The 144,179-nt window shown below is 29.9% G+C and overlaps 10 protein-coding genes, 1 long non-coding RNA gene and 1 other non-coding gene across 22 annotated transcripts; 3 read left to right on the forward strand and 9 right to left on the reverse strand.

Annotated features, from left to right (window-relative positions):
- The first annotated feature begins 1,769 nt into the window (after positions 1 to 1,769).
- LOC114175641 (sugar transporter ERD6-like 6) lies at positions 1,770 to 13,391 on the forward strand. 2 transcript variants are annotated; one of them, XM_085671657.1, is made up of 19 exons: positions 1,770 to 2,075; positions 2,188 to 2,250; positions 2,343 to 2,432; positions 5,829 to 5,888; positions 5,973 to 6,038; positions 9,133 to 9,198; positions 9,303 to 9,378; positions 9,811 to 9,875; positions 9,971 to 10,063; positions 10,159 to 10,239; positions 10,372 to 10,456; positions 10,569 to 10,615; positions 10,726 to 10,788; positions 10,873 to 10,932; positions 11,039 to 11,104; positions 11,199 to 11,258; positions 11,358 to 11,472; positions 11,563 to 11,690; positions 13,137 to 13,391. In XM_085671657.1, the coding sequence occupies exons 1-18, from the start codon at positions 1,938 to 1,940 to the stop codon at positions 11,676 to 11,678; spliced, it is 1,410 nt and encodes a 469-aa protein (XP_085527783.1). In that variant the 5' UTR covers positions 1,770 to 1,937; the 3' UTR covers positions 11,679 to 11,690; positions 13,137 to 13,391. The 2 variants fall into 2 exon arrangements, with proteins under 2 accessions (XP_085527783.1, XP_027916212.2); XM_028060411.2 differs by lacking the exon at positions 13,137 to 13,391 and having other exon boundaries at positions 1,772 to 2,075; positions 11,563 to 11,987.
- Positions 13,392 to 13,919: 528 nt separating this feature from the next.
- On the reverse strand, positions 13,920 to 17,363 carry LOC114175249 (uncharacterized). Its single transcript, XM_028060020.2, has 4 exons — positions 16,593 to 17,363; positions 14,530 to 14,613; positions 14,380 to 14,447; positions 13,920 to 14,284 (listed from the first exon to the last, which is right to left on the reverse strand). Exons 1-4 carry the CDS (start codon positions 17,244 to 17,246, stop codon positions 14,155 to 14,157), a joined length of 936 nt encoding a protein of 311 aa, XP_027915821.2. The 5' UTR covers positions 17,247 to 17,363; the 3' UTR covers positions 13,920 to 14,154.
- A 13,344-nt stretch (positions 17,364 to 30,707) lies between these two features.
- On the reverse strand, positions 30,708 to 32,664 carry LOC114179115 (GATA transcription factor 18-like). The gene is made up of 2 exons (XM_028065337.2): positions 31,767 to 32,664; positions 30,708 to 31,329 (listed from the first exon to the last, which is right to left on the reverse strand). The coding sequence occupies exons 1-2, from the start codon at positions 32,187 to 32,189 to the stop codon at positions 31,054 to 31,056; spliced, it is 699 nt and encodes a 232-aa protein (XP_027921138.1). The 5' UTR covers positions 32,190 to 32,664; the 3' UTR covers positions 30,708 to 31,053.
- Positions 32,665 to 45,708: 13,044 nt separating this feature from the next.
- LOC114177383 (uncharacterized) lies at positions 45,709 to 49,469 on the reverse strand. 3 transcript variants are annotated; one of them, XR_003603129.2, is made up of 9 exons: positions 49,298 to 49,469; positions 48,960 to 49,031; positions 48,794 to 48,868; positions 47,746 to 47,829; positions 47,034 to 47,103; positions 46,849 to 46,940; positions 46,625 to 46,666; positions 46,377 to 46,513; positions 45,709 to 46,065 (listed from the first exon to the last, which is right to left on the reverse strand). XR_003603129.2 is itself a non-coding variant. In XM_085670789.1 (9 exons), exons 1-9 carry the CDS (start codon positions 49,322 to 49,324, stop codon positions 45,994 to 45,996), a joined length of 642 nt encoding a protein of 213 aa, XP_085526915.1. In that variant the 5' UTR covers positions 49,325 to 49,469; the 3' UTR covers positions 45,709 to 45,993. The 3 variants fall into 3 exon arrangements, 2 of the variants coding, with proteins under 2 accessions (XP_085526915.1, XP_027918503.2); XM_085670789.1 differs by having other exon boundaries at positions 46,377 to 46,484; XM_028062702.2 differs by having other exon boundaries at positions 46,377 to 46,457; positions 49,298 to 49,458.
- A 5,239-nt stretch (positions 49,470 to 54,708) lies between these two features.
- Positions 54,709 to 62,023, forward strand: LOC114178226 (FAD/NAD(P)-binding oxidoreductase family protein). The gene is made up of 15 exons (XM_028064014.2): positions 54,709 to 55,212; positions 55,782 to 55,961; positions 56,087 to 56,144; positions 56,884 to 56,934; positions 57,154 to 57,236; positions 57,775 to 57,862; positions 59,500 to 59,541; positions 59,639 to 59,713; positions 59,799 to 59,867; positions 60,344 to 60,459; positions 60,609 to 60,721; positions 60,881 to 60,960; positions 61,122 to 61,242; positions 61,440 to 61,506; positions 61,630 to 62,023. The coding sequence occupies exons 1-15, from the start codon at positions 54,797 to 54,799 to the stop codon at positions 61,760 to 61,762; spliced, it is 1,692 nt and encodes a 563-aa protein (XP_027919815.1). The 5' UTR covers positions 54,709 to 54,796; the 3' UTR covers positions 61,763 to 62,023.
- Positions 62,024 to 62,142: 119 nt separating this feature from the next.
- LOC114178227 (Clathrin adaptor complex small chain family protein) lies at positions 62,143 to 68,107 on the reverse strand. Of its 6 annotated transcripts, none has more exons than XM_028064018.2 (8): positions 67,888 to 68,107; positions 67,586 to 67,665; positions 67,444 to 67,486; positions 67,311 to 67,333; positions 66,788 to 66,884; positions 64,914 to 64,984; positions 64,427 to 64,518; positions 62,143 to 62,507 (listed from the first exon to the last, which is right to left on the reverse strand). In XM_028064018.2, exons 2-8 carry the CDS (start codon positions 67,652 to 67,654, stop codon positions 62,441 to 62,443), a joined length of 462 nt encoding a protein of 153 aa, XP_027919819.1. In that variant the 5' UTR covers positions 67,655 to 67,665; positions 67,888 to 68,107; the 3' UTR covers positions 62,143 to 62,440. The 6 variants fall into 6 exon arrangements, with proteins under 6 accessions (XP_027919819.1, XP_027919816.1, XP_027919820.1 ...); XM_028064015.2 differs by having other exon boundaries at positions 67,311 to 67,372; XM_028064019.2 differs by having other exon boundaries at positions 67,848 to 68,096.
- A 1,408-nt stretch (positions 68,108 to 69,515) lies between these two features.
- On the forward strand, positions 69,516 to 70,532 carry LOC114176289 (uncharacterized). The gene has a single exon (XM_028061273.2). It carries the CDS (start codon positions 69,650 to 69,652, stop codon positions 70,445 to 70,447), a length of 798 nt encoding a protein of 265 aa, XP_027917074.1. The 5' UTR covers positions 69,516 to 69,649; the 3' UTR covers positions 70,448 to 70,532.
- Positions 70,533 to 70,657: 125 nt separating this feature from the next.
- Positions 70,658 to 70,731, reverse strand: TRNAI-UAU (transfer RNA isoleucine (anticodon UAU)). Its single transcript has one exon. It is a non-coding gene; the product is annotated as a tRNA-Ile (tRNA).
- Positions 70,732 to 78,944: 8,213 nt separating this feature from the next.
- Positions 78,945 to 82,759, reverse strand: LOC114179075 (Sec14p-like phosphatidylinositol transfer family protein). 3 transcript variants are annotated; one of them, XM_028065279.2, is made up of 7 exons: positions 82,503 to 82,736; positions 82,143 to 82,244; positions 81,694 to 81,787; positions 81,105 to 81,281; positions 80,388 to 80,486; positions 80,058 to 80,303; positions 78,945 to 79,467 (listed from the first exon to the last, which is right to left on the reverse strand). In XM_028065279.2, exons 3-7 carry the CDS (start codon positions 81,757 to 81,759, stop codon positions 79,165 to 79,167), a joined length of 891 nt encoding a protein of 296 aa, XP_027921080.1. In that variant the 5' UTR covers positions 81,760 to 81,787; positions 82,143 to 82,244; positions 82,503 to 82,736; the 3' UTR covers positions 78,945 to 79,164. The 3 variants fall into 3 exon arrangements, with proteins under 3 accessions (XP_027921080.1, XP_027921079.1, XP_027921081.1); XM_028065278.2 differs by lacking the exon at positions 82,143 to 82,244 and having other exon boundaries at positions 82,503 to 82,759; XM_028065280.2 differs by lacking the exons at positions 82,143 to 82,244; positions 82,503 to 82,736 and adding an exon at positions 82,001 to 82,025.
- A 16,968-nt stretch (positions 82,760 to 99,727) lies between these two features.
- Positions 99,728 to 104,594, reverse strand: LOC114177129 (uncharacterized). The gene is made up of 3 exons (XR_003603102.2): positions 104,343 to 104,594; positions 103,136 to 104,268; positions 99,728 to 100,372 (listed from the first exon to the last, which is right to left on the reverse strand). It is a non-coding gene; the product is annotated as an uncharacterized LOC114177129 (long non-coding RNA).
- Positions 104,595 to 108,838: 4,244 nt separating this feature from the next.
- LOC114176517 (succinate dehydrogenase [ubiquinone] flavoprotein subunit 1, mitochondrial) lies at positions 108,839 to 116,287 on the reverse strand. Its single transcript, XM_028061581.2, has 16 exons — positions 115,943 to 116,287; positions 115,664 to 115,831; positions 114,396 to 114,483; positions 114,073 to 114,219; positions 113,850 to 113,990; positions 112,800 to 112,885; positions 112,613 to 112,705; positions 112,461 to 112,524; positions 112,190 to 112,333; positions 111,788 to 111,975; positions 110,719 to 110,893; positions 110,467 to 110,637; positions 110,273 to 110,342; positions 110,053 to 110,173; positions 109,930 to 109,967; positions 108,839 to 109,159 (listed from the first exon to the last, which is right to left on the reverse strand). The coding sequence occupies exons 1-16, from the start codon at positions 116,006 to 116,008 to the stop codon at positions 109,057 to 109,059; spliced, it is 1,863 nt and encodes a 620-aa protein (XP_027917382.1). The 5' UTR covers positions 116,009 to 116,287; the 3' UTR covers positions 108,839 to 109,056.
- Positions 116,288 to 126,970: 10,683 nt separating this feature from the next.
- Positions 126,971 to 131,016, reverse strand: LOC114179641 (cholesterol 22-monohydroxylase CYP90B51-like). The gene is made up of 8 exons (XM_028066053.2): positions 130,605 to 131,016; positions 130,202 to 130,526; positions 129,939 to 130,094; positions 129,555 to 129,806; positions 129,332 to 129,427; positions 129,030 to 129,108; positions 128,750 to 128,856; positions 126,971 to 127,372 (listed from the first exon to the last, which is right to left on the reverse strand). The coding sequence occupies exons 1-8, from the start codon at positions 130,808 to 130,810 to the stop codon at positions 127,148 to 127,150; spliced, it is 1,446 nt and encodes a 481-aa protein (XP_027921854.1). The 5' UTR covers positions 130,811 to 131,016; the 3' UTR covers positions 126,971 to 127,147.
- Positions 131,017 to 144,179: the final 13,163 nt, after the last annotated feature.

Here is a 144,179-nt window from a genome sequence, read left to right on the forward strand (position 1 = left end):
AATCTGTTCTGAGTCAATTTAGAACATTTCTACCAATTAAAGAACCGAACTTAATCCAATCTAACAAATTAAAACTTAAAATAAGAAGACTTAATTATCATTTTGGTCTCCTAATTTGTTGGTTTGTTTCGTTTTGGTCTCCTTATTTTTTGTTAGTTCAATTTAGTCCTCTAATTCTTTAAAATGGTTCAATTTGATTCCTATTGTTAAGTTGACGTTAATACCGTTTCCATACATGCCACGTGTCATTTTGTGGAATTTTATAATTTTTTGTAATTTTTTTTGTAATTTTTTGTAAATTTTTGTAAATTTTTTTGTAATTTTTTTAAAAAAATATTAAACTGTCACGTGTCACTTTATGGTTATGACACGTGTCAAATTGAGATTTTTTATTTAAAAAAATCATAATGCCATGTGGCAAAGCTAACATTGTTTTCAATTTCGTCCTCTATTTAAATTTTTGATTCAATTTAGTCCCTCAATGTTTTTAAATGATTCAATTTTGTCCTCTCTAATTTGATAACAAATTAATAATTAAGCTTAATTACAATTTATACATTCATATTAAAATAATTTTTTATCATTTATACATCAAATCTCTCCCTAAATACTCATTTTTTTATTTTTTATATTTTTTACTTGTAATTTTTCACCCTTCAAATTTTGTACACATGTAAAAAAAAAATAATAATTTGAATAGTTAGAAGGAGTAATTTGATCTATAAATGATCTCAAATTAGAGAGGACAAAATTAAATTATTTCAAAAAATGGGATTAAATTGAATCAAAATTGTAAATAGAGAGACTAAATTGAAAACAACCAATGATAGTTTGACACGTGGCACAATCGTGATGTGCCACGTGGCACTTTTTTTTTTTTAATTAAAAAATTAAAATTTTAAAAAGAATATCAAGTTGACACGTGTCACAACCATAAAGTAACACATGGCAGTTTAATTTTTTTAAAAAAAATAAAAAAGAATTAAAAAAAATTACAAAAATTATAAAATTTCACAAAATGACACGTGACATGTACGGAAACGTTGTTAACGTCAGCGACATAAACCAAATTGAATCATTGTAAAGAATTAGAAGACCAAATTGAATCAACAAAAAATAAGAGGACCAAAATGAACCAAACCAACAAATTAGGGGACCAAAATGATAATTAAGCCAAATAAGAATTATAAAAAACGTTTAAAAATAATTTTTTAGTTTGTCGTTCACCCACAAAAATTTATCATAAATCATCCAAAACTAAGCTTATACTAACCTTATCATAAATTCCTCTATGTGCTTATATTATTTATTTTTAGTATTTTTTATTTTAGTTAGTGTTCACTAAATAGAAATTAATACAAATATTTATTTAATAAAGGATTAAAAAATAATTTTGCATTTTTTTAACTTTTTTTTTCATTAAAATCACCTTAAGGATTTGATTTTAAGTTTCAGGATGCATTTTGCAAAACTTTTTTTTTTAATATTGGAAGCAAAATTTAGAGGTGAACATTTGTAGATTTTATCCAGTTTGGGATAATGTAAACATTTAATTCATAACCCAACTTGTAATAAAATGAGTAATAGATTTTGCATTTTCCTTTTCTGTACTGCACATTCAATTAATGACAACCACATGGCAGAATTATATCCAAAAATGAATAATAACATAGACGGTATATGCACCTTGTACAGGGCAGAGACAAGGTCATGGCCATAGGTTCCTTAATGTTTTGGTCGCCACATATTTATCTCACATCCAAATGACTCGGACATTTAAGATGAAACCTAGCTCCACTTTACACTTCTCAGATCTCGTTCCTCTTTAGTTTCTTACAATCTCCCACATTTTTTTTTTTGGGATCAAGTTAGTGTTTATTAGCGAAAGCTTAGGAATTGGAACTAATAATCTAAGAACTTTGATTAGTGCTGAAGCTATGCCATTTGCGGAGTACCATGAGGATGCTAGGAACGTTAGGACACCTTTCGTCCACGGCTCCGCTGGAAGTAACAATCTCTTTGTTGTGCTATGCGTTCTCGTCGTTGCATTGGGTCCTATCCAATTCGGTTTCACGGTGTTTACATTATACATCACAATGCCCTTTTCACTCTCCGCTCCTTTTTTGTTTTGATTATTTATTTTTGTTTTGGGTTTGCATTGCCTTCTTCATTATATTATTCATACAGTGTGGTTATTCTTCTCCAACACAAGTTGATATGATTCGAGATCTTAATCTCTCAATATCAAGGGTATTTAGTTATTAGATTTCATATGGCTTTGGATCTTAATTAAAGATATTTTTCATCAGATTACTGATTTGTTGAATATCTTGTTGAGGCAGTTTTCAATGTTCGGATCTTTATCTAACGTTGGAGCAATGGTGGGAGCAACGGTCAGCGGCCAAATAGCGGAATACTTCGGACGTAAAGAGGTATTATACTATTACCAATATGTTTTGGTCGTTTCGGACATATTCCAATTTCAACAATTTGTAAAGAATTTAATACCAAATGTTTTCCTATTATTTTTTGAGTTTTTTTTTTTAATTTTGTCTTATCAATTTTAAATTTAGTTTTAAAGATTAATGGAAATGTAGTTTTTACTGTGTGATATGTGCATGGACATGACGTGATTTCATTAACAATTGTGATCCTATCATTTCTATGATAGAGATGTTAAAACGGGTAACCCAGTCCGATCTGGTCCGACTCACCACGGGTTGATCACTTAATGAGTCAACTCAACTCGTGAGTCAAAAAAATTCAAATCTAGTCCGGCTCACCACGGGTGGATGGGTTAAATGAATTGGTTCATTGACTCACCTAATTAAAAAAAACAATTTTTTTCTTCTGTCTCAACAAAAACTAAATTATAATTATGATTAAAAACTAAATAAACATTAATAAAATTCAAATACAATTCAAAAGGATGTTAAACTCTAAAATCACAAAAATACAAATTACCAATGTGTTTGGCTAAAAAAAATAATCTAATGTGACTCACATGCAAAACACAATATAATAAAAAAACATTTATGTAACCCTTTATTTACGGGTTAATGAGCCATCTCGGCTCACCACGGTGTGTGAGCCGGGTTCTAGGGAGATCAGGTCAAAAATTAACCCGTACTGAAATTTGTAAAAGAATTTCAATCAAATTCATCCGAATCCGTGGTGAGCTGAATTGACTCGGAAGTTCCAACCTATTTTATTGGCTTTACTCTCCGCATATTTTTTACATCTTTTGTCTTTCGTACGAATCATCATAATATAATAGGGACACTTTTACTGGTTCTTCTGGAGAGATAGTGAAGCCAAGATAATGAAACTTTTTGCACTTTCTTCATTCTCGTTATACTGGTTGTTCTCGTGGAATCTAAATATTCATGCAAAAAGGAAGACCAGGAGCTGGTGCCAAAGGTGTTTCAATTTGTGTAACCCTCCCTAGTTTCAAAGCGGTTTTAATTGTTCAAATGATGATATTATAAAAGGACTAAATCTTTCTCCGGAAAACCTAAGTAGAAGCATCTGGTGGAACACGTATAAGTTGGAGGTTCTAGATTTGTCTAGAAATTTCCTAAACTAGGGCAGGTACCAGGTTGGTTGTTGTTAGTGTATTAGCTTCTTTCTGTTTTTTCTGTTTTTCTTTCGATTACCAGACTGTTTTTGTTTCAAACAACAAGTTCAGTGGAAGCACTAACCTCACTTCCCAAAGCCGTCCCTTTTCATGGCTGCAAAATCTCAATCTCTCAAACAACAGGTTCAGCAACCAAGTTCAGCTCTCTAGTTTTCCAAACCTTAAAATCATCAATCTTTCGCACAACAACCTCACGACTTTACCTTCCAAAACCTTTCCAATCTACACCTTACAAAGATTTTGAAATCAAACTCTATTTTTTAAATGAAAGAGAAAGTAAAAAATAATTTTATTGTTTGTTTGAATGATATAATTTAAGAGAATAATTTATTTATTTGAAAATTTTAAAATTCTTCTAAGGAAAATAATATATTTGGATGAAAAAATTAAAATTAAGAAATTAAATAAAGTATTTCAAATAATTAAAATAGTAGAATTTAAAATTCACTTAAAAAAGAAATTGAAATATTGAAATTTTTCGAGTTATAAAATTTTTTATTGTTTAAGGATAAAAAAATTTCACCGATTCAAAAAGTTGAATCGAGTCGAGCAGAAGGTTGATTCAATTCAGACCGAAGGTCAAATTGAGTCCGTCCGAGTCAAAAGTTAAACAGAACTAACTTATACTAAAGATTGAATTGGGTCAATCCAGATCGAAGATCAAACTAGACTGACCCAACTTAAAGGTTGAACTAGTCCGACCTGACCTAAACCGCAATGAGTTAAAACTTTAACATCAAACTTTCATCTTTAGGAATATAAATCAATGTCTTATACTTGAAAACTCTCAAGTGACCATAAAAAGATTTTTGTGCAAGTTACAGTTCATCTAAAAGCATTGCATTCAATGATCCTAAAGGTGACAAATTTATTAGATCAATTATAGTTCTCACCACTTCACACCAAAATTATTTGGAAACTTTTACTCGAGAAAGTATACTTCTAACTTTCTTTGCAATTGTTTTGTTTATTTAGTTACTCCATTCATCTAATGAATTTCACATGTATTTTCATATCTTATTCCATGAGTTTTGCAATATGTCCCAAATTGACCAATATATTCTTTGTTATTATCGATTCTCAAGCATTCACTACTATAAAAAAACATTACAATAGTTATTTTATATATTTTACATTGGGTTAGTCATCGATATAGATTTATGCGAAGTAGAAAATAAAACACTTTTACATCAATTCATATACTGATGAGATATACAAACAAATTACAACGATTATATATATTTCATTGGTGTAAATACAATTTAAGGCAAAGGATATATTACATCTTTGTAGGCTCAACCTATGTAATAATATGTTCAACTTAGTGGAGAACAACAAAAGGAACATACATATTACATTATTTAGGTCTATAATTGATGTAATATCCCTTTTTACATGAGTTAAGGTCTCTAATATGTGTCTTCTTTTTAAGATATTTGATAATTTTATGATTTTCCTAATTGACAATTCACTTCACATAACATTCAAATCTTTAATTCAATATTGAACAAGAGTATACTTTAAGATACATAAACATTTAAGTGTAATAGGAAATGACAATGTTTAGGTACCAAACATGATTTTAAATTCAAACTAATATTACTTTCTAATACATTTTCCTAGAAAATATCATGCACGAAACAAAAACTCTTCAATTGTGTATGTAAATAATAAAGATAAACTAAACCCTTCACTTCCAACACTGGATGTTATTTTATTATGAAATCCATAAATTAGTGGCTTTATTCTTTGCCATCTGCAGCCTTAAAGGAGCCCAATTGAATGGCAGTATGAGTTTGCACCACTTTCGATAATCATACACTGAAAAATCAACACAAACTGCAGTTTCCCACTATCCTATGTAGGTTTTCATTTTGTTTTCCTCTTTATTGTCACTTACCAACAGTAGAAGTAATTTATGGGAGGGTGCACTAGATCTAGACTTTTAAATGATGTGAGTCTGTTAGTTACGATAAGAAAAACTACAGTATCCGATTATTAAAATAAATAAATATCATAAATTCAATCAAAAATTATAAAACTTTTTATTACTCAATAGTCACAAAATTTAATAAAAATTCAATTAAAAATATCTAAAATTGTGAGAAACTTAAAACTTAATTAAGTTTAAAATTAATAAAAAATTAATTTCTAATTTTGAAATTTAATATTTTGGCACGTTGAATTGCAGTCACTAATATTCGCAGCAGTCCCAAATATATTTGGATGGCTCGCCATTTCTATAGCGAAAGTAAGTATTAACATTTGAAGTTTGTTGGCATAATTTAATTACTTTGTTATGACTTGGTAATCATATTGACTACTATTGTTCTAGGATTCATCGCTTCTATTTATGGGAAGATTAATGGAAGGTTTTGGCGTGGGAATAATCTCTTATGTGGTAATCCTGATTTCCTGATAGCTCTTTATTGGTTCCTTGATTAATAAATATCATAGCAGTAGCTAGGCATGGTTGAGATTTTTAGAATTTAGGTTTATATTTTTATTAAACAATATTTCAATCAAATATATAAAAGTCAAAATCAATTTTAATTTTAAATAAAGTTTAAATCGGAAAAAAAAATATTTTGCGATTTTGTTTAGATTGGTTTTATGACTTTTATCATATAAAATGGTATGGAGAGTACCAAGTAGCATCGATTAAACTTTAAGATTAGGATGGATAAAAAATTTAAATTATATTACTTTTAAGTCTATTAAAATGAATTTATCCTAAATTAAATTCATATTTTGGAATTTAAGTCCAATCTACTTAATTGAATTTGGATTACATTTAAATTGGATATTTTTTTGGATTTTAAAATTTCAAAATCAAGGTGTATTTAAGTCAAGACAAGACAGTTGAGGATCAGGTTGAACCAAGTCCATACGGATCCAAAGTTAAATAAAGTCAGTCTGAATCAAAGTGAGTCGAATTGCTTAAAATAATGAGTCAAAGGGATATAAGTAGAGATGAGTTTGTTCGCGCCAAAGGTCAAGATGAAGAATCGAGTCAAGTTGACCCATGCCAAAGGTCAAAGTAAGTCGATCTGGTTTAAAGGTTAAACTAAGTCCACCTAGATTAAAGGTCAAAGTGAGTAAGCTCAGGCCAGAGGTTAAGACGTGTTTGTTGAGATGAAGGCCGAGGCAACTCAGTCCGAACCAAATGTTGAGTTGAGTCACCGAAAGTCAAGGCGAGTTAGTTTGGACTTAAGGTCAAGAAGAATTAGCCTTGGTCAAAGTTTGAGATCAGTCGATCCGAGCCAAAGGTCGAGGCGACTCAACACCGATCAAAGGGTAGAATGGAGTCATTATGGACCCATGATTAAGCTGAGTTGAGCTACTATAAAGGTTAAGATGAGTTAGTCCAGGCCATACAATTGAGATGAGTCGACTTGATCCTAAATTCAAGTCAAGTTAGTCCGAACCAAAAAATCAAATTAAGTAGGCTCAATTTGAAGGCCAAGATGAGTTGGTATGGGCTAAGGTCGAGTCGAGTCAACCCAAAGAGTTAAGCTGTGTTGACTTGGTATGAAGGTCAAGATGAGTTGGCCTAGGCCAAAGAATCAATACAAGTTAGGCTAGGCTGAAATTCATGTTGAGGCGACTCAGATCGAAAGTTGAGTCAAGTAGACCCATGTCAAAAAATCAAGCTGAATTGGCCTAATATGGAGGTCAAGATGAGTCATCCTCAGCAAGAGGTTGAGTTGAGTCATCCCAGGCTAGAAGTCAAGCTGAGTTGACCAAGCTAAAGTTTGAAAGAAGTTAGTCCATACCAAAGGTTGAGGTGAGTTGATCCGAACTTAAGGGTCAAACCGAGTCATCTCAGGCACACAATTGAACCTAGTCATGTTGTGCCCAAGGTCTAGGTGAGTCATCTTGGGCCCAGGGTCAAGTTAAGTCAGCATGGACTCAAATCAATTTGAATTGACCTGGGCTTGGATTGAGCTAAGTTGACTTGGCGCCAAATCGAGTCAAGTTGACCTAGACCCAGGTGGAGCAAAATCAACGTGAGCCTAGATTAAGTCAAGTTAGTTATGGCCAATGTTGAAGTTGGGTTGTCCAAATCCAAGTGGATCAAATCTATAATGGATCTATAATCTAGTTTCATTATAAATTTGATCTATAATGGATCCAGATTATAGATCAAATCTATTTTATTGCATTTATATTAGATCTTGAAAAATCTAATCAATGACCATCTTCAACTTCAACCGTAAGGAACAATAGATTTGTCACCTCCAACAAACTCGAGGCAAGTTTCTTCTTGCACCTCCAAAACTTCCTTCTTAGATCCCCATATAAATAAGTTTTCCATTTTGTCCTTTTTAGATTACACGATTCAGAAATCATTTTTTTACCTTCAAATTGTACAATGCACAAGTTAAAAATAACTTCCGGATTGTAGAATCTGGAAGCCAATTTTTCCTTAAAAAAACTCTAGATTATGCAATTCAAAAGTATTTTTTACTGTTTTGAATTGCGGCGGTGCAATAAGAAACTGTCCAAACTTAATTGTACAAGCCCAATGTGAAGACCAAGCCCAAACAAATAGCACATAAAAAATTTGCTTGAGGTTAAGAACGAAGAAACTATTCCTTTTCCATCACTAATGAGGAATCTGAGTCCAAAATCATCTAAATTGTTTGAACAATATGGCAACTCCACCAGTGAAAAACAAACTCATGCTCATGAAAAACCAGGAAGAATACAAAAATCGCGAAAATACGACTCATTTCTGTTTCATTTTCTATCATGCACATATATACATTGAATATATAGTTTCATCCCATTTTCAGTATCTTTTGTACAATTTATAAAAAACAAGTGTTTGGTCTTTTTTGAATCATAAAATAACTATTTATCAAAAGATTAATCAGGATTTTAATTTTTCCACAGTTAACATAAATACTTTTTTTGGTTTTTATTTATACGTTCTTTTATTCATCAACTCACATTCACATATCTTTCTCTTTCATTTCTTCAAGTTCCTATCTTTCTCATTTGATGACAAAACATACATCAGAAAACCGTTTTACTTTTATATGTAGTTTGAAAAGGTAAGAATTTTATAATAATATACTCCTTCTTTCTAGTCTTTTGTCAATAATATCCAAATTAATTTCTTAACATTTTTTATATAAACTAAATTATTCTTTCCCTAGTTTTCTTAAAAAAGTTCTTTGAATACGAATCTTTATTTAAGTGAAATAAATATGAAAAAAAATATAACTTTAAACAAAAAAACTTTACTTAAAAAGTTCAGGTGCATAACCAATACACCTAAATCAAAACATTAAATACATTAATTATGAGAAAGAATTAAAGTTTAAAAAATATTTTTAAGAAGTAAAATGTTTCATTAATATTAATAGTAATTTAAAAATAAAATAAAATCACGTAAAAAGTATGAGGAGTAAAAATCTCTTACAAATAATTGGTGCAGGTTGTGACTTTGTGATGAAACTAACTGGTAAATTTATATGTATGTTTAGGTACCTGTTTATATAGCAGAGATATCACCTAGAACCTTGAGAGGCACTCTTGGATCTGTGAACCAGGTTAGTTAGGTTTAGCTAGGGAACCTTATTACATCTATTACTTTATATATCCAACTAATTATTCATAGATATATATAAATATACTTATCTTCTTTTTTCTGTAGCTCTCGGTTACTATTGGGATAATGCTGGCTTATTTGTTGGGCCTTTTTGTCAATTGGAGAGTTCTAGCAGTATTAGGTGAAAGTTTAACTCTATATATCTCTACTGTCAAATTAATGAATAATGTTCCATGATGGAGACAACGAGATGAAAAAAAAAATGTGACAACTATGTAGAGATAAAGTAAAAAAGGAAAAAGAAAAAAAAATATTTATTTTTCATGTATATGGGTCAATAAGCTGAATTAGGGAAAAAAAAAACCCCTAAAAAAAAAAGAACCTCCGTGTAAACAAAACTAACCACTATATTTACAGATCCAAGCTATTTTACATTTTTACTTCAAATAGGGATCGGTTTATTTACAGCCATCGTACATTATAGATCTCTTGTACAGAAATTAAAGAAAAATGGAAGTTTTACGACTAAAACATGGACAACATTTATAAAAGCTAAAGAAAAATGAAGACAAATATTTGTTAATATAATGAAGAACTGTTCCTTTTTTTGCAGGAGTTATTCCCTGTGGAATATTAATACCCGGGCTATATTTCATTCCAGAATCTCCTAGATGGTTGGTATGGATCATACAAAATATATTATATAGTAATTGGGTAATTTCTATTATTATTTGCAATCTCTTCGAATTTCAGTTTTCTTTCTTAATGTGTAGGCCGAAATGGGCATGATAGAAAAGTTTGAAGCCTCCTTAAAATTTTTACGAGGACCCAACGTTGATATTACTATGGAAGCACAAGAAATCCAGGTCCTTCATCACACACACACACACACATAACTCAAAGGCCACTCCATCTTCACTTGGACCACACTTTTTAATAAGACGTTTAATTATCATGCTAGGGTTCTCTGGTGTCGAATAACAGAACAGATACTTTACAGTTTGGAGATCTCAAGAGGAAAAGATATTGGTTTCCTTTAATGGTATATATATGAATCCACTTTGGTGTTCTTCTTCGAATTTATCATTGTTTTTGCTATAATTTTGTTTAGTCGATATTCAAAATGAAATCTTCTGAGTTCTGCTATCTGGGTGCATGTGCATGCACCTTGCAGGTAGGTATTGGACTACTTGTGCTCCAGCAACTTTCTGGTATCAACGGTGTTTTTTTCTATTCTAGTAACATATTTGCAAGTGCAGGTAATTAATTAAATACTTTTTTCTATCAATTATTTATCACTTTCTGTGTAATGTCACGCTTTGTATGAATATATAAATAGCAATATAATAGATATTTGAGGTGGTATAACAGGAATATCATCGAGTGATGTTGCTACATTTGGACTTGGAGCTATGCAGGTCATAATCTACACACGCTCTATAATAGATATTTACTTTATGTGAGTCTCAAATTGTGAAGCTTGTAAATTCTAATTATTAATGAACTTTTTTAATCTTTCAACGCATAGGTCGCAATGACTGGGATTGCTACATCCTTGGTCGACAGAAGTGGGAGAAGGATGCTCCTAATAGTGAGTATCAAGACAACCAACTATTTATCTCTTGAAAAATTAAAAAATTAATTTACATTAATTAATTAATTAATTCCATTGCAGTTATCCTCATCTATAATGACACTTAGCCTCCTCCTTGTAGCTACCTCATTCTATTTGGAGGTTGGTAATCCTAATTAATCACTAATTTGAAGCTGATCTATTCAGCATTAAAGCTTAATTGGTATAATGTTTGTGTTAAATAATAAGTTTCCTTTGTTGAATCCAGAGAGTGGTGTCAAATGATTCTGACCTTCATCAATTACTAGCAATGCTCTCAGTTATGGGGCTTGTGGTATGTATGATTTTATTGATTTAGCAGGGTTCTTTCATTTCATGCTTCGTATTTTCTGTACATTGTGAACTTGATCAAGTGTGTTTCTGTTCAGGCTTTGGTCATTGGATTTTCTCTGGGCATTGGACCAATCCCCTGGATTATAATGTCTGAGGTATGCAGAAACACCTCTTTCCGCTTATAGAAATGTCTTGAATCTTGTATTTATTTATTTTTACTAATGATAATTAACAATGGTATAATTCTCTTTCAGATACTTCCACCAAATATTAAAGGCCTCGCTGGAAGCACAGCTACGTTTTTGAACTGGTTCACTGCATCAGTAATTACCATGACTGCAAATTTGCTCTTGAATTGGAGCACTTCAGGTCTCTTTCTTTCTCTCTATTGTGTTTGTTTATTCAAAGTTATGGTACTTGTAGTTGTGATAAGACTGAGTAGTGTGTGGTTGTGAACAGGAACATTCACAATTTACGCCATTTTTTCTGCCATCACCGTTGTTTTTTCGATACTTTTGGTTCCGGAGACCAAGGACAGAACATTGGAAGAAATTCAGGCATCGTTTATTAGATAGAGGGGGACCATGGTGAGAGCCACGATACAGAACAACCACTTTTGGATTTCTATCTACATCAAAATTTATTCTCAAGCACCACCTAATTATTAAGTTATAGTGCCACCTTGTAACCCTCAACTAACACAAATTATTACACTCACTGCTTTTAAATCAAAAAGCCATTTTAAAATAATGAGATTAAATTGAAAAAATCAGATCAAAAAGCTATTAAAAATTTGAGATTACATATTCATCTCTACTATTATGTAGATTTTCTTACTTTTTAGTTTGATATTTGTTTTCTCTCTAATATCAACTCATATATATGTTTTTCTATATTACAAAATCTTAGCATGGAGTAAAAAGAGTTTAATACTTGTTATTGTTAAACATTTTAGATAATATTGTTGATACGTGTTTCGACTTAGGAAAATGATTTTTTGACTACTAAATTTTGACAAATTTCTCTTACAACCTTAAGTGACATTTTTTAAGTGGTTCACTAGTTTTTCATTTTTTTATTCTCGATATTCCAAAACCACTTAGAAGATGACACTTCATATTATAAGAAAAAATTGTTAAAATTTAATAGTTAAAATATAATTGTTCTTCGACTTAATACAGACAAATGTAGAGTAGAATTGATGGAAGTCACCCCATATATTTTATCAAAAAAATAATTAAGTTGTTAAATTTAAAAGAAGAAGAAAACTAGCATTCCAAACAAAAATTAATCAAAACATATCTTGAAAAATGATTCCAAAGGTTATTATGTGTATTGTAAGTATCGATCCAAAAACATTACTTAGAGTTTAGTATGTGTTGCTTTGTGAGAAAATGTCGAAAACATATTCTATCACGGATAATTGTCACTCTCTGTTTAAGTGGAGACTGAATTTTAATCAATAATTGTGTTAAAATATCAGTTAATGTTAAACTCGAGTATTTAGCTTCCTATTAAGAAATTAATTCCATCTCTTTAATTTATTTTGAGTTAACGAAATTTTAGTTTTAAGAACTTTCACATTAAATATTCTTTTATAATTTTATTTTCTATTTTAATTTTAATAAAAACATATATTACCTACTAATTTTTAAAAGCATATTCACTCATACACTTAATATTACCTACTAGTTTGAAGGGCTTTACGCCTTAGATATTCCAGTTTCATTTTCCAACTATTAATTGGTGGCTAAATATTATTCACATAATATTTTTATATATTTCCTTTTGTTTTTTTCATATTATTCGTCTTATCTAGCATCCGTTTTCTTCTCTTTTTGTACAAATTTTACACAAACAAATACAACTAATATTTCTCAACAAATTAAATATATTTGAGAAATAATATTTCTTCAATATTTTATTTTAGAAATATAGTTGGAAATAGCCGATTGTAAATGCTTTTAATATACTATTTTATTTTTATTATCAGTATAAACCTAAGTCTAACATTAAATATTGTTGGGTATTAGGATCCCTTTCTATGCAGAGAAAAGGCCCAAAACTTGAAAGGTCAATGTGTCACTTAACCTAGTGGAGAGGAGGCTATAAAATAAAGAGAGAGGCGATACAATAAAGTCAGAACACACTGAAAGCTCTAACACATAGAGGGAGAGGTAGAGGGAAATTCTCTCTTGTTCTTTTCTATTTTGAAAACTTTGTTGTTTTGTTATTTGGTTTGGTGTTGGCACTCATTTGTGCTATTAATTGAGACTCTTTTGTACTCTTGTTGATCATAGTGGAGCTATTTCTTTGGTCTAGACGACTCGTGGTTTTTACCCTTGTTTTGAGGGATTTTCCCCGTTAAAAATCGTAGTGCTTTTATTTGTGTTTTTGGTGATCTATTATTGTTGCTCTTTGATTATTGCTCCTCATAGATTCTTGCAAGTCAGGAAAAATTATATCCGCTGCATTCTTTATTATATTGTTTGTGTTATTGTTTTTCCCATCAAATATGAATGAAAATATTGAACAATATTTAAAGATTAACATTCATAAACTCAGGTTTTGAATCAGAAGTCATTCATAAACTCAGGTTTTGAATTAGAACTTTTGTCAATTTTCTTATGTAAACAAACTAAAATCTCATCGACATTGAATCTATCTTATGAATCCTCTCATCTAAAGACCCGTCATTTAAAAAATATGTATATATAAAGAAATTTTATTGTATTTAATTATATGTCAACCAAAAAGAAAAATACAATCATATGAATTTATCAAATAAGAGGTTGCAATAGTTTTGCTCGAGTTCATTGCTTAACACAGTCTTTTATTATTTTAAAAATTTAAGAAAGAAATACTTCTTTTTTTGTCTCAAAAAAGTAAGTAAAACAATTGGAAAAGGAAGGAAAGGAAGGAACATAATAGGAAAAGCAGTCTCTAGCTGTTCAGAATACGACGGATAGAGACAACATAGGTATGAGATATCTCCATCTTAGGTTAAAGAACAAGATATCACAACTGAGAAGATAAATAGATTTGAAAACATCAATGATTTTTGGCCAAGAAGGAAGCAAGAAAGTTCTTGAGGCATCTATTGTAGACACAGGGTCGCTCCAGCTGAACAAGGTGACCAGCTTTCTCTATGCTTTCAAGCGTTGTGCCATCCCCTAGTTCTCTGTCATTTCATACATCACTCGCGTTAATAATATTTCAGTAATAAACAACAATAACTATGGTATTGATTTTGTTTTCTTCTATCTAGACCCTTACTCTTTCATATTTTGTGCAAACTCCAGTTTGAAAATTTGATCATTCTGGCCCCATAAAAGATGTATTCTCTGCAAAGGAAACATGAAGGTCATGCATATATGCAAAACCTAGACCTACCTCTGCAAATTACTGCTAATAATTTTTAATTACCTGTGGAAAATTGGGGGTGGTCGTATTGCTAATTATTAATCCCTCCAATAGTTCACCCCGTTCCTTTCTATTCGAGAACATCACCTGCAATAAATAAAATCATTATTTTCAAACTTAGGTATCTAATTGTCTATTTGGTGAAGGTGGTTGAACTAATAGACGTTCTTCTTTTCATCATTGTCTCCACAAAATCATGGCATCTTTTGTTATTTTCTGTATCAAAAGAATCGTTTTGTAATCCAATTTGCTGAGCCTCACCCCTTTAAAGAAAAGGTACTATTTGAGGCTATTTTAATATGGTTTACTATGATGAATCCAGTTATAGATCTCCTTTGGGAATTTCCACCAAGTATATCTAAACATACAGACCCCACTCACTTATGTTGTCCATTTCTATAATCAATGGACACGTTCTTACGAATTTGGGGAGGGTTACATCTTCATCACCTATTGATGATATATCATATAGGAGAGTACGTGGCCTCATATTTATTTTAAAATAACCACGAACATAAATGAATGCACCTACATATCAAGTTCCAACATCTAAGATCATTATGATAAATTTAAAATTCAGGTCCATTTTCTTATCAATTTTTTTTTTTTTTACTAAAATGCATTGATATGAAACAAAAGAATTTAAAATCATAAATTATGTAAACAAAAGAAGATATTTTTGTTACTTAAATTATAAAAATAACATTCTGGCCAGTAAGAAATATATTTTATTTTAAAAAATAATAATACCACTAGTAAATGTTAATATATATATTTATATATTTATATTTTACGTTATGATTTTTTATTCTCGTAATATGAATTGCTATAACATTTTTTTAGAATATGTCATGTTTCATTAGGATTACATAAGAATCGTAATTCAGGTTTAAATCATACATTAAATTATGGATGAAATTGTACACAAATCACGCTCTGGTAAGGGTTAAGTTATTTTAAAATATCTTAAATTTGATTGATTTTTTTGCACAAAAACTTAATAAAGAGAGAGGCTCAATGGTCTTCTTTTTCCCTCCACTCATGCCCACTTGCTATGTTGCCTTCTTCATCTACACTACTAGTCATCACTTATTTCTATTTTTTTTTTCTCATTTCTACTTAACGAGAGTATAAATGTTGATGGTCCCTTAAATGTTCCCTTCAACTTCTTAACATGTGTTAGTGTTACTCCTTTGTTGGTGGTCCTTTGCTTGCTTTAGATATGTTACTTCTAATTTCTTTCTTTATAAAAATGGATAAGTAAAAAAGAGAGTTTGATATTATTTAGAATTATTGTGAAAGTCTTCTTATTACAAATAAACTATAAATAAAATGTAATTTTTGTTCTCATGATGGAATGACATGATAAGGATGAAACATTATCTTGTCAGAAAAAAATACAGATGTTATCCATTGTGAAAAAAATAATATAAAAGAAGTAGGAAAATAATAAGTGTTCTCTAACAAATAACAATAAATGCATTGAAAAATGTATAATACAAGATAAGGAAGAAATTGAAAACATTGAAGAAGGAGGACAAATTTTAATAGAAATGAAGATGAGTTGACTGATCTAGATCTTAAAAAGAAAAAAATATGTAATTAACATGAATTATTTGAAGACATTTTTATTTCTTAGGATCTTTAGTGTGTATTGCAGTAATCACAACCATAGTTATGATTGAGTACTCTTGTTTTTTTATTTAGTAATGAGAACCATAGTTATGATTGTAGTAATCATTTACTATAGGAATTTTAAGGTCCAACCACAATTTTATGTTGTTTATGTATTTTTTTTAATGTTTATGATACTTTGCTTATGTCTCAATTCAACTATCATGTTAAAATAATTAATAAATTCTTATGAAATTAAGCTTTGAAAAAGGCTATCAGTTTTATGATATTTATACTATAAGTTATTTTTTATTTTTAGTAAAACCATTTAAAGTAATAAATAAATTTTTAGATAGTATAAAAGTAATGCCATTTTTAAGTATAGTGTAGAAAAAGAATAAGAATGAAATACATAACCGAAATAAGGGATAGATATAGATAGAGAGACATACCTCAAGAAAATCTTTGTGCAAACGATGGGGAAACCAGAGTTTTTTGTGAGCAGCGACGGACAAGAGGGCCTTAAGACCCTTAACAGAGGTAGGCAGCAAGAGATCCGAAGAAGAAGAGAACCCAAGATGTTCAAGTGAGGCGGCGCTGAGCGAGTCCGACATGGCCAAAACGGACCCAGAAATAACCATTCCTTCAACCATTTCAGGGTACATCTCAGCCATCTCAAACGCCACCATTCCCCCATAACTGAACCCAACCACTATGCATTTCTCCACCCCAAGTTTCCTTAACGCCCTCGCCAGACACTCCGCTTGAAACCTTGGCGTCCTGTCGGCTTTATCGGTCACGGACCCTCCGAAGAACAGAAGATCCGGAACATAAACAGCGTACTTCTTCGTCAACGCCCCCACTTGGAACTGCCACGTCACGATTCCTTCCGCGGCGAAACCGTGCACCAGAACCACAATGGGCTTGCTGGGCTTCGCTGCGATTGTGGGCTTTTCCTCCTTTTTCTTGGGCTTCGTTATGGTCTCTGAAGGGACCCAGAAACTCATCACGGTCCCCGGCTCAATCTCCACCGTGTACGGCCTGATCCCCGCCATCTTCATTAACCCATGCAGCAATGGCCTCTGCGCTGCAACCAGGTTCACCATTTTCTCTCTCTCTCTCTGATCACTCTGCGTTAAGCTGTGAAATTGTGGATAATGGAGAAGGGTTTATATAAGAGAAATGTTAAGTTGGATTAGTGGGGTTTGGTGCTGGTTGTTATCACTTGTCATACATACTAACGAAGGACATTTCAACACATTGCTGGCAGATACTTGTCGCTCGCTAACTGTATTTTTTTTGTTTTTTGTCAAGTACAAAAGTTGTAAATGTAACAATATACACTATGGTCCCACACTTAATTCTAATTGATTGGGTGCACTAATATAGTTAAAGGTCTTGTTGAATATTATGATGAAAAATTAAACATAAATTAATTTAATTTGAACTCTCACAAGAATTTATAATACCTCTTTTATACGTGTAGAGATGAGAATTAAGTATGTCCGTACATGTAGTCTTTCGTAAGTAGAGGTAGAAATAAGTGTGTGAGTTAGGTATTAAGAAATGTGTTTATTTGACTAACATCTCAAGCAAGCAATTGTTGGGTGAATCTATTTGATAAAAATGAGTATGATCCATTGATCCCACATGAATAAAATCTAAGCAAAGGATTTGTGCAGCTTTCTTACACGCAATCTGGATCGTGTATAGATTATTGTGAGTAGAATATGTTGGCTTAACAAAGTTGTGTTGTAGAACATACAACAACTTTGTTTAGTTTTGCTGAACCACCCCATCGCCTAATATAATGTTTTGCCCATCCGTTTTGGTGAGAAATTATTTGTGGACTTTAAGGCATCTCTCCATCTTGGAATTTGACTTTCACGCTTGAAAAGATGGTGATGGGTATTGTTGAATATGATTAATATAAGAGAATCCTTGTATGGAGACACAACTACCATGTCATATTTTATGTTTCAAACTACCTTTTCGCATGAAGCTTTTTTCTCGGATCTACCTTAACTGAACACGCTTCTTTTCTCTCTCGTTATATTTTGGGCTGCCTGTTTTTTGTTGGGCCTCTCTGTCTTTCGTGTTCTGGGTTTCAATATAAATCCATTCTTACCTTTTATCTCACTTCTAAAAACACTCTCATACAATAACAAATATGTATAATTTTTCCCCTAGTGTTTACCTTCTTCTTCCTTATGTCAATGCATACCATAACTATGATATGACATCAGAGCGGCTTAATTCTGCTCTACTACGCAGCTCCAATGATTCTTGATTTCTTTTTCTTCTCTTTTGAAGCTTCATTCTTTTTATCTCTGTTTTTATTTCATGGAATTGAGCAACATGGATACATCATCGATTCCATCAAACCCATTTTACTTGCATCCAGGTGAGAATCCAGGCTGAACAAGAACAAGCACATCACTAATTTACTGCTATTGAGGATGAAACATGTCAAAAGTAGCAATGGGTAATATTGCTTTTGTTCTGACAAAACCTACAACTAGAGTAATAAGTGCAGGTTTAGGTAATACTCTTGTTTTTTGTAATTTAACATGTTTCTTAAGATTCATATTGATACCCACTTAGTTACTGAGATATATTATATATTATGAATTTGTAATTATTTTATAGGTCTCACACTATTGTCATATTTGGTTTAAACCAAAAAATTTGTCTATTTCATAATCTTAGCTTCCTATTTTCAATATAATGAAACAATTAACGTAGTATTAATTATTTTGTTAAATCTTAATTTTTTGGTTGGTTCTTCAAATTGTCCCCATTTTTTTTCACAAATATCAATTGGATCCTCAGATTTTAAGTCGTCTGAATTGGATTCTCATTTTTTAAAATGTATTGCAATTTGATTTTTTTCGTTAGTGTACTACTAACGACGCTAATTATTATGCCACGTGTCACTTATGTTTTTTTTTTCCTTTTTTTTTGTTCAAAAGAATCTTCACACATGTCGTTTTTTATGTGAAAAATTTCAATTTGGTCTCTTTATTTGTTATTTTGTCTCAATTTAGTCCTAATTTCTTTTTAAACAAAATCAATTTCATTCATTCCAAAGGATGATGATATTTTGACTCACTTTTTTTTATCTACTTTTAACCCATCACTCCAATTACTCTTAGATCATCACATCACACCACTAGAAAAATCAAAATAAATTATTGAAGGGTGATAAGAGCATTAGGTTAAAAGTGGGTAAAAAAAATGGGTCAAAATATCCTTATCTCATTCCAAAGTAAAACCAAATTTGACTTTTATATAAATGTTATAATGATATTTTTATTATAATTGATATTTTTAACCAAATTAAGTTTATTTATATTTATATTTTGCATTGAAATTTATTTCAAATTTGTTTTAAATATTTATATATTAATAATTTTTAGACAAATGTTAGAGTTGGTTTAAATATAACAACTTTATAAATTCAAATGTAAAATTTTAAAACTGTTTTATGACAATTTAAAATAAATATATTTATTTAAAATTTCATTTAACAATTTATAACATTTTAAATTGTTATAAAACTGTTTTAAAATAAATTTGTTTAACAATTTATAACATTTTAAATTGTTATAAAAATGTTTAAGAATTTTACATTTATATTTATAAAGTTGTTATTTTTAAACTAACCCTAACATTTGTATAAAAATTATTGATATATAAATATTTAACCAAATTTTAAGTTTAATAAAAAATATAAATTTAAATAAATTTAATCTTGTTAATAGTATCATTGTAACTTGTATATAATAGTTAAATTTGATCTAAATTAATACAAAATAATAAATATAGAGACTAAATTGAAATTTTTCACATCAACAATGACACATGATACAATCACTGTCATGTCACACTGTCTTTGCCACACGATAGAATCCTAATTTGACACATCACAATTTTTGTAATTTTGAAAAAAAAATTAAAAAATTTTATGAGTTGAAACCTTCATATTAATTAACATCGTCAATACTACACTAATAACAAAAAAAAAAAAATTGCAACACATTTTAAAAAATAAGACCGTTTAAACTTTTACTTAATTAATATGTATAGTCAAGTCTCTTATTCAATTTTTATCAAACTTCAATATACACACATTTTGTTTGTTTTATGGGAGCACTTACTGTGATGAATTTAATCCGATCATTTTCATGTCGAGCGCTTGTAGATCAATGTTAAATGTTCTCAAAATTTTGTGAAAATGATGAATGAGATATTTGGAATATAAATGAATTAAGCACAAAAGGATGTCTTTTAATAGGATTACATGACTCCTTTCGAACAAAAGTGTATTTACATTTATCATATTAGTCAATTTTAAATAGAGTATTTGGAAGTTGGAAATAAATTTAAGTCATGTGCTACAAGAGTACGAGAAAAAGTTGAATCAATTTTGCAATTTTCAAAAAAAAAAAAAAACTCATCTCATAGTAATGAAAGATTTTTCTGCCCTTACATTAATTATATGAATGGGCGAGTAGAAGCAATAGACATCATACAAAACATTTTATTTATGAGTGATGGGTTCTCAAGAATAAGATGACATGGACATAACATGGTGAAGTGATCAATATTCTAAAAAGTCGAATTAGAAGACGTGTTTCATGAGGTGGGAGAGTTTTCATGAAACTCATGTTTTTGTTTATAATAGATTGGAGAATGATTCAAAAATACCTTAATATCTCGAGTGCACAACATTCACATGGTTGTCATTAGTTTTATGCCTCATGAATTTGAAGTCAAAATATAAATTAATTTATAAAATTTTCACTTACAATAATTTTTAAAGATAGTGCAAAATGATAACACATTATATACTACACATTACAACTTCTCAATGAAGAAGTAGTGCTAATCAATTTTTTTTCTTTTAATTTTAAAAGTTGTGTGCCATGACTTCATTTTATAGAAGATAAAATTATGCTATCTCCATCGAAGCCTTGGCCTCGGCAACATGAGATGGGAGGCTCGGAGTATAGTTAGTTTGTTAATGCCATGCATGATATAAAATGACTAGCACCTTATATTCTAATTTGAGGCCCATTTGCAAGATTCACTTTGGCACCTCTTTTATGGCTGTTTCATTCTCCATCTTTCCCTTTTGGCACCCATAAACTCCAAATTACCACCACAAAAATTATAATATAAAGGTGGAAGTTACTTCTTTACCCCTTTCTTATTATAAATAAAGGTAAAAGTTAATTCTTCACTATTTCTTAATGAATTTCAAATTTATTTTTGGATTTGGAAATATATTTCGAAATATATATTCTAAAATACATTTTGGATTTGTATAATTCAGAAGATATAATTGAATTTGGACATACCTTTCAAAATACACATTTTTTAATGTATTTTTAAAATATAATTTGGAATGCACATTTCATAATGTATTTTTGAATCCATAAATAGCTTCTAGATTATACAATTTAATACACATTTTAACGTTCAAGTAAGTGTTTTCAGGTATTGGTTTCGGATAGAGATTTAGGGAAATCTTAATACTCACCTATGTCTTAATGCTTGACACTATGCACTTGTTAATCTCAACCCAATAAGGTGTAAATACTCTTTTAATTCCTATTTTAATCTTAACCCAATATTTGTTTTGACACTTTTACATATCATTAATTTCTCTGTTTATATAATTTAGGATTTTATTCATCTCAATAATATTCTTACATGGTTTGAACTTTGAAAATGTAGCTCTTTCTATTAAAAAGGAACCTTTTTGTGAGACATTTCACAAGAACTCGAGGGATGGATAAAGTGTGTAATTTGCCTGAAGGTAAGGTTTTTTATTTCTTGGCTAAAAGACATTCCTATAGTGTCTTTATTTTCAAACTCTATGTTGAAGTAATAACTGTTGACTTGATTTTTCAGAAGTTGCATTGTGAATGTCTTGCATCAAGGTCAGAAGTATAGAGATATAGTTTGAATTGATGTTTTATTCTTGGATTGCAGTAGTATAAATATACAGATTGGTAACGTAAATTGGAAAGAATCAGGGAACAAACTCCACCAATTTAGCACTAACAATTAACCTAAATAAAGGGAAAATCTGATATATAAAATCTGACTAATAAAAACTCATTAGTATAATTTAAAACTAATTATTATAATTGATATCCTCCCGCAAGTTGGACGATCTGGAAGAGAGAGGCAACTTGGACAGTAATGAATCAAACCGAGGGTGAAGTAGAGGCTTTGTGAGTATATCAGCAAGTTGATCATCAGTAGATACAAAGGATACCCGAAACTTGCCTTTTTGAACATTTTCACGAACAAAATGATAGGCTAAGGCTATATGTTTCATCCGAGAGTGGAAAACAGGATTGGCGCTGAGACTTGTGGCACCAAGATTGTCACAATATATAACCGGGTTGGCTGTGTGGATGTGACCAAGTTCAGTGAACAAGGATAGGACCCATAGAAGCTCACTGGCCGTGTCAGCCAAGGCTTTGTATTCTGCTTCGGTTGAGGAACGAGCAACAGAGCGTTGTTTCCGGGAGCTCCAAGAGATGGGAGTGCGACCGAGATATAACAAGTAACCAGTGGTGGAGATATAATCATCCTTATCACCCGCCCAATCTGCATCTGAGTAAGCATGAAAGGTTAGCGGAGCAGTTGCCGAGATGAAGATGCCTTTGTTGCAAGAACCCGCCAAATAACGGAGCACCCGTTTGAGGGCAGACCAATGCGTCGTTCTTGGATGTTGCATGAATTGCGCAAGTTTGTTGGTGCTAAAGGCGATGTCCGGGCGAGTAAGACTTAAGTATTGAAGACTTCCTACGAGGGTGCGATACTCAGTTGGGGAAGGTAGGAGATCACCAGAATCCTTGAATAAGGGAGCACTGGCGGACAGGGGAGTGGAGGATGATTTTGTGTTAGCCATGCCTGATTTGTGGAGAAGATCAGTTATGTATTTTCTTTGTGAAAGAAACAGTCCTGTAGCGGAACGAATTACTTCGACGCCTAAGAAATAGGTTAGACATCCAAGGTCTTTCAGCGAAAATCGAGCAGCAAGGGTGGAAATAAGGTTGGACAACTCAGTAGGGGAACTCCCAGTGACAATGATATCATCAACATATACTAATAAATATAGTGTGGAACCAGATTTTTGAAAGATAAAGAGAGATGCATCAGCAGTTGAGTTGACAAAGCCAAGAGAAAGTAGAAACACTCGAAGCTCCGTATACCAGGCGCGTGGTGCTTGCTTTAGCCCATAGAGTGCCTTTTTGAGGCGGCAAACATGATCAGGGAAACTTTTGTTGACAAAACCAGGAGGCTGGAGCATGAATACTTCCTCTTTGAGCGTCCCTTGAAGAAATGCATTGTTGACATCAAGTTGGCGGATGGACCACCCTTGATGAACTGCAAGTGTGAGGACAGTGCGTATGGTGACCGGTTTAACAACCGGACTGAATGTCTCGGTATAGTCCCAACCAGGGCGTTGGTGAAAACCTTTGGCGACTAGCCGAGCCTTGTACCGATCAATCGAGCCATCCGGGTGTCGTTTGATTCGAAAGACCCATTTGCAACCAATCAAATTTTGAGTAGAGGACCGACTGACAAGGTCCCAAGTGCAATTGCGATGTAAGGCGTCAAACTCAGTTTGCATAGCGGAGCGCCAATCAGGGTCACGAAGAGCTTGGGTGAAGGTGTTGGGCTCAAGTGGAGAAGAGGGATGGACATGGAGGTTAAGCTTTTTGAGGGGTTTGACAATGTTGTTTTTAGACCGAGTAATGATACCACCTCCATCAGTTTGGGGTCTGTTGGTAGGGTTGGCATCGGGTTGGGATGGTGGCACAGAACATGGTGGGGATGGTGGTGAGGTTGGAGGGGATTCAGAGTGTCCAGGGGAGGGTTGGACCAGAGGTGGGGAGTTAGTGAAGGATGAAGAGGAAGGTGCAGCCGAGACCTCCTCCGGTGGGTTTAGGGTAGTACTGTTCATGGGTTGGTTTATAGGATGGAGTATGGAGAGCTGAAGTTGGCCTGTTGGTTGCTCTGCTGGTTGCTCTGCAGTCGGCCTGGCTTGAGGTATTAGGGAGCTGTACAGAAATTCAGATTCAACAAACTTGACATGGCGAGAGGTGTAGATCCTTCCTGTGGTGGGATCGAGACACAAGTAAGCATGTTGATCAGCCGAGTAACCTACAAAAATACACATAGCAGACTTTGGTGCAAGTTTATGGTTAGCATAGGGTTTAATCCAGGGAAAACACAAACAACCAAAACACTTTAACTTATGATAATCCGGGTTAATTTTGAGTAATTTGGCATAAGGGGATTGGTACCCAAGAATTGGTGTTGGGAGACGGTTTATGAGATAGGCTGCCGTTGTCATGGCGTGAGGCCAATATGTGAGGGGCAAGCCTGAGTGGTGGAGAAGAGAGAGACCGGTTTCGACAATGTGTCGATTCCGGCGTTCTGAAATTCCATTATGTTCAGGTGTATGAGGTGGGGTGGTGTGATGACTTATTCCATGAGTGCTTAAAAAAGAACGAAGACCAATATATTCGCCACCATTATCCGTGTAAAGAATTTTGATATTGTCATGAAAAAAATTTTCAACCAGCGATTTAAATTTGGGAAACAGAGTTTGCACATCAGATTTGCGTTTTAGCGGATATAGCCAAATATAGCGAGTAAAATGATCAACAAACATGCAATAGTAGCGAAGACCATCAATTGATAAAACAGGGGAAGTCCATACATCAGAGAAAATTATTTCCAAAGGATAAGATGATTTAAGAGTGGATTCATGAAAAGGAAGTTTATGACTTTTGCTAATTTGACATGAGTTGCAATCTGATTGCTGGAATTTAGGTGAACCCAAAGAAAAATGCTGTTGAATAAATGTAAAGATAGAAGTGGAAGGATGCCCAAGTCTATGGTGCCATGAAGCAGAGGAGGTGGTGCGGGCAGAGTGGACGGACGGAGAGTTGGCTGGCCAGAGATAGAGTCCATCCACACATAAGCCATTATAGGTGGTTTGACCCGTCTGCAGGTTCTTCACATGGAAAGAGTTTGGCAAGAAAACAACAGCAGAGTTAGTTTGTTTGGTAAGCCGAGAGACAGAAATGATTTTCTGTTGCATGGAAGGAACGCACAAAGCATGTGAGAGGGATAAATCATTAAGTAAAAGTGTTCCAGAATGAGAGATGTTTAAACCTGAACCGTTACCCATAAACAGTGAGTCCGGACCCGTGTACGGATGATGAAGCGCTAGATTCGCAAGATCATTTGTGACATGATGGGTCGCTCCACTGTCAACCAGAAAATTAGTTGGAGATGTGCCAGCAGTTGCAGTATGGACCTGAACCTGTCCAGGGGTAGCAGAAGAGGAACGAGGAGGCGGTGGGACACTAGGGTGCTGCTGTTTGAAGGTAAGACACTGAGACAGAACATGACCCTTGACATTGCACCATTGGCAGCGACCAAGAAACGGTTTGCGATTGCCAGGGCGTGAAGTTGAGGATGCAGAAAATTGCCCAGACCGAGTTTTGTCATAATGGTTGGGTCAAGCATGTGCATGCAAGGCTGTCATGGGAGCAGGAACCTGCCGTTGAGCAGCAACAAGAGAGAGTTCATGAATGAGAAGCTTCTCAAGAAGGTCATCAAAAAGAATGGCAGTGTCCCTTGCATTGACGCCATCAATGACAGCTCTATAGCCGTCGTCGAGGCCACGTAAGACATGGTCAGTCATGTCTTCAACGGAGACAGGAGAGCCAAGTGATGCAAGGAGATCAGCAGTTTGCTTCAGAGAATGCATGTAGGTGGTGATGGATTGGGTACCTTTGGATGCCGTGTGGAGACGCTCTTTCAACTGTCGAAGGTGACTGCGGGATGCCTTGGCATAGGTGCGTTGGAGAAGAGTCCAGAGATCATGGGATGTCGTTGTTTGAGACACCAAGGAGGCCACTTCAGGGGATAGAGTGGTGAGGAGAGCACTATATATAAGACGGTCTTGGCGACGCCAAGTTTGATAAGCAGGATTCGAAATTGTCTCTGGAGGGTCATCAGTGGTGGAGACTGTTGTCGCTGGCGCAGGAAAGGATCCATCGGGATATTTGAGAAGATCATGGCCATCAAGGAGAGCTTCAACTTGAAGTTTCCAGGTAAGGTAATTGGAGGGAAGAAGCCTGGTGACACTGCTGAGAGTGATGCAAGTGAAGGGTTTAGAGGGCTCATAAGGGTTTCTAATGGAGGAGTTTTCGGTGGCCATGAGAGGGAAAAAAAAAGGAAGAAAAAGAAAAGAAAGGAAGGAGCGGCGTCCTGTGTTGGAAAAGTAAGGAATGAGAGGATCGTGTATTAATCTGATACCATATAGAGATATAGTTTGAATTGATGTTTTATTCTTGGATTGCAGTAGTATAAATATACAGATTGGTAACGTAAATTGGAAAGAATCAGGGAACAAACTCCACCAATTTAGCACTAACAATTAACCTAAATAAAGGGAAAATCTGATATATAAAATCTGACTAATAAAAACTCATTAGTATAATTTAAAACTAATTATTATAATTGATAAGAAGTTCACTTCTTGTTTTCTTTAAAACTTTGTAATTTGATAATATGATATATTTTATGATTGTTCTGCGGAACCTATTCTCTCACTGCAATGGTCACTCCTTTGGTACATTTGTCTAGTAATGAGGTATAATTTATTTAAAAAAATTATTTAAACTTGTCGTATTTCTATTTTAAAATTATTCAATTACTTATTATTTATTTATTGAATGCACATGAAGATCAAAATGATATAACACAATCAAGTAGTAGAAAAATAAAATAGGTTAGGATTGGGTTTAAATGTAGAATTGTATTAAGATTTCACAATAACTTTTAATGTTGTATATTTTATCTTTTGATATTTCAACTCTCGAGAACTTTGAAATTATTGAATAATTAATAAAATTTCTTTTTATGTTTATTTTTATTTGTAAATTGATATTATTTTTTACTTTTATAATTTTTTATATAATTTAAATTATCATTATTAAGAAAAAGATATTAAGTTATAAAATTATAAATATAGGTGGAAAATAATAAATAATAAAATATTATTAAATTATGAAATTATAAATATAGGTGGATAATAATAACTAATAAAATATTTTATTAAAAAATAATTTATAATAATGATATTTACAAATGTCATAATATAATGTGAATTATGTTATTTTTAAATGTCATTGTTTTCATTTAATTTGTTTCTCAATAAGTAAATAATGTCATCTTTAACTACGTATTCAAAATGTCACTTTATACAATGTTTAAAGTGACGATTGTAGCGGCGTTTGACTTGAATATGCCATGTTATATTTTGTGGTGGCAGGAATTATGATATTCTCAAAAGATGTCACACGCATAAATAATGATGTTTGAAAGGATCGTAGTATACAAAATAAACATCACAATTGACATGATTTTTTGTAGTGGATATGTATACATATTGTACCAAGCGATCATGATAGGGAAGGCCGCTCAACAGTAATTGCATATCGATCAATTATGAACAATAAGCAAATCTAGTAATTAATTATGAGATTATGATGGTAAATGAGATTAAAAGGTAATTAGGTTGTTATTAAATCATCGTTAAGATAAAAGACCTACTAGAGGATTTATAAAAACGGTTTGTTGGTAATCCATTTAATATTTTTGCATCTAGCATATATTGAATTCTTAATCGAACACTAACTTAAGTATAGAAGTGTCTTTGACAAATAACTGACCAGATAAAATGAACCGAAAGAGAAGAGATTGATTATATCCACATGAAAGAAAGACGATAGGTTAAATGTAGAAAATAATACTTTTTGCATCCTTGGTCCTGCATACAAGAACAATATGTTTTACTATATTCAATTATTTAGATCCCTCACTAATTTGTAAAAGATATGCAATGCTTTCAAAGTCATCTCCAATCCATCAAGCTCTCCACTCTTGGCCTCTCTTTCATCAACCATGAAGACATATACCTTGTTTCAACAGGTTGATATAAACCCGATTTTAAACACACTGCATAAAAGCTTTTGTTTTTTTGTTTACGAGTCAAAATCAGTAAATGTCTTTTTCCTTTTTCCAATGATGTTTTCAAGACAAAACTCACAACTGAAACATTCATACCAGAAAGAGGGTCTAAACCATTATAAAATGAGATGCACTTTACAAAATTTGACCAGTAGGAGGATGATGGCCAATGCTAGTAGATGGGTTGTGTTATTTCAATGTTCATCCTTGTCCGCAATCTTTCTTTTCATTCTTATGTTATTTTCATCTTCGGCTTTTTTTAATATAGGCCGTTCTTTTCATAATTATGTCTTTGCATTTAGAATTACTTTTCATCATGATTTGTAAGACAAAATAAATAACCTAGATTCTAAGTTTGATTTTTTATTATGGGTTAAATATGTTTTTGGTCCCTCAAGTTTCAATGAATTTTGAAATTAGTCCCTCATCAAAATTTTATATCAATTTAGTCCTTTATCTTTCAAAATACATGAATTTAGTCCTTTTAATCAAATTTTGTTAAGTTTATCTAACGTTTCAAACACATTTCATGATAGTATTTAAGTTAACATTGAAACAAAAATGTGTCAAACAGTGTAAATAATTTAAATACTATCATGAAATGCGCTTGAAACATCAGATAAACTTAACAAAATTTGGTTAAAAGGACTAAATTCATGTATTTTGAAAGATGAAGGACTAAATTGGTCAAAAGTTTTGATGAGGGACTAATTTCAAATTTCGCTAAAACTTGAGGGACCAAAAACATATTTAACCCTTTTATTATTTTAATATTCATATATTTACAAAAATTGCTAATTGTCAGGTCCTTAATTTTTTATATATATTTATTTATAGCTTAATCAATTAAATTAATTATTAATTATAGAAAATATGTTAGATATAAGGTTCAATTGAAGTAAAATAAAACTAATAATAACAAAATGTATACAAAATTTAAAACTAAACAAAATTGTGATTTTTTTAGAAACTAAAAAGAAAAAGAAACACCATTATCCGAGGTTTGTGCCTAAAACACTTCCATTCAAAACATGGATGGACCTTTACCCGTTCCGTCGTTTCATGTTTTTCTTGATCATATTTTCTGACCATCATGGGATTGACTACACATGTTAAACGAGCACACGCACAGTCTCTCACTTCTAACTTTTTTTTATATAATTTTTAGTTCATTATTTTGTGAAAACAAAATATACTAGTTATATATTGTTTAATAGAATAAAAAAAATTTAGGAGCAAAAATTAAAAACATTTTTTCTTTACACGTGTCAATGTTTTATTGATAAAATGCAATGTAAAACAAATAAATGCAACATATTTTGATCCTTACTTGAATAGGCTTATCTTTGGGGGAAGCTTAGTAAACACACTCGTTTTCTTTAGCACTTTAGTAGCTGAAACATGATTTCATGCTATATTCGTGTGGTTCAATTGTGGTTCAACGGTTGTTGTGAATCAAATGGTTCGCCAAAACCACGTAACAAAGTGGGATATTGAAACGTTAACATCAAAATTTATTACATGTGCTAGTACCCTTTTTCTCTCCAGCACATGTGCCGCGGAAACAATTGCATCAATCATACTATAGCATTAGATTGCATTATTCCACCACTTTTTTTTTTTTCTTATGGTGCATTAAATATTAATGTTCTGTATATTGCCATATTGCACCCTGATGAAGTGTGCCATTATATATCTGTGTTGTAACGTGGAATACCGCGATTTTAAAATAGCATTCTGCGAGAAGCAATAGATTGTTACTTTCACTTGAGCTTCCGTGAAAATTTTGAAAGAAACTGTTAGTGGAAAATATTGATTTTGTTAATATAAGAAAAGACAATTTTGATGAGTCCATTCGCAAATGAAATAGTACCTCTAATGATGGTGGATTTGATGATGAAAAAAGTAGTCATAGTTGGCAGTCAGTGCATTGCAACTCTAACCGGACGGATTCGATGAAGTGCTCAAAAAGACATTTCAGTTTACTGTTCTGAACCGCAGGGTGTCCGGTTCAGAGAGAACAGTGATCCAACATACATATCCAACCGTCAGAATTATAACACCCGATTAAATGCACTAACCTCTCTCTTTCTCTCTCTCCCTTTCCCAAAGTGTATCCACTCATCGTATCAATGCCTCTTCAAAATTCTCTCCACGTGGATAAGGAAATTAATTCACAGACATAACATAATCTATAAAAATTTTACAGAGACAAATATTAAATTACTACCAGTTTTATATTTATATTTAAATGTGTTCTCTCTTTAGCAATTCTCTTCCATGCCTGATGATGGTATAGAGAACTCAAAATACGAGAAGGTGATAAGAGGGGGGGAACCACTTCGGCTTAGAACACAACAAAATGGACCATAAAGCTATAATGGCTTTGCACCAAACACATCAAACGGTCCACATGCCAACACTGTCATGGTCATCATCAATACAGAATAGAATAATATACTATATAACGGAGAGTTCGAGAGGGAAAGTGAAGCAACAGAAAGGTAGGATTAACAAGTAACTGAAAGAGAAAGTTAAAGAACCAAGACCAAAGAAAAAGCAAACTAAGAACATAGAATTATCCCCTTCTCACTCCATCTTTCGCAGCAAGACGGAGAAAAGGAACCAAACAAAAAGGAAAAGGTCAAAAAAAAAAAAACATCACATTGACGAGACCATAATGCAACCATCGCAATCAAAAACATCTACATCACCATCGTAAAACGTCGACGTACACCTGTGTGGTCTTCTAACGTCAAGGTAGCTGCTACTCGCTTTTGTCATTTTTTTCTCTCCCTATTATTATTAACGTATTAAGGATATCGCCATCGTTCATCATCTCGTGTAGTCGTGCACCATGCTCGTTCGGTCTGGGACGTTAAGGTTCCAAGAGAAGAACGGAATGCCATCCTCCGAATCTCTATCGTCGGAATCCTCCATGAAACGTAACTCGTTACCCATCTGCGGGTGTGCGTACCACGAACTGCTTTGGCTGCCGTACGAGCGCGACGATTCCATCACGCTGCCGGGAACCGCCGCCGACGTGGCGGCGGCAGCTGATGCTCTTCTCTCTTCCTTCTTATATCTGATCCCGCAAGCATTGCACAGTGACTGCATCAATCCAATTCAAACGCAACGTTAGTAAAATCGAATAAGTTGAGAACTAAATGTTTTATAAAAATACATCAGATGAATGGCTTATCAATGTTTCATCACTATTAGTTAATCAATGCTGGTATTAAACGTATTGTTCCAAATTCAATTATTTAAAAAAAAAAACATGTACAGATACCACGGTGTTACTTTAAACCTGGTTCCCAAGTAGAAGCTTTTGATGTTACTTTTATAAAATATGTCCAGTTCCATTTACCAAGGCACAAATTTGACATAACAATTAACATAAAAAAGTGGTAGTGTCGTATATTCGTCTGCAACATTTTGTACTGTTAATTAAAATGATAAAATAATGTGAAGTCCGTAAATAAGACATACCGGGAAAATGAAGAATATGATGTTAAGATTTGTTAATGAATGAATGTTTATTATACCTTAGGGCCACGGGGACCGTTTCTCCAGAGGGGGGTAGAAGTGGTGTCGCAGTTGGCGCAGCGACGAGCGAGGAGAGAGTCGTTGTTGGAGGCGGCATTGGTTGCTCTGGTAGATTTATTGGTTTGAGATTGCGAGGTGTGTTTGGATTGCAGCATGTCCCAGCGGAAGTTGGTGACGGAAGAGCGATGTTCGTGGCGGTTTCGCAACTCCTCGCCTTCGGTGAAACGCGTGGAAGGGGTTCCGAGGGAGAGCGTGCAGTCGACGGAGGAAGAGGGATAGATGTCGTGTTGGTAATCATAATAGGGGGCGTGGGTGTTGGGCATAGAGAAGAGGATGGAGTAGGAGTTGGTTTCGGTGTGAAGCATGGTGCATGTGCAGGTGCCCATCACGTGAGCCTGGGAGTTCCCGCAAGAACGATGCATGATTGGGTTGGTGGATATTAATTGGAGTGGTGAGTGGTGAGTGGTGGTGGTGGTGGAGGGAAGACGATTGGAGTGTTGGGGTTTAAGAAGGGATGGATATGAAGAGAGAGCGAAAGGGCAGAGAAGTACAATGGAGATGTAATGATAAAACGTTTGAAATGTAAAGAGGGTAGGAAGCAGTGGGAAGAAAGAGTTAAAATGGTACGGGGGAAATGAGAAGTGGGTGTTGTCAGGTAGCTTTATAAGCTAATAAAATGGCGAAATACGAGTCAGCAGGTGCAGTCCACGTTGTCGTTAACTGCGAATAGAGAGATGCACAAATGTATGTGCAATATAATATAGTGGGGTATGAATGAAAATTATAAAGACATGGAAAAACAGAGAGGGACCCAGTGGCTGGGGGTGTGTTGGGGAGAAAGAAAGAGTGAGAATGAGTGGAAGGAAGCGTTGCGGCACTGTTTGTGTTGTGTGTGTATAAAAATTTCTCATGCATGATGTTAATTTATAGCAGAGAGAGAGAGAGGGGTAGGTTAGGAAGTGTGGTGTGGTCATTGGGTAGTCAAAAGTGGGCACGTGACAGTGGTAACAGTATTCGTCCACGGATCTGCCTTCTCCGATCACGAGGCTTTTTTAGTCGCAAACCCAATACATCAAAACCTCTGTCTGTATCCGTATCTCTGCCACTGCCATCCCCCAAGGAAAATGGAATAGTAGTAGTAGTGTTATGTTAGTGTATCTATCTATATCATCTATCTAATATCCCACGCTCTCTTCTCTTCCCTAACACGCTCTAATCCCAATACTGCTAATTAACCACATACCACTGCTCTACTCTCTTATCTCATCTACTCCCCTTCTCCTTGGTAATACCATATATTAATTGCCAAACCTTTCATATTCTCAACTCTTACTTACTTCTGCAATTTCATTTCTTTCAAATAATAACTCTTTATTTCAATTTCATAACCTAATTTAAATCAATCATTCCTTGAATTGCTACTTTGACCGAGTCAAATGTAGCAATAAAATGGTAGTAAGTAATTTGATTTTGGTGGTCACGGTCTTTGATGAGTTCGTGGTGGGGTTAGTGGAAAGAATTATTATTATGATTTATGATTTGAAGTTGAAGGGAGGAATGAGCATTGATTGTTTGAAATGGTAGAAAACATCTCCGTTAGTTGTTATAGGCCGTTCAATCCGTCAAATCTGCAGGAACAAGAACACAACGACCAGTTGTTTCCATCCGTACTGGGAGGATCACGTGAATCCAAACACAAAGCCAAGTTCGTCAATTGTCATGATAGTAACCTCATGCCCCGAATCCAAACCCCATCACACCAACATTGCTTTTTAGGAGCAGTTGCTGATGGGGGCAACAGTATTAGTAGCCGTAGATAGAAGAAGAAGGAGAAGAAAAACTGATCCGGAAGAGAAGATCCTGAGATTTGGATTGGTTTTTGGATCACACTGGGAAAAAGTAGAGCAAGAGAGAGAAAGAGATAAAGCTATCCCAAATGAGATACCCTGCAATCATCAAAGCAACTCTGCCTGGCTTCTTACTTGGCTTCTTATGTGTCTAGTCCACTAGACAACAACACATTTCTATGGGTCAAAGATAGAAACTCCTATACCAAAAAGAAATAAAGCCTCTCTAAATTTTTTTAAATCAAATCCGAATAAATTACTAAAACCAACCAAAAATCTCTTCAAAATTATTAAAAAAAAAACGCACTACGGACCCCACATTCATCATGCCCAAACCCTCTGGAATATCGATCAAAAGATTCAAAACACATTCACGGAGAGAGAAACGGGAGGAGAGAGAGAATCAGATCGTCTAGAGATTGATGAACCATAGTTCGACAAACGGGGACGACCACGCTTTCCAAAAGATGCCCTCTCTCTATTCGCTTTGTAAACTACGATTAGCCCAAGACCAGGCTTATGTTTTCATTTACACACATTTTCTACATCCTCACGCAACCTCCTCTTACGTGGATCATACTCTTTCACCTCCTCGTTTTATCAAATTTTAAATACTTACTCTTTTAAACCATCTAATCTAATCTAATTAATAATAACTATACTTTTTACCCCTCTAATTTTTAATAATTTAAACATTATCCTCACCTTCACTTCGAACTCTGAGCCTTTCCTCTTCTGCTCTGTCTGCTTCTGGTTCGCATGTGACGTGTGAAGGAATGTATGTATCTATCGCACACTATTGTTCATCCTAAATAAATAAAGTTCCTATTAATCATTATCAGAGATAGAACCTCGAACGAGGACAAATATTTATTTATTTATTTGAGAACCGTATGTTTTATTAGAAACTAATAAATATGGTATTTTGAGTGCAGTAGATGTATATTTCTTGTTGTGTACTCCAAAATATCAGTACTTGTGTTGTATTGGTAGAAGGGGAGAGAGCGTACGTGCATGCGAGTGGTGCAAGTAATGGTCACCGCCTCACAACAGCAGTTCTACACGGTCTTACATGTAATGCTCTCCCTAATCATGATTGTTGGATTTCATGGGACCCACCTGTCACAGTGTTTCACTTTCCCAATGTAAGAGGCCGATAGAAAAAGAAATAAAAATACCAATAATAATTACCCAAATCGTATCCATCACCTAATTCGACGAAAATCCTAAATTTGATTTACTGCCAACAATTAATATAATAATACCAATAATATCGTGAATCTAGATGCCACGTGGGTATCGTGGGGGGATTTGTTTGCATGCATGCATGCAAGTGTGTTAAACAACGCGGGTAGGCAGATTTTAATATTATGATGATAATTATTATAGTATTAGGTGTGGTATAGAATAAATAAGAGTGGTATTATACGTATATTGAGGAAGATTAAATAAATAAGACAATAATTGGCATGATAAACTTTGGGAACACATAAAATTGCATTCCTAAAAAGCAACAAGATACAACTGGAATGTCTGTCTTTCTCTCACTTGGGGGTTAGGGACAATTCACTTTGTTATAGTATATGTTTTTGGTCGAAATGTGATCCATAGAGAAAGAGAGAGAGAGAGAGATAGTTTGAATGGATCTAGTGATGTTGTTGTTGACGGGATCTTCTTTGGCAGTGGGAGGTAATTGAAGAAATGGAATATGAAGAGGGAAATAAAGTAGTAAAAAAACGAGGGTGAAGGGTGTGGACCAACGTTTAGAAAAGGAGATTGTATTGTAAGAGAAACCCCTATTAAGTCATGCTACCCTAAGAAAGTTGAGTTGTTGTCAGTATCATAACATCTCAGCCTACAAACTGTAACCTCTAATTGTCTCCTCTAAGGAGATCTAACCTTTTGGTCAAAGGTGGTCTTAAACCACTGTGCATATACTATGCGCCTTAAAAGACCATTTCTTTATCTTTTCATTTATTATTATTAACTATACTGTACGCCCTTCGACTAATTATGCTATAACCTCACTAAGTTTCTTCATTTTTAATTAACCCTCAACTACTTTCCAACACTGCCTAATTCATTAACCGATCCCTTGCGTACTACCCACTTTTTCTTTTCTTTAAAACAAAATCCAAAACAATTAAGATGCATTCTCGGATTCTGTGGAAATAAATTCATGTTTCTAAACCAAAATATTCAATTAAATGGATTGATTCTTCTGTCAGACGAAAACTTTATATTTTAAAATTTGGACTCTCGAAGGAAAATGGTTGCCATATAGATCTTAATTCATTACTTCCAAATATATATATCAATAATGTATTCGTTGATTCACTTTGAGACAGTAATTAAAGAAAAAGACAAATAACTAAAGTATAACTTTGAATATTTGACTATTTGGTATATTAACGTCTTGCCCAAACTATTTTGTATTGTATGATACATGAGAATATATAATTAAAATTTCCCCATGATATCCCTAAATGTGTAATGTAAATAGAATGTGTTACAAATAGAACAGAAATTATATATAGAAAGAAGAGGAGTAGTAGAGCATTAACAAATGTTTAAGAACTCCTACGTTTTTAGCAAAGAAATAAAGAATGGGTCAAAACATATACATTTTCCTTTCTCATTCTTGTGTTCAGAATATGTTAAAGGGCACTGACGCAACTTGAACTAAAATTGTAGGGGTCAAATTAGATTTGTTATATATAATTTTTCTTTAGAAGAAAAACTATTCATTTTTTTCTCTTCATTTCCTCTTCTTAAAACAAACATACATAATAGTAGAATTCAAAAAAATATTACTATCATTTGCTATTATATCATGATACCAATTCATGAATACCATTTTAGACAAGTCATTCGTATCTCATCAATTTGATTTGGTGGTATTGTCAAATTTGATATCGTTTTTCTCATATCACGTTATAATGAATTGTTAAATTCATTATATGTAACTCTAAGAACTTTATATATTTGTTTTATATTGTCTTAAATTCTTGGTTCTTATTAAATTTCTCAAGTTTAGTTAAGGTAAATGCATTTCTTTTTCATCTTCATCACAAACCTTTCTCTTTGAAAAAAAGGAATCAATTTTTTTACTTTTTATCATAATCTTTCTAATATAAATTTATCACCTCTTACCTATTTAAAAAAAATAAATTTTATATTCACAAATCACAATTATCACAATGCAAAACATAACAAAACTCATACTACTTTAATTAAATAAGCTATACTGTATAAATTCAAAACTTAAAAAAAATTTACCATAGGTAGCGAAAAATACAAAATCCCTAAATTTCATAATTAAGGGTTATAATAATTTAAGAAAAATTATAATTAGGGTTCATACCAATTTCATAAAAGAATCCCTAAAATTATAATTAGGGTTTATATTAATTTGGGATAAACTTAATTTGGAAGAAACATCCTAAAAAGAATCATAAACTAACATACATACATCATAATAAGATACTAGTGTGAGAAATCATGCAAGAATGTATACATGAATCTCAATCTATGTATTTCCAACCTATCTATTTGTATTTATCTCTCTTCATACACTTTCATGATAATTTACATGGTGGAAAGATCTTATAGTCAAAAAAAAATTCTAATCTCTTTTATAAATTAATATCTCTATTAATTTATTTTATTTTATCTTTTATTATAATTTTCCATAATATAATTTTAATATAAATAATATATAATATAATTTTTAAAAATATATAAATATATATATAAAAAATTCAAAAAAAAATGGGGGAGCCGTGGCTCCCCTGTCCTATGCTAGTTCCGCCCCTGTTAAAGGGTTTGGAAACTAGAAACTAAATAAAATATCGATTTTATTTATAGGTAGGTAATAATAAGATTTGATCTGTCTTGAAAATAAAATCTGTTATGTGTTGCAAATTTATTTTTTGACATTTACTTTATTTATGTTTTTATCTCAACTTAATTTTATATTCTTGATTGAAAATCCTTTCTTCCATTCTTTATTCACGTATAATAATTTGTAGTTAATTATTTTTCATCCTTTAATATAGTGATTTAATTTAACATGACTCGTGTTATAATATGACTATGTTCATAATCAATCATAATTTTTAGAGACTTATTCTTTTTGGCAGAAACCTCTCTCCATCACCTATAATCAAACCAAATTTAAAACTAGGATTCAAACTTATTATTTTATAACTATACTAAGATTTTTAACGCTTTTAATTTTTAAAATTAACAATATATTCATTTGAGTGTGTAAAACATTATCAAAAACTATATGAAAAACTTATGTGTTTAATGTTATCAAGCTCTTAGAATTTTAATTGAAATGGATTGGATCAATTTTGTATAGGAGGTCCATGGTGATCTATAATCTAAGATCCTTAGATTAGTCTTGTATGTTTACACTATGTTCTTAATCCTCATCCAATTTGTTCGAGACTATTTTTAATAGTGAGATTTTTTTTTTCTATCTAACCCTAAAATCTCCTTCCCTTGTCAAAATCGTAAACTTGAGAAAACAAAATCCTCTTCCCTTGTCAAGATACCAATGCTTTAAAAAAAAAACAATTAATCCAAACAAAAAAAAAATTCTCATTTTTAGCACAACGAACCAAAGCAACACTTTCAAATCCTCAACCCTCCAATCATAAGCTCAAACAATCACCAACGTAATGAAGAGAAGTGCATGTAGAAGCGCTCAAAAAAGGCCAAAAAGCGCATAAAAGCACAATAGGCAACAATAAATCCATCGACCAATATTTTTAAAAAATTTAAAAAAAATTCTTTGAAATTATAGTTTAAAAAACATTTGCTTAAGAAAATCCTTTATACACATAAAAAAGCAAAAATATTAATTTACTCTAAACTTTGACTATTTACGGTATAATCTAGTTTGTATTATGAATATTGACATCATGGTTAAGTTTCAAGTCTCAAAATCACAAAGAAAAAAACTTTATATGTTTACAAAGAAATAAAAAACAAAACAACCATAAAGAGAAATACTTACATTAGCTTCACATATTGATATAATGATCAAGAATTAAAAGGGGAAGTAATAATATTAAATGAAGTGTATAATAATAAAGAACTATAATTGACCATAAATTAAAATGCATTTCATAATCAAATAAAGATATTTTATATTTTTATTAAAAAATAAATGCATTTATACTTATTCTTATGTTTATTTATATATCGTGGTAAATATATATTTTGGTATATTCGATCATTGATATAATATCATACTAAATTAACTAAATATGCAAATGTATATAAATTTATCACGCTCATAAAATTAGTAAATTGGAAAATAATTAATTAATTGATATGAAACTTTATAACATTAACGATAAAAATAGTTAATTTTTGTCCCTATTGAACTCAAATAGAATTTCTCGACACTATTGTAAACTTCTTTCTAACCCTTTCCAATGGTAGAACACTTTGATATTTGTCAAAATAAAAATTAACATAAAAATTTCACTTTACGATAATACACACACCGGTAGAAGATTTATTATACATATTGAAATAAATAAAAAAATCTCGAACAATAATAAATGAAATAGTAGATTTATTTTAATATATAAGTGCACATATATTCTGAAAAATAAATTAACCATTGTGAAATTATCTTAAAATTAAATCTTGTTTATATTGTAATTATAAATTATTATTGTTGTTATTAAATTTTAATATTAATAATTTTTAATTATTCGGAGCTATGTATTTTAAAGAATAAATTAACCGTTGTGAAATTATCTTAAAATTAAATCTTGTTCCTATTGTAATTATAAATCATTAGGGTAAACACATACGCGTGATAGCGCCGATGTATATATTTTTTAAATATATATATATATATATATATATATATATATATATATATATATATATTATTATATTAGTAGGTGATGATATTATAATATTATTATTATGTTAGTATATAAAGTAAATTTATATTTATTAAGAAGAAAGAAGAATAAATAGAGAAAATAACTGTTTATGATTGACAAAAAAATCTATTAGAATAAATTTATAGAAAACATGTAAAAATAATTGTTAGTCTTTAAAAAATAAATAAATAAATAATTATATTATAAAAGATAAAAATAGAAATTGTGAACACAAAAGAGAGAATTTTTTATATATTATAGTTATATATTATTATTATTAAATTTATATATTAATCATTTTTAGTTATTGGGTAAGCTATGTTTGTAATCATAGAAATAAATATTGTGTAAATATTGCACACAATAATTTATAGAAGAAAAATGTTCATAACATTAATTATATATGCGACGACCCAACAAATAAAACATAAGTATATATATATATATATATATATATATATATATATATATATATATATATATATATATATATATATTAAAACTAATAACTAAGGGTATGTTAGTATTTTTAGTAAAGAATTTGAATTGGGAACCGAGTGATTTATTCATCATAGCATAGAACTCGTTCTTCACCTTCACTCCATCTCCTTCATATCTCTTATCTTCTCTTCTTTTAAAAGTTTCAAATATTTTTCGTCATTCTTAAAATTAAAAACAATATAAGCAATCAAGATGAGTGAAATATTTCTTTGGGGTTGCTTTTAGTTTTTATAATGCATGAAAAATATTTTAGGGTTGCATGTGATTTCTTCCTTGTAATCTAGATAAAATTTCATCCAGTGTTGACCATAGAATCATAAAATTTATTATTTTAGGGTTTAACTATGTGTATAGGACAAATTTTGGGAGAAATTGGCGGTGCCCAACACAAATTCAGTGAGTACCTCATCTAAGTAAGGGGAGTTAAATATTGAGGTATAAATATATGTTGACTTAAATATGAGAAAGATAACAAATTATTCTGAAAAGTATTCTGATTTAAATGTGAGGTTGATTGAGACTTTTAATTTTGTGAAATTGTGGATTTACTAATTATCAAAGTGGTTTAAGGAATTTTCAATTAAAATATATGATTTGAAACATGTTAGATTGATGAGTTATTTGGGGACTGAAATGTTAATTCTTTATGCTTTGTCAGAATCAAGAAAGGATAATCAAATTTAATATCATAATAATGAATGTGACATGGATAGGAAATAGATATTGTAAATGGATAGTCGTGGGTAACGGATACGGGTATTTTTAATACTCGCATGTTAAGGGGGCAAGTACAGGTAACATAGTATCTTTGTACGCGTGGATACCCGTACCCGCTATACTTTAATTTAAATTAAAAAAAAACATGATTAAAATATTAACATATTAATTTTGAATGCGTTATTTTCTTATCAATTAGTTTTAAAAAAATCATTTCTTTGTAAACTGTCATTCAACATTATTTTGAATAGGTCATTTGAACATGGTTTAAAATTTATGAATATTATGTATTGTATTTGAATTTACGATTAAAATATGTTGTTAAATATTTATTTTTACTTTTTTGTAAATACCCGCAGGTACCCGTGGATATACATGAATATTAAAAAATTATGTAGATGTCTGCATAACGAATACTCAACAGATATAGGTGCGAGTACGGGACATATATTTATCCAGCAGGTAGGGTATAGGGGAGCTACTACATGTACCCTACCCGCCCATTTGACATCTCTAGTTGTATGTTTGCAAATGTTGTAAATTGAGGATAAGGATGAGAGAAATATGAAGGGTTGAGAAAGTCCTCATTCTCAGAAAAACTTATATGTGTAGCATTGCCCATGAACGATATAACATTGTGACATTTTGTTTATATTAGGAGTGGTTTATATCTTACAAAATAATTTTCTTTACCTATCACAAATTATATTTATTATTGTATTGTGTTATGTGTTAAAATAATGATAAAAATAAATTTTGTACAATTAAAATTTATTTTTTTATATTTTTAAATTTTTGTACAATTATCTGTATAGTTTGTGAAGACCAGAAAAATGAATATTTTATGAATAAAAAACTAAACTATGAATAGAGTATCTATTATAGAGTCATGCTATATCTCTTGAACAATACTTGTGAAAGTCTAATGTACTATTTGTCACATTAGACATTTCTAAAGGAGAATGTTAATCTAGGATGATGTCAAGTATATTAAAGGGTACTTGTGATGTGAGACTATCCTGACTCATGCTTAACTCACATAGAGTAGGACATTTAGGTGGTGGAGTTGAAGGAGGCTCCACATGACAGACAGTATGATACGAAGAATCATACTTAGGGAGCTAGTGGGGTTAACCCTATCATGACTTGGTTTGGGACATTGGTTCTGAGTGTTGAAACATCAATGGAGAATGGAGGATTTTGTAAAGTGTTGAAATATCAATGGAGGATTTGGTAGCATGCATGATAGGTGCATAGTCTCACAAGTCTATTCAATATACTAATCTTTCGGAAGTCCGAGTCTAGAGTCTTGAAGTTTCTTTGTAGTTTGATGCTTTGAGTTTTAGTTAACTGACTTTAATTTAAGATTATGGTGAAAATTATGATATTTTTTCAATTATAGATTATTTTTGTGATATTTAGCTCACCCTTACATTTTGTGTCTTTCGTTTCTCTTATTCTTGTGATGATCGTATTATGTATATTCGGGAGTAGATGGGACACTAGCAATGAAGCTAGAGCTATCCACTAAAGAAATAACATAGGAATAAGTTAGAAAATATGTGTTAATCTTTCAAAATAAATTAGAAAATATGTGTTAATCTTTTGAAAGACTGTATTAAACTTTTAATTCTTGACTCGGATTACTTATGAGTTATGTAAATCATATTTTGAAATACACTCTTGTTGTCTTAGTTGTTAAGAACTAAATTGAAACTCAATTTAATTATCATTATTGCTATAATTACTGTTGTTATTAATAAGTTATGATCTTACTTATAATTACTGAATGATTACAAAAATTGGATTGTTACAATATAAACCAATAGATATAAAACATAATTTAATTTTAGAAGAAAAACGTTACTTTTTATATTTAAATGTAATTGTTTAAACTCAAAAACACGAGCAAATTTGAAGAAAAAGTATAAATAAATAAATTATATTTTGAAAATGAAACTTTAAAAGTGATGGTTGTGCTTTACTTTTTATTTCTTAATTTATTTTCACTGAAATATTTTTTTAATATTGTAGTGGGTATTAGAGTTTTTTTAATCCTTTCATTGGGTAATTTAATAAAAAAAATAATTTAGGAATGAGGGTAACCGATGTGTGGACCATGTATTTAAGAGTTGATTTCCTTTTAACCCAAAATTTCACCAGAACGAGTGCTAAAGCATTTGTAAGTACTTACACCTCTTAACGCTTGAAAAAATATTTGTTTTCTCTTCGTACTAGAACTGTAAAAGTAAAACCATCAGTGAAGGAATTAATGCCCTTTACAAGCTGTGTTTTCTATTAATAGTCATCTCGATTTTATCTCCATCTAATTCTTCACAATTAGGGGTTTATCTCACCACGATGAGCTATAAAAATGTCATCTGACTTAATTTTTACAGTAAATCAGAAATCTTGTAATTTTGTTCAATTCATCACAAATTGACGAATTGGTTAGTCAAATGACTGATTCACTTATAAAATATTGGTTAAAATATCTTTTATCCCAATTTTCATTGAATTTTGTCAAATTATTCATAATTTTGTTTTTTTTACTCTATTAGATTCTAATTTTAATCTATTTTTTCAATTAAATCATTTTTTTGCTAACACCGTTTAAATCATTAACGACTATGAACAGTGACGGTCACGTGTCACTTCGTAATTTTTTTTAAATTTTTTTTAATTTTTAAATTTTTTTTAAATTTTATTTAAATGTCCACGTGTCAATCCAATAGCGTGCCACATGTCAGAGTCATTGTTTTATATTCAATTTGATCCTATATTTATTATTTTTATTCAATTTAGTCTCATTTTTTTGTTAAAATTGACCAATTTTGTCTCTATCGAAGATGAGATCAAATTTAATTTTTATATAAAAATTATAATTATGTGAATTTTAATATATTATATAAAAATATTTTTTTAAAAATGTAAATTTTAATATAAAAATTAAATTTGGTTTCAATTTGGAGAGGGACAAAATTGGTTCACATTAAAAAAGTTGGGACTAGATTGAACAAAAATCACGAATATAGAAACTAAATTTAATATTAAAACATTGACTTGACACGTGGCACATTGTTAAATTGACATGTGGATATTTAAAAAAAATTTAAAAAAAATTTAAAAATTAAAAAATCACGAAATAACATGTGACCGTCACTGTTCATGGCCATTAATGATTTAATCAGTGTTAGTAAAAAAAATCTAATTGAACAAAATTAACTAAAATTAGGACCTATTTGAGTACAAAAATAAAAATATTTTATCTTTATTATTTATTTTATATATTTATTGTAGTACAGTTAAAATGAATTGATTCCATTCAACTTTTTATATAATAGTAAAATTAAAATATTTAAGTAATTTTTCAAATATTATTATAATAATATTTGTTGAAAATTAAAATATCAATGTATAAATATCTAAACTATTTAAGTATTATTAAACAATATTAATAATCTATTACGTACAAAGATCAACTTGTAAATATATATAATTAAAAGTAATAAATAATTTTAATAAAAAACTTATAAAAAATATTAATAAAATATTTATCTTCACTCTACTGTAACTCATTTAATAGTACTTATCTTCACTCTACTCTAACTCATTTAATATGCGGATTAAATGAGTCGAACTTATTTTAACCTATATTTAAAAAATGTTCTAACCTAAATTATCTTGAATCCGTATAGAACCGGATTGAGTAACTATTAAAACTCATTTTTGACATTTTTACGCATAGTTACTCGCTGAACTACTCTTGAAAAGAAATGATATCAAATCTCTGTATCTCAATCACATAATGCATATAACCCACCCTAAGTAGTTGTAATGAACAATCTTAGGACTTTATGCAACACAATATCTTTTAACAAAGTACTATATTATTAACAGAGTACTTATTGATTCTCCCGGTAACAAGGTTAGTATAAAATCTGATCATTATATTTATATGATTTTGAAGTGACTATTGTGTATAATACTAAATTTATCCACATGCCGATAGGTTTGGCTGTGTTCCACTTAAGCAGGTAATGGTGAACATTGTTATTAGCACTTCACGAAAATATGAGCATGTATGTAGTTTAGGCTCGTTAGATGACCTAGTGAAACTCTCCATCCCTACGTGCTTAGAAAGATGATATGTATGAGGTACACATTACAATCACGCAACTCAGATAGTTAATTCATTTGATAATACATGAAAACATGGAACTAGTCTAATTTAAGTGTCTATACAGATCCTTCAATTCATGTTTCAACAGCTTTTAACTGATTTTAGGAATTAGGTTCCAATAAGTTGTTAGTACTCAATAACTTGACAAGTGTTGCTTACTAGACGAATCCTAAATGACAAGGGATCATTCTAGGTATTCTTAGTTTAATATAAAATTACTTCTTAGAACTTTTGTTTTTTCTAATATAATCTAATTTAGGCTATTGCATCCTGCACCCCCACTATTTCTAACTGTACCGCTACATTAATAGAAAAAAACATCACCATCACCACTGGTGCAGAGAAAGAAGAGGGGAAAAATGCTGCAAAGGAAGAAGAGAAAATGAAAAAAAAAAAAAAAAAACTCATTTCGGAAAAGTTCTTTCTGGTAACATTTTATGTAGAGGTGTTTCGGAAGAATTGTTCTGAAAAACATTGTATACATACATTGGGGAAAGTTTACAATAGACATCCTATTATAGAAAACCTTTTCCGGAATAAATTTATGTATTCCAGAACTTTGATTCTGGAAGTCTTCTTCCTGAAATTTCGGAAAGCCAGGGATACAACTCCCTCATTGTAAAACAAACTATATGTTATGATATCAACTTTAACACAACTTTCGGAATAATAGATTTGTAGGTCTTTTATTCTTTACATGTTCTTGTTATCCATTTATATTTAACGTGAGATTCTAACTGTGACTCAACTCTAACAAAATCTTTCCAAGATCCTCACGTGCTCAGGAAGGAATTAACATTTTTCGTAAATGCAATTCAGAGGAATAGCCTCTGATGCATTCATCTGTATGATAAATTTGTAATACAAGAGTGGATTGTGGATACAACCAATACGTCATGCAAGACTGAGAGACAAAGCATTGAAGTTAAATAACAAGCATTCTTTTTATGTTTTGACTTACAAGAATTGGTCAAACAAAACTTCTGAATATAATTGCAGTAATTTTCGCCGTGAGCCAGCACCTGGTATCTCTTGGAATATAGTGACAGTGTTGTGGCGCCAGCTATTGAGCTTCCAAGAAGAGTTTCTCAGTAAGAGCTTTGGAAAGTCCCATCACTGTATCAGTCGAGCCAACCTACCACAAGCATCACAGCTCATTTTGTTTAAGAAAACAAGAGGGACGAATCCACATCAGAAAATTAACTTAATTGGCACAGATATGGAGAAAATGAGTGATAAATATAGATGCAAATATTTGCTTGTTGTGGATATACATGAACAAAAGATTACAATGCCTCGATAATTACGGCCAATAAAAAAGGTATTGAAAGTAATGCTTATTATGAGTGGATTTGAAGCTAACAGTTCCATAAGGATCATGTTTCAATGTGCATGCATATGCTTCTTCTGAGAGTGAATGTGTTGTTGAAAAGTTAGATAACTTACTACGGCATCCACAAAGGGTAATGTCAATGGATGTTCCAGCATCAACCCTCCAGCAACGTTGAATGTAATTCCTTCGTCAATCTGAGAAGCTCCCATCAAATAAGAAAACTTATAGTATTCAGGTTGACTAGAATTTCCTGAAAGAAAGTTTCAGAAGATCATATGTTTTGAGAAACTAGTTAAAGTACTCTTTTCACCTTCATACTAATTCAGTGTAAGGGTGAAAAGTGTACTTCTAAAATGTTTACCAGACTATCAATGACCTCATCTGGAATTTCAAGGAAGTAAACCTGCCATAATAGTCAAAAACGTTAGCCAAGAGAAACGTTGAATCAATCAATAAAATGTGTCAATGTAAACAATGCAACTTGGTTGTTAGATAAAAGAAGACTTGAGCCAGGTAGGGTAAGGGGAACGTTCAAAACGGTGGTAATACTTATGCATACGAAGAAGGAAATTTATTTTCTCGTACCTCTGCACTATCCCATCCCCCACAACGTTTTCCAGTTGAAAGGTTAGTCACTACAACAGATCCTACGACTGCTGCATGACTACCAGAGTATCCTGCAAATATTCGAATGTGTGAACGTGGCTGTTAAATCTGTCAATAACCGTGACAACAAAAGCAGTGAACTAAATCTGTCCATAGCTGCAAACCTTTGATGAATTCACGTGCTTCTTTTTCACTGGTGGGTTTTTCCCTGATTGTTCCTCGATACACTACAACCTGCAAAATATTTGCAACAACACAAACAGTTTTACAGCAGTCTAATTTTTAACAAAACAAAAATCAGTATAAGGTTTCTGGCCATATAGGATTTAGATTGTAACTTAAAGTTTAAGCAAGAACATATAGGGTGTGAAACAGAAAATATGGTGACCCCAAACACAAAAAAAAAAAGTGTACATGAAGCCAAATCTATAGCTTGATTTTGTAATAAAATGGCATTTGCATCAAACAAGAATACACGTAGAAGTAAAACTGAGTTTAATTTATGTTCTCCGTAGGTTCATAAATAACTAATCTGATTCATTATGAAAGTGAAGGGAAACTAAAGGCCTGGGAACATATTCCATAAGCTTCTCTATGGAGGATGCCATACTATTCTACTAGACGCAACTTCTTTCCATTCTTTTCAACCTAAATATTTATATTCTTCTACAAAAATTAAGTTATTTATATGATTGTAAACTGCAACAAGAAGATGAGATGATTGGACAATATTATCCGTCAGGATAAGTTTGCAGAGACCGGAACAGAGTTAGAGTAGTACAGATATTATCCGCTAAAAGAAAATTAAAGTCATGCATTTGTAACCGATGGAAATAGGATCTATAGTTGAAACAAAAAATAGTTAATACAGAATACCGTGTCTGCAGTAATTAACAGTGTTGTACAATCATCTTCCTCCGATCGACCTCCATTTGGGAGTCTTTGCACAATAGCATCGGCCTAATAAGAATATCAAGGTTAGAATACTAAACGCAGCTCGGAAGAATCAATAGATGATGAGATTTTCAAATTGCTCTATATTTTCCATTATTTTATTTATTTAGTTTCTTTAGAAGCAATTTCTGGAAGGGCGGATGACAGCCTGAAATCCTTCTGCATACTCAGTCACCATAATCAGATACAAAGACCTTAAACAAGTTTTGCATTCTTTTAAAATAAATATTATCAGAAATTAAGCAAAGACCATGATCTTGTGTTACAACCGGCTCTAATGCATGATGGTGTCCTTTGTTTAAGGAGATTAGAATTCAGAATGAACTTGTTGCAGAAAAAGTTTTGCATTCTTCTAAAATAAATATTATCTGAAATCCTTCTGCATACTCATCTACATTTTCACCCCTAAAATATTCAATCACTCGTGTAGCATGAAATTATCTGAAATAGATTTTTCACCAGCTAACAACAAACTTTTAGAAAAAATAAAAATCATATCATCCCATCCCACACCATCTCCAATCCTCACCCATTTTTCAACCTTCCCACTTTTTCTCCTCAACCAGGTGAACTCAAGTATTTACACAAAAACACCAGTATTCTTGGATCTATAATTGTCATGGATATAATATAATGCGATTCACCCGCCACTGGCTACCTATAACTGCCCAATGCACTAGCACAACATTACTATAGAGATAGAGACTCTGATGAAGACGAATTTATCAACAAAAGAAACCGGTTATAACGCTTGAGGAAGTAAAGGGACAACTGTGTCGAAGGATTTCACGAAGTCAAAAAAGAACCAAATGTTTTTATGGAATCAATCACCTCCAGAACAACCAACACAAACTCAGACCTATTTTTGGGGTGTAATTCTTATCCCACAGCACCCAAAAAGAAGTGATTCTTTGATTTGTCTCGACATAAATAAAATAATAATAATAAGACGAAGATAAAACTTTCATACCTTTGCCTCAGCTAATGCCATTACCAAATCTTCTGGCTTTTCCCTCCTAATACCTTTCTCATCAATGTCTGCAGTCTAAATTGCAAGCCAAGCCAAACTCTTTCAATCTTCCATCAAATTAATGAAGTACGGTCAAAAAATTGAAGCAATTACACACAACACATACCATTATTGTGAACTCGTATCCCATCTCAGAAAGAATCTCTCTACGAGCCTTGGAAGAAGAGCCCAGAATTATCTATTGAAAGATAACAAACTCAGATTGCATCAAATGATTCATCCAAGAGAGGGTAGTTGTTAATTAGATGAAGAAATATTGCAAAGTGAAATTATAAGAATATAATGATGCATGATTAATAAGTAGGGAGACATGAAGATACAGTACATACAGTTTATTCGGTTACTTACTTATTTGTGACTAAAAACAAAAACGAGATAAAATTTGCGGCGTTTATGGTAGGTACATACATCATTTGAAATGTGTAAAGAGAAAATGGGCCAAACCTTGAAGGGTGGGTTTTTTGTAGGCATTTGGGCGGAGGCGTGACTTGGAAGCTCTTACCTGCACTTCTTCAACCACATTCCAGAACTGCTTTCCGCAAGAACAGGAGGCTACAAAAACTAAGATAAATAATAAATAAAATTTAAATAAATAAAGGGTAAGGGTTATCAAAGCCCTATCTGTCACGTTGCTTCGCATCACCCATTAGATTTCGATGATTTTGAAAGGAATCTTTTTTATCGGCATGTTTAATAAAATATACGTAAAAGTCAAGTGAAAGTTTAAACATTATAAAATCACAAATAAGAGTATAATTTATTATTACAGTAAATTTTATAAGTTGAGTTCATATTTATTTGTTTTGAAAATGTGAGTTGAGTATGGATCATGATTTTTATTTTGTGTAAATTTTTTATGCATATGTCAAAATTGTCCCATTAAAATGTTTCATGAAGCTCTTTGTATTGATAGCGGTTAACAATTGTGCCTCTAATTTTGAAAATCCTATCAATTGAGTTTATATATTGCTTTCAATTTTCAAAGTCCTTTAACAAAATCCTTTAATCTGGGTTGATATTGTGCCTCCAATTTTGAAAGTCTTATAAAGTTACATTTATTCCTAATACAAATTTCAAATGGTTATATATGAGTTGTTGCTTATAATTTCGTTGCGAGATGAAAACTTCATTTTGTTTTTGGCTATTTCTTGAGTCCTAATGATGTCGGGATATTACAATTCAAATATTGGCTTTGTAACTTGTGCGTGCATCTACATTGAGACCAATGGAGCACAATTTGAATTACTTATTCGTCATAGTAAGAATATGAGATTGTTTGTGAGAGCAATTGACATGCTAAAATTGAGCTTTATATTAAGTTTATTAGTATCAAAAACTACTTTGTACTTTGACAACATACAATATATTGTTTTATTCATTCTAAAATTTCAAGTTGTAGATGTGACACTAATTTTGAAAACCCTATATAACTTGAGTTGGGTATACTCTCTAAACGGAATTGGTGAATAGCACTTTGATTTTTTTTGGTACATAATGCAAGTTCCAAAAGGGTATATTTTGGGTTGTCTCGCGTGGAATTCTCGAATTGCACTTTGATTTTCTTGGTTCACTGTGCAAATTTTGTATGGGTATAATTTTAGTTGAGCCACCATAAATAGAATTGTCAAAGTGAACTTTGACTTTTTTTGTTTGCAATAGAAAATTTTGATTTGCCCCTTGTTATTGAACTGTTGATAAATTACTTGTTTGTCTTTTGATGGTTTTATGGGCTAAAGTAGAAGGATTTCGGATTATAAATTGAGTTCATATTTATTTGTTTTGAAAATGTGAGTTGAGTATGGATCATGATTTTTATTCTGTGTAAATTTTTCATGCACGTCAAAATTGTCCCTTTCAAAATTGTCCCTTTAAAATGTTTCATGAAGCTCTTTGTATTGATAGCAGTTAACAATACTGCCTCCAATCTTCAAAGTCTTTTAACTTGGGTTGATATTGTGCCTCCAATTTTGAAAGCGCTATAAAGTTACATTTATTCGTAATGCAAATTTCAAATGGTTATATATGAGTCGTTGCTTATAATTTTGTTGCGAAATGAAAGCTTCATTTTGTTTATGGCTATTTCTTGAGTCCTAATGATGTCGGGATAACTACTCAAATATTGGTTGTGTAACTTGGGTGTGCATCCACATTGAGATTGATGGAGCAATATTTGAATTGACATATTAGAATTGACCAATTAACATTATAATAAGTTATTCTCTAAAAGTTTTTAAAATCTTTTTTTTGAATTTAATTTTCTCACTTTTCTTATTTTTTTAACTCGTCATTTTCATTAACTTCTTGAATTATTTATTTTTACACTTTTTTTACTTGTTCTTTTCTTGAATTTTATTTTCTAAATTATTTTGAATTCTTTTTAAAAGTTGTTATCATCTTCTTGATTATTTTTTTAATCTTTAATTATGTTCTTGTATTTTGTTTTGTGAAATTTTAATCATCATATTGGGTTCTTGTCTTAAACTTTTTAAAATCTTTGTCTTTAATACTATTTTATCACTTTTCTTAATTTTTTTTAACTCCTAATTTTCACTAACTTCTTTAACTATTTATTTTTACACTTTTTTTACTTGTTCTTTTCTTGAATTTTATTTTCTAAATTTTTTTGAATTCTTTTTAAAAGTTTTTATCATCTTCTTGATCTTTTTTTGAATCTTTAATTATGTTCTTCAATCTTTTTTTAAAATTTTAATCATCATATTGAGTGTTTTTCTTAAACTTTTTAAAATCTTTTTTCTTAATTCTATTTTCTTACTTTTCGTAATTTTTTTTAACTCGTCATTTTCATTAACTTCTTGAATTATTTATTTTTACATTTTTTTACTTGTTGTTCTTTTCTTGAATTTTATTTTCTAATTTTTTTTTGAAATCTTTTTAAAAGTTGTTATCATCTTCTTCATCCTTTTTTTAGTCTTAAATTATGTTCTTGAATTTTGTTTTGTGAAATTTTAATCATCATATTGAGTTCGTCTCTTAAACTTCTTGAAATATCGTTCTTTAAGTCTATTTTCTCACTTTTTTTTAATTCGTCATTTTCATTAACTTCTTTAATTATTTATTTTTACACTTTTTTTACTTGTTCTTTTCATGAATTTTATTTTCTAATTTTTTTTAATTCTTTTTAAAAGTTTTTATCATCTTCTTGATACCTTTTTTAATGTTTAATTATGTTCTTGAATTTTGTTTTGTGAAGTTTTAATCATCATATTGAGTTCTTCTCTTAATCTTTTTAAAATATTTTTCTTTAATTCTATTTTCTCACTTTTTTTAATTTTTTTTAACTCGTAATTTTCATTAACTTCTTGAATTTTTTATTTTTGCACTTTTTTTAATTGTTGTTCTTTTCTTGAATTTTATTTTCTAAATTTTTTTGAAATGTTTTTAAAAGTTTTTATCATCTTCTTTATCTTTTTTTAATCTTTAATTATGTTCCTGAATTATTATTTTTTTGTGAAATTTTAATCATCATATTAAGTTCTTCTCTTAAACTTCTTAAAATCTTTTTCTTTAATTCTATTTTCTCACTTTTCTTAATTTATTCTAACTCGTCATTTTCATTAACTTATTTATTTATTGTTATTTTCTTAAATTTTATTTACTTATTTTTTTTGAATTCCTTTTTAAAGTTGTTACGTTCTTCTTGATCATTTTTTAATCTCTAATTGTATTCTTGAATGTTGTTTTGAGAAATTTTAATCATCAATATTGAGTTCTTCTCTTAATGTTTAAAAAAAAATTTTCTTGCTTTTTATTTTCTCAATTTTCTTATATTCTTTATAACTTATTGTTTTCATTAACTACTTGAATTGATTATTTTTGTATTTTTGTATTTATTATTCTTTTATTGAATTTTATTTTATCATTTTTTTGAATAATTTTTTAAAGTTGTTTTGAATAAAGGAGCGTGGTATTTGAAACATCTTCCTAGTTATATCACAAATCTTCTAGATAAACCTCTAAAAGAACTAACTAGAAAGTATAGTATAGGGTGATGTGTGATTTGATAAAAATTTGTATTGTACAGATTCCAAATGAGAAACTGTCATTTCATTTAATTGGGATGTCCTGAATCTGAGATGTCTATTGGGCTGAATAACATGAAGCTCATAATTATGGATGTATTGAAAACTCCCTAATAAAATGGAAATTGGTATAGGGTCAATTTTGTAACAAAAAAAATATGAAATTCTAAATCTAAATTTCTAACTCTACCCACCTCGTGAAAAAAATCAATATTTTTTCTTGTAGAATTAGGTGTTATATCTTTTTTTTTAGAGAGAACTGAAATTATGTTTCAAATAATATATCGTGGTTGCTAAAGTCTATATATCGCTTATAGGCTTAAGGACAACGTGACATAACTATCGAGACAGCATTTGGACCAAAAAGATCGAATGCAGTAATATGTAGACAAATAAATCTCTTATGAATTTTGGAATACTCCGGTATTAAATATTTAAATTTCATTTTAAGATTCTCCTTTCAAAATGATGTTTCTCTAACAATTTTCATATCAAAATTTCATCCCTAAATTTATTTTTCTAGACTAGGTTCCTATTTTTAAAATGTGATATAATTTAGTTTTTTTTTGTTAGTAATGTATTAATAATATTAAATATGTGTATTAATAATATTAAAAATGTATAACGTGTTAATTTGTAATTTTTTAATCATATATATATATATATAAATTTAATTGTAATGTGTCATGTCAGTACCATTAACTGTATCACAGTGTTATGTGTTATTATCAGTATCAGTTGTTATATTTTTTTATCTCAATTTAATTTTTGTATTTGTTATTTTTTTTAAATGGAGTAATTTTGTCTATTTCCAAATGGAGATAAAATTTAATTTTTACAGATATGTAATACTGATATTTTTATTAAATATTTCTAAAAATATTTTACATTGCATTTTTGTTTAAATTTGTATTAAAATTTTATAAAAATATTTGTATATATAAAAATTAAATTTGAAAAAGGAAAAAAATGTTCGATTTAAAAAATAATTGAAATTGAATTGAGATTAAGACAATAACACATGTGTTAATACAATTGACACTTGCTTAAGTCTCTAAGTAACCCGTATAAATCCGCATTTGAAAAGGAAAATTCTTGGATTTATAATTTTATGACTTTATTTTTAGGAAAAAAAAAAATCTTCGTAAGCTGATTTGACGACTATTTTGTAAAATATGATGAAAAATGCACTTTGAGTTTGATTTAATTGATTCAATCATAAATAAAGGAAATCTTTCAATTCACTTGTATCGACATCAAGAATGATAAAACTTTCTATGACTTGAAGATAACATCAAATAACATTGCGTTTAACTTCATTCAAACTAGTTTCAAATTCATTATCATCGCATTCAATAATAAATTCTTATAAGAGGACCCGTATATATAAATATATATATATATATATATATATATATATATATTATGAATAAAATAAAATAATAAATTACTATACATAATATATTTCTTATATGTGTTATGTATGTATATTTTTCATATTTTTATAATCTTTAAAAAATTTTAATACCCATAATATTTTACATTATAATTATATTATCCTAATATTTCATTTTATAATTATATAATTCTTAAAATTTCGTAAATACATCCATTAAATTCAGATTAAACTTCCCGTATCAAATATAGACTTAACAAATATTTACTTGTGAAACATAACACTATTACATCATATTGTTAGGTGACACAATCGATACATGACAAAAAAATAAAAATAAAAAAAAATAAAAAAGTAAAGAAACCGATCTGAGATTCAGTACAAAGACATAAACCTTTTATATTTCATAAACCCACACCTTGCAAATCCGCGAACCCTGTAAACCCCCCACAATAATATTAAAACCATGATACTTTCATAATTAACACAAATCTAAACATTAATACAATGTGGCGAAGGAGCTTCAGCAGCAGCACTGCCACCGCCACTCTCAAGGGCAAGAAATGGGACGCGCTGATAATCGGCGGAGGCCACAACGGCCTCACAGCGGCGGCATACCTGGCGCGCGGAGGCCTGTCAGTGGCGGTCCTGGAGCGCCGCCACGTGATCGGAGGCGCCACCGTGACAGAGGAGCTTGTTCCGGGGTTCAAGTTTTCGCGGTGCAGTTACCTCCAAAGCCTTTTGAGACCGTCCATTATAAAGGAATTGGAGTTGGGGAAGCATGGCTTGAAGCTTCTGAAGCGCAATCCGTCGTCGTTCACGCCCTGCCTTGATGGACGCTACCTTCTTTTGGGACCCGATAAGCAACTCAACCACTCTGAGATATCCAAATTCTCGCTCGCAGATGCTGAGGCTTATCCAAGGTCTCTCTGTTTTCTTCCACTCTGCTGCATTATTCTACTCTATATCAGGCTTACGGACAAAACCTAGATACAGTTTCTTACAAGCTCTCTAGTATTAATTAATATAAAAAAATAGGAGTGTCACTCCAACTACCTATGTTATCACGAATTACCGAAGTCAAACTTCAGTTCTGATTGACTTTTGATGTTGTTCCAAAATCAGAATTGAATTTCACATCGATAAACTATGTCGAAAGGCCTTACCAGAGTCAAACTTTAGTTCTGACATCACCAAAACTACTTACGAAACTGCATCTTATTCGCTCTTTCAATGGTTCACCAGCTTTGAATAGATAACCATAAAAGTTTTGAAAGTTATTTGTTTATTAATCAGTAATGCAGCTGATATTAAACAGTAATGCAGCTTATAAAATATGTCTTGGTATTCTTCATTCAATCTGTTCACTAATCTCTGCAAAGATGTGTATTTGATCACCTTATATTCAACCTGCATTGACTGTATGTTCATGATTTGATAAGATGTCCTGCTTTTCCTTTTATTTTCTTAATTCTTTGTTTTAATCTTTTAGATATGAGAGTCAGCTTGAGAACTTCTCTAAGTTCATGGATCTAGTGCTGGATTCGCCTCCACCTGAATCTGTGCAGCATAAAGCGTCTATTAATGAAAAGTTGAAGAATAAAATACAGAATTCTGTATTTTGGGCGAGTTGTCTGCGGCATGTGTCTTCCTTGGGACAAAAGGATATGGTGTAAGCGTGTTTGTTTATCCAAGAGGATTTTGTTTTATGACCAATGATTTGGGGATGCCTTGAATAGCAAAACTGTAAAGAGTACATGATAGCAACTAATTTGAAACTGTTTATTTATTTGGCAGGGACTTTATGGACCTTCTGTTGTCCCCAGCTTCTAAAGTTTTGAATAACTGGTTTGAGGTAATAATTTTATGGTTTTATTTACTTTTCACTTAGATCTTCAACTTCAAATTGACTGCATGCCTTGAAAATTAATCATGTATCTTCTCAGTTCTTTGATGTTATAGACTTTTGTTTGTGTTCATATCTCATGTCTCAGAAGTTTGCTGTCCTTCCTTTTATTATTTATTTATAATATAAACATATTTTCAAAAGCCTAGTTCAAGTGTTCAACTTGACACTGGGTTGCATGTCTGATCATGGAATAAAGATTGCATATAATCTTAATCTTTTCTTTTGTGATATATTCCATCTCATAAGCATACATTTCTCAATATACTAATATGATGATATCTACTTTGTTGGTTCACGGTGTTAATATTCCGTGCTGGCTCAATATAAAAGCAACATATCCCTTCCCTTATAATAACTTGAGGGAAATCCTTCATTCTTGGGTTAACTTTTGAAGTTGAGATAGGCTTAGTTCATTCTTAATTCTAGTAAGGTATTGGTGTCCATCTTAGTTCTAATGTTGGGCTCCTTGTTAGTGTCTAGTCTTCTAAATTTCATGCTCTAGATGTCTACCCTTGGGTGTGAGGGGGTTGACTTAAGCAACCTTTCCTCATTAGTTTGAGGTTGAGTTCATCCAATGATCTTTCAAAATCAAATACGTTGTGAATAAATCTTGTTAATAAGGTTGCACTTTCTACATATTCTTTCTCTTAATGGTGTAAAGTCTTGTATGGCATTATTTCTGCAGGCAGATGTTCTGAAGGCAACCCTTGCAACTGATGCCGTGATTGGCAGTACGGTAAGGGCAGTTATCTTTACTGTAAAAAATTGCACCACTGTATTGTTAACCAAAAAAAGGCACCAAAGTGGAAAACTTTGATATTCTTGATCCTTTTTTGAGAGACAGAGACTTAGAATTTCTGTACAACTATTCTATGGAGTTTTTTGTGATAAAAAATAGCATAGTCTTTGTTTCATCTTTCACAGCATACATAGTATTTCCATATCTGTAATGCAGGCCAGTGTCCACGACCCAGGAAGTGGCTATGTTCTGCTACATCATGTGATGGGAGAAACTGATGGGGATCGTGGTATTTGGTCGTATGTATTTCTCTTTCTAGTTTGATATCTTTCTAGTGCATGGTCAGAATGAAATACTGTTCTTTGACAAAAATATTTTTCATACGCTGGAGTGATCTGAAATTAAGTTTACTTGTACTGTCCCGTGCATCTTACCCAAAGCATTTAGACTAAGGAATCCATAGACAGTTTTTTTCTCCATTTCATACTTGCACATGATAGGTTACCGAGTACTTTCTTTCATATTTCAAGTATTATGCATGACGGCCTTTTCTCCAAAGATGGGGTTTATTAACCTCTTTGATTTGTGTTTAAATTTTCTTTCATACATGCATTAGACGTAGAAAAATAGGCATAAAAATAAACATGAGTAGATAAATTTGTCCAAAGAAAAATGTCACTACCAATTTTGTCTAAATATGATATTCTTAAGTTACATTCTTGAATAATTATTTCTTAATTATAGTTGAGACATAAACTATCAATTAGCTACCCTTTGTCTATAACTTTGTATTGTTCATAAAAGCTGAGTAAATAGCATGCTATTTATTTCATATAGATATGTTGAAGGTGGAATGGGCTCAGTATCCAAGGCTATTGGTAATGCTGCTACTGAAGCTGGAGCGCATATTGTGACCAATGCTGAGGTATGCCATCAAGAATCTCTATTAACTCTCAAATTGGCTTCCTTCATAGTAAGCAAAGCAAAAATTCTCACATTGTAAGCAGATTCGGATAGGTTTGTGTCCTTTTTCCACTGGATCTTTAAATACAACCAGAAAATAATATAATTTAGTCAAGATCCAAGTTAATTGAAGCCATGAAACTAGAGGCCACAGGCAAGTCAAGGGTATCAAAATATTTAACTTTTATCTCTGATAAATTTCTAATTAGAAATAGAAATAACCAGGCTAGAAAAGCTGACCATAATCATTGGCCTAATCGAAGGTTGTTCAAATGTGAATAAGAATACAAACTCTAGGGTATCTCAATAGTCAATAGTACGTTCTGGTCTTGCAGAGGCCGTTGTGGAAACAGAAGAGGGGAAGGTATTGTCCGTTTGAAAAAGTAGTTTTTCCCATAACTTGCTAGCTAAAAGGCTTGTCAATTGTACGAGGAATAGGGTCAACAAGAGTAATAAATAGTAAACAATTTCTTATAAAATAAGAATTTTATTATGACAAGAAGAAGAATATGGAGGGAAAGGATGATAAAATAACTAATTTATGCGTCAATTAAGCAAAATTTAGCTAGTTAAGAAAGATAATTGCCATCTACTTTATTAATCTCATTTAAAAAAGAAAGTTTTTTTCTCTAAACTCTCCTTTATTGGTTTGATCTTGATATCAAGAAAGAAAAATGATTATTTGAAATAGAATCTCATTCAAATGAAGGGTACTTTGGGGACGATATTAGTAAGTATAATGAATTTTGCTTATATTGTGATATCATCCATGCAATTTTTGTGTTTATTAAAAAGTGGACTTTAAGTTTAACTTAGTCCTACAAAACTAGGTTTGCATCCGGCAAATTGATCTTATCTTTAGTTGATGTTAGATCTCTAACAATGTTCAAGGGAATATTTGTTTGCAAATAACAATAAAACTTATTTTATGTTTTTAATATTCTGATTTTATTATTTGATGAGCCCATAATCATGTGCTTTCAACTAATTTTACACCATTCCTTAAATTTTAAGTTTGAATCTACTTTTTCATATATCCTTTTAGTCAAATTAAAACTTACACTATTAAATTTTTTATATATAATTGATTTTACTATTTTATTTAACTTTTTAGATTATTAATATTATATCAGGTACAAAAAATTAGTCTATTAAAGTGTTGGTCCTCCTAGGCAGAATCTTGTTAGCAAGTTCGCTCTTTTTATCCTAACGTCGTCCTTTGCCATCAAAATCTTCCCAATGAAGGAAAACTTGGAATTCAGATTGTTTTTACTTAGATTGCTGGGCTGGTCTTAATCTTTTAGTTTTCAACATTAGCTACAATGAAGTTTTCGCAGCTCAGATTCCTTAACGGAAGCAAGCACATTCTTTGTCTCTTTTCTTTTTTTAATCTCCCTGCTTATTGTTTGAAAGGACCTCATTCACTAATTAAATTTCTTCTGATCCAAATTTAAAATATCAACTTGTGATATTGTTTGTTTCACAGGGAATAAAAGAAGGAGAATTAATGTTTTGTTTCTAACCTCTGCCCCTCCTCTCCCTTTTCTTTTTCAATTTCTCCTGGGCTCTAACCAGCTGTAATATTCTGTATTCTTATAGGTGTCTCAGTTGTTGATTGAAAATTCTAGCACTGTCTGTGGGGTTAGTGTTGTTCTTGACATTTGAATTTTGCTCAATCAAGTGGATTTTTAATAGTGGATCTTAGCAATTAAATTTTGTAGATATGGCTTGCATATAGGTGACTCTGGCTGATGGTACTGAAGTGCATTCTTCAATTGTTTTGTCCAATGCAACTCCATATAAAACTTTCATTGTAAGTTCTCAAACTAGCTGCAAATACTAACTTCTTCTGTACCTATACTTGACATTAATTTATAGAATCTGCTAATATGAACCAGGAATTAGTGCCTGATGATGTACTCCCCGATGATTTTGTCCGTGCCATTAAGCACTCTGACTACAGTTCTGTAAGTTAACTGCTTTTTCTCAGTTTATATATATTTTTAATACCCTCAATCTCTACTGTGTTACGGAACTAGAATAATAGGTAAGATTAAAATATATGTACAGTTTATATTTGATTGCTAACGAAGAATGCCTGGAATTCATGAATGGAAAAATCACATTTCCTGTAAAAACTTCAAAAATTCATCAGCCTATGGCCAGAAAAAAAGAGAGAACAAGATCAGAATAGTTTTATAAACAACATGAATCAGTGAGACTACCTCTTTCATTAAGTATGATTAATTTCTATGCTAGCAATTGACATTTGACAGACTGCATCCGTTATGTAGACCTGGCAAGGACAGATTTTGATTTGGTGTTATAGGTTTTTATTTTCTTTTCCCAGTAATCATTGTTACTCAGGACAGAATTTGGGGAAGTTCTCAGTAATTCTTCATTAATTGGCATTCTTTTATTTGGAAAATATCTACTGAAACAGGCGACTACAAAAATAAATGTAGCTGTTGATAAATTGCCCGAATTTCGTTCTTGCAAGTTAGATCATCCTCATGCTGGCCCACAGCACGTCGGCACAATTCATATAGGTTCAGAAAGGTATCTTAAAATTGTATCCTAGATCATCTATTGTGGATTCAGGTCATGCTTTCTAATCAATATATACATTTGCTTAACATTATTCAATATGGTCAGTTGCAAGTTGTTTCTTCTCAGAACATGACAGTTGCCCGTTAATATATGTGTAGCATGGAGGATATTCACTCCGCTTGTCAAGATGCAGCTAACGGAACACCATCGAGAAGACCGGTTATTGAGATGACAATTCCCTCCGTACTGGACAAAACTATTTCTCCACCTGGTACTTGAAACTATGTTTAAGGATGTCCTACTACGTTTAGTTTACTGGAGGAAGTTTTATTACTTTGCTTTAATATGATGATTTCTTGGCATTGTTGAACTGATTTTGTTTTTCCTTTTGTTGATAACATCTACCTAATGAAATGTGTGTTCTTCATAGGTAAGCATGTGATTAACCTGTTTGTGCAGTATACACCATACAAACCATTGGATGGTGACTGGCAAGATCATGATTACAGAGTCAGTTTGTTTTGGATTTCTAGTTGCATTGATTTTTTTTCCTTATGTTATGCATTTCTGTGCATGGATTTGTTTTTGTTCCACCTTAGTCTTCAACTTGTGTGAGCAGCTGGCCGCTTAATGCTAAAACTTATTAAATATTTTATGTTGAATCTATTCAGGAATCGTTTGCAAAAAAATGCTTCACGTTGATTGATGAATATGCTCCGGGCTTCAGCACATCAATCATTGGTTATGACATGCTGACTCCACCAGATCTTGAAAGGATAATCGGCTTAACAGGTAACATAGCCATATTCACCCAAACAAAAACATGCAGTTGGAATTTTTGTGCGAGCCAAAAAGCTTTTTCTAGGGCACAAAAGTGATACCCAAGAGAAAGCATTAATGAAACAAAGCTTCCCAACCCCTCGATGTCCTCTACTAGAAAGAATTTGTACATTGTGACCGTTAACATTTTGAAATGTTCGTTTTGGCAGGAGGGAATATATTCCATGGTGCTATGGGGTTGGATTCCCTTTTCCTCATGCGACCTGCAAAGGGGTGGTAAGCTAAATTATAGTGGCCTGGAATATAATGTGGTTCTGTTTTTTTGACGTATAACTGAATCATAACCATGTTCCAAATACATGATAATTACGTGAATATTTCGTTGACTGGGAAATTAAGGTCAAACTACAAGACTCCGCTTCAAGGGTTATATTTGTGCGGAAGTGGAGCACATCCTGGTGGTGGAGTTATGGGAGCACCTGGACGTAACGCTGCTCGTTTAGCTCTTCAAGATGTGAGAGAAAAAATTTAAGTGGTGATAGTGGTCCTCAATTATGCCCACATTGTTACTTCTGCAAACTGGCTTGGAAAAGGATGGCTCTTCCATTGGAATTATTTGCAGTAACTATTGCAAAACTTGGAACGCAGTAGATGGAAGAATCAACACAATTATTTATCAAATTGGATGATCTGCATAACAACGATGCAGAACTAAACATGGATTTCAGAAAACTAGAACTTGTAATTCTGAGATGATTTTTGGTATCTGTTTCAATGCAATGATTTCAGTAAATATTGCATGACACGGTTGATCAATAATTATATAGGAAAAAATTTATACGAGGTAAAAGCTTCCCAAGTAATTTAAATCAAACAGATTAACTGAAATTGGGATGAGCTGGGAACAATGAGTGAACAGTTAAGATGTACACAATAGTTATTTAATCAAACATGGTTAGGGAATCAATCACAAATATAAACACACCAATTGCCTAAATGATCCGTGTCGTAAGATTAATCGACAGTAACTTCCATGGTCAACTCAACTCAATTGTGATACTGGATGTCAGTCGTATATAAATTAGGAGCACTCACTCCAGAGTTCTAGCCAACAATATCCAACGAACTTCCCAGGACATATATACATTTCACCTTTATGCCCCTCTGTATGTGTATACCCAACTTCCGGAAGTTTAATTGAGAAATTATTTTACCGGGACCTCCAACCAGAAACAGATTTTGGAACAAGATTGATTGCACTGGATGCTGCTTCAAGTCTGTTTCATCAATAAACCACGTTTAGATATATGTTTATGCAGTCATAAAAATAAACAACAAAATGTTATACGGAAATATATGTAAAATATAGTAATTTTGATTCATTATCATTCCATCTATTTAAACTACAGACAAAAGTCTTTGTATAAAAAAAAAGGTTAATTTGCTAAGCTATTTGGGAATTTCTAATTAGGTCTTAAAATTTAAAAATAAAAATTACAATTTGGTCGTTGATCTTGTTATTTTTAATCAAGTCTCTTAAGATTTTAAAACCTATACAAATCTGTCTTTTTTTCCAATTTTTTTATATCGTCATATACTAATTCAATTACAAAAAAAAATTAAAAGAACAACGATTGAATTACAATTTTCTTAGTTTAGGGATTTAATTAAAAATTACCAAATAGTTTAAGGACCTAGTAATTAATTTACCTCATAAAGAAAAATGCAACATCTTTAGTTTCTTATTTACCAGAATGACGTAGCACTTGGATAGATACCATTGACAGTTAAGTATCTATCAGTGAGGGAGTGAGTTAGTTGGGCATGAAGATATATAGAGGCGTAAGAGGGTAGGTAGAACAAGAGAGAAATCATCTTTATCATTTGACAGGGATTATATAGTCTGATAGTGGGCAGAATCTTGGTCTTTTCATGGGAAATCATTCATTTTATATCTTCTAACCCTAGCCTAAGGCTGCTAGCACACCGGCACAACATTTGGGATTTAGTGTTCATCGATAAAAAAATACTTCTTTCTTTTTCTTTATAGATTCTGAGGCAGTCTTATCATTGCTATCACCATAGCTCCAATCTTGGTGCCATGGGTGGGTTAAAAATATTGGATATGATTCCAACATTTGTTAAGAGAGGGGATTTATTGGCAAGTTATAAGTTAAGGCTCATAGAGGTAACGTTCTCCACGGTTGAGTAACATGGAAACGACACAACCCATGCTTGGTGGAAGTTTGTGAAGGTACTGGTCAAAATATTCCAACCAGGGTATGCTTTTGATTAACGTAAGTAGGTACCGGAAGGGGGGAAAGAGCACGGGGAGGCAAGTGATGGGAATCAGGGTGACGAACCTTGCGTGAAAGAAGACATAACGGGTTATGAAGTTATGACGAGAACAAAACCAGAAGCTCAAAAGCTACACGAATTAGGAGCAACCTAATAACATACTAGACAAAGAATTAGAAAAGAAGGACAAAATGAAAATTTTCGATACCAAGAATCATAGTGGCAGAGTTGAGTCTTTTTTTTGGGTTGCAAAGAGGAGGTTACAATTGATAGAAGTCTTAAACCAATGACAAAATGGAGGTCTTAGGTTTGGGTAGTACAAAATTAATCTACAACAAAAGTAAAATAAGGTGGAAGATCTTGGTAATCCTCAGTTGCAATCATGTGTAGAAGTGTAATTCGTAAGGGAGCCATGGGATCTCAGTATAATTAATTAAAGAGCCTCTGATGCTATTTCATGGCCAAAACTGACATTGAAAACAGAGAACTAAAGAAGCATGGAGCTGTTTACGTGTTTTGTGTTTGACTTGAAAGGAGTGGAATCTATTCTTGGGCTGCAGGGCCAAACTGGCCTGGTCATCATGCTTTAATCAGTTGAACATCAAATGGAACTTCATTTTAGCATCTACAAGCCATTCGCCGTGAGGACAGGGTGAAACTTTAAGGGACTAGGAGTATTGATAGATTATGAGGTCTACGCTTTTGAGGAAGTCAGTTAGGTTAGTTTGGCGGGATGAGATAGTAGAAGAAATAAAGCACAATTGCCTACAAATAAAGAAGGGGGACGTTTAGAGAGAAGTCATCGTATTCTTGGAGAAAGTAATATAGGCTAGAGTGGGGACAGTCCTATGTAAAGAAGAAAGACCACGTAAAAAACCAGAAGGGAAAGAGAGAGCACCTTGCTATTTCTTCAATAGCTCTCATCACCTCAGTTGAACTTGTCTCCAACACCTGGCCTCCGAGAATGATCTCATCTAGTATAGTATGCAACTGCAGATGAACTAATATTTTAGGAACACATTAATGGAAATTTAAGATGCAGATTTGCTTAGGTTGAAGTATCACTATTGAGCTAGTAAGCAAAAGAAAGAATTGATTCCCAAAATTGAAGGGCATTTCCAAAACAACACAAAATTAATGGAGAAAAAACCATATAAAGGAGTAGTCAATCTAGAGTAAAAAGTGCAGAGTTAAACATTGTCAATTGCTTCATATTTGAGAATCCAGCAAGTCAAACTTACAGACTGCAGTAAACACCAGCAAATCATATATGCAGCAAAAAATATTTCCCGCAATTGTAACAGTTTATAATTCATATTTTATATATTCAGTCGATTTGAGATAAAGAACGTAAAATTCATAATCGAGGGCACAAAGCATCCAACCTTACTGTAGTTGAACACGATATCAAGCTCACATACATTTCTGAAGCATTTGTCCAATGCTTCAACAAAGACTGAAGGCAGAAAGGGATAAAGTAAGCAAATCAAAAGAAAAAATTAACAACAATGTAAGAAGCAGTAATGAACATCTGTTAGCATATCTACAAAATAGCCATGCAGAATGTAATAGATAATATATAATGATAAGGCAAATAATTACTTCACCAGGATCCTTGGAACAATATGCAATAAAATTGAAATGGTTAAAGAAAATGACTAATTTAAACGTTAGATGGACTGTTAAAGCTTAACACTATTTACCTCCAATAGAGTTCAGAATGTGAAAAAAGCAAAATGACCACAAAAACATTTATAGCCCAAATAAACATTCAAATTATGATTCTTGAAAAGAGTATTTAGTATCAACTTGTAAGTAGCTTTCACAACATTTTCCTAGAAACATGGATTAAATTTCTTTTCTTTCCCTTTAAAAATCTATATTGTAGATGCGTATGCATATGGGTATTCTTTCACATGCTTATGGTGTAAGACAACTACTAAGTCATATCCCGCAATGCAAGGTTGGCTACATACATGGATAAATGACATCATTAAGCTCTACCAAATATCAGAGTGATTTAAAAGGTGTAAACGGTTTATCATAATTAATTTTAACATTATTCTGTAATTTTCACACGGAATCATTTCTAGTATTTAATTTTTATTATTTCAGTTAGTTTTTGGGATGATTATGGTAGGTATGAAGTCCTTAACGTACAGTATATGTGTAAGAAATTCTAGAAGAGTTTCTATCTTGTAATCCAGGTTTATTATAACTTCAACTAAGTTTCTGAATATTAAATATGTTATATGTTCATACTAAAAAAAGATCCAAAACCTATGTTAGAGATTTCACATCAACTAGAGATAAGGACAATTCACCATGCAAACCATTACCTTACAAGCAGCTCATTTTGTAGGGTTGAGTTAGACTTAAAATCTACTTCTTAATATAGTATCAGAGTCATTTAGAATCTATCATAGCGTGATTAGTTGTTTGTTAGGTCAATCATACCACCCGCTATTGGATCACCCACAAATATCTAGTCTCACACATGAGATGTACATGTCTCGACATAAGGGAGATGTGTTGGAAATCTCATATCAACTAGAGATAAAGACAGTTTACAATATATAAGTAGATACAAATATCACCTTACAATTAGATATTGTAGAGTTGAATTAGGCTTAAAGTCAATTTTATAATAACCTAGAACAACAATACTCTAATTCTAACTTCAATAATCCTAGTCCTGAACCCATTACGGACATAAAGAAGCTCCATTGGTTGTCTCTACCTTCATCATCATATTGATGACACCCATAGAAAAGACTACGTCATTTGTAATTATGTACTGTCCCATACATTACAGATTACCTACTCTGAGAGGCACTTGATGATGTGTATTAAAAATGTCAATCTAAATTACTTTGATGCAAGGAACGGTAAAACCAGTATAGCAACGTTGAGTTACATCATAAATAACCAAATTTAAAATTCACCATTTTTATGATAGATCTTAGCAGGATTTTTATCCACGGTCATTCAGAAATCTGTCATTTCATGATATCAATTTTCCCATTCATAAGAATTATATTAATCGAGAAAAAAGTTTAATCCACTTTTCAATAAAAAATTCGTAGCTTCTTGAGACATTTTAGACAGACTGATTGATTCCCAAGCACACCAATAAGTTACTATTACTGAGTACAATGATCAATTAATCTATTGAGCAACTCGTCCCTCTAAAGGATAGATATTTTCAATTTTTACATTTAATGCAATGCAGTAAAAGTTAGATGATATCATAGTCTACCTTGTATCAAATCAAGCATAGCAAGTTCGTTTTCAGAACTATCAAAGATGAACACGAAATATAAAGTTGCAAAGTGCTTGTAGACAAGGCGAGAGTCCTGCAGGAGAATACAATAATAAATCCATACTTCCATTCCTCAAATGAATAAAGATGATGAGATAACAGCATTACTAGAACAAGCCAAAGAATTGCTAAAAAGAGCACAGGCTACGCCAATCATCAAGCTAACAACACTTAACAGAAAGTTTTCTATAATAAAAGCACACTCACAATTACGATCATAGCAGTCCTTCTAACTTTAGTTTCAAAACAAGTTCATGGTAATTCAGTCCTAGCTATTACTCTTGCCACCACCATATGCCAATACAAATCAATAAAATCTTTTTAATCAGTACTATGCCAACAAACATTGCAAAGAAAAAGCCCTAATCTCATGTTTTTTTCTAACGCCTAATTAATGACAATTAAAATACACAAATAATAAAACTCAGACAAATTAAATTTATAGGAAGTAGAGAAGTACCGGGCCAAAGATGGACTCGGCATCTACAAAATTGCTGACATTTTCAGGTCTACTGCATAATACTACAAAAGAAACAACATTGACGGAAAAGGAAACCAAAATTGAAAAGAAAAAATTAAAGATGGAGAGAGACCTGAAAACACATTGCGAATAGCTTCCTGCTGCTGCTCCACGGGCTGATCCCCCACAAAAAGAAAATAAAAAGTGTGAAAATTGAATCAATTAAATGAGAAATGGAAATGCAGAAACAAAGGGTTTGAAGAGAGCGAAGGAACCTGAAATTCGTAGAATTTGGCGAGACGAGGCTTCCCCTGCGTGTTCATCACCAGCACTGCTTTTATCATCTTGCTTTTTTCTGGAACCAGTTAAGTATATACATAAATGATGGAGTTCCTTTTCTTGTCATAACTCAAATTCAACTTCTTATATAGCACACGAAAATGTATCAATGATATATGGAAGTGAAGTAATCTTACGATGAATTACACGAGACGAGATTTGGAGAAAGTTAGAGAGACAGTGAAATAGAAAAATTACTTGAATTGAAATTGAATAGGAGTGTGAACGGGATATATACCCGCTCAATCTCCGATCGAAACAATCCCCAATCGCCAATGGCCAATGTTTTCCTTGGTCTTACTGCAACTGTGAAGACGAACGGAATCCTTAAACGCACCGTTTATCGAATTTCTCACTGATAATGATTTTGTTGCCTCGTTTAAGCCCACACCACTGCCAGCGTATTAGGATTACAGCGTGTGTCCAAGGTCCACATAGAGATAGACCAGAAAATAATTATGGCGATAAGGAAATTATAAGCGTAAAAATATATGAAATTTAGTTTTTATTTTTTTCTATTACTATTCTTAATCTTGTTATGAATATATAAGACTGCTTAAATTCATTGAATTTGATCGTAATTATTTTAAAATTTGCATAAAAAATTAGTTTTAAGTAGCTGACAGTATAAAATCTTGAATAATGAGCATTAATTAAGTAAATAGATTTATATTAAAAAGTCTAAATTAAATGTCAACTTCAATGACTAATTGCCTTTTTCTTTGATATAATTATTACACGATTTTAGCCCTCTAATATTTTTCAATGTTATTGTTAAAGCCTTTTGTATTGCTTTTACTGTCAGATCTTAAACTTTCTTTATGCTCGAATAGCTAAGAAGGTTTAGGATGATTAGGAAATGGAAAATAATCGTAAATATTAGAAAGAAAAATAATGGTAATAATAATAATATTACATGAAGAATTTTATAAAATATGGAAATATGGTTTTAGCGAAAATAACAATTTTCTAATTTTGAATGAGATATGATAATTGAAACCATTATCATTGATGAACTTTAAATAGGCGAAGTTTCAAATAATTTCTCACTATCATATATATTAAAAAAAAACCATTTAGTATGACTTAGCAAAATTATTTTAAAAATAATTACAAAACCATTTATGTACAATGTTATGTTAGCCTAAATATTTTGTATATACATTCAATAAATGTTAACATTTTCTCTTTTTTGTCATATTTACTAATGCGATAACAATACAAAGTTTTATGAAGAAGTATATATAACTCTTTTACGTTAATAACATATACAAATAAAATATTAAATATAATGAATAATTTAACTAAAACTTTGTCTTTTAAATCAATGAATAAATATTTAAATACTATATTTTTATCTCAATTACAATTTAAAAAAATTAAAATTTATTCTCCATAAAATATCGCTATTATTTAACTCTTACAGTTAAGACACTCTGCGATTTCTTTTAAAGTATAATAATTAAACAAATTTTGTAATAATTTGACTTTAACGGTGGACATCTCCACCTGTCTGCAAAATTCCCAGTATCTTATAAATCGAAAGACAACATTGGTAAAAAGAAAATAGAGAAAAATAGTAAGATTAAAAGGACATAGATGTTAATTACTCTTAAGACTATAAACAGAAACTCACCATCAACACTGAAAACACACACTAAATATTTATTGCTTAAATTGTGCAACTGACTTTATTATTGTAATTTTCTTACCAATCTAATGAACTAAATTACATTGATTTAGTTTTTCTTCTGTTTTTTAAATTGAGAAAGTTAAGAAAGTTGAAAATAACTGAACCAAATGTAAGAAATTGAAAAAACTATGATACGAATGAGCTCAAACAAGTCTACAAGAAGTAAAGAGAGGGACGGGAAAGTAAAATAAGAGTAATTCGCTCTGAATATAAATACATAAATGGGGACGCTGAACATGCCCTAACGTCGTCGTCTGGCGACGGCGCAATCCCTAAGTCAAAACCTCAACGGCTCAGCTCGAAAAGAATGGCCACTCAAGAAAACGAGGAAGAGGAGATAATAAACCCCTTCACAATGCTGCTCCTAGAGGATCACGACAAACACGGAACCTCCACTACCCTACACGACGCTGCACCCAATCACCACCTGCTCCAGAACCATTTTCTCTCTTCGATTCAATCAACGCTCACCATTCGTCAGTTACCTTCCGAGGGCCTCTCCTTCCAGCTCTGGCCCGCCGCCACCTCTCTCGTCTCCCTACTCGATCGCTACCGCGCCGACCCTTCGTCCAGCCCTCTCTCCGCCGCGCTCAACGGCCGTCTCAGGATCCTCGAGCTCGGCTCCGGCACGGGCATCGTGGGAATCGTCGCCGCCGCAACTCTGGGCGGCCACGTGACCCTGACGGACCTTCCTCACGTGGTTCCCAATCTGAAATTCAACGCGGACGCGAACGCGGGGGTGGTGGGGCCCAGAGGCGGGGAGTTAACCGTTGCACCTCTGAGGTGGGGCCACGCTGATGACGTGGAAGCGATCGGACGCGATTTCGATCTTATTGTAGCGTCGGATGTAGTGTATCACGATCACCTTTATGATCCTCTGCTCGAAACGATGCGTTTGATGATGCTAACAGAGGAGGGTGCGGTGAGAGAGGGGAAGGAGAAGATGGCGTTTTTGATGGCGCACTTGAGAAGGTGGAAGAAGGAATCGGCGTTTTTCAGGAAGGCAAAGAAGCACTTTCATGTTGATGTTTTGCATACTGATCCTCCTTGTGATGGATCTAGGGTTGGCGTAGTTGTTTACCGTTTCGTTGGGAAGGGTAGTTAGGTAGGTCCGTGGATTCTATCATCAAGATTGTGTAATGGAGTTTGTTCAGGAAATTGTTCATTGCAAGGGATCTTTTATCTCGTGATTTTTTTGTTTTTTCTATATGAATTAGTGCATTTGAAACGTGTTTAAAAATAAAATTTTGTAAAGTTCAAAATAAAATGACATAATTATTAAAAAAAGTTCGTAGAAGTTAAAAAAAACAAAAAATGGTCCCGGCGGGGCTCGAACCCGCGACCTTCGGCTCATAAGACCAACGCTCTAACCAACTGAGCTACGGGACCTGTTTGTTAATGTTAAATAAATAAATATATATAAACTATTTTCTTTTTCTTTTATATTAATTTTATTTTTTGAAAATTAATACAAATGAAATAAACTTAATAGTAGACGAGTAAAAAATTTAAGTGAAATTGAACATTCTAAATGATGGATTTTAAGCTTGTTTTATGAATTAAAAATTTGTTTAAATTGATTTAGTTAATTTATAAGTATATTTTAATAGGATTAAATATTATAAATCTTTAATGCTTATTTTATAGATCAAAATTTTGGTTCATTTTATTTTAATTAATTCTTTTTTTATTCGCTTTTGTATAGTTATTTTTACAAACAATTGAGAAATTAGAGTTTTAAGGTTTAAAAATATATAATAAATTTAAGAAATTGTTTTTAGAAGTATATTATTATCTTTAATTCAATTTTATCATTAGAAAGAAAAATTATGAACAAGTTTAGAATTGTTGTTGAAGTTTAATTTTAACAATTCCTTTAATTGTTATTGTATATATCATATGTCATTAATCACCATGTATATTAACTATGACAATAATGTTATAATCAATATTCAAAATATATCCGATTAAATCATAATATAACATTTTGATTTATGTATATTACCTATGACAATAATGTTATAATCAATATTCAAAATATATTTGATTAAATCATAATATAACATTTTGATCTTTTGAAGTATGAGAATTGTACCGACTCAACTTCAAAAGTGATCCCACCATTTTATATTATATTTTATTTTTCATCTAAAGATTTCGTATAAAATGAACAATTGCTAATGCTATAATCAATATAACATAAGACATCAAATTAAGTTTAAATTGTTAAGTTTTTTAAGACTTTGTTAGAAGTGAGTTTTAAGTCTAACTCAATCCCATAAAACTGACTTGTAAGGTGAATTTGCACCTCACTTATATATATATATCATGAAATTGTCTTATTTCTGTAAAACTCCAATAGACTCAACTTTAAACTAAGAAATGAAAGTTTTGTTATATTTTATCCACCCGTATTTTTATAGTTGTTTTGGGTTTTTCTATTTTGTAATGACTTTGTTAGTATATAATTATTGTATAACTTCATTTGTTTTATTCAATATACATAAATGTATTCTTTTGAATGATACTTAACTACAATAAGTATGCTTGTGAGCACTTACATACGATTGCTTGTTATGTCAATGACAAGAAGTCCTGCACGAAATAGTTTCAACATGTTTGGTGAACAAATCTCAATACATACTTAAATATGTTTTTAATTTTTATAAAACAATTTAATTTTAATTTGGGTTCTAAAAAAAAGCTACACAAAATTTGAAATCATTATACTAAAATTTACAAAATTATAAAATCTTTTTTTTTTCATGTAAGATATTTTTCTTTGGTTTTTATTCTCTTCAATTTTGAAATAATTATTTAAAATATTCATTTTAGAATATTTATATAACATTTATTTTAAACAGCTTAAATTCTTCTTTAGAGTGTTCTCATGCAGAGTATTTTACAACACAAGTAATTAACAGTAGTGATAGTTAGTTAACCTTTCGTTGGAGATATAAAAAAATAGTTATTTTCAATTTTAGAGAAATGAACAAATAATAAAAATAAAAATTCATTGATTTATACCGTCTAAAAATACATTTAATTTTTTTAAACTCAACTTCGAAATAGATTTGTCTAAGAACTAAATTGTTTTAAAAATTGTTTCAAACCACTTTATATTTGATTTTATTTCAAAACAATTAGTTTTTAAAACAAATTGAAGATGTTAGTTCTCTTTCAGAAAGTATTATATGAGTGGCAACTTTTGACATCATTCGTGATGAGAGAGTGAAGCACAAATCACATCATCACACTGCATCTTCCAACCCAAATTCAAGCATTCAATAGCCACAAGCTTAGCTTTCAATAGATTTCCAACTCTAAATTGTCATAAAAGAAACCACAAACTCACTTACCAATTCACAAAAGAAATAGTATGTGTCCAAATTTCTAGCTACAACATAATCAATTTTATTAATAATCAATAATACTTGTATAATAAAGTAATTTTTTTTATTATATATACAATATAGAACTGGGTAGTAATATGGCCATGTGGGACGTCATTGGTGGGATCAGATGTATCTAAGTCAGATTGATTAGAGAAAAGATTTGGTAAACAAGGCATTAATTAACAATTATCCCGCTTAATGGTATGGTTGTTACGAGAAGCTATTCATTGACATCTACAAAAAAAAAAATATAGACCATTTTAAAGGTAATTAATGATATATGAGTACAAAAGGTAGTTTAGTCTCACATAAAGGACATCTTGATCTCTATATTGTAGTAGGAGAACTCATATACTTCTTGATCACTGACTTGAGCATCAGAATACTTCTCGGTACTCGCTTCCTCTTCCTCTCTAGATTAGGCAAGAGCATTCTAACAGGAGCCAGACACTCTTCAACTATAAAAAGGACAAGACCATACCCTGCTAGACATATCTAACTAGAGCCAAACACTCTTCAGCTATAGCAACAAAGGCAAGACCATACTCTGCAGGACATATTGGTTCCATACAAGAATAATATATAATTTAATATAATAATTGTTTGGGTAAAGTTTTTTTTATCATAGTTTAGGATTTGTTATTATGATAATAAAAAATAAGGTCATTATTATTTTAATCTAAATTGTATTATTAAGATTAGAATATTAATAATCCCAAAAGATTAATATATTACATTTTTTATTATGTATATATTAAAAATGTAATATTTAAAAATTAAAAGCATATCATATTTGTAAACCCCCTTTTTCTGTTTTATGGGATGGGTCAGACCAAGTGTTTAAGGCCCAAGTCAGCCTATAAGGGGGTTTCCAAAACTCTCTTTCTAGTCCTAACTTTCACATCTGTCTCATTTCCAAAGCAGTTCAGCTCCCTACTCCCCATACTGAGACAAAAAGTTCTACTAGGGTCTGAGTTATTCCCTCCTTCAAAGCTCTTTGAACACTCCTCATTCACATAAGTTGAACTAAACCCTAAACCTTTTTTCGTTCTGCTTCTATTTTGTAGTATTAGCCTGTTTCTGTTTGTGGCCATGACCTCACTATTCCTTCTTGCTTTTGGTTGTCAGCTCCTTAAGTAGCGGTCTTGGTGTGGTACTCTGCTGTTGGAGCTTGTTTGGCTAAACTAATGCTTGTCTAAGGTAAGGGAAGCTAGGGTTTGCATATCTTTTTTATTATATATTATTCTTGCTTTAGTTTGATTTCGTGTTTGAAATACTTAGATGATGCCTGTGATTGTTTGAACATATATTTTTTGTGTTTATGGCTGGGTTTATGTTGTGCATGTAGGAGGAGCAAGAGAGAACCTGCTATTCTCGCCCAGGTGAGAGTCCTCTAGCCTAAGCGAGAGTAGCAGAGAGCTCTTATCTTGAACGAGACTGAGACAAATTGGCTTCATACTCTGTGACTTCATTTGTGGATAGATGTAATTACTTTTAAAAGCATGAATATGTGATTATGTATGTTTCATATGATGTTGACATGCTTCGTATGATATGAAATAAGAATGGGTTGGTTGGTTGGACATTGGCATGAGATTATAATACTTGAAATGGCAAGTAGAATGTTGTTCATAAAAGAGTTTCACGGGAAACTCTTGGTGATGGTGTGAGTAGTGTATACCATGATATAGGAGATGTCTAGATAAAGGAAGGTATCCTGAACTCTAATAATCGTTCACACTCATATAGAGTAGAATGATTTATGTGGTGAGAGTGGCAGGAGGTCCCAGTCTTTTGCAGGATAATGACCTTAGATGATCATGGAATTGATCCTAAGGTGTGGTTGGGTGATAACCCCTTGTGTATAGACTCTGCAGAGTTTAGAAACCAGCACGAGAGCATACTTCCTTTAGTATAATCCGGATAATTGAGTCTGAGGATCTTGCATTGTTTGTCATCACATGCCTTGTGTGCTTACTGAAATATATGTTTAAAATCTGCTTGTTTATATGTATGATGAAAATTACTTTTTATTTCTAGCTTACCCTTCTTTGTTGTGTTTATTTTTTGTTTGGTTTTCCTTTTTACGATGATCACCACATCCTTGGTGTGGGTAGATATGGAGATTCCTGGAGATCGTTCAGATGGTGATAATGCTAATGTTTAGTCTAGGGGTGTTAGTTATGACTCTTTTGAGCAGCTTTTGCAGCGCTGATGCCTAGGTAGTTTCTTGCTCTGTGAGCAATTCTTTTGTCAAACTGTTTCTTTTAATTCCTGTTCATTCTTGTTGTATCTTTTGGTATTTCTTTTAACCTATCATATGTGACGTTTTATTTATTAGAATTATTATACTAAATTGGATGTTACAATATTTAATAAATTTTTATTTATTGTTACAACGAAAATTTAGTTTTAGAAGCATTTTAATAATATTGATGTATTTACTAATTTCTTTTTCTATTAAGATTATATTATTATATCTACTAAAGAATTCTATATATAGACTTTGAGTTTTTAAAACTTATAAGAATTTTAAAATTAAGAAAATAGTATCATCGAAAATTTAATTAATTAGTTTTATTAATAATTTAATATTAGGGTTAAGTGACATAGTAAGAGTGTATTTATAAGACCAATAAACTATATATGAATTTATTTAACAAATTTATAAAATAGTTTTATCAACACTATTTGATAAGTATATTAAAATAACTTATTTTGGTGGAGTTTAGTTTGTAATTTATTTACTTTTCTTATACTAATTTTTTAATATTTTAATATATTTTCTTGTTATTTTCAATTTTTACCCACTATTATTATTATTATTATTATTTATCTCAATTCTATAGGGATAATTACCTCTAATTTTTTCTATGTAGTTCAAATTGAAAAGGGCTTAATATTATAAATTGAAGTAACTGATATTTCATGATGTTAAGTTAATGTTATTATTTTAATTTAAAATATTTTTCAATTTTATTTTTATTTTTATTTATTTTATTGATATTCTTATAATTTCTGTTATTTTTAATTTCTGTTATTTGAATTTTTTAATTTTGTTTAAAATTTAAATATTTTATTTTAATCAAATTTTTAAAATCATTTCAATTATATATCTTTTTATATTTTTAAATTTAAATTTATTTTTATATAATTTATTAAAAATTTAATAAAAATAAAAAAAAATAAAAAAATCATATTTAAAATAACATTTATCAATAATATATAAATAATGAAATTTAAAATTAAAAAAAAACGAATATATATATATATATATATATATATATATTTGTATATATATTTTCTTTTTTATCTTTTTTTTAATTTAAAGTTTTATTATTTTAAAATGAATTTAAATATTAAATAAAATTAAATGAAGCAGAATAAATTTATTATTTTTTAGTTTTTTTTATTTAAAGTTTAATATTATTTTAATTTTACTTATTTTTATATTTATATTTATTTTTTAGTATATTAAATAAAAATAAAATTATACATATAGATATTAATATTTTTAAAAAAAGTATATATTAAGAAATTTGAAAACATAAAAAATAAATAAAATAATAAACTAAAAAAATCATTAAAAAGTTAAAAAAATATAAGTTTTAAAAAGAATTAAAAATATTTAAAATAAAATTTGATTTTTTACTTACAGAAGTCAACTTTCGTAGAATTTTTTTTGACTTTCGGGAATATTTTTTGACTTTCCGAAGTCGACTTCCGGTGATAATTTTTGATTTTCAGAAGTTGACTTCCGGTGATATATTTTGACTTCCGAAAGTCGACTTCCGGTGATATATTTTGACTTCCGGAAGTCGACTTCCGGTGATATATTTTGATTTCCAAAAATTGACTTTCGGTGATATATTTTGATTTCCGGAAGTCAAAAATTTTGACTTTCGGAAGTCAACATAATTTTGGGGGTGTGGTGTCTGCGGGTCAAAGGGTTTTTTGGAAATTTAAAGAAAGTTTGGAGGTGTAGGAAGAAAGACCCTAATTCTATAGAGATCATTACCTCTAATTTTTTGTATGTAGTTCAAATTGAAAAGGGTTTAATATTATAAATTGAAGTAACTGATATTTCATGATGTTAATTCTATGGAGATAATTACTTCTAATTCTTTGTATGTAGTTCAAATTGGAAAGGGTTTAATATTATAAATTGAAGTAACTGATATTTCATGATGTTATGTAAAAAATATATACAATGAAAATTGTAAAAACAATAATATAAAAATAGCTTAAATTGAAGAATAAAAAAATTAAATTTATAGTAAAAAAATTAAATTTCATCAATATTCATTACTTCAACTGATTTACATAAAATAATTTGTTTGAATAAAAAAAATTATGCAACATTTTCGAAAAACAAATAAAAAGTATTAAAAAAATAGTTCAATTAAATTTGAACTCTTCACTTTATTAAACACCACATTTCTTAATATATGGATACTAATAAATAAAACACGAGACAATTATGTCAGGAGCTAACAAAAATTAATTTGCTGGAACTCAATTAAAATATATAAAAATTGAGTATCAAATAGATAAAAAAAATTAATAAATTTTGAGCATCTAACGGGCAATAAACTAAAAGAAATTCAATTAATTTTAAAAATTTATATTAAACTTAAATTGTTTTTAAAAATTTAATATTTTAAAATATATAAAATTATATTGACATTGTGACATCTTTTTTAAATAGAATAATTCTACTAAATTAAAACATCACATAATTATGATAATAAAAGAGCGATCAGATGAACAATATACATATCAGACTATACTGTTACAGTCATCCATGAATGTATTTTGAAAGGAAACTTAGGCATACCACAATGCCATAAACAAAAACAAATCCAGAAAGTTTAACCGTTTGCAAAAGGTTGCTCCTAGAACAATGAATTACAAAAAGGCACTAGGGCCACACAGCTGCTCCTAAGAGCCACAGATAACAGGTTCAACTAAACAACACCGCTACCACCATTGGATCCACCTTCAGTATTTATCCCATATGCTCCCACCATTAAGGTGATCATCGCAAAAGAGAAGACAATAACAGACACAAAAAATGAAAGGGTAAGCTAGTGTAAATTAATTTTAACATATTATAACAGGCAAGTGATTAAAACAGTTCCAAGCATGCAACACAGTAGGCACAATATCATGTTATAGCAAACCAGCATAACACTATGACTCAATTATCCGGATATATATAATAAGATCGGATTCACTAGATGCCCTCTATTGCTCTGCAGAACCGCCATTGTCAATGAGTTTCACCCTACCACACACAAGGTTAGCCTTGAAGCATCTAAAGCCATTATCCTGCCAAAGAGTAAAGTGAGAGTGAGGGACTGGAAATGGGGGTATTGGGTCCCCTAGTGGGCTGATTCTAGACCCACGAGAAGGCTAGGCCTAACACTATATAAAGCTGAAAAGAAATGGGACTTACCGACATAATAATATATTTTCATATAGAAAAACACAACTTTCATTTACATATTTCTCTTGTTATTTTACATTTATTAACTAATTTATCAGTTAATTTACCAAACACTTTAATTTAAGAAGCTAACTTATCATCTAGAAGTTAGCAACTAGCTTGTAAATCAAGCTTTTACCAAAGATGTTCTAAGTGTTCTATATAAAGAATAAACGTGTTGTTTTATTCTTAAAATAAGGAAAACTAGTGTACTTTTAAATATGATAAAGAATGTAACCGGGGACTTAAAAGATAATTTTAACTGTTATCTTTCAATCACATTTATTCACTATCTCTATAATAATTCATTTAAAAGGCCTTTTGACATTGATTTAAATTGGTGAAAAATATAAAATTGTTCTACACTATTATAGTACATCAACATTAAAATTTTAAAACATTTTTAATATAAAACTGAATTCTAATAAATAAAATACAAAACATGAATTTAAATTAATTTAAAGTTAATAAAATTCGAATGCATCAAAATAATGAGATGAGATTTAAATAGACAGGAAAACAAATTAATAATAATTTTAAGATTTAGTTGGCATATAAAATTGCATTTTAAAGTCCTATCCAAATCGACAAAGAAAAATCAATTTCAATCATTTATCATCCATTTCTCTGTTTAGGATCAGTGTTTTTTTTTATACTTTGTATTAGCTTGAATAGGCACAAGGACAAGTCTAGCAACAACAAATTAACTTTGCACAGGATTGGAGAATTGACATATATTGTTGAATCCAGTCAGAATTTTAGTTTGCTTACCTAAAACGGCAAGAATAATAGCAGCTATTGCCATAAATGGTTAAAAAGTTGAAAGATACAAAATACCGCTTATTGGGCTCCTTAAATTAGCCACTGAATTAATGATTCAGATATGTAGTCACTTCAGTTTATAAATGACTACTACAGTTTAAAAACTAGCTCAACTACCTAATTAACTACTGTCTGAACAGACACGGGTTCTGGTGCTACCTCTGCTCCAGCATGTCCTTTCTTAGGAAGGTTGAAAGGCTTCTGGTCTAGTCCCCAGAACTTAGCAGTTTTCACATCATCCTCACTCATCAACCGTGAGAACTCTTCATGGTCGTACATTAAACTTGTTTTCCCTCCAAATTCACTTGGAAGGTTTTCTAGGTCGAATAGTGATTGCATTAGCTCCACACTGTCCTTATTATTAGGATAAACAAACTTCACCTTCTGGACTGTCTTTGGATCCAGGAAAAACTTCACGGCCTATCAAAATAAGACCGACTTCAAATTTGTTAAATGGAAAAGGTAACTATTAAAAAGCTCAAATTCAACCTCAAATAGAGTACAACCAACATGGAAAATTTTAAATACGACAAGGTGGTGAAGAAGAAAAACAGTACAGAAGAGAAGGATGGGAGGATAAGAAACTAACATACTTCATATATCCTTCTACATGATCCCAGACCCCATCCACAAAAGAGCTTGAGAAGAAAAACATTTTAAAGACCAACACTACCTACACGGCTGATTTTCAAGAATAACTATAGTGTATAATTGTAAATGAGTTTATTTTTGCTGAAAACCAACTAAAATTTCCCTAACTGACAGACATTATATGATTTGAACATTCAATTATATAAAGATCATCAGATGTTCTGAAGTTAAAAGTGATACAGAACAGAATAACATTAACATGAGAAAAAAAAAAGCTAAGACAAGTATTGCCTGATCTTTAAAAGTAAAATATAAATGATAGAAACAACTACTATGCAATGCAAACTTCCCTTTAGAAAATACAAATAAAGCCATGAAAAAAGCAGACGAAGTGTAACTTGCAGAGCAGCAGAACAAACCTTCCAGAAAGCCTGAAATATTCTTGGTGGATTGTACAGGAAAGCAATAGCAAGCCTTTCTGGATAGTGGTTCTGTAAAATGTGAATAATATCACGAGCTGTTTTAACAGAAATATTTGTATTCAGTGATAATCCTGTGTAGTCTATCAACCACGACATTTGTTCTTGACCTTCCGGAAGATTTAGGATAGCATTTTCCAATAGATAGACTAAATGCCTGATATTATCTTCAGCTGATGTTGTGTTCTAACAAAAGAAAATAGATTAGACAGATTAAGTTAACCAGTCGTGTACAGAGAAGCCCTATTAAAAATACATGACTCTACAAACCTGCATTCCTGGCCTCATAATAAGCACAGTCCTCCCAAGTCGATCACGAAAGCTAGCTCTGGAGACTTTACCGGTCTCACCCTCATGTGCTACTTCAGCCTGGATGTAGGAAGTTATTCATTGTTAATACAGGGCATATATAGTACATGAAAGGGCAATATTCATAAACAGGCTGTCACTTGATGATGGCTTCATTGATGCTCTATTTGGATGGAGTATGAAATAGTAAATAAATAAATAAGAGAATAGGAAATAGAATTAATACAAAGAGAAAAGAAATAAAAAGAGAAAATGAATTGTTTGGTGGAATAGAATTAAAGAAGGAATGAAATGTTGAGTAATCTAGCTCTGAAGTATTGATTTATAAACTAAGAATTATGCTGCTCCAAGAAAAAAAAAGTACAGGAGATGTTTGCAGTAGAGACTAGAGAGAAGTATCTTGCAGAAGATCATACAGTAAAAGGACAATATAAACGAATTGCTTCTGTCACAAGTAAAAACAAAACAACACACGGACCTTATGTCAGCTCAAGACAGGTTAGAACAACATGATAAACATGAAGAACGTATACTGATATGTTGATCGATCATCATTTATTTGTCAAATTGTTTACAACATGGATCAGTGTTATAAGTATGAAATGAGCATAGGCAATTTCATTTTTGGCATCACCAAATCAAGCATGTGGGCAACAAAGTCAGTTAAATCAAACTAACCCAACGGATTTCTTCTGGCTTATAAGTTGCCCTCCACTTGAGTGTTTCCTCCAGCATTTTCTTTGCTTTATCAACATTCCAATTTCTTGCTTCTAAATATCTCCTTAGACATGCATCTGTGCAATACAGTAGTCGACGACCAGAGAGGGGCCCAAGAGCAGCCCTGAGTTCATTCACCTGTTTACAGATGTGTTACAGTTGGTCCTCATAAAAGCTAGCATTTATGAATGTCCTTTTTGTAGACAAGTAATAATAATTTCCCATCATCATTACAGGATGCCAATTGCGATGAAGATAATAACAGACCCAAATAACTTTGTATTTGGAATTTCATAAAGGTTAGAAACGCTTTCTCTAACACACGTTCTCTGATGTATTCTCTATTATTGGCTAAAAGTTGTTGAAAACCACAGAATCGTGAGGGATCCACTTCATAATCATGGAACCCCACATATTATTTTGTTGTTTTCAAAAAAATTTAATCAACAAGAGAGTGTGTATTGCAGAGAATGTATGGTTAGAACTCTTCTTTGGGATTTTTCCAGATCTGATATGGAGCTTCTGAATTAACGATTTAACAAAAGTATACCTTTGTATCTTGTTTTGAGGAATCATTCTCCAGCTGATTTTGGCCTTGCCTTCTAAGAAGGAACATGGTGTCCACCAAATGCACTAGCTTCCACCTGCAACAGAAAACTTCAGGATTACACTTCCTCTTCAAACCTAAAATCTACAACCACACAAAATCATGAAAGTCGAAACATAGAATACAATAACCGGAAGTTAGCAACAATGAAACCCTCGTAAAGAAGAACTCCCCTCAACAACAATCAAATCAAAACCACTGTATTCAATCCCAAGTACCTACATCACCTTAAACATACCCAAACACCTACCTAACAATTTTTTATGCACTTTCCCGGAGCCCCTTGGTTCCCCGAATACAAAACCAATTAACAACATAAAATATAAGCAATCGACCGATCTATTCGTACAAAAGACAAAACCGAAAAAAGGCACCAATTCTGTTCCGTTCACCTAGTCCAACACGAAGAAGGTCAACCTTTTCAACCTCAATTTGATTTTTCTCTCTTCTCAAACCGATCCGTTTTACACACTAGCGTAAAACGGCAGCGTTGACTGACAAAAACGAGAATGAATAAAATGTAAAATGAATTAGAATAAAAGAAAGGCGCAGAGCGAAGCACACATATAAAGGCCTCGAATCTGATGAAGCAGTGACAGGAGACAGGTGAAAAGAGTAAAACAGAAAAAAAAAAAAAAAAAGAGAAGAGAAAGGATTCTGTGTAAGAGAATATAAACTAATATTCGAGAACCGGATCCAGAGAGTGAAGAAGACAAAGAATGAAATAGCGGTAATGGAAATAAAAGAGAAACCTGGTGAGAATGGAGGTGGAAGAAGGTGAAAGGGTAATGCTATATGATTGAAGAGGTTTTTGAGAAGAGAATTAGGAAGTGGACATGGGCGTGCATTGTATTTGTTTATGTGTGTGCGTTTGAGTGAGTGGGGAATGAGTGAGATGAATGGGTGGATTCGCAATCAAGCACACTCTGGCGCATGTCTCTTGTGATTTGGCTCACGCGAGTGTCACTTAGTTCGAGTCGCGGCCTGAATAGAGAGAAAGGGAGTGTGTACTTACTTATGCTTTCTCTTTCACTTCTTTAATGTCTTCTTCTTAACTTCACTAATTTTTTCATTACATTATAGTCATATCAGGTCAGATTGAGTTTAATATTATTTAAAGCAAATTACACGGAAGCCATGTGTTTTTTTCTCCAAACAAAGATGCTACCACTGCCACGAAGCATAATTTCTATTTTGTAATTTGAAAAATTCAACTATATTTTTCTTAAAACTACATTTCACGCTATAATTTCATAATTAACTATAAACTTCGGATTATAGCATCAAACTAATAATGTTCTTAATGTTTATATAATTTTGCAGTGAATCACAAAAAAATAGTGTCAAATCAATTTGAATTAACCTTTCGAGCATAATCAATCAATTCAGATCCACAAGTTTTATGTTCCAAATATCAGCGAAGATATAGGAATTTGGATCCTATATTTTTTAAATTATTATAAATATATAGAGAAATAAGTAGGTGAACTTGGTTTAGTCCAACTATCCATACCTAGTAATAAAAAAGTTACTCGTAATAATTTCTAGTAATGTTAGGTTGGCTCATTTTCACTATTTGATCTATCATTTCAGAAACTCTTCCAAATTTGTAAGTAAAGTTTTTAAATTCTTTATAAGTGAATATGAACTTTTGAGTTTAATAATTCTAATGGGGAGATCAAAAGTCATGCAAGAAGTGTTGTTTAAATTCTACGAAAACCCAATACAAATTTTAAGTGTTGGATTCTTAAATTATAATTGTAAATTAATTTCAATAATTTATATATTACAATATTCATTAGCTATTATATTCTCATTTTGAGATATTTTACCTAAATATACCCAATTGATATGAAATCTCAAAGCTACTAATTAACACTATAAAAGGTGACTACGTATCCAAGTAGGAGAGGTTAAAGGAGATCTACACACATCTTCCATCATCTATATAAAAAGATTCCATTTCAAGCGAGTCTATTGATTCTATCAAATCAATATTGGAATAATTGTTAACTATGAACTTCTATTTGATAAAATTACTAAGTTGTAACTTTTCCTACAAGATGATATTGACTCATACCAATTTTCTAGATTACTCAATTACAATTAGGAATATATTTCTAAGTAGATATTCTTTTATTCCCATTTATTAGTTCATAAACATCTTCCTAAGCACAATTAGGGATATATTTCTAAGTAAATATTCTTTTAATATTATTTATTAGTTAGATATTATTTTAATTTCATGTATTAAGTCATCATAAACATCCTTTTGGAACACAACTTTCAATTTACAAGTATATTTCTAACATTATCCTTGAGCATCTTGCCATAAATTTGTACAAATTATTCTAAGAATAATAGTAGTGTCAACGTCTTTGAACAATAATAAAATAATTCCTTTATGTATCTCATAAAAAAAATTATTTTTTTAATAGTCTTACTATATGCCCATATAAAGTAGATAAAAAAATTACAAAATAATAAATTAAATAGGAAGTCTTTATTAATTTACAATATCTTAATATAATATGTGTTTAAAACTTATTTTTAATAGAAATTATGAAAATGGAATACTTTAAAGCAAATGAAGAACATATAAAAAATGTATAAGAAGATTTTTTTAATATAAACAATGGGTTCATATTTTTTTATATATTTTTTAAAAATAGATGATGGTTCTACAGATTTTTTTTTACAATGACATATTATGTAAGAAAAGTTTAAATTGAAGTATATGTACCTGTACAATTAGCTTGTCTCAATTTTTTAAAAATAAAATAATGACTAAGCCTAATTATATATATATATATATATATATATATATATATATATATATATAAATTTTAAACTCGTGAATTTTATTAAGTGAGAGAAATATTAAATGTTAAATTAAGAGAATTATTATACTAATAGTACAATGTATATTATTACAGTTACAAAATATATATATATATATATATATATATATATATATATATATATATATATATATATATATATATATATATATATATATATATATATATATATATATGGGCATATCATATATTTATAACGATCCAAAGTCTTCAAAATTATAATACATCATAGCCAAAATCTATCAAAATAAAACTACCAAATCATCTAAAAACTTACTTTCTTCCACTTTCATCTGCAATAACTTCTACTAAACTAAGTTCAATCATTACATTATACACGCATAAACAAAATAAGAGTAAGTTAACGGAAATAAACCATAATATCATAATTATATTCATATAATCATTGTCATGTATATGACATCAATTTTTTTATATATCATATTAGGATTAAATATATATATATATATATATATATATATATATATATATATATATATATATATATATATATATATATATATAAAACGTCCTTCGAAAGCTTTAAATCAAGATAAATAATATATCACTAAAGGTTAATAATTGATATATACTAAACTCACGAATCCTTAGTTGGTATATGTTCGTGATGTTAGCATGATAAAACTTTTGCTATCAAACAAAATGTAAGTATCCGTCAACTTCTCATCATTTGAAGTCTAGTCTACGTGACTAGACAACAATGAAATCAGAATGAGATACCTCTGTCATAGTGTGAGTTTTTTGTTTATCACCATCACCTAAGGCATGATACCACCTTGGGTATCCCTACAAAATCCATCATGAGCCATATCACCCTTCTAAGGCCAAATCTTAAATACATATATATCAACTCATATACATGTATATAAGCAATCAACTAGGATCCACCACCTGTGAAGGACCATCCAAAAAGAGTACATGTCTTTCATCTCAACATTAATCATATATAACTTTAATAACATATAACCATATTTTTATACACATATCATCCATAATGCATATGTCATATGTATACCTGAGCTTGAGTTATGTTACACACATAAACAATCCTTAACTTAACTTACACAACTTTTTATAAAGGTTCTCTAACATTTTCTAGGTTTCTTGTACTTCTAAATCATTCATAGGACAAATGTAAGCATATAATAGAACATTTGATGAAACCAAATTACCTCTTCATCCTACAACTCCTATAATGTCAAATTTGATTTCATCCACATTCAAAACAACCAAATAACCAAATTTGTAAAGAGGTGGTATTAATTCTGATTGAAACTTGCTTTTATCCAACAATCTATTGAAAATCCCTTTTGACAACTCAATCAATCCAAGAAAGCTTTCAAAAACTCAATCCTACATGAACAACATATCCTCTTAAACATTCACTCAAGAGGAGGAATAAAAATATAAATGTTTAGGTATAATTTATTTTACTTACCGCGATATTAAGATTCAATGAATCAAAATTAATATGTTATTCATAATTCATAATTCAAGAAATGGATGTTTGACTTTTATTTATAAATATAATTTCATATTTACTTTAAAATTTATTATTAAAATATGTTGAATCATATACTTTACATTTTTATTATATTTAAATTTATTTTAAGAATTTAATTAATAATTTTAATTAAGTCTTATTTTTTAAATTATTAACTTTTTTTATCTATAAGAGTCAATTTAAATCTCGTTCAGAGTGTAGGTACTATATTTTTAATCTAATCTAATTTTTATTTCATCAAACTATGTTACTATAACCTGAAGATAATTATTATTAGTAAATAAAAAAAAATACGATAAAATATATTATATATACATATAATGTACATTATGTTTGTTAAAAATTATTTAAAGGTAAATAATTGGTCAATGCATTAACTATTGTTTTGTTTTTAGTATGATAAAAAAAACTCCAACACTAATATAACAAAATTGATCATATAATTAAATACATATTAATTTTTATTAGTTGTCACTTGCACTTATTAAAAGGAATAAAATTAACAATAATATAAAATTAATCTTAAAAAAGCTTCAAAAGGTTTTAAATTTACAAAATAAAAAAGAAAATCTCTTCAATATTAAAGACATATTACTATTACTATTTTTAATAAATATGAGTGATATTTATTAAATATTAAACACATATTTAATTGTCTTAATCGTTAATAATACTTAACTAAGATTAACAGAACTACAATTTTTATATTAAAAATAAAATATGTTAATAACTATTACTAAAGTAAATTAAAATGAAGTTGTTCTTATTATTTAATGTGAATTTATATTTAAAAGTTTTCAAAACTTAAAATACAAAATATTATCTGTACAGAATATTAAAGGATGTTTTCCCATGTGAATAACACGATTCACGCACGAAAGGAAAACAAAAAGGACTCTTAAACAATTCGTAATATCTTAAAAAGGCAACTACAGATACAAATGGTTTGATTACAAAACCAGCCAGGCATTGAATATTTGACACGACTTTCCTTTCCATGCAGAATAAACTCATACAACACTAATAAATTGGTTAAAATTATTATATTTTCATTTAAAAATAAATTATCTGTTACAAGATGTATGATGTAATTCCTTCAATTACTATTATATTTATTACACATATAAATATAAATATTTTGATAATTGTGTTTTTTAATGTTTGAGAAAACTTATGACCACCTAAAATTAAGTTGAGATGTGATTTTAAATGGATTCCAATAGTACGTTTAACCTAATTCAATTCACTTTTTTTAAAAGTTAGTTTCTCGGTTGACACGGATTGATGTGTGTCATCTTCGGTGGTTCCCATGAATTAGAAATATGGATTTATTTATTTTATTACAACTTGACCGTGAAATCCGAAATGAACTTTCTTAAATTGTTATCAATAATGTAAATACTGCGGATATATAATAATAATAATAATAATAATAATAAATTATTATTATTATACTTGAAATATAAAAATAATTTAAAAAGGAGGGTATAAGGTCAATTTTTGCGCCAAACACCTACTCCCTCTAGAAGGGTCAATTAAGAGCATTGAAATGCCAAATGAATGATGCCACCACGTGAATATCGCTTATATAGAAAAGGAAAGGTTAAATCATTCTACAGTTTTTAATTTTCGTAGCCGGTTTTTCTATTTTTATTTAATTTAATTGAATTTTTATTTTGGAAAATATGTTGTAATAAAATGTTTTTTTTCCTAGTATAGTAACGATGTTAATTATATGTTACGTGTCGACACATAATTTTTTTAATTTTTTTAATTTTTAATTTTTTTATAATTTGAAAAAATAATAATAATAATAATTGTCACGTGTCAATATGATATTGTGTCACCTGGCAAAGACAGTGTGATGTGGTAATGACAATGTCACGTGACACTATTAATTGTGAAACGTCTCAATCTAGTTCCTATATTTATTATTTTGTCTCAATTTTGTCCCAATATTTTTTAAACTAAATCAATTTCATCCATATATCAAATTTAATTTTTATATAAATTTTACAATGGTATTTTTATTATAAATTGAATTGTAAAATTTTAAATAAATATATTTATTTTAAATTGTTTTAAAATTTTATATTTGAATTTATAAAGTTTTTATTTTTAAAGCAACTCTAAAATTTATCTATAAATTATAGATATATAAATATTTAAAACAAAATTTAAATAAATATCAGTGCAAAATATGCATTTAAATAAACTTAATTTTGTTAAAAATATCAATTATAATAAAAATACTATTGTAAAATTTATATAAAAATTAAATTTGATATAGGGATGAAATTGATTTAGTTTTAAAAAAATTAGTACCAAATTGAGACAAAATAACAAATAAATTCAATTAAGTTATTTAAAAAGAATAAAAAATATTAACGATGGCATGTTATAAATCAACATATGGCTTTTTTTTTTAATTTAATTTTATTTTTTTTGCAAAAATTGTGTTGTCATGTTGAATTTCTGGTGTTACACGTGAAAATGCATTATCATTGTCACGTGTTAGTATCAAGTGTCATTGACTTAATTCAATTTAGTCTTTATATATATCTTTTTAATTCAATTTAGTCCTTACATATGTATTTTTAATTCAAGTTAGTTCCATTTTTTTTTCAAAATAAAATAATATTGTCTTTCTACAAATTGAGACCAACTTTGTTATTTATATAAATATTATACTGATATATTTTATTAAAAATGATTTTATTATTTGTACAAAGGAATGTTTAAGTATAAATGAGTTGGATAAAGATTTCATAAATTTCAAAGTAGAAACGATTTAAAATAATTATTGATCTAAAAAGATTAAATGGATTAACAATTTACTTTTAATACCTAATTATATGTTATAATCGAAACATAAATTATTAGAAGATTAAATTGTTATAATGATTACAATTTTAATAATAATAATATTATTATTATTAATATTAATATTAATATGTTTTGGGTAAAAATTGTGTTTAAAGGAAAGTTGGGCATAGTAAAAAAATTGAACCTTGACATTTAAGTCTTGAGTGAAATAAAAATATGTTAAAGTTATAATAAAAGAGATTTTGTGGTTTTTTGTAATGAGATATTGGATTTACTAAAGTTAGGAATCCTAAACTTCAGGTAATGTGTACTTTCAACCTAAATTTTGGATCTAAACTTAAATGCATTTGACTCCAAAATTACGCCAAAGATCCTAAAAACATTAATGTGTAAAAATTAAGGGTGCCCATGGATCACTATGCTAAAATGAGACGGTTGCTTAGAATTTTTAATTCGTGAAAGTCTTTGATCCGATTTGTTAATTTAAAATAAAAAAATAAAAAAATAAAAAAATAGAATAAAATAATTTAAAAAATTATATTTTTTATATTATATTATTTTAAAATGTAAATATACAATAATATTATAATTCAAATTATTAACATTTATAAAATAAGTAAAAATTATTAATTATAATAAAATAATTATTTTAATTTATCTAATAGATATTAAAATTAAAATTTTAAAAAATATTTATATAATTAAATATATAATATTTATTTATATGTATGTATATATAAATAAATTTTAAAATTAATTTTTTTTAAAAGTTAAAAAATAACTGAGGTCACTCCATAACAGAACATGTCACAATTTCTGATTATTTTTTAATGAGAGACCAAGGGATCAACTACCCCTAGTATAAACTACTTTTTAACCATTCTGTATTGACATATCTTATCTAATAATGCCATAAAAAACATTGTAAAACATGTAACATACACTATATTTTTTATTAGAATCATATAATCTTATTAGAATATCTAAAATATCCTAGTTTATCGTTGAATAGTCTTGAATATTGTTTTGTATGGTTGAATAGTTTAAAATATTATTTTATAAGGTTGAATAGTTTAGAATATCTTAGAAAAGATTTTCATGTTTCATTAGGCCATGACTTGATTTCTAATTCAAATAAAATAAGGAGTCTCGCATTGATCTTAATAGAGTTTACTTTGTTTTTTTTTTTATCACATCAAATAAAAGAAAATTAACTGGCCATAAATGTCTCCCCATTGACATGCGCTACGTAATGAGATGTGACAGCTGTCTTTTGTTATGTAAATGCAAAATCACCTGTTCTGTAAATTTTTTTTCTCACCTGTTCCCTACAAAATCTTCGACCTATTCTAACAACATTTTGCAGTCTCTCTTCCTCTGCTGTATATTGATCTAAACACAAAATTGAGGTAAATCTAAAATAGGCAACACGTAAATGGTGTAACTGTAGGAACTTTGATGTTGACGTCAATGTCCATGTCTGGCAGAAAAGGTTCAGGGTGTGTCCATTTAAAGAAATTCAATAAATAAGTTGATTTGGAGAAATGATATAAAATTTATTTTGTGTTTTATAGAGATAATTTGTGATTGATTGTAACTATGGATTTGCGAGATAATACCAAAATTTCATGCGCTTCAAACTGTGAAGATTTGCGTACATTATTTATCATTTTACCTTTATATCCTCTTTGTATAATAATAAAACTGATTCAAGTTCATGATTCGTGATAAAAAAAAATTTAATTTCGTGATGATGGAAAAACTGAGTTTCATATATATATATATATATATATATATATATATATATTTGTATAATTTTTTCATTCATAAAAATTTAATTTTTTTTATTTTAAAATTTTATATAATTTTAATATTTCTTTTAATTTGTATTAATTATTTATAATTATTTTTATAACATCAAATTATAAAATCATTCTCTTTTTTTCATTAAGGGTATTTTGATAATTTTCTAAATGTATCTATTTTTACAATTTATTTTATCTATCACATCAATCAAATCTTTCACTAACTTTTATCAAACTTATCTCCAAATTCACTCATTTTACCCTCTAAATCCACTAAAAAAACATACAAATTCATCTACTCAAATCCACACAAATTCATCTTCACACTTTTTCCCAAATCCATACCCCCAAATGAACACACTCTTAGGGCTTGTTCGCTTGGGATGATGACACTGTTCAAACCAATTAGGGAGCGCAGATTCATGAACATTGATGTGTTCCATTGCATGGATTTAAACGGATTAGGGAGTGCAGATTTGAGGGATCTATAATTTTTTTCATCCACCGTAGAATGAGTAGATTAGGGAGTAATACGCGCAAATTACCGTATTTGCCCTCGCTTTTTCATTTGAAATGCAGTTCGCTTTTCATCTCACATGCACATGCAATACAATATTCGTCCTCTAGTGCCATGGTCTGGAAAGATTCCTGAAGCAAGATTCCTGAATAGATTCTTCTCCACACACAACACAATTTAAAATGCTGCAACATGGGTTGCTTGTTTGGTTTTGTGAAGCAGAGGTCATCGTGAGAGGTGAGTTACTTTAGGGTGTGGTGGTCTCTCAGAGGTGTTGTGTTGCGGGAGGGCTGTCACTGGTCTTGCGGGGTGGTGGAGTGAGTGGTGTTGGAGGTGGAGTGGCGCACCGATGTGTTGGGGTGGTGATAATGCACTGGCTGTGAGGGGTGGTGAGGGAGGCACCGGTGCCCTCGCTGTCATTGTTGCGTAGAGTTTGGGAAGGCACTGATTTTGTCAGTGGTTGCAGGGGCAAGCAGGTGTTGGGGTGGTGAGTGGATGGCACAAGTGAGGGTGGTGAGCGAGGCGGTCTTTTGCGGTGGTGGTGAGGTGTGTTGGTGTTGGGGTTGGATGGCACTGGTGGCACCGGTGTTGTGCTTAGTGAGGGAGTGATGGCACCGGTTACGTAACCGGTGCCTTGTTTTGAAAAGGGGTGACACCGATTACGACACCGGTGTCGTTGGTTTTCTTTTTTTTTCTTTTACCTTTTTCTTGACTTCTTTTCACTTTTTTTTAAAATTTTTTTAACTTTTTTTTAACATTATTTAACTTTAGTTTAAAATTTAATTATATAATTTTTTTAAAATTTAATTATATAATTTTTTTTACATTCATAATTTTTTTTATTTTAAAATTTTATATAATTTTAATATTTTTTTAATTCGTATTAATTAATTATAATTATTTTAATAACATCAAATTACAAAATCATTCTCTTTTTTTTTACATAAGGGTATTATGATAACTTAATAAATATATCTATTTTAACATATAATTTTATCTATCACATCAATCAAATCTTTCACCAACTTTCATAAAAATTATCTCCAAATACACTCACTTTACCCTCTAAATTCACTCAAAAAAATACAAATATCCATCCACCTAAATCTACACAAATCTATCCTCACAATCTGTCCCATATCCATCTACACAAAGGAACACACCCTTAAAATATGATTTAAAGAAGATATTTCATAATCTTACTAGCTATTTAAATTTTTTAGACAATGATATTGATATATACGTGCACCGGAAAACTCAAAATTTCTATATACAGTACTTTTTCTTGTAAAATGGATTAGAATTATATTATATATTTTTTATTTTACATCAGAAAAAAGAAAAAAAAAATTAATAAATTAATTTAAAATGATATTTTTTTACTAAGAAAATAATAATCTTTATAAAAATGTAATAATATAATAATAAAATTAATAAAAATATATTAGTTATAATAGTTATAAATAAACTTTCAGGTATTATTATTAGTATATGGATATATACAATAATAAATATATATTAATTATGAAATGTGTGTATTAAAAAGTTTTATATATATATATATATAATTATGTTACGAATTATACACAATAAAGTAAAAGTTAAAAAAAGGAGGGGGAGAAGGGAATTTTGTTCAGGTGCGGATGTGAAGGAGTTATAGAATATAACTCTGGAAGTTAATCTTATCTTATAAGATAAAAGCTGAAGTACGAGAGAATGACTTGACTATGAAACTTATCTGCAGCTGTGAAAATTTATGAGGGAATTAATTAGAGGCTTATCACATACTACAACATCCACTCTTATAAATACTAGTATAGTACAGTACTGTGCAGTAATGAAAATACATCAAAAAGGAATGGGAAGAGTGGGTAACTTTTGAAGTTACTACAATGAAGAGACATTTACCGTTTTGTGTATTTTTCTTATATCCTACTATATTATGTGTAGGGATGACAATCATTTTGAATTTTCTATTAATTTTTCTTTGTTATTTATCTGCTGTATCTTTAAACTGCATTTATGATTTTAAAATATATTAAAATTATTTTTAAAGTATCAAAATAATCTATTTTTAATGCTCAATAAAGGATAATACAAAAAATACTCAGCAGAAAAATCAGATTTGGATGAGGACGGGAGGGGACAAGAATGAGTTTCGTTATCTCATACTCATCCCCTAAAAAAAATTCATTCCAATTCCCATATCCAACGACAATCCTTATCAAACTTTTGTTCCATCCGCATCCTCATCGGATAACGGGTATAATCTCGTACCCATATATATCCATACCCGTTTTCTTACTATTTCAATATTAATTTTAATTAAATTTTATAAAATAATAGAAAATTACGGTAAAGGAAATATAATATTATTAAATATTCAATATTAGGAGGATGATTGTTTCTACCATATCAAATACTTTGACATAAATTATATTTGTTTACATTTTAGATTAAAATATCAAATAAAATTTCATGAGAACCAAAACATTTATTAAATTTGTAAACATTAATGAAACTTATTGATAAAATTTAAAAATATTTTTAAAAAAATATAAAAAAAACAAATATTCAAATTAAAATATATTTTAAATGTTTGTTTACTAATAAAATTTTGACATAGATCTTGTATCTTTTGAACTCCAATATATCTTGGATGGTGATAAAAAAAACTAATGTCAATTACATTAAATTTTTATATTGTAGTAAATAAAAGTTATTTACACAGTGAAAAATTATAGTATGATTGATAATAAGTTAAAGAATAAAAAATAAAATCTATCAAAATAATATTCTAGATGATGAAAATAAATAACAAATAAAATATTAAAAAATTAACAAATGTGTGTCTTAGAAGCAATTTGAGAGATTATGGAAAGAAATCGCACAAAAGAAAACAAATATATAATTAACGATATGATAAGATGAAAAATACCTTAGAGATCTAAGAAAACTTTTCAAATATCAACATATATACTCAATGGTTGAGAAAAACAAAAATTGTTTTAGTGAAACAAAATTGTTCTTCAAATAAAACAAAAATTATTAATAATAAGATTTTTTTATATTAACTAGTAAATGAAAGGTTTATGCTATTAAACACTTAAATTGAGAGTATTAAAAATTCTCATGTAAAAGGAAAATATACAATAAATAAAAATATTTAAAAAATAATAGAATATTCAAATGTGAGACATATTTTTTTTAATTGATATACATCATTTTAACATAATTACACAAAAGGTTATGATAAGATGAAAAATATATTGGAGATGCGAATGAATTTTTAATGACAAACCAAATAATTAGAAGAAATAAAAAATAAAAAGTATATATATATATATATATATGATTTCTTAATTAATTGTGAATATTTTAATAATTTAAATAGAGACGAATGTATGACACAGGGACGAGTATTATGGCAGTAATATGTATATCCCCATACTCATCCCCATACCCAACTAAAAAAGTCAGGAATTCCTCATACCCATACCCAATCAATGCGAAAATTTCCCGTTAAAATGAAAACGAGTTCGGGCAAACCCTACAGGAGCAGGTTTGTTTGCCATCTCTAACTATATGGAATGTCCCTAATATTTTCCTTTTTCTTTACTCAGTATTTTCATGGTTAATTTATTATGTGGCTATCCTTGACCCATCTTCTTAATTTATTCTATCCCGTATATACATACGTATATATAAATATATTATATTGTTATAAATAATAATAATATATGTATTAACTTAATATATATATATATATATATATATGAATACAAAAATAAGCATATGTTATTATAATATTATACATTATTTTATTTAGTATATACATTTGTTTGTATAGGAATCTGAAATGTATATCTTTAAACATGTGACAAGATCTGAGTGATTTGATGACTCTTGATTAATGCTTCAGAAGGCTGGAATACATGGAAAGATCTACCTGCATAAGATTGAGAGTATGAAAGTGTAGTTCTCAAAGAGTAAGAAAATATTGAGTGTGTATTTCCTAGTGAAATACTATATGTATTTATAGAGTTTATGAGTTCTATTTAGAGATGGCAACGGGGCGGGGCGGGGACGAGTTTCGCTATCCCATACCCATTCCCGCATAAAAAATTCATCCCCATCCCCATACGTAAACCCAACGGGTATCAAACTTTTTTCCCATCCCCATCCCCACCGGGTAACGGGTATAATCTCGTACCCATACCCGTACCCGTGTTCTAACTACTTCAATATTAATTTTTTATAAAAGAAAATAAATTACAGTAAAGAAAACATAATATTATGAAATATTCAATATTAGGAGGATTTTCTTCGATGTCAAATACCTTAAAATAAATTATAATTGTTTATATTTTATATTAGAATACCAAATAAAATTTCATGTGAACCAAAACATTTATTAAATTTGCAAACTACAACATTGATGAACTTAGTTGATAAAATTAAAAAATATTTAAAAAAAATATAAAAGGAAAACAAATATTCAAATTAAAATATATTTTAAATGTTTGTTTACTTCAATTTTTTAAATTCTAATGAATCTCTTTTTTATACACTAATAAAAGTTATAATATATCACTTGATCAAAATGACACAAAGAAATAATAATAAACATAATAATAAAATTTTGACATAGATTTTGTATCTTTTGAACTTCAATATATGTTGGATAGTGACAAAAAAATATTCATAGCAATTACATTAAATTTTTATATTGTAGTAAATAAAAGTTATTTATACAATTAAAGTGAAAAAAATTACAGTATGATTAATAGTGAGTTATAAAATAACAAATAATTAGATAGAATATATCGAAATATTATTCTACATGATGAAAATAAACAATAAATAAAAATATTAAAAAACTAACAAATGTGTGTTTTAGAAATAATTTGAGAGACTATCGAAAGAAATCGCACAAAGAAAATCAAATGTATAATTAAGGTATGATAAAATGAAAAATACCTTAGAGAACTAATTATTAAATTATGTTTGAAGTGGTTAAAATTAAATAGAAATATCATTAGTGACCAAAAAATTTGTCATTAAATTACAAATAAATTAGTAATTAAATTGGTCACTAAATCAAGTACCGATTCGATCATTGAATCGATCACTAATTTAATCATTGATTCAGACAATAAATCAACTACTACCACCAATGACGAAAAATAGTGACTGATATGGGTTATTGACTAAATCAGTCACCATTTCATGTTTTTCTTGTAGTGAATTATCATATACTATTCCTAAATATCATTATATATATAATTTTAACCACTTCAAACAGAATTTAAAGTGAAAAAATTACATTATGATTAATAATGAGTTATAAAATAAAAAATAATTAGATAGAATATATCGAAATATTATTCTACATGATGAAAATAAAAACAATAAATAAAAATATTAAAAAACTAACAAATGTGTGTTTTAGAAATAATTTGAGAGACTATCGAAAAAAATCACACAAAGGAAATCAAATGTATAACTAAGGTATGATAAGACGAAAAATATCTTAGAGAACTAAGAAAACTTTTCAAATATCAACATATATACTTAATGGTTGAAAAATAACAAAAATTATTTTAATGAAACAAAAGAGTTCTTCAAATTAAACAAAAATTAATAATAATAATAAGTAAAGAATTTTTTCATATTACCTTAAATTGAGAGTATAAACATTCTCATGTGAAAGGAAAATTTATAATAAATAAAAATATTAAAAAATAATATAAATATTCAAATGTAAGGCATAATTTTTTTTTATTAACATACATCATTTTAACATAATTACATAAAGGTTATGATAAGATAAAAAATATATGATAAAAAATATATTGGAGATGAGAATGAGTTTCATGACAAATGAAATAATTAAAAGAAAAAAAAATATATATATATATATAGATAGATAGATAGATATAGGGGTTACTTGATTAATTGTGAATGTTTTAATAATTTAAATGAGAATGGAGATATGGCGGGGACAGGTATTATGGCGGGTATATGTACATCCCCATACCCATCTCCATACCCAACTGAAAAAGTCGGGGATTCTCCATACCCATACCCAGTCAATGCGGGGATTCCCCGTCAAAACGGGGACAGGTTCGGACAATACCCACGGGGACAAGTTTATTTGTCATCTCTAGTTCTATTATTTATGTGATAAAAATTGATAATATCAAAAGAATATCAAATACTATCAACAATAGAACAACTTATTGTATTAACGATAATTAACGGAATAATAACAATAATGTGGTACCTTACCTGATATACCAAATATTTTGTAAATATATGGTATTAAGGAATATCATCATGTAATCAAACTATCGAGATTTGGTCACATATACTGTTAATATATATATATATATATATATATATATATATATATATATATATATATATATATATATATATATATATATATATATTTGCACCAACAAATATATCTCAAAATATATTCCAACCACTTTAAGTTAGTAAAACTGAATGGGCCTTGTTGGGTCGCATTACTTAGCATATTTGTTGGGCCAAGTATGTACATAAGCCCTACCAAGCTCGGAAGTTTCATTAATGTATGAGGGATGTTTGTTGCGACTATAGTTGACCCTTTAGCAGAGTTGTAGTTGGCTTTATACTTGTAGGTGAATTGGTTGTTTGGCCGGACTGTATATGGTCGTCTTTGACCTTCTAGGTGGATTAGTCATTTTTGTGGCTCGTATGTTGTTGTTTTTTTACCAAGGATGCTATCTTGTGTGTTTTGAATTATTGACTTAATGTTGCTTATCTGAGTAAGCTTTGTGCTACCAATTTAGGCAAGCTTTGTTTGTGTTGTCGACCTAGGCAGACTCAGGTGCCACCTCAAAGGGCTTAATTTGATGGTACCGTCTAAGTAGGCTAAGGAGCCGCCTGAGCGGGCTTAACTTATGTTATGGTTTAGGTAACTCGAGTGCCACGTTTGTGGGCTTATGTTGTCGTCTAAGTAACTCGAGTGCCACATTTGTAGACTTTTTTTTACCGTCTAGGTAACTCAGGTGTCTCGTTTGAGGGTTTTGCTTATGTTATTGTCTAAGTAACTCGTAGCTTCGTTTGAGGGTTTTGCTTAGGTTATTAATCTATGTAACTCGGTGCCTCATTTGAGGGCTTTCATTTATGTTACCATCTAGATAACTCAGTGCCTCGTGTGAGGGCTTTGCTTATGTTATTGTCTAAGATCTTGGAAAATCTTTAATGAAATAAGACACGTGATAAGATACGTAGGAAAAGCACGATTGGCGAGTAGATTTGATCCATGTGAAAACTAGGGTCATGAATAGGAAAATTGAACTCTGGATAACTGGTAGCTAGGAGAGGAATGAGAGAACTATTGAATTGAAAGGGGAGAAATTGAATTGATAATAGGGGAAGCAAATCGATTATAGGGTTGTTTTAGTTCAATGAACGATTCAGATTTTCAACTCTAGACGTGTGATATTCAACAACAGCTAGGTACCGTCAGATAATCCCTTGTGAGCTTGGTTGTTATATTTTCTTGTTTTTCAAGTAATAAATAAATAGATTAACTAATCTCAAATATTTATATTAAATGTAAGAGGGAATATAAAATATTTAAAAGAGAAAAAAAAAATATAAGCAAATTTTTTTTTATCCGATTAAAATTCATAATTTTTTTTTAAATTAAAAAGATTACTTATTGAAAGAGTAATGGGGAGTAATGTTCTCGTACTCAAACCATTCAACAACTAAAAAACGAGAATTCCAATATCCTACCAAAGATCAAACCAGTTTTAATAAAATAGTTTAAAAGGAAGTAACTTCAAGCTAAAAAATTAGTGTTTATGATGACTTTGTATTATCCACTCACAATCATTAAAAATACTTGATACCATATGAACATAATGAATCAAAATTAGATGTAGACAATCCATCATACTGTTGGCAAGATTTAAATATTTTGTCAATTTTAGTAACCTTCTTTTGTTTGTCTTTTTGGACAAAACTTCTTTGTGTGTTCTTCTTTCTTGCAATTGCAAAATATGATAGATTTTTTTTTCCAACATTTATTTGTCAACATTGACCTTCTTCTACCTCTTTAGATTGAACTTCTTTGTGTATTCTCCCTTCTTGTAATCATAAGATCTAATAGACGATGTATTCCCACCATTTACTTTTGGACAAAACTTCTTAGTGTATTATTCCTTTTTGCAATTGTAAAATATGATAGATTTTGTATTTCCACCATTTACTCATAGACATTGACCTTCTTCTCCCTCTTTGGATTGAATTTTTTTGTGTATCCTTCCTTCTTGCAATCATAAGATCTAATAGACGATGTATTTCCACCATTTACTTCTGGACATTAACCTTCTTCTATCTTTTTGGACAACTTCGTGTATCCTTCCTTCTTGCAATGATAATATATGATAAATGATATACTTTTATTGTTTACTTGTAGATGTCTGATTCCTTGTTACAAGACTATCACCTTCAGTTCCTTAAAACTTCTTTTAGAGAAAGTCTATCTTCCATACAACAAGGTCTCTTTAAAGTGATCATGCATTTTGAGCAATGAACACACTAACAACAGTTTTTGATCCTCATCATTAATCTACATACAAATCTAGAATTAATTTGTTAAACTCGTCCAATTGTTTGCTAATCGTCTTTTGACTTACTCATCTTGTAAGACTATACAAGATGCGATTCACCAAGGACATGATCATATGCAAGATCTTGAGCTTCGTTCAAAGTTCTATATTGCAGTCTTCTCCATCAAGGCTCTTGTCTTAACACCTTATTACCAAGGCTCAACATAATTGTGAAGTGAGCCTTCTGTAACATTTTCTTGTCCTTCTCAACCATTGATGCAAAGTTTGGATTCACCTTCTAAAGCTTTGAGAGGCCTTCTTGAATCAAAAGAGCACGCATCTTCAACTATCACAATCCAAAGTCTTTCAGTCAAATGAATTTCTCAACCCCATTTGCGGAAGTCATCTTGATTGAATATTCATGCTCACCACAACAGTTTGTTGTGGAACAGTTCCCAAATTCACTAAAAACATGTCTACCACGCAAATAAAATTGAAAACAAAGATCAATTTGCAAGTGTTGAAAATGATTAAACAAAGGAACAATAACACAAAAATTTAACGTTTAACGAACTTCAATTTACAACATCTACAGAAAAATTCACTATATTAAATATTACAACTCAAGGTTTCTCTATCAGCAAACTATCAAAGTCCTCTATTTACAACATTCTGTTTATAACAAACAAAGCGATAAACACACGTATACTTAAAAAAAAAGACACATGTACATTGCAATGAGAGAAACATTTGAACAATGCTTCTTAACAAAACTGAGTAAATAATAGATGATACATTACCAAACAAACTATTCAAGCTACTGGAGACGATACAAGACTAATTGTCTAGCTATAATTCTATTCATATGATCTATTGCATGTACAACTAAATCGTCTAATCCATGTCAAACGTTTAAGAATTTCATTCACTATACAATAAACATAATAAACATTTCATTCACTGTGCATGAAATTGTTTTATTTTCCCCTTGCTCCATCCTTTTCACCAAAAACTATATAAATTTTTTACTCCTAACAATGAATTTATCGTTTCCACCCTAAAATAGAGGTTCATATTTACTTTACTGCCTATTTCTCACTGATAAGTTGTAGTCAATGCACATTATTGTCAGCCTTTCAGTAACACTTACAGTTGGTAGCCTGTGTCTATTATATTTAAAAGTTTTAAGAATGAATTATAGTTCCTTTTGTAAAACAATAACCTGATTGTATCCTCGTTATAGAAGTTGTCAGAATAAATAATATCTAAGTTTATACTAGAGAATTATCTCAATTGCTTCACATGATAAATTAATCCAATTATGAAATGAACTGCAACTTAATTTAGAAATAAGACATTCAGCCCTCTTTACAAAGAAGGTATCTAGAAAACATATATTCCTAGAAATTACTATTTAAAATGAGAAAAAAAAAAACTTGTAGTAAAGTGTATAAAAATATACCACATTGTTATTTAAAAAACATTTTCAATAAACATACACAACAAACTGTTGAGGTACAGATCCGGGTGTGGTCGAAGCACCAACCTCTCAAAGCAAGCTATCTACTTAATTTGAAACATACTTAAATTCACAACTTTTGCAGATTAGGTCTATGAAACATGCTTTGAGCGCTCTACCATTTTGAGAAACTACCTTTGAGGAACTACAGAATTTACATAGCTATATCAAAGGTCAGGCGACAAAAAGCTTGCAAAACATAAAAGAATAATTCCTAAATTCATGAAAATAAATGGATCAAACATATAGTTCAAAAATATTTCATCCCCTCAATTTATAAATAGTTAATCAAATCAAAATACTCTCACCTTGGAAAGAAAATGCAAAAAGAAATCCACAATTTTATGGAGAAATATTGACAACATAGCACTTCTTAAAACACTTTGTTCTATTACTTATGTTTATCTAAAAACTATACAAATCATATGAGTGAAACTCATTAATTTTTAATATTTCTACTCCAAAAAAATAACATGCTTAAAAAAGTGTTAAAAATCTACCATACATTTTTTTCTTCAACAATGTCCAGATCAGGTGGCTATTTCTGTTCTAAATGAATTTCAAAAGGCACCTGAAGTAGCCTAATCACCTTTGTAACATAGATATTTAGAGATTATTCAAGTAACCCATTTGCACATGAAGACCACATATTCAAGTAACCCATAATATTCATACAAACAAACATAACCGCTAAAGAAAATCGCCAACCCCTTTAGAACTTGAATTTTTTTCTCATTCCACAACTTTCAAAATCCTGTTATTACTAAAACTTTGAACACAGCATTTTTCACAAGTTTAATTAAAACATAGGTATAGTTTTTTATATGATTAATAAATTAAATATAAAATCTAATATAAATTTTAAATAATTATTATAAAAAATATAATAATAATAATAATATCACACATTTATATATAATAATAATAATAATATTAATAATTAATAATCATTACTCTCTGCATAACAATATTTTTACCAACAACAAATAGACCAATTATCTAATATCGCCTCACCTCTGAAAAAAGGTTCGACCAATTGTAGTTGAATATTAAGGGTCTGATTGAATTCAAAATAAAAACGATTATTTCCAGTGAAATAAATCATGACGAAAAATGAAGGACTTCCTTTCACACTACACATTATCACCTTTGATAACTCATGCTGGTAGTAAAATATTACATAATTGACGAACAAGGCCCCTTGCATGAAACATCAATCCTCATTTATAATCAAATTGAACTTTGGATCACATAAAATTCTAACTTGAAACAATTTCCATTTATAAGTGCACACATTAACATCTTTGACTATAATCCCCATTTGGAATTAATGAAGAAGGTAATTGGCATTATTTCACGTAAAAATGCATTCATTATTGGACAAAATCTACGCATGACAAATTCATTTGACAGTTGGATTACATAAAAAATAAACTCAATAAAATCAAAAGCCAATACTCAAAAAAGAAAACAAATCATTATTAAGCTTATTAAAGATAAAATTTAAGGAGATTTGATGGACATAATATATATATATATATATATATATATATATATATATATATATATATATATATATATATATATTACTTGGGTGATCCTGTTCCATCCATAAAACATAATGAACAACATAAAATTAAACCAGAGGCCAAATATAATTATTTAAGAGACTGAAAACCAATATGGTACTTCTTCATTCACTAAAATTTGAGAAAGCTACCTCAAAATATTGATGAATAACAACATATATTGAAACGTTCCCTTGAATTTAGCCTTTTGAACACCTGAGACCTTGCAATTCTTTCTAGTCAAGCTGAGGAAGTTCACTGCAATATTTGATACGGTGAAACATTCACACCCTTCCGGCTGCGGAGACTTCAATCGAACGAGTATATCTACAGAAAAATCTATGCATTGTGGGAAATTGAAATGCTAAAAGTGAAGGAGAACAGATTTTGGGTTACAATTAATGATAAGAACTAAAATCGGAAATGATACTCGTAGTAATAGCGTAGGGGAAATTTAAGTTAACAGAGGAAAAATATCAAACAAGTGTTAACTAACTAGTAGTTTCGCCTCTCGATTAGTTATTATAGAAGTCGACCGAAGGATCAATGTTGCTATTACGAATCTATCATCCAAGCTGTTAGATATTCCCAGTAAATACAAGAAAACGGTCAAAATTAGAATTAACATCTTAGTATACTTCAATTACTAATTCACCCTTTCGAGAGATATACTACGAATTACCTGTTTCAATGTTTGCAATTGCATTGATTTTGGTAGTTGTTATTCGTATGTGGACTATGTTACGAAAAAAGAAAGGCGTTATTATAAATGTGAAGTTAAACTGATAGATTAGACGATACCTCATTAGATCGATGACGAAGCGAGTCCAGTGGTGGTGTATCCGTCGCAAGGAGAGTGAGAGGAAAAGAAAGATATAAGGGAAGGGAGAAAGAAGGAAAAGAAACACAGACACACGCCACCACACCAGAGGGAGAACCCGGGAATTCCCGTGCGATCTCCCCCAAAACCCACAAATAATTTTCTTTTATTAATTTTGATTGACCTGCCATGCAAGCGCACCTGTCATGGCAAAGGTCGGTTGACAAAATTCACCTTAACCACTTCATCCCCAAATATTCATTCTACAACATACACCGAACATTTCCCCTCAAGAATCCGAAAGCGAAGAACTCCACAGAGGAACAAATGAAGCGCTGCACCTGGTAATTTTGTTCTGGCCATCTGCTCTATATTCATCGGGCCTTCACGAAACAAGCAACACGAACACGATCATCACACCTCTGAACGGTAGATCGGTGCATAGGGCTTCAAATCTTGGAAAATCTTTAATCAAATAAGACACGTAAGAGTGATAGAACATACGCAAGAAAATAAAAAGAATCGAAAAGTAATCGCACCAATTTGTAGGAAAAGAACGGTTGGCGAGTAGATCGGAATCTGATCCATGTGAAAACCAGGTCACGAATAGGAAATCCAAACTCTTGATAGGTGATAGGTAGGAGAGGAATGAGAGAACTATTGAATTGAAAGGGGAGAAATTGAATTGGGAATAAGGGAAACACACCAGTGATTATATAGGGTTGTTTTAGTGGAATGAACGGTTGAGATTTCCAACTTTAGACGCGTGATATTCTCTGAACAACCAGGTACCGTTAGTTAGATAACCTCTTCTGACTCGTGCTTGGTTGTTATTTTTTCTTATTTTTCAAGTAATAAATAAATAGACTAACGAATCTCAACATACTTTATCAACAAATATTTTATAAGTTATTTAATATTTATATTAAATATAAGAGGGAATATAAAATATTTAAAAGAGAAAAAACAAATTTATAAGCCAAATAATTTTTTTATTCTGGTAAAAATTCATATAGATTTTTAAAATTAAAAAGATTACTTGTTGAAAGAGTAATGAGAAGTAATGTTCTCGTATTACCATTGAACAAATAAAAACAGGAGTTCCAATATCATAGCAAGATCAAACCAGTTTTGTTAAAATACTAATATTTTAATTTTTAATATAATAACTGTTCTGGTTTAAAGTGAAGTAGCTTAAGTTAAAGAATTGAAGTGTTTATTATGACTTTGTTTGTATTATTTTCTTAGTTATAGTATAGATTAAAGAATAGCTTAGTATGTTAAGATAGGAGGTACTAGAAAATTGATTTGATCGATTTTTATAGTGAGATCTTTGGTTTTAGAAAAATAAAATTATCTCTTCAATATTTCCCTGATTATCGCAAGTTGGTTTTTAAAAAAATTAACAACGACAAATTATTATTTCTTTACAGAGAAAACTAAACAGCTTTTTAAACCTCACTCCTCATACGGTCGTTAATTGAATAAAAAGCCTAATATAATATATGAAACAATCTTAATAAAAAAAATAAACTAATAATATAAATATATAAATTAAATTTAAAAACTTCACTTGAAAATGTGATAAGTCATCACATATAATGTTAAGTCAAGTATAAAATAAACAAATCTAACATACCATATTTAAGTTTCTCAATGATAAAATTCATTAATAATATAGCAAGTCTGTTAAAATAAAGTCAATAATAACTCAAAAATTTTATTATTTAAGTAATCTTTAATATTCAACAACCACAATATATGGAAACGTATTTATTATTATTTAAATGAAAAAAATTAGAGAAAAAGATTAAAATATTTTTTTTTCTTGAACTTTGAAGAACATAATTATTATTTCAGACATGAAAAACCTTTTATTGGTTGCTTTTAGTCTTACAAGTTTATAAAGATCAAATATGTATTGCAAATTTATGATGTCAACAAGTAATTAAATTCAAGTAATAACTATCAATTTATCATTATTTATTTTTCTTTTCGTAATTGAATTGCATATGGAGTTTAATTAATGATTATATTGACATTAAGATTTCAAGGTACACACATGACCATGACAATTAAACTAAAATAAATATCTAATAACAAGGACCAATAAGGATAAAAAAACTGATGAAATAGCATAGTGATTGAAATTAATAATAAGCAGTAAAAGTAAAAGGACTTGATTAAGAGATAGAAAAGTTGAGTGTCATTTGAAGATGAAAAAGAGTTCTTCATTTCTATGATCATCTTGATATATAATTGTCTCTTGATTCTAATAAGCTCAAGATAAGATTTAAAGTATATATTTGCTCTCACGATTGTGTCCTAAATTCAATACCTCATTCATATATAACCAAAATTAGAATATAAGTGATGAAGATGATTATTTATAACATATGCCCTCCCAAAATTCCTACTCTAAATGTACTCAAATAAGTCTAAATGAAATGTAAATAAGAGATCTAGACCTCTCCTAAGTGTGACCGAAAATTTAAAGAAATAAAATAAAAAGGACAAAACATTGGAATTTTGAAAGTAAAAAAGAAATTCAAAAGAATCTTCAATGGTGACAAGATTTAGGAGGGTGCTTTTCATGCTTACACATGTTATGTGGGTCGGCTCGGCCTGTTTAGGCCCCTCCCGCATTTGGCTCATCCTGCATTTTCAATATAGGTTGCAAAGTCTCATCTACAAGCTAATCTATTTTTTTATTTATAAATTTTTATGATAAAATTTTCAATGTTCAATAAATTGGGAAACTTTAACAAATTCACCAAATTAAGCAAAAACTTTGGGGGATTTAGATCATAAATTGATAATTTAACATTTTCATCATATTCATATTCATACTTTGATATACATGATCTATTCTTCAAATTTTAACACATTAAAAAATACATAGTACTTGTCTTTTTTACTTATACAAGAATTTGGAACATTCATGCAGAAGTCCAGAAAGAAAGTAACTAATATACACAAGTATAAGTTTTTTTTATGCAGGACAACTCGCACGTGTCGCGAGCTATGTGGGTCGGGCTTTCATGGGCCAACGGGCTTAATATCTCGTCTCGCCCCGCGTTTTTTTGGCAGGCCAGCCTGCCGAGCCAAGCGCACATTGCCACCCCTAGTTTCAATATGTTTTCCATGTTCATAATGATCTCTTCCTTGTTTGAGAATTACCTAATGAATTCGACATTAAATTTTGACTTTGTGATGCTCCTTTCTTCTTCTCTTATTAAAACGTTTTTTGTCTTAATGTTAGTAGTCTCTTATAATATTTTCTTGGATTCGTGAAAGTTTAACAAAGCTTAATCTAAACATTAATAATTAGACCTACAACTACAAATATTAAATCATGAATTTACAAGTCGAAAGATTACAAAATAAATAAAAAGAATGACTATTTTATTGAGTAAGAACCTATACCTTGACAACTAAGCCTCCACATAGTTGTGCCAGGAGAAGGGACTGCATGGTGGGCTGAGCTCAAGGATACATCCCAAGGCCCACTCCACGTCACCAGATCAGGGGTACTCTCAAACCTCCACATCATGATTTGCTATAGGTGACCAAGTTAGGCAGCGTGAGAATAGAGCGAGGAATAGTACTATCGTGTAACTGCCTATCCGTGCTTCTGGGGAAAAAATATCCCTTGTAAATACCTATACATACAAAGAGCACTCTAAAGAGAGGGGAGGATTTTTTTTATTTGGTTTAGGAAGGAGTTGTTATATGAATAAGTGGTTTCTAGGTGAGAAGCCAAACAACACAACTTTCTGTCGAAACATTAGCATCCACCGTGTGGTCCAGTACATAAACATGTTAAGGAAGACATGCAGAGGGTTGAGGAGGAGAGCACACAACTCCAACCTTTGCTTAGTTAAAGTCATCGCGCCTCAGGTGAATTATCTTTTTATGCTTAAAAGTAAGGTTGTATCATGTTAGCACAACTTCAATTATGTTGTGAAGTGTACTGACATTCTATAAACACAATTCATCACAACATTTCACAACTTCATTACACTTCACAACACAACTTAAATCATGCCAATATAACACAACTTTGTTTATGATATAATTTACCTTAATAAAAATTGTCTCAAGTTATGACGACTTTAACTTTTTAAAAGAAATTGTTTAAAGTTGATACAACTTCATTTCAATTATAGCGAAATCGCTACAACATAACATGCCTTTTTCATTATCAAGACTTGACCAATAATTTCAAAATAAAAATTGTTATTTAAATGATTACATCTCATGTTCACAATTTGCCACAATCCAAATGGTCTCTCTGATTTATTAAGATTTTGTCCCTACATATTACAAATTTGCATCAAATGGGATTTTATTTGTTTCAGGTTCCAAGAAATTGAACATGTGAAAGTTCAACCGGATCGCATAAGTTGACCTATCTAGTATGAAGATACAATTATCATTTAAATAATTTAACAAGAATAACACTTTTCAACTAATATATTTTTTAACTTGAAAGAGTTAAATTATCCTCTCTTTTTTCATAATATTCTTTTAAGGATATTAGAAAACACTGTTTTCCAATTTCAAATTTACGGACAACTAAACAATTCCCTTCATTTTTCAAATGGCTCTCAAGGAAAACAAAGTTGTCGATCGAAAGTGAATAAATAAAAATAGATAAAATAACAATTGTTATATATACGAAAATCTATAGTCTACGATATATATAATAAGTGAATTTTGTAGCATTGCTCATTCGTGAGTTTGATTTAGTCATTATAATAATATTTACAAAATTAAAATCACTTACAGTTTATTTATGAAAAAAAGTTGTTACAAATTTTCATATCAAAAGCTTGTTTACAACAATCACTTAAAATTAAACAAGCACAATATAATTGTTTCACAAACTCGCAATATTCAAAATAACACTTCAATTATTTTCCACAACTTATTTAATCTTTCCCAGAGTCCAACACAAGACACTTAATCAGGCTTTCATTTGCTACTTAGTTTAGAAAAATAAAAATGAATACAAAAAAGACTAAAACTACTATTGTGCAGAAAATCATCTCAAATTGAAGGGTATTATTCTCAGCATCCGATACAGACATCGTATATTATCGAGTGATGATGAATCTAACGATTATCATCAAGATCATGCATCTACAACACTTTTATTGAATCCTTTTTCACTTGCACTGGCCATTTCATATTTCATACTTGGTGAAAGAATCCGTATAAATCATCCATAGTAGTAATTTAACAAGTATATTAATAAACACGAGCTTTAGGAGGGAATGATTCCACTTCATCGTCCAAAGTGTTCATGTGCACTGGCCTGTAATCTAACCGGACCTTCTCATTCTCCCAATATCTGAAAATCATGCACAAAAGCTCACTAACAAAAACAAAGCAACTTGTAAATACAAGTATTTTCACCATCGAAAGTGTTACGGTAAATCCAGAAAACCATATTCATTTTTGTTTTAGATGGCCAGCAAGCCCTGCACCTTACCATTCTGCCTTGGCAAAGCAAGAAGCCTAATGGATCACTAACCAGAATATATACCGTGCCACGGATAGCAGCACAATTACTATAGTGAGTATGGAATTTTCATCTAAAATTACCACATTCAACAGAAAAACATTTGTTGCAATTCCCCACCAAAAATCGATGCATATCCGTTTTTGAATCCTGTCACCACTTCAAATTTGATGGGTTTACTAAATAAAAGACAGCAAAAGACACTGGATTACATAAAGGCTTGTCCCTTCCTGCAATGACAACTAAACTACCCAGAGACGGAGGTTCTTCAAGAAAGGATAACTTAAAGTTGGTTCAAATATTATTCCACTTGCGCCACTGGTTTATTGATTGTTTGACTTCTCTACTAATACAAGAGATTAAAGACGCAAGCTCTGATGCACTTAAACTAAAAATATTATTCCACTTGCGCCACTGGTTTATTGATGGTTTGACTTCTCTACTAATACAAGAGATTAAAGACGCAAGCTCTGATGCACTAACGAATCAACAGGATTGTATACATTAAAAGCATCAGGATTCCCACTAGAAATGAAGAGAACCAACGCAATCCAAATATCTACTCATGTAAATAGCACATTAATTGAAACATGACTTACCCCAAAGTGTGTTTCATCCAGCTTTCATCGTCTCTTTTCTGTAAATTAAAAGCAAGCACCGTATTCAATCAGACCCACTATTCATATTAATGGGGTGAAATATATACAGCAGTTTATACTAACCGTGAAGTCCTCACGGGCATGAGCACCTCTACTCTCTTTTCTTGCTTCAGCAGAATGCATGGTGATGCAGGCATTAATCAAAAGATTTTCCAACTCAATGGTCTCAATCAGGTCAGAGTTCCTGAGAATATTGAGACAGAGAACCTTTTAAAATGAAAGAACAGATTTGATTCCTTGAAATAATAGGGATCCCAAGTGACATAGGCCAAAGAATTTTTACCATATCAAACCTCGATCCTTCAACTTGACATCATGGAAGCTCTCCCATGTTTTATCAATTAATTGACAACCTGTCACAAGGTACATGATATTCAAAGAGAGAATATAACTATGGGAGCAGTAAAGGTTATAAGTGTACTTTGAGCAAAGGAAGGGGATAAGAAGAACAATAATTATTGATCAACAAAGTACTACCTTCTTCTAATGTTTCTTGGGTACGGAACACAGCAGCATTGCTTTGCATTACTCTTTGCATATTCAACCGAATTTTGGAAGTTGGCAATGATCCATTTGAATTTCTCAATTTGTCCAGCCAAGCAATTGTTTTCATACCAGCATCTTTCTCTAAAGGCTTTTGTTTATCTCCTGCAAAATATTAAACAGGTGAACTTTTTTTCACTTCATTTCAACGTGCACAATCTATTTATAACTGAGAATGAATCTTGCCTGGCCTACGGATTTCTGCAACTCTATTTGCACAAGCTCTACCAAAAACAACAATGTCAAGAAGTGAATTTGCACCAAGCCTATTGGCACCATGAACTGAAGCACAGGCTGTTTCCCCAGCAGCCATTAATCCAGGAACTACTGCATCTGGATCATTACCTTTAATAGTAACCACCTAAATGAGAAAAAAGATGTATTAGACTAATTCTTTTTCCATTTTTTCGCTTTGTTTAAATAAAAATTTAATGAAAATATAAAAAATTCATAGGACAAGATAGCATGCCATAAACCAAACAGGTAATCAAGTATTTCATAAACGAAAATTAATAAAATATATCATTATTTGCAATGTGACATACGCAATGACATACATATTCAAATTCCTGGAGAAGCAATTTGAGAAATAAATAGATTTCTCCAAGAGTCTCTCTCGTAGATAGAAGTGAAATGGTGTGGTGCTAGTTAGTTACAAAAAATACATACATACATATAGTAATGGGAATAACGTAACGCTACAGGTACAAAATGATTCACAAAAATATTAGAAAGACATTTAGGTACCAAACATGACTTCCTAAATCACGGTTTTCTGAGAACTTCATACCACAAAATTTTTCAACACATAAAGATGTCAAACTCAGCTTTATATCCGTTTCTAACTGTTTCGATGAAGCATAGAAAACAACTAAAAGTTTAGGTGTTTGGTGATAATACAAATTACATAGAAAATTGCTTTAATAACATAGAATAATCAAATCCTTTCTGGCACATTCTGTCTCTCTTTTTTCTTTGTGTAAGGTACATAACTTCAAGCCAATGAAAAGGTTCGAGTCGTCAAAATAAAACCAAACAATTATCTGTTGTGGTATGTGTTCTTCTCAACTATTGTGCACCAAGAAAGCGGAGAGCAGTAATTTATAATGATAGGAAATAGTTGCTCTAGAAAAAATATATATAGGCATGACAATGACTAATTAAATTTATTTTTCATTTTTTAATTTGTTTCTCATATTTTCTTTTTCTTTCCTTTTCTCAAATGGAGGTTAAACAATTACTTTTAATATTGTACCTCTCCATGATGATTCGTGGGAATACCACCCATGTTATAATGCACTGTTGGCAAAACAGGAATAGGCTCCTTAGTAACATCCACACCAGCAAAAATAGCAGCTGTTTCAGAGATACCAGGTAGTCTCTCCTTGAGAACATCTGGGGGTAAGTGATTCAGGTGTAGATAGATGTGATCTTTATGGGGTCCTGCAAACAATTTCCATGGTCAAATTAATTGTCCAAATTAACTGGAAGGTCAAGGTTCAAGAAAATATCGTGCATATCTAGTTTCTAGAGGAAGACAACGTCCCACTAAAATAATATAGCCACAATTATATACAACGTCAAAGTAACAGCATAGTTATACGTTAGAATATTTTTTTATCAGAACATAGAAGTATTAATTTAAGGTCAACCATACCTACACCACGGCCTTCCCGAATTTCCATAGTCATTGATCTGGAAACAACATCTCTTGATGCAAGATCCTTTGCAGTAGGAGCATAACGTTCCATAAACCTCTCACCCTCACTGTTCCTGAGAATCCCACCTTCACCACGAGAACCTACAAGGTCCAAGAAAGAAAATGAGAAGCAATATATATTTCGACTAAATTGGCCAAAGTACATAACTGTCAATAGTATACAATCAAAAGATAGCCTATATGCAAATAAGAACTAAGACATTCCAACCTTCCGTGATAAGGCAACCCGCTCCATATATGCCCGTAGGGTGAAATTGCACAAACTCTAAATCCTTCAAAATTTATGACAGGAAAATGTTAAAACACTTGCTATATAAGATTTCAGCTTAATAACAAAATTTGCAAAGCCTAAAAATATACCTCAAGTGGGACCCCAGCCCGTGCAGCCATGGCATTGCCATCTCCAGTACATGTATGTGCTGAGGTGGCAGAAAAATATGCTCTACCATAGCCCTGATGCAAAACAGAAGATTAACACATACATGTTCATGACAATTACAATTGTAAACTTCAATTAATATCTAACATGCAAAAGAAAATAATGTACCCCCGTGGCCAAAATTGTTGAAGCTGCTTGGAAACGATGTAATGTTCCATCCTCCATATTCAACGCAATCACTCCTTGGCAACTACCTGTATTTCAAACAAGGAAAAATTGTTAACTCTATCAACTCCTACACATACACAGTCAGCAACATCTTTTCAGCACTGCACATGTTTGACAATCCAGTGAGCATCACAAACAAGTAACGCCATATTTGTACATATGAGGGACAGGTCATAGTTGTGAAAAAATAAATGATGAGAACATATAGCCACTTAATCTCAAATCTTAAATATTAAATATAAATAAAAAAAGAAGTATATTTTTTGGTGTACCATTCATAAAACTGGTCCTATAACTGTGTCATGAGACAGAATTTTTAATAATTTTACTTACTCTTGTTCTTCTCTCACCAGTGTTGCAGCTTGCGTTCTAGTAATAATATGACCAAAGAAGTCAGCAGGCAAGGTGAGAAGGAAAGCTAAATTCTTTAGATTTCCCGGATATGCACAAAAAACTAAAGTTTCAGTTTTTACTTTCTACTATACCATTGTATTGGTTAACTTTAATTTCAAGATTAGCTGGGCAAAACAGGCAACCATGTTTGCAATTGAATTTTGAAATTGCTTTCCTAGCCTTGTGGACATACCAACATAGTGAAGTGTTATTCCTATAATCCCATACTCTCCTTTATGTGCCTTTTAGTAGCTAATGTCAAGCAGAAGAAAAATTGTGACCTATTTATCTTTGTATTATAGCTTTGGCAAAACTGTAGTTCATTTCCTCTGTCAATGACACAAGAACTATTTCGAATTTGGCGGATTATTAATAAATGGACGAATACTTGAACAGTTGAAAGAAAATATGAGACTCTAAAATGCAAATGTGGATGCATAAAATCCACTTGAAGGATATAATTCTCCGCCAGCACAGTGCAGGAAACTTTCTGGTCGTCCTGTGCTATTAAATCCTTTCCTATGAATGCTGATACGTTGTGCAATTAATTGATTGCAAATTGTTCAGAGAAATAAACTACTTTCCAGAGAACCTTACCATCACTGTTCATTAATAGATCTAGTGCAAAATATTCCACAAAAAACTGGGTATTATGTCTCATAGCTTGGCCGTAGAGAGTGTGCAACAAAGCATGTCCAGTTCGATCAGCAGCACACGCACAACGATATGCCTGACCACCTGTAGCATAGCAACATGAAAAAAAAGGTCAAAATCAGAACTCTCAGATAAAAAGTGCTAATATTCCACCATCTGCAATTACCTTTTCCAAAGTTCAAGCTCTGACCACCAAATGCACGCTGGTATATTTTTCCATCTTCAGTTCTTGAAAATGGCAGTCCATAATTTTCAAGTTCAATGACGGCTTTTGGTGCTTCCCTACACATATATTGGATGGCATCTTGGTCCCCTGCAGAACACGAAGCTTACCTTTTCATATCCAAAAAGGAAACAAAAGAAAGAATGGACATACAAGAGTCTCTGCTTTGATATTCATAACAGCAAACTAATCATCTTCTTATTATATGAAAATTTTGAAGGACAAAACGAAAAAGTTTAAAATTTTAAGGTAGAGTGAGTTCATACCAAGCCAATCACTTCCCTTGACAGTGTCGTACATGTGCCACCTCCAATCATCTTCAGTCATATTTCCCAATGCAGCATTTATACCACCCTACACACAAATTTGTTGCCATGCATGAGCATAATCAGTATATTCAATTCAGAAGAAAAGGTTGGTCTGGTTAGGCCGACTTAATCCACTTTTGAGCATCAACCAGTACTTTACTAGCCATGCAAACAAATACAACATAAAGGTATGGTAAGAAAAGAAAGAAAAATCCCCATATATCATTGCAAAACAATAGCCAAAATAATGTCTTTCATCCCCTAAAAGTGGTATCAAACAAAGATGAGGTGTCTTATTGTGTTAAGTGACCATAAGACGATAAGGAGAATACATTACATCACCTATCCCACTATAACCGGCGTAATATCAAATTTAAAACATGCCTAAAAGTTTCTGAGTAGAGATGATAAATTGAAAGAAGTTATTCAAGTTACCACTGCTATAGTCATCCAGTTAAAACTAGGGGTGGTCAAAATGATTGAACAGAAGGGAATTATAGTAAAATTGTACTAAACTCTAAAAGTGGTTCAACGAAACGGAACTATTTGATTGTTTAAATGAATTGAACTGCATTACAGTTGAGATAGCTTTGAGTGAATCAAACTGAATTTACTCTGAATTGTTTTTGAATTACTATAAGAATTGTTTGAACTATTACCAATTGACATATTATTTTTAAAGCATATTTTTCAATCATACAAGTTATAATTAAGTTTAGTTCAAATAGTTCTATTTAAAGAGCAATTCAATTCAGTTTTCTTTCAAAACATTTCAGTTTTTTTTTATACAATTCAATTCAGTATCAATTTATTCAATTCAGTCTTTTTTAACAGCCCAAATTAAAACCACGCCAATAGCCCTCATTCTGTGGTCCATAAAAAGATTAATTTAGAGTAAATAATCAAAATAGCGGCCCCTTCTAGCTATAGGGCTTATTAGTTCCAAGAAAAATGTGGAAATAACATTCAATGTCCTTGAATGAGTGTTTTTCGTCTAAACCAAATTGTCCCTCATGTCATGATCCTCAAGGACCAACAAACTGATTTTATTATCGGTAACCCTTACTAAATGAATAACTCCACGTATGCAGACAACTTGTACCATAGTTATAGCAACCGAAAAGCCAAAAAACAAAAGGATTCAATAAAAAGTTAAAATCCTGAATTGCGACAAACAAGTAACATGCATAAACACAAAACGTGGAGAGTGGGAGAAGATCTCGCACCTGAGCTGCAACAGTGTGCGAACGAGTTGGGAAGAGCTTTGTGATGCAAGCAGTGTTGAAGCCATGTTCGGAAAGTCCAATGGCGGCTCTCAACCCTGCACCCCCAGCACCCACGACAACCGCATCGTACTTGTGATCGACCACGTTGTAGGAGGAGTTTCCACTACTCTGCACACACAACGACCAAAAGAACGCCGTTTACAAAACAAAATTTCCATGACCGAATCGGAAATTGAAAATGGAGAGATAGAATGAGAGATTTGACGAAATTGTTCGCACAGAGAAAAATCTTGACACGTGAGATCTCAGTGATTGGTGATTCGCACGAGCCACGCATCGCCACATTTCGAAGCACCCTCTCTTTTCTTTCTTCCACCCCGTTCTAATATTTTGTTTATTTTTCAGTGATTTTGGTGTGGAATTCTAATTTGATAGTGTTTGCATCCCTGGTTGCATAGTTTGATGTGTGTGTTTGGCGTTTGGTTTGGACAAGTAGCAAATGCAAGAAACTAATTTTGATACTGAGTTTTAAAGTGAATGAAAATTAAGCCAAATTAGGAAAAAGCGAAATGCGATTAGGCAAGTAACGCAGGAATTTACGATGAGGGTTTTGGTTGTTTGGAAAGAATGCATGGATATATTGAAACGTGACTATCAGGGGTAGTGTTGCGTATATAATAAGAAAAAAGTGAAGTGGTCCACGTAAGATATTTGAGAGAGTGACGCGTGGCAAGACAAGAGTGTTTGTATAGGAAAAAGCGAGGGTGGGTGGTGTTCTTTATGCCACGACTGATACGATATAGATAGTCCACGTAGCCCTGAAACGCACCGTAGCATTCCAAAGCTAGATATGATCATATGGCTGTATTTTCATCACTGATTAAACGGACGATGAACAAACGTATGGGAGAAGGAATTTATTTTATAAAAAACTGTATTAATTTTTAAAAAAAACCAATAATAAGAAAGAGTCAATATCAAAAGCTAAAGCCACGAGATTCTCACTGAAAAATGACTTACTTTCCTTTGATAAAAGTTGTGATCTAATATATAACTAAAATTGGAAGTTAAAGTAAAGCAAATTCTTGTTATTTTTTATGTAGATCTAAGTAAAGTGTAAAATTAGTTATAATTTAAGAATATGACAATATATCATTAACCGTGTTATAAAATTGTGATGGATATTAAGTTAAATAAAAGGTTAAATATAGTCTATAGATATTATTTGAAAACATACATTTGGTTCCTACCATTGTAGGAAGAAATTCCTTTCGAATATCTAAGAGAGGTAGATAAGTATTACAAAGATTTAAAAATTATTTTATTTAAGGTCAATATGAATGATGAATATAATGAGATAAAAAAAAACTCATTATAATCGTTTTTATTATTTTTCTTGAAAGTATAAAACTAAATTTTAAAAGGATAAATACTCTTCAAAATTCTCTAAACATCCCTTCACAAAATATTTTTTTCTAAGTGTAAAAACATTACACTCTTTTCTTCTCTATACCTTAAGGGTTTAGACCAATGCATGCAACAAAACCGTTCCTGAATAACGTAGCACCACTTTCAGAGTCATCTGTGCAAACGTAAATCATTTGTTAAAAATTTCTAAGCAAATGATTAAAAATTTATAAACAAGAATTGATTATGGATCTCTCAAGTGGTTAAAGACTTCGATACAATAAGATAACAATTATATCTTCGTAATAATAAAAAAAAATAAATAATAAATACTTAATTAAAAAATATAAAAAATTAATTAAAAATACATAAATATTACTTGAAAATTAATTGAATATATTTTATTTCATTAAATTTTATAAATTTAAAATTGACATCTTAATTTCTTTTTTTTGTTTTTCCCTTCAAACTTTAATATTTTGGATGAATAACAAAAATGCAGTTGAATATTCACTGACTAAAGTAAGTAATTTCTAACTAAGAGGATTTACACAACATAAATTAAATTTAAGAACAATGTGTTTAAACTTAATTAATATAATTAATAAAAGTATATAAGTTTGTTCTTGTTTGATAGGACAAAATATAAGGATCTCTAAACAGACACTGGTGATCTTTTAGGAAGTGATTAAGAATTTTTTAACCAGTGACCAAGGATCTATAATAGAATAAGATAGCAGTTATATCTTCCTAATAATGACAAAATAATAATAATAAATACTTAATTAAAAAATATAAAAATTATTCAAAAATATCTAAATTTTACTTAAAACTTAATTAAATATATTTTATTTCTTTAAATTTTATTAATTTAAAATTGATATTTTTGTTTCTATTCTTTTTAATTCTTCCCTTCAAATTTTAATGTTTGGATGAATAGCAAAACTGCAATTGAATATTCACCAACTAATCCAAGTATTTTTGTAACGGTGAAGATTAACATATATAAATTAAATTTAAGAACAACATGTCTACACTTAATAATATAAGTCTGTTCTTGGAGGATAAAGTTAATAAAAGTAAAGCATGATTTTATTTTATATAGCTATACACAGCAAGTGACCAGAGACCTCTTTCAAAGAGTGGATAGGGACTTCTAAGCAGACACCCAATGGATCTCTCAATGAGTGACTAAAGACCTCTCAAGCGAATGACGAGTGACCAGGGACCTCTAATCGAACAAGATAGAGATTATACCTTAGTAATAATGAAAACAATTAAATAATAAATACTTAACTAAAAAATATAAAAAAATAATTAAAAATACCTAAATTTTAATTAAAACTTAATTAAATCAATTTTATTTCATTAAACTTAATTAATTTTAAATTGATATTTTAATTTCTATTTTTTTTAGTTTTTCCCTTCACACTTTAATATTTTGAATGAATAGTAAAAACGCACTTGAAGATTCCCGACTAAAGCAAGTGTTCTTTAATGATGAAGATTAACAAATATATATTAAATTTAGGAAGAACAAGTTTAAACTTAATTAATATAGGTTTGTTCTTGTTGGACAGGAAAGTAACAAGAGTAAAGCATGATTTTATTTTATAGGACTATACAAATAAGTAGTTCATAGCAAATGAGCAGGGACCTTTGAGCAAGTGACCAGAGACCTCTAAGCAAGTGATAAGAGACCTTTTAACAAGAGACTAATGACCTCTTAATAGAGACCGGAATCTCTCAACGAGTGACCAAGGACCTCTCAACAAGTGACCATGGACCTCTCAACAGAGACTGGGGGCCTCTCACAAGACCAGGGACTTCTCAACAAGATACTAGGGACTTCTTAGCAAAATACAATAGACCTCTTAGCAAAATACAATAGACCTCTTAGCAATATATCGGGGACCTCTCAGTAGAGACTATGGACCTCTTAGTAAGACACCAGGGACCACTCAGCAAGATACCATGGATATCTAAGTAAAAACTAAGGACTTCTCAGTAAGGGGCCAAAAACCTCTCAACAAGTAACTAGAGACCTCTTAGTAAGTTACCAAGGACCTCTCAGTAGAGATTAGGAACCTCTCAACAAGGGACCAGGACCTCTCAAACATGTGATCAGGGACCTCTCAAACATGTGATCAAGGACCTCTCAATATAGACTATGGACCTCTCAACAAGTGACCAGAGACCAATCAACAAATAATCAGGGACCTGTCAAATATTGACCAGGGAACTCTTAGCGACTGACCAGATACCTCTCTTGGCGAGTGACTAGGGATCTCTCAATAGGTGATCAAGGACCTCTAAACAAGTGACTAGGAACCTCTCAACAAGTGATGAAGACCTCAAATAGAATAACATAGCAATTATATCTTCATAATAATAAAAAAAAAAGTAAATAATAAATACATAATTAAAAAATATAAAGAATTAAATAAAAATACCTAAATTTGACTTAAAACTGAATTAAATATATTTCATTTCATTAAATTTTAATAATTCAAAGTTGATATTTTAATTTGTAATTTTTTTAGTATTGCCCTTCAAACTTTAATATTTTGGATGACGAATATTAAAAAATATTAAATATAAGAACAACGTGTCTAAACTTAAATTAATATAAGTTTATTCTTTTTAGATAAAAAAGTAATAAGAGGAAATCATGATTTCATTTCATACAAGCTATACAAATCAGTAATCCACAGCAAGTGTCATGGGACCTCTCAGCGAATGATTAGTGATATGTAATAGATTAAGATAACAATTATATCTATGTAATAATAAGAAAAAATTAAATAATAAATACTTAATTAAAAAATATAAAAAATTAAAAAAAAACATAAGTTTTACTTAAAACTTAATTAAATATATTTTATTTCATTGAATTTTATTATTTTAAAATTGATATTTTGTTTTCTACTTTTTTTTTAGTTTTTCCCTTCAAACTTTAATATTTTGGATGAATAGCAAAGACACAGTTGAATATCCCCGTCTAAATAAAGTAATTTTTAAGTATGAAGATTAAAAATTATAAATTAAATTTAAGAACGTGTTTAAACTCAATTAATATAATTAATATACGATTGTTATTCGTGGATAGAGAAGTAACTGTAACTAGAGATGACAAATAAATCCGTCCCCGTGGGTATTGCTCGAACCCGTCCCCGTTTTGACGGGGAATCCCCGCATTGACTGGGTATGGGTATGGGTATGGGGAATCCCCGACTTTTTCAATTGGGTATGGGGATGGGTATGGGGATGTACATATCCCCGCCATATTACCCGTCCCCGTTTAAATTATTAAAATATTTCTAATTAATTAAATAACCACATATATATATATATATATTATTTTTTATTTATTCTAATTATTTGGTTTGTCATTAAACTAATTTTGCATTTCAATTATATTTTTCATCTTATCATAATCTTTATGTAATTATGTTCAAAAATATGTATGTTAATTGAAAAATTTTATGTCTCACATTTGAATATTTCTATTATTTTTTAATATTTTTATTTAATGTATATTTTTCTTTCACATGAAAATGTTTAATACTCTCAATTTAAGTATTTAATAGCACAAACATTTCGTTTACTAGGTAATATAAAAAAAAATTATTTACTTATTATTCTTATTATTAGTTTTTGTTTCATTTGAATAACTTTTTTATTTCACTAAAACATTTTTTGTTATTTCTAAAATACCGAGTATATATGTTGATATTTGAAAAGTTTTCTTAGATCTCTAAGATATTTTTCAGCTTATCATACCCTTAATTATACATTTGTTTTCTTTTGTGCGATTTCTTTCAATAGTCTCTCAAATTGTTTGTAAACATTTTTTAATTTTTTAATATTTTATTTCTTGTTTATTTTCATTATGTATAATACTATTTCGATATATTTTATTTAATTATTTTTTATTTTTTAACTCATTATCAATCATACTGTAATTTTTTCACTATAATTATATAAATAACTTTTATTTACTACAATATAAAAATTTAATGTAATTGTCATTAATATTTTTTTATCACCATCCAACATAATTGAAGTTCAAAAGATACAAGATCTATGTTAAAATTTTATTATTATGATTATTATTTGTTCTTTGTATCATTTTGATTAAGTAATGTATTATAACTTTTATTAGTGTATAAAAAAGAGATTCATTAGAATTTAAAATATTGAAGTAAACAAATATTTAAAATATATTTTAATTTTAATATTTGTTTCCTTTTATATTTTTTTAAAAGTATTTTTAAATTTCATCAACTAGGTTTCATTAATGTTTGCAAATTTAATAAATGTGTTGGTTCTCATAAAATTTTTTATGGTATTATAATCTAAAATGTAAATAATTATAATTTATTTTAAACTTTTATTATGATTATTATTTGTTCTTTGTATCATTTTGATCAAATGATGTATTATAACTTTTATTAGTATATAAAAAAGATATTCATTAGAATTTAAAAGATTGAAATAAACAAACATTTAAAATATATTTTAATTTTAATATTTGTTTTGTGCTTATACTTTAAAAAAATATTTTTAAATATTATCAACTAGGTTTCATTAATGTTTGTAAATTTAATAAATGTGTTGGTTCACTTTATTTGGTATTATAATCTAAAATGTAAACAATTATAATTTATTTTAAACTTTTATTATGATTATTATTTGTTCTTTGTATCATTTTGATCAAATGATGTATTATAACTTTTATTAGTGTATAAAAAAGATATTTATTAGAATTTAAAAGATTGAAGTAAACAAACATTTAAAATATCAATTATGTTCTTTGTATCATTTTGATCAAATGATGTATTATAACTTTTATTAGTGTATAAAAAAAAGATTTATTAGAATTTAAAAGATTGAAGTAAACAAACATTTAAAATATATTTTAATTTGAATATTATTTTTTCTTTTATATTTTTAAAAAAAATATTTTTAAATTTTATCAATTATGTTTCATTAATATTTGCAAATTTAATAATTATTTTAGTTCTAATGAAATTTTATTTGGTATTATTATATAAAATGTAAACAATTATAATTTATTTTAAAGTATTTGATATGGAAGAAACAATCATCATTCTAATATTGAATATTTGATAATATTATGTTTCCTTTATCATAAAAATTTTATTATTTTATAAAAATTAATTAAAATTAATATTGAAGTAGTAAGAAAATGGGTATGGGTATGGGTATGGGTACGAGATTATACCCGTTACCCGGTGGGGATGGGGATGGGTCAAAAGTTTAATACCCGTTGGGTTTGGGTATGGGGATGGGGATGAATTTTTTTTACGGGAATGGGTATGGGATAGCGAAACCCGTGCCCGCCCCGCCCCGTTGCCATCCCTAACTGTAACAAGAGTACATCATTTTTGCATGATTTTATCTCATAGAACTATACAACTCAGTGGTTTGCAGCAAGTGGTCAAGAACCTTTAAACAAACACCAAAAACTACCAAGCAAGTGATCATGGATCTCTAATAGAATAAAATAATAATTATATTTTCCTAATAAAAAAAATAAATAATAAAAAATTATTTTAAAAGTATAAAAAATTAATTAAAAATACCTTAATTTTACTTAAAACTTAATTAAATATATTTTATTTCATTAAATTTTATTAATTTAAAATTGATATTTTAATTTGTAATTTTTTTAGTATTTCCCTTCAAACTTTAATATTTTGGATGACGAAGATTAAAAAATATTAAATATAAGAACAACGTGTCTAAATTTAAATTAATATAAGTTTATTTTTGTTGGATAGAAAAGTAATAAGAGTAAAGCATGATTTCATTTTATACAAGCTATACAAATGAGTGATCCGCAACAAGTGACATGGGACCTGTGAACAAGGACCTCTCAATAAGGACTAGTGACTAAGGATGTCAAAAAAAATCTATAATCGCGGGTATCCATATATAAAATCCGCAACGGGTAGGAAATGAATATTGTAAATAGATATCCATGGATAATGGGTACATGTATTTTTAATACCCGCTCTTTAACGGGGCGGGTACGGGTATCATAGTATCCGTACCTGTGAATACCCGTACCCGCTATATTCTACTTTAAATAAAAAATATGATTAAAATATTAACAAATTGATTTTGAATGACTTGTTTTTTTATCAATTAGTTTTAAAAAAAATTATTTCTTTGTAAACTATCATTCAATGTTATTCTCTATTCAAATGAGTTATTTGGACTTTGTTTAAAATTTATGAATGTTATGTACTATATTTTATTTGAATTTATAACTAAAATATGTTGATAAATATTTATTTTTATTCTTTTATAAATACTCACAGATATTCATGGATATTATAAAATTATGCAGATAAGAAATACTATCCATATCTCACCTGTTCCATTTACGTCCTAATGAGATTTTCATTATTAAATATACTTCTTCGATTAGTTTTGGAAACAACTTTTCTCCACCGTATCTTTCAATCAGTAATAATCAAATAGAAGTTCAATTTAAAAGTGATTTGTTAAAGTGTTGGTCAAGTTCCTAATGACTTTGACGGTTCTGAAATAGAAAATGTTTTGCATTTAAAATGTCTTATCAACGAATTATAATTAATGATTATTGTTCCGATTTCAAGTTGAGACAATATTGATAAAATTAATCATCACATATGAGATATTATATATTATATACTTTTAAACTTTTTGTCGCAATTTTGTCCAGACTCCTAAACAATTAGATGAAAAATGTGTATATAAGGATGGCAACGGGCGGAGCGGGTACGGGTATCATGATCCCATCCCCATCCCCATAATAAAAATTCATTCTCATCCCCATCCTCAAACCCAACGGGTATACAACTTTTGACCCATCCCCATCCCCACCGGATAACGGGTATTTTCTTATACCCATACCCATTTTTTTATTGTTCCATATATCAATTAAATATTTTTTATAAAAAAAATTTAAAAATCACACCAACGGAATTATGATACTATCAAAATATTCAATATTAAAATAACATACTCTTTTTTATTTTCATGATGTCAAATATTAAGAAAAATATTATAATAGTATAAATCTCAAATTAAAGTATCAAATAACAACTAAATAAAATTCAAATAATTATATAAAAGCTAAAAAATTACACATTACTAAAATTTTATAATAACCAAAATATTTATTAATTTTACAAATGATCAGTGGTTTCATTTGCATTCGATCCACCTACACATAGAAAAAAAATGAAAAATTAGATATGATATAATAATTGAAATTGAAAATTTTAATTACTAGAATATAATGTACCTTCTTCATCAGATTCATTTTCACTCATGAGAACATCTTTTCCTTTTAATTTTTTAACACCTACAAACACCAAATGTAGAATATTAGATGAGAATTCACAAAAAATACTAACAAAAAATATTAATAAATTTGAGTAACTTACCTAGATGGTTTGAGTTCCATATCCAACTTCTTGTACACATCAAAGCCTCTATAGTAATATGATGAAGTCGACTACGGTGAGAAGTTAATATCTGACCACCAGTACTAAAAGCAGATTCAGAAGCTACAGTTGTTATTGAAATAGCTAAAACATCCCTTGCAATTGCTTGAAGGGTTGGAAACTTTAACCCATTTATTTTCCACCATGATAGGATATCAAATTGAGAGAGTAAACAAAGTGTATAACAAAAAACAAAGAGAATGAGAAATATGTTATATATATATATATATATATATATATTATATTATATTATATTATATATTATATTACTATGTATATATATATTATATGTGTGGATATCTTATGTTTATATATATATATATATATATAATTATTTATATATATTATATTATATTATATATTATATTATTATTACTATGTATATATATTATATGTGTGGATATATATATATATATTTATAGATATATATTTATTTTAAGTATATATTATATTATATTATATAATAATATAAATATAATAATATATATTATATTATTATGTATATATATTATATGTATATGCGTAGATATTTTATGCTTTTATATATATATATATATATATATATATATATATATATATATATATATATATATATATATATATATATATATATATTTCTTTTAAATTTTTATAAATTTGTCATGTTATAAATTTGTTTATAAAAGATCTCACTAGTTAAATGATTAATTTGTTTTATACGTATATATTATATATATTATATTATATTATTATGTATATATATTATATGTATATTATATTATATTATATTACATGTATATGTGTAAATATATATATATATATATATATATATATATATATATATATAAGTATATTTTATTTATATGTATATATACTATATTATATTATATTATATTATATTTTACGTGTAAATATATTATTTATTTATATATATTTTTTAGATTATTTAATAAATTATAAATAGTTTAGTAATTTAAGCGGGGACGGGTATTTGGGCGGGTATATATATATCCCCATCCCCATCCCCATCCCCATCCCCAGTTAAAAATTTCGGGTATTACCCATACCCATACCCATACCCAGTCAAAGCGGAGATTCCCCGTCAAAATGGGGACGGGTTCGGGTAATACCCACGGGCACGGGTTTATTTGTCATCTCTATGTGTATATTTAATTTGTCCTTATCATATGCTATTAAGGTGTAATTTGATTTTTTTATACTTTGCTCTTTTTCTAAAATTAAATAAGGTCTTCCATCTTTTTTAAAAAACAATCTTTGTTAATTATATTTCTTTTTGTACTTACCTATTTCTTGTTTCGTTATTACTTTTCCAGTATTAAAGAGAGCATTAGAGTATCACTTGAGAAAATGTTTATTCTAGAAAAATAGTGTATTTAAGATTTGTTTACATAAACCACCTTTTTTAAGGAGACCGACTATCTTATGACCTTAATTTGCTAATATACTTCTTAAAAGTTAAAATACTCCATTTGAAAACAATCACGTATAAGCTAGCAAACCACAATTTAATAATATATACAATTATGTTGTATTTAATTATTCATTAAAAAATAACACAAATTCAACCACATACAATTTTAGATAAATATTTCTCAAAATTCTCTAAGATGTCCATTTTACAAAAGAATTCTTCTAAAGGTAAATACTCAATACCCTTTTCTTCTACACCTTAAAATAAAAGTCAAATAAATTGATATAGGTGTTTGGGCACATTGCATCTCTATTTTCTTAATAGAAGAATTAATTATGATGAGACATTTATTAGTGAACATACTTCTCCAACTAAGTTTGAAAATAACTTTTCTCAACCATATATTCAATATAGTGATAATCAAATAGAACTTTAATTTGGAAGTGATTTTTTGAAGGTTTGGTCAAGTTCCTAATGACTTCGACATTCCTAAAAAAAAAAAGATATTTCGCAGGCAAGATATTTTATCAATAATAAATTATATTTAATGATTAATTTTCCATTCTCAAATGTGTTGAGATAATATTGATGAAATCAATCACCGGATCCAAAATCATGATATTGTCCTTAAAAAGGGTTTGACAAAAAAAAATGTATATTTAAATTGATTTTGACAACTACTATTTAACGACGTAAGATTATAAGATATATTAATAAAAATATTACTGAATAAGTTTGGATTATCTATTGCCTAAACCATGTAACACATTTTTTAAGGACATTGAGTATCTTACCACGTTCATCTTCTTAAATCAGTTCTTAAAAGTTAACATATATACTCCTTTTGAAAACAATCAAGCGTAAGCTAGCACATCACGATTTAATACTATTTAATTATTCATAAAAAACACAAATTCAACTAAATATAATTTTAGATAAACTTGCAACTCAGTAAAAAAATGCTAAACGAAACAGACTTTTATTATTTAAATTTTTTCCATCTATTAGAAAGAAGGAAAGCTAAACAAGCATAGTTTTTTATTTTATTTCCTAAAAGCATGAAATGAAAAAAAAAAAAAAACAACTAGGAACCAAAACGAAAGAAAAGATCTAATGATGTTGCAGGTGGAGAGAGTTTGCACTTTAGATGGATGATGTAGCTTGGATTTTGATGGGTAGACCTTTGGGGAAATCCACATAAGGGTATACAAAAGGTTCGTCACCTTCAAGAAGTTCCCAGTTGTAGTTCAGGATGAGATGGTGGATGAACACAGCCATTTCCACCTTCGCTAACTCTGACCCTGGACACAACCTTGATCCTCCTCCAAATGGCATGAAATGGTTATTATCAGTTTTACTATTACTTCCCTGCAATTCCAACCACACCAAAATACATATTAATATACCAAAAAATAATTACTCTACATTTAATTCAAAGGGAAATATTATGTGGATGACGTATAGGTTTCTACCGGGCCTAGTAATAGGGCCTCCATGTTTTTTTTCATTGCACAGTGATGACGGGGTACAATTAGTAATTGTAAGAGTAGAAGAAGCAAAAGGCAATATTAGAAAGAGAAGGTCTTGGTCCTTGAATAACTGAGAGAAAAAGGTAATAAATGAAGAAGGTTGAGTGAGAAAAGAAGGAAAAGGAAAAGACAGAGATGCACGTGGGATGGGAGAGACCCACTTGCACACGGGCATTTATAATGTGGAAGGACAGAGAGAGAGAGAACAGGGCCATGGACACACGTGCACAAAAAGAGGCGTGTTCAGCATCCACTGGGACCCACCACTGTTCCCAAGATCCTTTCTTCTCTCTAATCTACCAACTCTACTATTTTCCCTCTTCCTTTTCCATGCCATGTTAATTTTATTCAGGCACCAAGATTAGAGATTTTAACCCAATGATTATCTCAGACTACCCATTTTTAATTTTCCATAAAATGTGTACTTTGAGCTTCATAATTATGAGATTATGATTGCTTAGAAATGGAAGGATAAACATAGAAAATAATAAAGTGGATGAAACAGTGGAATGTTTATTTTTTTTTAAATGGGAGCTATAATTTGAAGAGAATCTGAGTGCAGTGGAAGTATCTATCTGGTTAGGACTAAGTCAACAAGGAGGATCAAAGGATGATGAAGCATTCTTTTCAGTTTCGTCAAAGCTGTACGGCGTGTCTACCTCATGTGGGGGCCTGATTCTGAAGCGCCGAATGTAAAGTGTTATTATGTACTATAAAGGAACCTACAAACCCAAGCTAAAAAACCTACCTATAACATAACATAACAACTACTTTTATTCTTTTTTATTCAACTCTTTCGTCTTTCTCTTTTTAAAAGGGAAAATGAAGTGGAGAGATAACATTTAGTAGGAAACAGAAGAGTGATGTGTGTTATTCTACAAAAACAAGAAAGAAACAAAAGCTATGGTCCATGCGTCAAACATGAGACAGATAGAGTTAGTAAAAATATAATACAATGAAAATGGAAAACGATTGAAAACAAAATATAACAAGAAAGAATATCCGTGAGCCCTGATTAATTTTTGAATTCCCCATTTCTCTTAATACACACCCTAAATAATTCCAATGACATAGGGTTATGTGATTGTTATGAATCAGGGATTGAGTTTTTGTTCATTCACGGGCCACACCTGCCATGAATGGAGTGATTGCATGTGGTGATAATCATCTTTAGAAAAGAAAAAAAAGAGTCTATGGTTATATATATAGAAGTTACCTGCCATCTCCATGGATTGAATTGGTGAGGTTGGTCATAGTGTTGAGGATCGAAATGTGCAGCTGAAATCACCGGAAGAACTTTCCACCCACGTGGAATGTCATAACCTTTCAAACACAAACACACATTTTCAATAAACATATATGGTTTTGGAATTCTGGCACCTTTCCCTTTTACTATAACACTTAACCCTTCCTCTTTCGTTTTCGTTTTCGTTTCTTTCAACCAAATATGTACACAAAAACAGTGAGATACTGTATCATCCTATCCTATTTCTCACCTTTGTACTGAACATCCTTAATAGCCTTCCTGTGAAGATACCTCACAACATTCCCTAGTCGAAGTGTTTCGTTCAAAACCTTCCCAAACACAAAGAAAGAGCAATTTATTATTAACGTAGAACATTCATTGCACACGTGATTTGCAGACACCTTAATGTCGGCCTTCATATCATATCCCCCAGTAATAATAACTTTTTTTTAAAAAAAAAAAGAATAATAATTAGTAATAATATCACAAAAAGGGTCACAAAAGGACAGAAAGATAAAACCCCAATTTGTTTATCGTATATGTGACACTTACACAGTGAGTAAACTCCATTTTTTTGTAATCATCCCAAGTCAATTCAACCTCCCCTCCTGTCTTCTTCTTGGAAGCGACTATTTCCACGTGTTCCTCCTATTATTTTTGAAGAAAAATGCAAAATATAATTATTGGTTAGGAAAAAAGTTAATCTTTTGAATTTTGTGGTTTGCAATTGTCCTGAGAAAATATTCCACGTATCATCATCCTGGTGCATGCTTACCCTGAGTTGTTGCATAGCTCGAGGACAACCGGGCAAGAAGTGAATAGCTAGAGATATAGCTACCGACGAGGTTTCATGACCACCAAAGAGCATGCTCAATATCAAGTCAAGTATTTGCTCATTTGAAAGATTTGTATGAGTCAAAACCCAGTTTAGAAGATCATTATCTTCCTCCACTGCCTCACCCTTTTCGATCCTCTTCGCCCTCTCTTCCATTTTCGCCTCTATGAACTTCAGAATGGTGGACCTAGCCTGTACAACATAACAATTAAAAATCAAAAATTTAAAAATAAAAATTAAAAATTCAGTACAGTATTTAATTATAGGAAAAAGGGGGTTTTTTTAAAGCACTGATATTAAATATTAATTCACTGATATTGTAACCTTTAATGCCTTCCTGTATGCTGTTCCGGGCAAATCCAAAGGAAAAAGAGATACAACACCCTTCATGAAAGAGACGTATTCTATCTTCAATTTTTCTGTCTCCGGTTGACCAGGATCCAAACTCATGATTTGTTTCGCCACTAAATTGAAGGTGAACTGCAATTTAGTTCAGTGACAAATTAATAAACCAAAGCAACTCATAACTAAGTGTTGATTAATAACAAAAGAGGAGAACTAGTAACCGGTTAGTGATAAATAGTTACCCTTCTTGCTTCGTTTTGAGCTGATACTATAGAATTATGTTTCCACGAAGAAATAACATGACGGGCATGGTAATCGATGTCTTTAACTAGTAGAGTTCGGACCCTGGAATAGCTGAGAAAGTTGAGTGATATGTTCCTCATGTGTTTGTGCATGTCTCCTACTATGACCAACATAGACCATTTTCCAAGTACTCCACCGATGCTCTTAGGATAACTAGCCTCGAACAACTTCCCTTCGTTCTGCATTATGAACTTGTTCAACCCTGCATCTGCTGACACTATGGCTGGCTCCCCAAACAAGTTTGACCTGTAAATGGTTCCATACCTGCACATATCCAACTATTTTAACCTTTTTTCTTTTTTCAATATTGATGTAATTGTGTGTGGAAAAAAGAGAACTTACCTTGCTATGTGGTTCAGCATAAACTCTCCTAGTGTAAGAGCTTTGTAAATCCTCAAATACCCTATGGTTTCCCCAAGGAGGGGCCACCCCGTTTGGCCAGGGGGAAGATTAAGGGTTGGTTTCTTTCTTTTGGTGAAAATGAAGGTGATGACTATAAGAGCAAGGATGGAAGAAAGAAAACAAAAAGTCAGGTGTGAGTCTGACATGGTTAAGCCTGTCTGATTCTTTCTACTTTCTTCTCTTCTGATTCTTTCTCTCTCTCTATGTGTAGGAAACTAAAAGGAAAAAGGAAAGAAAAGAAAGTTGCATGTGTGTGCAGTGCGGAACAGGAAGAGGAAAAGGTTTCACACTTGGTGAAAAGGAGGTTCCATTTTTTTAACGTAGTGAAATCACAGAAGCAGGTGTTCCAATGGGATCAAACCTAATGAAAATGTGAAGCCAAGAGGGTGCTTTTATAAGCTTCTCTTCTGTCTTTAAGCAGAAAAGGAACAGCAGAAAGTAGCGAAGAAGTAGGCTTTACACTTGGAAAACATGCACCTTATCGGTTTACCGATCTATTTTTATTTAGAAAAATAATATTTTGAAATAACTTCTTCTTATAACGAGATGTATCATATTTTAAATATTTTTGAAAAATTGAGAATGAGAAAAATTAAAAATTAAAAACATTTAAAAATTAATACTTAAAAATATAAGAAAAAATTGTAAAATTCAATAGTAAATTATTTATTTATTTATTATGCATAACTCCGATGACTACGAGAAATAACATCTGAAGATATAAGAAAAAAATATTAAAATTTAGTAAGAAAAAGATTTTTTTTTTATTATGCGTGATCAGATAACTACGAGGTATATGTGTATACCATCATTTTTATAAATTAGTTGAAAATTATTGAAAACATTTTATACGAATAAGAAGTATTGGTACGTGATGGGACCATTGTTTTTATTGATTCATTAATCACAATTTAAATACATTTATGATTACAATAAAAGAAATGCTGATATGTTTATACCGTAAATAACTCATTAATCACAAATTTTAAAATCACGAGTAATGTTATAACAAAAAATAATGGCTTTTGTCTATACAGCAATTAATACAAATAAAAATATTTATGGTAAAACTGAAAACAATCAAGTCTACAAAATAGGGACAATTAATAAATATGAACAAATTTCTATTTGGTGTTAATAGTATTTTTTTTAACATCTCAGTAACACTAACGTATTACAAGTCAATATAGGATAAATAAATATTTACATTATCTTGTTGAGCTATTTTAAGAGTTTTAAGATTTTTATCCGTTAAGATATTTGAAAAAGTTTTAAATTTAATTCCTATTGATTTTAATTCTGTATATAGACTACATCTTGGTTTATTAATAGTATATTAATTTTACATTGTCGGATATTTGTTTCCTGTGTGCTTGTTTCTTAAATCTAAACTATTCAATCAATTAATCAATAATATATATATATATATATATATATATATATATATATATATATATACATACTAGCGTAACACAGGCGCGATAGCGTCTGTGTGTATGTATTTTTTAAATATGCATGATATTATATTAGTAGGTGATAATATTATAATGTTATTAAGTTAATATATATATTAAAATTATTAAAAATAAAGTGAAATATATCAGAACAAATAAAAGAATAACCATTGATAAATAAAGAATAAGAGAAGAAGTAGAGACATATGATTTTATAAAAAGTTTGTAAAAGTAACGGTCAATTTTTAAAAATTTAATAAATTATTATATTTAAAGGGTAAAATCGGTATTTTGAAAAGTGGACACAAAAAGAAGAATCCCCTTTATATATTGTTATATATATATATATATATATATATATATATATATATATATATATATATATATATATATATATATATATATATATATATATATATATATATATATATATATATATCTAATAAGTTCACTAATTCTGTTTTATGTTGGCAGGTCTCTTTGTATGTGTTGTCTGGAAAGAGGAGGACTCAATGATTATTCGTTCACCGGAACCAGAAGTTAAAATTTTGGCAGATAGGGATTCTATAAAAACTTCTTTTGAGGAATGGGCAAAACCTGGTCATTTCTCAAGAACAATAGCTAAGGGACCAGATACTACTACTTGGATTTGGAACCTACATGCTGACGCTCATGATTTTGATAGCCATACTAATGATTTAGAGGAGATTTCCCGAAAAGTTTTTAGTGCGCATTTCGGCCAACTCTCTATCATCTTTCTTTGACTGAGTGGCATGTATTTTCATGGTGCTCGTTTTTCCAATTATGAGACATGATTAAGTGATCCTACTCACATTAGGCCTAGTGCTCAGGTGGTTTGGCCAATAGTGGGTCAAGATATATATATATATATATATATATATATATATATATATATATATATATATATATATATATATATATATATATATATATATATATATATATATATATATATATATATATATATATATATAAGATTCACTCTTTTATGTTCACACTTATTTTTAATTTATCCTTTACAATATAATTATTTATTTTTTAAAGATTAACAATTATTTTTATATGTTTTTTCTATAAAACTATTCTAATAGTTTTTTTCATTCATTAACATTTATTTTCTCTTTTTTCTCCAATTATTCAACTACTTTCAATATAAATTTACCTTGTATGTTAAATTAGTGATATTATAGTATATTTATCTACTCATATATATGTACACAGAGACGCAATAGAACCTGTGTTTTTGTTAGTATATAATAAAATGTATCGGAATTTAAAATATTTACAATATCTCAATTTTGATTTCTTAGTTCAAAAATAATTAATTTCTAAAATTGAAAGATATTATTAAAAACAAAAATATTTCCTAAAAACTAATTTAAATAAAAAAAACATTAATAAATATTCTCGATCATGAGTTGTATAATAAACCCTAGAAAAATCGAACAAACCGAGGTCGTCTTACAATAGTTTATCATTGAATCCGATGATAGCAAATTTAAAATTGAACTGGTATGGACAAAGTTGAAGTTGGCTAATGGAATGTTATCCTCAAATCATTAGAAATTGTTATCAACCTTCATGTCAATATGAGCGAGTTGAAAGGTTCCATTTATTTATCATTGTACAAGTTAAATCAAGCTCAAGGTAGACTTTTCACCCTTTGTCGCATTTTACAAAATCGTCAATTGACAACCACACATGAAAGAATCGAAAAATGGTCGTCAAATAATTACATGATTTTTTTTCTGAAAATAAAGTTACAAAATTAATGATCAAAGAATTTTCTCTTTTCAAATGTGGATTTAGACGAGATGGGGATTTAATTTAATATAAAATTTCAATTCACATCAAAACCAATTGGCTAAGTATTAATTAGTCTATTCACTATATATCGAGTTTGGATGCTTTATTGATTTTTCTCTGTTGTTCCTTTACTGTGTCTTCAAATTACACTTATGGCCATTAATTTTAAAATTTTAAAATATATTAAAATTATCTTTAAATTCCTAAAATACTATTGATATCAACTATTATAGACAATTAACTCTACTCCTAGAAGACACATGTGCTGATTTAGACTGAAATATCTGTCTCTACCACACAACCTTTACTAAGTTGTCACAACAACAAAAATACATAATAAAAATATTTTTCCACTCATATGACTCGATAAGTCTCAATGACCTATGAGACACCGTTCTTCTTTATACCGCAAACAAGGTAGTAGAAATCTTTTTAACTATCACCACTTGATATTTTCCTTCGTGATACAAATGTCATTAGAATAAAAACATCTCCTTCACAAATCACCAATTTAGTGCACAACTTAAACATTATAACATAAATCCCCAAGTTAATACACAACTTAAACATCTTTAATATAGTATTCTTTCCCTGGAAATAACCATAATTACAAATCATTATGCACACTCGTCCAATAATTACCATTTATAAATACATGTAATCAATATTTTATTTACATGTATAATTACCATTTACATTTAAAGCAATTAAAGCAACAAGCAACACAAAAAACATTACAATTAAATTCATAAATAATGATAAATTTTAGTGACTAAAAATAATTTGTCATTGCAATGATCAATTTAAATACCAAATTATAACCTAAAACTATTAGTAATTAAGATAGTTTTTATTATGAATAAAAAATTATAATTGGTCTACAAATTGATAGCTAAGATAATTTTTATCCTGAATTGGTCTCTAAATTCATTGCAAAAAAAAAAAAACTTATTAATAACAAATTTTAGTGATTAAAAGTTATTAGTTACTATAATGACCAATTTAAATACCAATTTCTAAAATAAAAAAAGTATTGGTTACTAAAATATTTATTATTATGAATAAAAAGTTAATAATTGGTCACTAAATTTGAGACTATTAAGTAGAGACTAATTTTGAAGCCAATTCCTTTGGTAAAAAAAAAAACTTGGTAGATAATATTTAATGACTAATTTTCTTTAGTAGTTAAATTTTAGAAATCAATTTAGATACGAATTATAATTTTTTATTCATAATAGTGACTATTTTAGTAACCATTATTTTTTTTATTTTGTAAATTGACATCTAAATTGGACTAATTATAATGACTAACAATTTTTTGTCACTAAAATTGGTCGTTAATAAAACATTTTCTTGTATTGATGGGTGAGGAACATTACCAAAGTTTTGGCTATCAAATAAATTGGTATCTAGTTAAAAAATTGGTCTCTAAACATATATTTTGTCACTGAAATTTATCTTTATTTAGGAATTTTCTTATAATGAAAGAAGAAAAAAAAATTTATTATTATTTTAACTTGAGTGAAAATTTGTCTGACTTAATTGACCCGTTTGATAAAAAAATCTAGCAGACACAATGTCCAATTACAAGATTATTTTTGTTTTAGCAAAAGTAGAGCTGAAAGAGACACAATTTCCAATATATTTTTGCTTGATGGAAAATGAAGTTGAGAACAAGGACTAATTATTTATTATATTTTTTTGAACGAAAATTGGCCACTTCAACAAAAATATTAAAAAAATCAAAAGAGTATGATTAACTTCTTCTCAAACCTTTACTCAAAATCAAAATAACATTTTACACCTTTTATTTAACTCAAAAGTTCAACATGACTTTAATTTGCTCAAATATAACTCACAAAAATTATAAATCAACGTGACCAATTTATAAACTACAACTTATTGTAACTAACATAGTTTTTAAATTGGTCACTATAGTGAAAATGTTTCTAAATTAGTCACTAATATTAGTTACCAAAGTTTTTGTTACCAAAAAATTTGTCTCTAAATTTGTATATAAATAGGTCTCTGATGGAACAAATTCATAAACTAATTTTTTTTGTAATTAAAACCTTAATAATTAATGTTTGTGAACAATTTTAAAAACTAATTCACTATGATAACTAATTTAAAGGCTAATTTAAAAACTATTTTAGTTATTATTAATTATTAATATATAAATTGATCATGATTAATTATTTTTTATTCTTAAAATTGATTACAAATAAAATATTTTTTTTTGTAGTGTTTATTGTAAAAATAAAAAATTAGACATCAATAATTTGGTCAGAATAATTTTAAAACATTTGATCGAGACCCTGAAACACTTAACTGACATGATGTTAAAATACCACTTTATGATTGTTATTATATAAAGGTCAAGATAATCTCAAATGTACATTGTATAATATAAATCATATAATATATAAAATCTACAAAAATAATTTTAATTTATAAATATTTAATTCTATTTAATATTAATTATATATTCTTTTCTGGCTAATTTAACATACAATTTATATATATATATATATATATATATATATATATATATATATATATATATATATAATTACGAACATATTTTACAAATTGTATGTGTTTTACATTTATATAAATTGATCAGAGAAGAATACATAATTTATAATTAATATTCACTGTATAATATGAAAGAGAAGGGAGAGAATTCAAAACAAACACTCCACCACCGAATACCGAATAATTCCACTTGAAAATTTTTCAAAATTTTTATTTAATAATAATCTCTTCTATGTATTTATATTTTATATAAATACAAAATATTGATAGTAAAGACAGATTATTGTTTTATTAAGCTATTAATCACAATTTATAAAATCACATCTATGGTTAATTAATATTTTTGTTAATTCCACATCAATTTTAATTAGTTGTATCAATGAAAATATGTATGGTAGAAAAAACAAAACAAATATTAACTCTACAAAATGCTTACGATTCATAACCATTCATAAATATCTATTTAATTTTAATTGCTTATATTTTTCTTTGCTCTATTTATATTTGTATGAACATATAATTTTGATAAATAAAAGGACTGATTATCTTTTATTAATCCATTAATCAAATTTTATAAAAGATATTTTAGATTATAGTAAAATATTTTATTCTTACCATAATTAATCTCCATTAACTATATCTATAAAAATATATGGTAGGACCCAAAATAAATATTAATTCAGGAATGTGCATATAACCATCTAAGGCACAAAATTCTTTTAATAAATATGAATTTATATTATTTTATTTTAAGTTTATAATTTTTTTTAAAACAAACTATTTATATGTTAAATTAAATTAATTTTTTTATAATGTATAATAATTTTAATAGAAATTATTATATTGTTGTTATTTTTGTATTATAAAAGGTTATTATGAAAAAAAAATTAAGATGAAAAATAAATTTTTGAGAAAATATTATTTTTGGAAAAGAACACAGTCAATGGTTTGAAAAATAGCATGTTTGTAGTAAATTTATTCTGAGTTAATAATTAAGGTTTTAAATTACATTTTAAGTTAATTAAATTTTTTTAATAGTAATATTAATTTGAGTAAAAAGGTATGTAAACTTTAAATATTACTCTTATCATTTCATATAAAAAAAAAAACTAAAAAGTTAATTAATATAACCATTTGAAACATTTGGAAACATAATAAAATTAATAATTAATAGTTTTACATTGATGTATTAAATAGTAATTAGTATTCAATAATTAACATTAAATGATTAATTAAATTTTATCAATTAATATATGATATATTAAAAAGTTAGTTAATATTTAACTTTTAAAAGATGTAATCAAATTTAATTAATTAAATAAACATTTAATCATACAATTTAATTTGAATCAATTAATATAATCATTTGAAACCTCGGTAAACAATATTTGTGTATAATAAATAATTAAATATTTCATCTAAGATAATATAAAATAATAATTAAATAATGAATATAATTAATATTAATCGTACTTAAACATAATAAAGTTAAAAATTTATAATTTGTATTAAATAATAATTATTTTTTAACAATTAACATTCAATTTTGTCACTGTGTCCATCTACTATGATAAGTTCACTATATGTGTCATAATAAGTTTTCTCCTTTCATTTATTATGATTAGTTCGCTTTTATCAGCCATAATAAGTCGTCATAGATTCATTTGTTATCCATAAATATGCATGCAATAAGTAGACAAATCAATATAAATTGTTCTTAATTACTCTTAAACTTCATAACCTTAAAATAGTTGAGGTGAAATCACTCACCTTTTAATCTAAATTATTTTTTTTATGCCTTTCTTTCTAGTATCCTGCTTTGGGAAGTGTATTATCTCTAATGATAAAGGAGACTTGTATTTAGTGAGGTCAGATACGTAATATTAATACATTTGCAATTATGTTCTAATTTTCCTTCTCTAGGGTGATTTCATTAAAGAAATGAACCGACTTCTGTAAATTCTTCATTTGCATATATATTTTAAATGATGTGAAGATAAAGATAAATTGGATAAAAAAAAAATAAAGTTAGCAAGCCAAATCAAAATTTGAATACAAAGATAAAATGAAAACCAAATATATAAATGGTGTAAACATATATAAGGCGTATAGAGGATATTGAAATTTGAATTCAAAACCCTAATTTATGGTTCTCAAAATTAAAAATAACTAATCCCTGTTTAAGGAACGCATTTTGAATTGAGTGTTACTCATAAAGAGTATTTTATAATCCGGCGCAAATCATAAAAAGTAACATTTTGAATTGAATGTTACTCATCAAAATGTTATCAAAATTTGAATAATAAATTTGTTTTTTTGACTATTTAAAAAAAAATTGAAGAGTTGTCACGTATCAAAGTGTTCTTCTAAGAGTGGTCACATGTTCAAGGTGTTTCTTTATTTTGTATATATACAGGTAGATAGGTAGATAGGTAGATTTTGTATAATAGATAGATTTTTTTTTATTAGTTTAGTTTTGAACATTTGTAAGTGACAATTATTCAAAAAGTGATTAGAGTTTTACTTTTCACTTGAAGATTATAATCCTCTGATTAGATTACGGTAACAGTATTTCTAACATAATATCAACGTCATTCACACAATTTAAGTCACAATTAATCAGTTACCTGTTACCAAAACGCTTTAATATTCATCACCATTACAAATCTCATACACCTAACATTTTTTTATCTTTCTGTGTCATTTTATATTATTTATTATTTAAAAATAGATTTAATTAATTGAATAATATTCATTTTTTTAGACGTATCAGTTTGATAATCGTTTTAGAAATATGTCAATTGAATCTCAACTTTTGAAAAAATATCTCAATTTGGTTTATCTTAGTAAAAAATTATTAACGCTGTTAATTTTATTCATGAATTTTATCTCTAAATTTTAATATAAATATAAATATTTAATTTTCTAAGTTGTTAAATATCAATACAATTAACACGGCGTCGTTAATAACTTTTTTTCTCAAAAGGACCTAATTGAAACATTTTCTCAAAAGTTGAGACTCAATTAACACTTTTTAAAAAATGGGTACCAAACTGACACATCCGAACAAAGGTGGGTACCATTCGACTAATTAAATCTTAAAAATAAAATAAAGGTAAAATAAAAATAAACTTGATGGACATTGGTTAATACAAGAATTAGGGTTCTTTTTCTGGATTTTTTCACAACCAACCATTGAGAGAGTGTGAGAGTAAAAGAAAAAACAAAAAGATAGATTGGAAAGGAGAGATAAGAGATCAGAGAGATTGAAGAACGTATTCTCACAATATCCTATATGATCTATGTAGGTTAGATTTATAATTCTCCCATTTCATTACGATGTTTCTCTCAAATTAAGCTTTCCCCAAATTAGTATGAACCTTAATTATAATTTTAGGAATTTTTTTATGAAATTGGCATGAACCCTGATTATATTTTTCCCAAATTCTAAATTATAAAATTTAGGACTTTTGTGTTTCTGTTGTATGTGGTAAAATTTGTAAAATTTTATAGATGTATTTTGTGTTGCATTACGAATTTGCTGAATATAATGAATTAATTGAATAAACTTTGAAATAAAAATTAGAATATCTATATTGCATAAAAATTTAATAAATTTTAAAAAAATTATAAAATGAAAAGTGTGAATGAAAGTATGAAAATTGTTTGAATATATAAAATAATTATTCTAACTAAATAAATAGTTTATATATAAAAATATAAGTTGACACAACTAAATTTGTTTGTACAAGATCTGCCACCGAACATCTTATGTGAATTTTAACTCACCTTGAATTCTCAAAGATTATTCTATCAAACTTGAGCTATCTTACACGCTCTCCAATTATTCTTTGTCTGACGACTAATCATTGTGGTGAATCGCATGACATAATCTTGTTCCTAAGTCAGAAGCATTTGTTGTTGCCTTTTATTCACTCTCATCGTGCCCTTGTCTCAGCTCTGAGTGCCTTGCACTGTTAATCTCCATACCAAGCGTTGTGTAATGTGTTTGTCTTCTATTTAGGTTGTGTTTTCTTTTCTATTTCCGGCATCTTTGTTTGTTTCCCAAGTTTGCTGCATATCTATTTCGTTCTTTATTTCGGTCTTTTCTAAGTTTTGTGTGTCTTCGTTTATGCTTGTTCAGGACTTGTCCTTTTGTTTCTTTACCTCGCTTTTATACCCAAAAAAATATTGGTTGGTCTGAGAATTTTTAATTTTGTAGTTGTTAACAACGTGTCTTGATACTCTGCATGAAAATCAACCTTATCAAAAAATTGTCACCACCTAGCAACAAAACTCATTGATGCCGCAAGGTTCATGCCCTTGGCCCACGACCCATTACTGCTAAGTTGCGTTTTTGATGCGGATAAGCAGCACTATAAAACAAAAATTAAAAAGAAAAATGCAGGAGAAAACAAAAACAGAACAAATTGTGTCGGTTTTTTATTTTGTTCTAATTTTATGAGAAGTTAACATGTAAACTATAACTGAAAAATCGCATGTTAGCGTCTGTTTCAATGCTAATGAGTTTCGCCTCGAATAACGTTACAATAAGTACAATTGTGAGGAAATAAAGACCATGGGAGTTAACCAAATTAGAAAGTTGTTTGGTAAAAGAGAAGGGAGAAATCAAACAACCACTTTAAGGATTAATAACTATTTTTTACTCTTAAGGTTATGTTTGACAAAATTATGTAGTGATAAGTGTGAAAAATATAGTCTTGCATCTTATTTAAACATATTTTTAAGATTAGTACAAAACAATTTATATAGATATTAGGTCAACTAGATATAAAATTAAATTATGTTGAAAGTTCCACATTTTCTATAGATAAAATCAATTTATGTTAAATAATTGAATTCAAATCTCATTTACAAGTTGATTTTATAAAGTTTAGTTAATTTTAAAGTTCACTTCTTAAAAGTTGATTTTGAGATCCTAATATACATTGGAGTTTTGTCAGTGTTCTTCAATATCTCACCTTCACTCGTCCTGACATTTCATATTTGTTCAACAAGTCTGTTTTCACATGAATGTCTCTTGTACTGAACACACGCTATGCATTTTAGGTTATATTTAGGGTACCCTACAACATGATTTACACTTATATCTGACTTTTATTGAGAAAGTTCTTGCTTATGCTGCTCATTGGAGTATATGTCCTGAGACCAAACCCTCCACATTTATGTTATTGTATGTTTCTTAGTGACAACCTCATCTCCTAGTCTTCGAAGTGCCAACATACTCTTTCTCGTTGACTCTTAAATCTCTTACTAAAGCTTCATTTCCCTTTTCCTCAGACTATTTTGGTATACTGTGATAATGTTAGTGTTATTTATCTATATAGTAATCTTATACGGCATCAACGCACAAAACACATTGAAATGGATATTCACTTTGTTTTGGAAGAGGTAGCATGTTATCATACGTGAGTTTTTCATGTTACAAATTAAAATTATAAACTTAAGTGAACTTTAAAATTAATTTGTTAAACCTAATAAATTAGTCGTTATCAAAATATTCATTATATAAATAAATACAAATCTTATTTTATAAATTAATTTTATAAAATTTAATTTAATTTAAAACTTACTTCTTCAAAAAAATTCATAACATAAAAAATATAACATTTAAAAATTTAAAAAAATAATTAAAATTATTTATAAATAAATAAAAAATTACAGAATTTATAAATTAATCAAAAACTAAAATTATGATATAACTACAATAATATTTTGGAGGTGGTTAACATTTCAGAGTTATTAAATTGTAGGGTTGTATAGCGTAGCATAGAGAGACAGTAGAAAAAGCTGGTCAGAACTGATGACAGTAAAAAAAAAAATGCAGAGGAGCCGTAAAGACGAAAGAGTAACAAATAAAGATAACAAAAGTACAAAAGAAAGCCACTCGTGCGGGTGGAAACATAGTCAATCATGTGATCATGTGAGTGAGTATGTAATATGGCTGAATGTACTGTACTACATATAATTTATTTATTGCATACCAATTCTTCAAAATAAATTTAGAAAACTAATTATTCAAAGTTATTTTACCTTTAATTCCTTTACTTAGATGTCAAAATGGATTTCAACTCGTGAGTCAATCCGACTCACCACGGGTTCGAGTCAGATTGGGTTGAAAAAAATTCAACTTTTTTAAAAGTGGGTTGAACTCAACCCAGCTCACTTAACCCACGGGTTAAATGGGCTCGAGCCGGGTTGAAGGTGGATTGGTCCACTTAACCCACCAACATTTTTTTACAATTTTTTTTTAATTTTTTTTAAAATTTTTTTAATTTTTTTTTTAAAATTATTTACTACTCCAATTATATTTGTTCACAATTTCATATTTTTAAATGCTAGAATGTTGCTTAATTATATTTGAATTATTTGAATGTTTAATTAATTTGATTGTCAAGTTATATATATGTTATACTTTAATCTTTAACTATAATCTTTATAGTAAATTACTCAAGTAACCGTCTTATAAACATTTTTTTCTAAATTAGCATGAAAAAAATGTATAATTTTTTTATTTATATTTTGTTGAATAGTATGATAGAAAATTTGTAATATTAGTCATGCTTTCTTAGACTAATGGATACTTTCTTGGAAATAATTCTTCATATATTGGTGGTGAGCATGATCAAAACATTGGTTCTTGATTTTACTATGATTGTCATCTCATGGGTTACTTAAAAATTTATTTAAATATTTGAATAATAAAAAAAATAAATAAATAATTTTTTTAGGTGGGTTGGTGAGCCAACCCACTTAACCCATCAACCCGTGGTGGGTTGAGCCGAGTTACAAAATTTCTGGCTCACCAGAAAGTGAGCTGGGTTGGGTTCACTCATTTTGAACCCGGCTCGTGGTAAGCCAACCCGTGTGAGCCAGGTTGGCTTACTTTGACATGTCTACTTTCACCCCTATGTATAACATTTTTCTTAATTTTTCATAACTTTAAGTGATGTAAAACAAACTTTTACAAAATAAGAATGGAGGTAGCTTTCAACTAAAATATATTTGATAAGAAACATGTCATTCATTAGTAGTAACCTAAATTTATCTATCTTTATTCACTGGATTGAACTAATTTAATCTTTCGATTATTCTTATTTAATTTCTTTTATTTTTCAGTGGCTTTATGTTATGATGATGTAATTGAAACAGTATGCACAGGCATAGAGAAGAGCGCGGAATAGTAGTAAAATTCAGTTGACGTAAATTGTTGTCCGTGACATTTATATATTCCATTTGCAGGTAAAGGACAAACGCACATGCCATGACGATATAGGTACGGTTTTCTCAAGTTTCTTCTACTTCCAATTCTAGTTCTACTACTAACTAGCTAACCAAAAAGCACGTCCACAAGGGGAAAGAAAATAAAAAAAGTGATTATGTTGGAACCTGCTTTCTTCAAACAAAAATCTTTACCCAATAAACATTTTTTTTATTCAAAATCCTCCCCAGTAGATCCAATCCAATACTCAAATGCTTACCAAATAAACTTATTTGTTATACACACTTGGAAAGATAGGGCCTATCAGTCTCATAGGCCTAATTTATGTTCTTCAAATTTGTAGCTGCTGGGTGGAAAATTAATTACAAATAGACTTTTTCATTTGTTAAATTCTATTTTTATATGAACAACTAAACTAAGTTAAGTAACATTATTTAAATAAGTAATAGATAT

This window comes from Vigna unguiculata, chromosome 3, assembly GCF_037176805.1.
Source record: "Vigna unguiculata cultivar grain cowpea cultivar isolate G323 ecotype 2 chromosome 3, ASM3717680v1, whole genome shotgun sequence".
NCBI classification, from domain to species: Eukaryota; Viridiplantae; Streptophyta; class Magnoliopsida; order Fabales; family Fabaceae; genus Vigna; species Vigna unguiculata.

Coding starts and splice junctions, on each gene's coding strand:
- LOC114176517 (XM_028061581.2), bottom strand. CDS start 116,008: ATGTGGCGATGCGTGGCTCGTGCGAATCACCAATCACTGAGATCTCAC. Junction 114,484..115,663: donor CGCACACTGTTGCAGCTCAG/GTGCGAGATCTT, acceptor ATTTGTGTGTAG/GGTGGTATAAATGCTGCATT. Junction 110,894..111,787: donor CCACGAATCATCATGGAGAG/GTACAATATTAA, acceptor TTTCTCATTTAG/GTGGTTACTATTAAAGGTAA.
- LOC114179115 (XM_028065337.2), bottom strand. CDS start 32,189: ATGCATCGTTCTTGCGGGAACTCCCAGGCTCACGTGATGGGCACCTGC. Junction 31,330..31,766: donor ACGGTCCCCGTGGCCCTAAG/GTATAATAAACA, acceptor GGATTGATGCAG/TCACTGTGCAATGCTTGCGG.
- LOC114179641 (XM_028066053.2), bottom strand. CDS start 130,810: ATGTCAGACTCACACCTGACTTTTTGTTTTCTTTCTTCCATCCTTGCT. Junction 130,095..130,201: donor CTCAAAACGAAGCAAGAAGG/GTAACTATTTAT, acceptor ACTAAATTGCAG/TTCACCTTCAATTTAGTGGC. Junction 129,109..129,331: donor AAATGGAGTTTACTCACTGT/GTAAGTGTCACA, acceptor GTGTTTGGGAAG/GTTTTGAACGAAACACTTCG.
- LOC114179075 (XM_028065278.2), bottom strand. CDS start 81,759: ATGTTCCTTCTTAGAAGGCAAGGCCAAAATCAGCTGGAGAATGATTCC. Junction 81,282..81,693: donor CCTCAAAACAAGATACAAAG/GTATACTTTTGT, acceptor ATCTGTAAACAG/GTGAATGAACTCAGGGCTGC. Junction 79,468..80,057: donor TATTTCAGGCTTTCTGGAAG/GTTTGTTCTGCT, acceptor TTATTTTGATAG/GCCGTGAAGTTTTTCCTGGA.
- LOC114178227 (XM_028064015.2), bottom strand. CDS start 67,654: ATGATAAAAGCAGTGCTGGTGATGAACACGCAGGGGAAGCCTCGTCTC. Junction 67,487..67,585: donor CCAAATTCTACGAATTTCAG/GTTCCTTCGCTC, acceptor GTGGGGGATCAG/CCCGTGGAGCAGCAGCAGGA. Junction 64,519..64,913: donor TCGTGTTCAACTACAGTAAG/GTTGGATGCTTT, acceptor GTTCATCTGCAG/TTGCATACTATACTAGATGA.
- LOC114177383 (XM_085670789.1), bottom strand. CDS start 49,324: ATGCCTACAAAAAACCCACCCTTCAAG. Junction 48,869..48,959: donor GATACGAGTTCACAATAATG/GTATGTGTTGTG, acceptor CTTGCAATTTAG/ACTGCAGACATTGATGAGAA. Junction 46,941..47,033: donor AGCACGTGAATTCATCAAAG/GTTTGCAGCTAT, acceptor GAATATTTGCAG/GATACTCTGGTAGTCATGCA.
- LOC114176289 (XM_028061273.2), top strand. CDS start 69,650: ATGGCCACTCAAGAAAACGAGGAAGAGGAGATAATAAACCCCTTCACA.
- LOC114178226 (XM_028064014.2), top strand. CDS start 54,797: ATGTGGCGAAGGAGCTTCAGCAGCAGCACTGCCACCGCCACTCTCAAG. Junction 56,935..57,153: donor ATGCCGTGATTGGCAGTACG/GTAAGGGCAGTT, acceptor TCTGTAATGCAG/GCCAGTGTCCACGACCCAGG. Junction 60,460..60,608: donor ATTCATATAGGTTCAGAAAG/GTATCTTAAAAT, acceptor ATATATGTGTAG/CATGGAGGATATTCACTCCG.
- LOC114175249 (XM_028060020.2), bottom strand. CDS start 17,246: ATGGTGAACCTGGTTGCAGCGCAGAGGCCATTGCTGCATGGGTTAATG. Junction 14,614..16,592: donor TGCACAAAGATTTTCTTGAG/GTATGTCTCTCT, acceptor TATTTATTGCAG/GTGATGTTCTCGAATAGAAA. Junction 14,285..14,379: donor TTTGCACAAAATATGAAAGA/GTAAGGGTCTAG, acceptor ATGAAATGACAG/AGAACTAGGGGATGGCACAA.
- LOC114175641 (XM_085671657.1), top strand. CDS start 1,938: ATGCCATTTGCGGAGTACCATGAGGATGCTAGGAACGTTAGGACACCT. Junction 2,251..2,342: donor TTAATCTCTCAATATCAAGG/GTATTTAGTTAT, acceptor TTGTTGAGGCAG/TTTTCAATGTTCGGATCTTT. Junction 2,433..5,828: donor AATACTTCGGACGTAAAGAG/GTATTATACTAT, acceptor GTTGAATTGCAG/TCACTAATATTCGCAGCAGT.